At 46.2% G+C, this 120,095-nt stretch overlaps 1 protein-coding gene and 2 long non-coding RNA genes across 7 annotated transcripts; 1 reads left to right on the top strand and 2 right to left on the bottom strand.

The window, feature by feature from the left end:
• Positions 1 to 411: 411 nt before the first annotated feature.
• Positions 412 to 13,965, bottom strand: LOC140595012 (uncharacterized). Its single transcript, XR_011996400.1, has 2 exons — positions 10,673 to 13,965; positions 412 to 10,251 (listed from the first exon to the last, which is right to left on the bottom strand). It is a non-coding gene; the product is annotated as an uncharacterized lncRNA (long non-coding RNA).
• A 3,930-nt stretch (positions 13,966 to 17,895) lies between these two features.
• On the top strand, positions 17,896 to 62,453 carry LOC112907132 (membrane cofactor protein). The gene is made up of 13 exons (XM_025982276.2): positions 17,896 to 18,814; positions 26,684 to 26,866; positions 27,240 to 27,342; positions 37,069 to 37,163; positions 38,550 to 38,747; positions 44,515 to 44,697; positions 45,096 to 45,140; positions 45,246 to 45,290; positions 51,065 to 51,109; positions 52,773 to 52,808; positions 53,367 to 53,427; positions 57,113 to 57,205; positions 59,478 to 62,453. Exons 1-12 carry the CDS (start codon positions 18,688 to 18,690, stop codon positions 57,162 to 57,164), a joined length of 1,173 nt encoding a protein of 390 aa, XP_025838061.2. The 5' UTR covers positions 17,896 to 18,687; the 3' UTR covers positions 57,165 to 57,205; positions 59,478 to 62,453.
• Positions 62,454 to 66,843: 4,390 nt separating this feature from the next.
• On the bottom strand, positions 66,844 to 86,382 carry LOC112907137 (uncharacterized). Of its 5 annotated transcripts, none has more exons than XR_003232714.2 (3): positions 85,489 to 86,382; positions 82,341 to 85,395; positions 66,844 to 81,252 (listed from the first exon to the last, which is right to left on the bottom strand). It is a non-coding gene; the product is annotated as an uncharacterized lncRNA (long non-coding RNA). The 5 variants fall into 5 exon arrangements; XR_011996404.1 differs by having other exon boundaries at positions 66,844 to 82,513; positions 82,769 to 85,395; XR_011996403.1 differs by having other exon boundaries at positions 66,844 to 84,169; positions 85,316 to 85,395.
• Between the last annotated feature and the right edge of the window lie 33,713 nt (positions 86,383 to 120,095).

The raw sequence follows: 120,095 nt of genomic DNA, 5'->3' as shown, positions 1-120,095 counted from the left end.
AACTTAGATTCACAAGTAGACCTCCTGCATCTTTTGTAATGTAACGAGAATCATCAGGCTGCTCTCCTTGACCAGCCATGTGACATGTGCTCAGTTACGCAAAATTTCTCGAAGGATCCCTGACCACAGAGGTGCCAGGGCTGCAGCCCACCGGGAACCAACCTCAGTTTCCCCATCAGGAAGGAGCATCCCTCCACCCAGGCTTGAACATTTCTCTTTTCTGTGATCTTTTCTCTCCTTTTGTTTCTTGGCTCACAGAATTGCAGTCTTGTCTTATTGGGCTGGCTTCGTTTTTAATGTGTGTATGGGTAACCTTCCATAAAGTCTCAGGAAGTAGGTAAAATCTGCATCGCAAGTTGCCTTTTCATGAATGGGAAATGACAGAAGAAAAACAAAGATGTGACTAATTGATTAGAGTAAAATATTTATTCAAGTCAGGATGTAGGAATAGACTCTGCACAGAAAGATAATCCAACAGCACCATTTATAGCACATACAGCACCACATTTCAGCCAAATGCAACCCAGGACATCAGATACATTGTAGCCACTTGCTTTTTAAAAAATACATTATGTTCTCTCTTACCTCTGCAATAAGGTATCATAGATGCAGCTGAAGAAGTTAGTGAACAGAGTGCCAGATCGTCCTTCCCCACTCTCTGCCCAGCCTTCTTCCAAGAAACCACAGGTGGCCGCTCACCAGAGTTGGCATGAGGCTTCGAGGCTGCTGCTTTTCCCCCTACATCATAACCGATGTCAAATGGTGCTAGACAAAAACAGACTCTGAACACCAGGAGAAATTGGTCAGCCTGTGTAAGAGATGGGTCCGGTGGTGCTCCTGGGGGTCCTGCACTTGGCCGTGCAGGTGACAAGTCTGACTCCAGCTGCACCGCAACGGCAGCTGAATGTTCCAGGGCGTCTAGGAGCAGGTGCAGTGCTGATGTGGATGGAATCGTCCTCCGGGTACAACAGAGGAGAAAATCCCAGTATGACTCATGATGAAATGGAAAGCTATCAGGTCATGTTCCCAAACACCAGACAATAAGCAGTTCTGAGTCAGGAAGATACATACAAAGAGAATTAGATTAGGCCAACTAACTATTAACCAGTAGATTCCTGGAACTCACACCTTAGGGTAGACTTCTCATGTTTACATGTAAACCCTTTCATCCCTCTGGACTTAAAACAGACCCAGACTAAAAGCACCTCTCCTTGCACTCTTGTTCCTACTCTTTATCATGTTACCTGGTCCTTGAAATCTTACCACTCTCTAGTGAGAAGAGGCAAACAAATATAAGACAATGGAAAACAGAGCGGGAAAAAAAAAAAAAGAGTATTTTCCTTAAGACTTAGGGTAAATTGCTCAAGATACCAGCCCTAGGCCTTCCTAAAAAGGAAGCTGGGGAAACCAATTAGGGACTTGCAAGAATACACAGGGAGCAGTTTGAGAGAAAACAACAAGCCAAATAAGAATTATTTGAATGCCAGCATCACAGAATGAAGAACTTCTTGGGATGCTCAAAAATACCATATTTCCTATTTCAATGGCCCAGTTATGCCAGAGACCTGATTTATATAATCTTCCTCACAGTAAGGGGTGATCTTGGGCTCCCCTTTAAGCCTAGAATATGATGCTAAAATATGTATGACCTATATTTAACTGTGTAGTCTCAAGACTACCATAACACAGTATTGCCTGGCCACTAAATAAATTTAACTCCAGAAATCATGGAAAAGGTAAGACTTTACTGGAATATCCCAGCAAGACTCAAGGAAGTATTACATTATGTGACCCTTATAAAAATGTCCTAAAATCCACTTTACCCATTTCAGTTCTCCAAGGATCCATGTGTTAATGCAACTGCTTTCTGAGAACCTAGCTTCTTACTCTTCTACCCAGATTGTCTCTCAAAACCTTCAGCTGAAGTTGGCTTATTGTTCTACTACCCATCTGACTGCCTGGATCTCCTACTTCACAAAAGTCTCCATGACCTTTCCAAGGTAAGTGAAGTTTCTTTAGCAGAGTTCAACACAACACAGCACTAAAAAAGGAGCAAGGAAATGCAGAAACTATCTTAGAATGCAGGATAGGGAGAAAGAATATATTTATCCTGCATGTAAATCTGGAAACTTTAACCTCATTAAAACTAAAGAAATGCAAAAGCAAGGGGTAAGATACCTTCTCCCCCCCATTACATTAATGACAATAGAAAGTTTCTTTTTTATTAAAAAAAAAAAGTTTATTTATTCAAGAGAGAGAGAGAGGCAGAGGGAGAAGTAGGCTCCATGCAGGGAGCCCATTGTGGACTCCATCCAGGGACTCCAGGATAAGGCCCTGAGCCCATGGCAGATGCTCAACTGCTGAGCCACCCAGGGATCCCCAATAGAAAAGTTCTTATGTGAACATCCAATAAAAAGCAAGGATGTGATGAAACGGATGTCCTCATATGTTGAAGATACCACAGCAACTGGCAAAAAGCCTATGAAAAACATGGAATATATAGAGAGAATAATACAAATATTCATACCAATTAGCCCTCCTAGGAATCCACTCTAATGGAATATTTTAATTTGAAAAATATTTCATGCATTTTTATCAAGGCCTTCATTACAAATAAAACTGGAAACAACTTAATTATACAATAGAAATCTTGGATTGCACTGATATATCCACTAGAGTTTCTATTTATTTGCCTCTGTCTTTATTTGGATTTCTACTGTATAAAACGTAAATGCATGGGAATGCACGTTTTTACACAGTAAAAACGTAGATGCATGGGAAAATGTACCAGAATGGACTGTACAAAACATGTCAGAATAGAAGGATTATAGATGGTATCTTTTGTTCTGTAAATTTTCTGCTGTAATTATTTTATTTTAAAAGTATTAAGTTAACAAAGAAAAAAAACCCACATACTTTGTGGAGTGCACAAGTTAAAATGAGTTGTGTGAGGGAGACCGATGGCTTTTTATATTAGAAAAACAGTAGACTGTATGCTGAAAAGAAATCAGGATGAATCGTCCCCGGCTGAAAGCTCCTGTTTGATCATGCTGCATGCCACACTTGTGTCATCCTGGCTTTTGTCTTCCCTTCAGGCACACGGGATGCTCTCACAACTGGTAAGTTTTGAGAAGGGTTTGATGAGGAGCTCTAGCACCTTTCACAGTAAGTATTCACTTACAATGAAAGAAATGTAAAATGAGAGATCAACATCTCTTACAATTCCAGCTGGAAGGAAAGAAAGTCGAAATTCAGGCCACAGTGTGGCAAGACTGGCATCCCTACAGGCATGTTGAGTGAGTGTCCTTTATAGAAGTTTCTTAAAAATAAAAAATAAAAAAAAGGATTTTATTTATTTATTCATAAGAGAGACACAGAGAGAGAGTCAGAGAGAGAAGCAGGTTCCCTGTGGGGAGCCCAATACAGGACTCGATCCCATGACCCCAGGATCACGCCAAGCCAAAGGCAGACATGCAACCACTGAGCCACCCAAGCGCCCCCTTTATGGAAGTGTCTAGGCTGGCTTTGAATTGTTACAAATGAATAAGCATCCTTCCTTTTCTAATGGAGCTGGAGGGCACAACTTCCTCTTCGGTTGATAACCCAGGAAGCTTCTCAGGATGGTAGTTGTGCCCACTTGCGCAAACTGGAAGCCACAGAGCCCAATCTCCTAAGCCCATTTCCATGACCTGCCTACATAAGAGGAGTGGTTTGGGGGTAGACTTTGCTGCCTAGAAGAGCTTGTGCCTGTGTCTTACACGAAGACAGGAGTTTTAGGTCCTGGGGTGCCAGAGGCAGGAGCTCCAGTGCTGTTCTCACCTATTTGCTGAAAGCCTGCTCTGGATCAAAGGTCACAAACTGCTCTGCTCACCCCTTATCTAAAACTTTGTGGTAATACTACTAATGCACCAGATTAAACTGGGAACAGTTTAAAGGTAAACTTACTCTTAAAGGTAAGCCTGTGTGAGGTGTTTCTTAAATGTAGAATTTATAGTTACATATAAAACACTCACTGGCAACCGCTAGTGGGACTAGGTATTTATAGAGTTTAAAGCCTATGGGTTATGTTTTCCATGCATTCAGTGACCCTGTTTTACTGCCTGGGCCTTTTCTTTGGTGCAATCTTTCTTTCACCCATCGTTGTTTCCTGTTGAATAATTCTAACATACAAAAATGGTAAGTACAGCCATATTCTTCTAAAAAATATTAACTGTAAAGAGTAAAGTAACTGTACTTTACTCTTTTGGAAGCCACAGAGAAGTAAAACAAAACTTAAAAAAAAAAGCACTACTACATAATATATAATAATCCATAATTATAAAGAAGGCCCTTGATGTATATTATGGGTAGAGAATTATTCACACTAAAAGCAATATATATGACAATAGGAACACTTAAAAAAAAAAGCTTAGAATTTTAAGAAGGATTCAAATTTTACAAAAAGGGAAAATAGGCAGAAGGAATTTTTCCAAATTTCCAGTGTTGATAAGACAGTTGGTATCCCAGTTTTGCTGAAACATTCCTAACCCAGACCTCTGTATGCAGACTTTATCAAGGCACTAGAAGTTACATAGTGTGTCCCACTGGCACACACATTACAGGTTGCCAGTGTCAAAGAATTGAGGCTTTTTGAAGGGCATTAAAAAATAAGTATTTTGTAAACCCACCTAGTTTTTAAACTTTTTTTTTTTTTAAGATTTTATTTATTCATGAGAGACACAGAGAGAGAAGCAGAGGCACAGGCAGAGGGAAAAGCAGGCTCTCTGTGGAGCCCGATGTGGGACTTGATCCCAGGACCCTGGGATCATGACCTGAGCCAAAGGCAGATGCCCAACCCACTGAGCCACTCAGGTGCCCCAATATTTAACCTTTCTAAAACCTTACAAGGATTAGATCTAAATAAACATTTCTGAGTAGGAAGAGAACATATCCAGCTTTTGTATTCACTGATTGATTGACTGATTTTATTTATTCATGAGATACACAGAGAGAGGCAGAAACAGGCAGAGGGAGAAGCAGGCTCCTTGCGGGGAGCCTGATGTGGGACTCGATCCCTTGACCCCGGGGGAATCACGCCCTGAGCTGGAAGATAGATGCTCAACAACTGAGCCACCCAGGTACCCCTTTGCTGATTTATTTAGAATAAAATCTGCAAGGTCACAGTCAATACTATCAGTGTTTAACCATGATAAAGAAATTCTATACCCATGAGGAACAGTTTATACCTTTAAGAGAATAGCTTGCTATAGCAAATGTTCTAAATAAAGTCTCCTAATTAAAACAAACCTAACAGAAACTAAAGTTGCTCTTTCAGAGGAGGCCAGTGTATACTTTTTAAAAGCAGACTATTACAGCAGAGCACCTTACAATCTAGTCAGGAACTCAATTTCATGATAAAATAATTAGCAGAGATTTACATTTAAATCTTTATCCTTCCTAATATTCTCTACATGTTATGGCTTGATAGGTAAAGACACTTCATTCTTCTTCATTATAAAAAAAGTGAAAAGTAGCCTTGATGCTTTCTATTAGCAAAAGTCTATCAATAACCTCTTCCCCTTAAAGTCTCTTTTAGTACTACTACAGTTTTAAGTCTTAAATTTTTTTTAAGTTAAGGCTGAACTAAAGTAGTTGAGGCTTCTCACTTTCTATTTCTAGACCAATATCAAGTTAAAACCAGCCCAGGCAAATGACTCTCTTAGAAACATTCATGACTGCCTCTCCCATCCTCTCTTCTCCCAAGGACTTCATTCTGCATTCCTATGGCCTGTTCCTAGTTCAACTGAAGGATCAAATTCTTAAGTCTAGCATTGATTTGTTTCCTTCATGTAACTTAAGACCATTTCTTCATATTATCATCCTTGGGCACAAAACGGATTCAATAGCCATTTCATAAAAATTACTTCTTTAGAAATGGTAGGGTGCCTTGGTGGTTCAGTGGGTTGAGGATCTGCCTTTGGCTCAGGTCATGATCCCTGGTCTTCTGGTATTCCTGCTCAATGGGGAGCCTGCTTCTCTCTCTCTCTCTCTCTCTCCCCTCCCCGTCTTAGATAAATTAAAAAAAAAAAAAACAAAACCACAAAACAATTATCTTGTCTCATCTAAACACCCTCAGATCATACACCATGTGTATGTTCATGTATTCCAGGTCTTAAAATCTGCCCCGTTGTGCCCATGTTCTGAGTGTGACAGTCTCACACAAGCATTCTGTGATCAGTAGCGACCAGGGATGTGGCTAGGAGTAAGATCACGGTCTTCAACCTTAAAAGCTTAAAGAGTAAACCCCCAAGCATCGAAGTAACCCACCAGAGAACCTATCACATATATGTAATCCATGAACATTTCAAAACTTCTCTAAGCCTTTACTTTTTGGGCCTGTTTTCACTTCTTGGGATATGAGATTACTGTAAGAAAATGCCATTTATTTTCGTGTCAGAAATAACACATAACTAAGATCAGCACGAGGAAGTGTTGGATGCCCAAGATCCTGGTGTGGAAGCAGCTGGGTAATTAATCATTGTTCTATGTCCATGTGTGCGTGAAGCTGATAAGACTAAGTGGCTGCACCTACATAGGGTGAGCTGACTATTCTGGATTTAAAGCATTTCTCACAGGAAGGGCAGGAAGGCCCCATCAGGGAAACAAGAGGGAAGCCACATGACAGGCACAGAATAGGAGTGGAGGGGACCTTGGCTCTTGCTTCCACAGCCACGCAGTTTCCGTCAGAGCCCCAAAACACAGAACAGGATAGAAGGCCTGCAGCCGCAGGATCAAACCAGGCCCGGAGGGGTGCAGGCACAAGTGTGTGTCTGACGCAGGAGACAACGCAGAAACTACCCAGGTTTTTTTGTGGTAGCACTCTTAGAGGACGTTTAGCACACACATTTCATTTTGTAAGTATTTATTGATCACTTCTCTGTTCCAGGGACAGTTCTGAGGCTTGTTAAGCACCCATCAGCGAAGATGGACTCCTTTATGGAGTTCTCATTCCAGTGCCAAGAGAGAGACTAAAAACAAGACACATAATTAATTAAAATAAAGGGGGATAAAGGCTAGGAGAAAACAGGGCAGAGAGCGAGCTCGGGAACGGGGGTGAGGAAGAGACGCAATCTTTAATACAATGGCCCCATTGAGCAGCATTTTAAAGTGAGATTGTGTCTGTGTATATATATCCTATTTTAAATTTTAATTTTTTAGTAAATCTTTAAGCTATTTTTTAAAGATTACTTTTTTAATGCCTTGTTTAGCCAGCAACTTAGGAGTGAAGTGGCCAGAAGTGGTGTTAACAGGGAAAACAGGAGCTACAAGATAGGAGTCAGCTGTCTGAGGTGGTGGTTAGCGTCCAGGAGAAAGCAGTGTTGTTATTTAGTGGCACCTTCTGGCAGTTGCGTTGTGATCCGAGACGAAAGGACCTGATGGCTCTAACTAGCTCTCTCCTCCATCAGGGAATTCTGCTGCAACCATCTACCAGGTAGTATATCTTCAATTGTCCTAAACTTACCATAGGTTTCAAGGTTGTTCTTTCTTTTAATATACTAACACTGAGCTTGGGGAGCAAGCCTGCTTCACACTTGTGTCACATGGCTGATGATGGCATATGCCGCCTCGATCCTTAGCTTTCCCAGTTTCTGTATGTCTATGGGTGCACTCCCTCTGCCCCACACTGCACTTCCCACTCTATTACATTCTCTTGTCTCCTTGGTCTCTAATACGCTCCTCCCCGGCCCCTCAGCCCCAGCAGAAAATGAGCTTCTCGTGAGCAGAGACTACCTATAGGTACTCAAAATCATTTTTATTTAATGATTTTGGACTTCCACTGGTACAGTCGTCAGGATTAATAAGAATAGTAATAGCTAATATATATTTGTTTACAAAATATTTTAAAATTTGTTGTCTTCTTTGGCTCCCAAAGCAACTGTGACGTAGGTTGGCCCAAAAACATTGTTATCCCAAAGCAGAGAAGATTCTGAGGAGCAGAGAAAATCAGTGACATGCTTAAAATCACAACAGGAGGAAATTGTTCAGGGGTACCACTTCAGTCCTGATGACTGGACTCAGAATCCTGACCCCATTCAGCTATCTGGAAATAATTTCAGCTGCCACTGCTTCTGAATCTGATTCTGTATCACCAAGAACTGCATACAATACAAAGGTGAAATATTTCCTTTTTTCTTTCAATATTCCTCCTTCCCATCAATTTTACTTGATCTTTTTTTAAGCTACTCTGGTACATTAAACCAGTATCCTTTTAGAGAATAGTAGGCAATTCCTCCTTTTTTTTTTTTACTCTAGTCTGAGTTATTAGCTTATAAGAAAATTAAAGTATTTCTGTAAGGGACTCTGTCCTTATTAAGGTTTGGTGAAAATGTTCCTGTCCATTTACACAGACTAGCAGGTTCTGTGATTTACATTAGTGGCCTTTCACTAGTCAGAAACAAGTGTCATCTGCATACCTTATATCTCACTATATATTTACACGATAATTTATGACAAAGGTTAAGCAAGGTAAGTCATGCACTGATATCTGAGGAATAACAGATTCCTCCATTCACAGCCCATTTATCCTTGCCTCTGATCTGTACAACCCAGCTTTCCTGCATATACTCAGAGCTCTCAAGTCTTCACTGGTGACAGAACTATTAAGACCACTCCCTATAAAGCATCCTTGCGTAATTCCATGTTCGCAGGAACTACCATCAATTAGGTGGACAGCCACTCCTTCAGCACTCACTAAGGCTGCATTGTCCCACACCCATGTACCACTCATTGGTCAAAACCAATTTCAGCCATTCCTTAGCTAACCACGTAGTCATCTCTCCTGGAAGCCCTCCCAGAACACCACCCTCTACTCTTCCTCATGTGTGGCACTTGTTTGCTCTTCCTCATCCTGTGACCACTTTGGCTCCTGATTCAGTCTTCCCTGACACTTTTGACACCTGATTCAGTTCCTTTCTGTTGTGAGGGATGATGCCCTTCCTTGTTCCAATTTCCAAGAAAGGGTAAGAGTAACTAGTAAATATAGGAAGTACTGGTAAGTGGTGGAATGAGTTAGCTCTTTGTGCTTCCTCCCTAAAGTCCCTATTATTATTAAACATATTTGAAATCTCAAGGTACTGGCACTGAATCATTTATCATTTCACTTATGTACAATCAAGTGCTTGCTTAACCCTGGAAGAGGCAGAGATCATGAGCTTTGCAGTCAGTAAGAGATGTGTTCACATCACTTACTAGTATGAAACCCTCAGCAGGACACTTACCTTCTCAAAACCTCATTTTCCTTGTCTGAAAAATAGAGATAATCATTCTGACCTCACTTAGTACAGTGCCTCACTTAGGATGAAGGTCAGAAAATGTTAGCTATTGTTATTTACACGTGACTGTTATTGGCATTTAGAGGGGTTAAATCCTTGGAATTATTCTCAGTCCTCATAGGCCTCATGACAAGGACCGCTGCTCTCCACACCGTGGGAGTTAATTGCACAGAAAACAGAACTATCTTTGCTAAAGCGGAAAAAGGAAGCCTTATGTAAGATCACCGTACAGAGCTTATGACCTTGCCAGGCTTAAATGTCACAATTGGGCAGTAAATGATTATTTACCAGTCAGAATCACTCTGGAAATAAGTGTTGTTTTAAGGCATGGACACCTGTCTATAAGAATTCAGTCTTCTGACAATGTACAGGATGGTTTTCACATTTCAAAACTTCTGAGTTTTGACTTAGTCCTGAAAGGTGGGATTTGGTTATGTGTTCCTTTTACATATCTTGCAAAAACCTGAGTCAAATTCTGCCCTAAATTTCAAGATGAAAGCCGCTGGCTAATTTCCCCCAAGACTGAAATATATAAAACTAAGATATTTTCCTATTTTTCTTCCTCTGCCAATTAGCACCAATACAGATGAAAAACCTAAAGAGAATATCCATTTAAGTCCTCAAGAAGACAGCGGCATACAGCCTCAAACTCTGCAAACAAATCAGGAAAACAGCAGGTACCTAATGTACATATCGAATTCATTATGTTGTCAGGAACTCAAATACTGAAAATGAGAACAGGATTTGCACATGATGATGCTCTAGTTGCATCACTGGTACCAGGGGAGTTAGAAAGTACTTCAGGAAGTGGAAAGGCCTTGGTGGTTGTTTTTCTTGGGACTCTGGTTGCTTCCAGGGAGTTGGGTGAGGACTGTCAGCGCTGTGCCCAGGCACTGTTTTCACAAAGCTTTCCGTAGGTTTGTGCCGTGATGCCATGAACCTTTGAGAAGGAAGCTTTCGTTTTCCTTGTGGAACCCACGCATTGGCCACTTGGGTGTGCCTCCCGGTCCCCCACTTCCCTTCAATGTGCAGGGTCACCTCAGGATCCTGAGGAGACTCTGGACTTCCCCTCCTCTGCTTCCCCACTCTCCCTGAATTCTGTGCCACAGCTGGCCTCCTGACTGCTCTGTCCTTTCTATCTGCCCCCCACAGAGGCTTGTCACCACACCTCATTCCTGCAATCCTTACTAGCATAGCTGTTGTGTCCTGAATGTTCAGCTGTTTGCTAAAGGATTGGGGTGAAAGGGAAATTATACTACAACCCAAAGTGGCACACAACTTAGAATTGAATATTAGAAATCACCAAACTAAAAAATAAAGTTTTACTGCAACACAGTCTCACCCACTGTCAGCCTACTTACCACTACAACAGCTGAGTGAATAGAAGCCACAGAGAGGGCAGCCACAGTGGCTCAGCAGTTTAGTGCCGCCTTCGGCCCAGGAGACCTGGGATGGAGTCCCATGTCAGGCTCCCTGCAGAGGGAGCCTGCTTCTCCCTCTGCCTGTCTCTCTCTCTCTCTCTTCTCCCTCTGCCTGTCTTTCTCATTCTCATGAATTTTAAAAAAAAAAAGAAGAAGAAGAAGAAGCCACAGAGACCCAGAGACTGCATGATTGTCTCTGCAAAAGTTAACTTAAAAACTATTTCACAAGAGGGCTTAAAATAGCATTTTATTTCTCCTCATTCCTGCCAAGTGACTTTCCTAAACATTTTACTACCTTTCTTCCAGTTTAGTTGCAATAATCTGGCTCAGAATCCATTTACTCAAGGAGCTCTAAGTGCTCCAAACCAAAATGATGTCTTTCTTTAAAACTCAAAGCACTTGTTGTCTATAACAATATTTTAAAAGCAAACTATTTCCTCTTAAGTACTCATTATCAAAAACATAGAAAATGAAGAAAAATATAAGAATTACCTGAAATATCCTCCACCCACTGGTTAGTATTCTTAAGCTTCTTTGCATGTTGTTTTACATTTGCAGGATTATAAAGAGAAAATATTGACTGTATAATATTGAATTCTGATTTTGTTTTCACCAAATGACAACCGTTTCCTTTATAAAAAAACTTATATCCTATAGTAGTCAATATTTCATTTATTATTTTGCCTATTAACACTACTGTATTCATTTGCTCATTCCTACATTCTTCAAACATGCATTAGTCACTTATAAAATGTACCATATATTGTGCTTCTATCTTTTTTCTCATGCTCACTCAAGAGTAAAGGCTCACTTTTTAAATTTCCCTAAATTTCTGAAGAGAATCAAATGAGAAGTGTAAATATTTGAGAGAAAATTTATCAGAAATTCATTATAACTAACCATTTAGAATTTTTCTCTTACATCAAGGTATGGGTCAAATTGTGTACATTGACTGTGGATCAACTTTTAATAAAATGGGAGGAAATCATTAATGAATTTGTCTCCAATCTCCTTCTAAGACTAGAATTTTGGCCATATTGTTCTACAGGAGAAAAGTTGATCATGTGGTACACCAGGAGTGAGTCACAGTCTGTAGCTTGCTTAAGACCTGGGCACCCGGGGATCCCTGGGTGGCTCAGCAGCTGAGCATCTGCCTTCAGCTCAGGGCCGGATCCTGGAGTCCCAGGATCAAGTCCCACGTCGGGCTCCCTATATGGAGCCTGCTTCTCCCTCTGCCTGTGTCTCTGCCTCTCTCTGTCTCTGTGTGTGTCTCTCATAAAAAAATAAATAAAATCTTAAAAAAAAAAAAAAAGACCTGGGCACCCAAACCAGGAACAAGGACAGAGAGGGTGATACAGGTAAAGAGGCAGATTCCAAAGACACAGCTGTGAGCTGAAGGACGTGAGAACGTTGAAAGATGATGCAGGTAACACATAATGTTGGGAAGTCTTGTGAGATAGAGAACAATGAGGCATCAGGTGGCAAGAATAATAGGGGTGTCAGCTGAGCTGATGAGCCTCAAGAGGGGTCTGTCCCCTGGCCTTAAGGAAGAGGAGAGTTCCAGCAGGGCCAGAGAAGAGTTTGGACGTCTTGGACTAGCCAACATCTTCTTTCAGTCTTGACTGTGTTAGGGAAAGAGGACATGTTCTTTGAGGCTGACCCTCCTCCAAACTGCCAGCTCCTGTTTACTTTCCCCTGCCATGCCATGGCTCAGAAACAAGAGGCAGAAATTTTTTGTGCGTTATGAGGGACCTTTATGTTTCTGGAACAAGGCCTTTCTAACAAGTTGCTCAACACTGAGAACACGCTTCCTTTGACAAAAAAGGCAATGAGGAAAGGTCAACTTATTCCTTAATGTCTCTTATCTACTCAGTGTCTCAGTATTTTCTTGTGCCCTACCTAGCAACTACTAAGGAGGGCGTAAACACTTCTTCTAAACTCAGACTTATGTGTAATGCTAGTAACACAATTTTAATGAGTAAATTCTGGGGGGTTCGCTTGTCGCTCATGCTGTCACCCGAATAAAAATATCCTGTTATATCAGTGCCCTTCCTTGAGAAAGTACTCTCAAGCTGGAGAACATCTTGAATTAAAATGTTGTTGGAAAGGAGCTAATTCAACAGAGGAAGATGTGAAACTCATAACTTCTTGGAAGTGACCTCACAGAGATACAAACATGTGCACCTGAAGATGCTGAAGTGCTCCCAGGAGCTTGGATACTGTCACTCCATATGCTCTTTCCTTGTGCTGGAAACACACATCATCTAGTTAGGGGAAAAGTCTGCACTAAAGCTATATAAATAGTCTCAACGTAAAGGAAGGTGTCTCTTAGGATTTCTGTTTACAAGTCTGTTCTTCACCTTTCTTATTTTCAAATGCTCTTGCTACACAGAATGGTCTCCTTAACAAGAATATCAAAATCCAGGTTGAAGATGTGAAAAACATATAAGTCACGTACAATTATATTACTCAGTGATAACTGCTGTTAATATTTGATTTTCTGCTAACCTTTCTTCATAGATGTTTTTATACACACATCTTTCTTTTTTTGTCTGTAGAGCAAAATCTATTAGATCAGAGTAAAATCTAGCTAGATCAGTTTTTATGTTCTCTAGGGAAAGAAGTATTTTCTGTTTACTAAAAAGGCAGTATGGGCAGCCTTGGTGGCCCAGAGGTTTAGCGCCGCCTTTAGCCCAGGGCCTGATCTTGGAGACCTGGGATCCAACCTGCGTCAGGCTCCCTGCATGGAACCTGCTTATATCTCTGCCTCTCTCTCTCTGTCTCTCATGAATGAATAAATAAAATCTTAAAAAAAAAAAAAGGGCATTAAGTGAATCTGGGAGAGAGGTTTTCAGGAGAAACATTTTAAACAATGACCTTTGGATATTTCCTAAGCTCTATTTCAAAATCAATTTGAACTATGTTCTAATATAAAAAATACTATTTAAAATAAAAGAAGTGTCATTATAAAAGGAAGGGACTTAGTTTTGTGTAGACTCAGAACACATCAATAAATCAAGAAACCATGACTTTTAAGAATTGCAAAATTAACGTACAAGTATAGAACTAAGTGGCCCTGGATTCCCACACTGGTTCACGTACTTAGATCAAAAATTTATTTGGTATGATATCATGGGTCGTGCTAATGACCTAGAGAATATCAGAGCCTTTCTGGATATTTAACAATAGGTTTGCATATGACTATTGCTAACCACTGTACAATTTGGGTTTAGGTGTCTAGTCTGTCACACTTACCTTGAAAACATACAGAATGAACAGCACATCAACTTGAAGTTTTCTTTAAAATCATGGAATACAGAGAAAAAACAGGAGCAGCAAAGTCAACTGACAAACTAAGAGGAAAAAATTACAACTTGTATCACAGAGAAGCATAACTGGCATATTTGGAGAGTTAAAAGTTTAAAGGCCAACCCTCCCCACCCTACTTCCCTTAAATAGACAAAGGACATACCACCAAGCCACCAAGAGAGAGGCAGGTAGCCCATGAATATGTGCAAAGATCCTCAGTGGTTTTGCTTGTTGAAACTTAGGGAAATCTAGTAGGTCTTGAGTGTCTGAAGAAGTACACTTTAAAGGAGGGCTAGAAATTAACTGCCGGCAATTGGACTTTCTTAGAATTAAAATTCCCTATCACAAGAAAAAAAATATAGGTTCCTCTTTCTTCCCAGAATGCAGTAGGTCAGTGAGAACTGTGATTAACTGGTATCTGATGCATCGTACATTGAATTTAAAGAAATTCATGAGATTCTTTGGTCTGTGACATCAGTGACACACGGGAACTGCTGTATATACTAACACGGGCAAAATACTGAATTGCCAACTTTCATTTGTGTCGCTGAGCAATTCTGTTAGCCTCTGGCCTTCCATTTTTCATCTGAACGTAGGGCTGGACCAACTAGTCTCCAAAGCTATTATTACTGCTAACAATCTAACTTTTCTTCTAGTTTCCTTTTTGTATACCTTACACGTAAGTGTGACATGTAATTTCAAGTCTATGCCATTTAAATAAAATGTTCTGTGTCCACTTGTATAACAGGGAAGGAATAAAAGATTTTTTTTCTTTCTAAATCTATGCCGGTATATGGTTTGTAATGTGTTTACTTTTTGAAGCCTTTTAAAGCCAAGCGGAAACAAAACGTTCCTTCGGAGACAGGCCCTCCTTTCCGGACATGAATGTGTTCAGAATCCTGTGTAGGGTGAGGTTTACCATTGGAATGCTCTTGCTGGTAACAGCTCAGTATGTCCAACTGGCTGGCAGGTGCGTACCAGGTACAAATAGAGGCGGCACCCCTTCAGGGCCAACATCAAAATGATGGCTTAAAATTATCCTGTGTTTAGTCATTCTTTTTCAGGTTTTCAGATACCTAATGTGTAATTCACCAGGACACTGACAGCTCTGTCTCAGAGTACTCACAGGCTCATTCATGCTGCTACCGCCACCTCTGAGAAGCATGATGTAAACACGAATGTAGGAGGCCAAGTCTCATCCAACATCGTGATTTCTTTTACAGAGTTGGCCTCTGTTTGATGACATCCCCACACATCTACCTCAGCCCTACTGCCATTCATAAAGGAGATCTAGCACATAGCTCAAAACCTGGTGTACACACAGGCATATTCTCCATGCTCTTTTTCACTCTGGCAGCGTGACAAAATCTTTAGGGGCAGTTGCAGGAAAACAGGAGCCTTTACTGCCCTACATCACTCAAAGCCTTGACTCTTTTTTTTTTTTTTAAAGACTCTATTTATGATGGTGGGGAATGTGCATGCACAAGTCTGGGGGGCAGGGGGGTGGGGGGAGAGGTAGAGGGAGACGGAGAAGCAGGCTCTGCACTGAGCAGGGTGCCTGATGTGGGCTTGATCCCAGGACCCTGGGATTATGACCTGAGCTGAAGGCAGATGCTTAATGGACCGAGCCACCCAGGCACCACCCCCAAAGCCTTGACTCTTGAGTTTTATTCCTGTCAAGGCTACAGGATGTTCATTGTCAACACTCTGTCTTTGAACTAAGTCACTAAAATGATCTCAAGGCTAAGAGACAGACAGTAGCTCCACTTCATATCATAGTTTGCCCTGCTTGATACAGGAGTGTTTTCTGTGTGTAGACAGTTATAGTTCCCTCCTTTCGAGGCAAGCCCCACTTTGTTCCTAGTGTCTAAAATTATTAAAATCTCTCAGAGCTTTCCCAGCATTTCTTTGGTAAATCCATGCTGGGGGAAATTGGCAGAGACACGTTAGATGCATCTGACAGCAACACCTGTTTATTTCATACTGTATTCATAGGCATTTATTATGCACCTACGACAGACCTGTAACTTTCTTAGCACTGGAGCTACAGAAGAAAACTCTATCCCTGTCTCATGGAGCTTTTCCAGAAAGATAGGGAACGGGGCTCGGAACCTTTTGAACAGAGCCTTAATTGATTCAAATGAAAATAAATCTATGTAAGATTTTTCAATTATTTTTAGAATGGTTGATCAACCCCAGGTATATATTTTACTGATTGAAAGAAAGTTCCAGTAAAACCCCAATTCTTATATGTAATCAAGCTTTTGTAACTAGGAAACTAAACAGCAGCCATTTTTTTTTTGCCATCTTTTACTTTTAAGAAGTAAAAATTTACTTCTAAGACTAGAAACAGATGAGAAAACGTTAGCATCTGACTGAGATGTAACTGACATATACCTTTGTACACAGATGGATCCAGAGAACAATAAATAGACTCCTGTTTTTCACAAATTAAGTGTCAACATTGAACAGAACATTTCTGTTGTATCACTCTCTCTGTACCTGTAAAAATGAACAGAAATGATTCCCTCTCGTTGAGTTTCCTACTCAGTTTCCTTAATGATACCTCCTTCAAGTCAGTGTCATATGGAGTCTCTGGATCTTAGAGCATAAGATAGCACGGTGTTTTAGATATCACTCCCACACTTACTGTTTTATATGCTCTGTCAAGAATCCAAACGTTGTGCTGTTGTGGGAAAAAGAGAAAATGCCATGGTTTGGACATTTTTAATGCCTCTGAACTATAGAATTCTTTAAGTAGGCACAGAGTTTGGTAATTCCAGAAGATGCATTTGAAGTTAATACAAAAAAGCTTACATTTCATCACCATTCTGTTATATACCTTAATTCTGTGTGATGCAGGATCAACCCTCATCATTCTATGAACAAAATAGCAATTGATATATAGGTTGGAGTGAAAAAGGTTTTTCTTCATCTGATTCCTGTGACACAGGGTCAGTAAAGAAAACTGAAAAGTACAAGGAAAATTAAAAACGCATAATCCCAATGGATATTAGTTAAGTCTGGAGTATTTTCAACTAATAGCTCACTGGGAATACCAAAGGCAAATGCTTATCGGGAGTCCTTTTTTCTGGACACAAACATATTGCCGTTTCTCACATGGATTTTTTTTTTTTAAGTGCTTCCTGCATAGACATTCCTAACCGGAAAGGCACCTATCAACAATTCCTTATACTTTTGCTAGACACTTAGGATATTCTTTTTCCCCAAGATCATCTATCTTCAGTCACAGCTCTGACGACTTATTTGGGATAAACTCCAAGTGGAACTGGTGGTTTAAGTCCTGTCCATTGGAAAACTTACCACACAGAAAAGTTAAATTAACAGGCTAAGATTGGGGCCGCGGTGGCAAAGCGGTGGGGGCGTCTGCTTTCAGCCCAGGGCGTGACCCCGGGGTCCTGGAATCGAGTCCCGCATCAGGTTCCCCACTGGGAGCCTGTTTCTCCGTCTGCCTGTGTCTCTGCCTCTCTCTCTCTCTGTGTCTCTCATGAATAAATAAGATCTTAAAAAATATATATATAATCACACATTAAAGCCTAAGCGTGAGGGTGTCAGCCCCCCTCCCCCCAGTAGTTCCCGCTTTGCCAGCTCAGGGGAGGTGTCTGTTCCTCTCAGGCGCTTCCAATGCAGGCCACGTGACTCTTCCCCCTTCGGAGTCGCACGGGTCCAACCGCAACTCTCCATCAGATCTGGCTCATTCTTCATTCCCCGCTTGATTTTCCACTGAGAGGCTGTTTCACCAGAAAAGGTCTCCCTCCTGAGGAGCAACTTTTTTTTTTTGGATTTTATTTATTTATTCATGAGAGACACAGAGAGGGAGGGAGCGAGCGACACAGGCAGAGGGAGGAGGAGGCTCCCCGAGGGCGCCCGACGCGGGACTCGATCCCGGGTCTCCGGGGTCACGCCCCGGGCTGCAGGCGGCGTCCACCGCCGGGCCCCGCCCCCCCGGGCGCCCCGCCCTTACCTTCTCCTCAGGGAAGCGCTCCCTTGCCGCGGGCAGGAGGCCGCCCTCCGCCGCCTCCCTCGAGGACGGGCTCGGCGAGCGCGCGACGACCCCGCTGCCTGGGCTCCGCGCTCTCCCCTCAGCGCGCCCTTCCGCTCCGGCCCCGGACGACGGCGGCGACGGCCCCGCCCGCTCCGCGGCCCTTCCCGAGCCCGGGCGGCGCGCTGGCCGAGCTCCCGAAGCCGCCGGGGGCCTCCGCTCGGCGCGCACACGGGGTCGCCACGGGACGGGACCCAGGGGCCCGGCGACCCGGGGGCGCGACGCCAGCACGCGCGCGCCGGCCGCGGAGGCCTCTGGGTCCCACGGCCCGGCCCCGCCCCCAGCCGCCCGCGGGCCCCGCCCCTTCCGCGAAGGCGAGCCGCTTCCGCCCAGGCCCCGCCCAAGCTCCGCCCCGATCCCACCAGGCTCCGCCCACTTTCCGCCCAGGCCCCGCCTAAGCTCCGCCCCGATCCCACCAGGCCACGCCCACTTTCCGCCCAGGCCACGCCCAAGCTCCGCCCCGGCCCCCCCGCTGTTGCGCACCTGCCGGGGGATCGCTGGGGGGTGGATTGTGGCGTGCGGTTCCCGTCCCGGCGAGGAGTCCTCCCGGCCGCCTCCTAGGCTCCCGCAGGGCACCTGCAAGATGACGGCGCCCCGCGCCCCGCGCCCCAGCCGTCCCCTTCACCCCCTGAGGCCCTCCTGTTCGCCGCGCTGCTCTCAGCATCTCCGGGGCTTCCTGATGCTCCTCCTGCTACACTCCTGGGTTCTGGGTAAGAGCCTGGAGACGGCGTGCGCCGCGGAGGCGAGCTGGAGCGGGCGGGCAGGCCTGGGCCCGGGCCCCGGGAGCTTGGGCTGGTGGGTCGGGAGCAGGCGCGGCCCGGGGCGGGTGTGCGGGGTCGAAGGCTCGCGGGGTGAGGGCGGTGAGCCCTGCGGGTGCTGGGCGCGGCCAGCGGGGTCACCTGGTGGAGCTGCGAGCCCGGCGATTGCTTGCGGGGTTTGGGGCCGGAGCGCCGGGGTGGGGGCTGGGCAGCGCGGACCCAGGGCTCGGGGTGGGCTGGGTGTCGGTGCCCAGTGCCTGGGGCTGTTGCTAGGATCCGCGCTGTGCCTGCGAGCGCCTTGTTGTCTGTTCCCTGGCGGGGCGATGCGGTGGGGAGAGGGCTGCTGTTTGTGGCGGGCTGGGACTGGGTGTGTGCTGCAGGGAAGTGGCCTGGGTGTGGGTGTGGGTGCGGGTGTGGGTGTGGGGGGAGGAAGTTCACCGCTTGCTTTGCATGGGGGCTGGGGCGAGCGGGGACTGGGGCGAGCACGCGGTGGGGCCCCGGGGCCCAGAGGGGGAGGGAAAGCCACACTTTGCTTTTTTTAAATTTTTAAAAGATTTTATTTATTTGCTCATGAGAGACACACACACAGAGAGAGAGAGAGAGAGAGAGGCAGAGACACAGGCAGAGGGAGAAGCAGGCTCCATGCAGGGAGCCCGACGTGGGACTCGATCCCAGGTCTCCAGGATCACACCCCAGGCTGCACCAGGGCTGCCCACACTTTGCTTTTTGTGCCTAAAAACAACAGTCTTCTTGTCCGAGATCATATTAGCGTTGGTCGGCAGGCTGTTCCTTTTCCGGTTTTTTTTTTTTTTTTTGGTCTTTTTTTTCCCCCTTTGGACATAGAATCATCTTCCTGTTTCCATGCAATAGACATTGCCCAGTTCCATGACTTAATCGCTTTTTGCCATTGTCTTCTTATTTTCATAAGGGTGGGTCATGTTTAAGGGGAATTCTGAGTACATTGGTAGCTTGCTGACAAATGAGTGACCTAAGAAATACAGGATAAGTCACGTCAGTCTGGTTTTCCCCTACACCCATGGACTGAAACTGAAAGCCCATCCATTACATTTGTTTTATTGTGTCGTGGAATAACAGTTAGTGTTTATATTATATACGTATGAGCTAAAAATGACCTGCTTGTTCCGGAACACAGAAGCAGTTTGTTTGGGGCCACTGTTTTTAGTACGTTGGCATATTTCTTTCTGCCTTTATCTGAACCTGTGTTTCTCTGCCCAAGTACTTTCTAGGACCCCATTACATGTACAGTTTCTATGCTGCATTCTTTTCATCAGTAGCATTCATTCAGCACCTATTTGCCTTGTGTGTACCAGGTTCTGTGCTGGTCCTGAGGATACGCTGGTGAGTGAAAACAAAACTGTCCATTTCCAGGATCCTAATATCACCATTGGTCGGCTTGCACTCACACAAATATAAGCAGAAGCGGTTTGGCTGGCTGTTAGGACCCCGGTGCCAGGCACACAGTGGCAGTCAAGAAATAGGTGCTAGAATTTATTGGGTGAGGCAGACAAATCGAAACATACGTAAGTAACCCAAGAAAAGTGCTCTGGAGGAAAGGAGTTTGATTCTCTAATAGCATGTAACAATGGCTGGAGGCCATTGGGAACAGGGAAATGTTTTCTTACTGACCTAGGCAAAACTCTTACTCTCTGGGGCCTCTGTGCTTGCTTTTCCCTCAGATATGGGACATTCTCCTCCCGCCCTTTGTATATAAGGCTCCTTCTTCAAGCTTGAGATGTCACTCCATCTCTGATCACCCTATCTCAGACACACACACTCAGCTCAGATCCCTCTCTGACTGGAAGTCACTGCTGCAAAACTGTTTTCAGCTCTCCCCACTATAACGCAGAGCTTGTCTGTCTTGCCACACTTGTGGTACCAGAGTTGCAATATTTTGCCCAATGTCAACACTCTTGTATAATTATTCAGTGCCAAGAAATGAAATATAGTAATGCAATATAATCAAGCTTCTAGAAAAAACTCCTCCGGCTTCCAGGGAAAAAGTAAAGACCCAGGGTTAGGATGGCCTTTCTGTGGTGCCTAAGCTAAGGCGGGGCAGCTGATGTCAGTGAGGCTCTGTCTCCTACTGTTTATATAGAGTCTGCGGTGCCCACAGTATTCACCTCTTGCTTGTTACTGATCATCAAAAGTTCATTTCCATGGGAGAATTAGCGTGGGGAGGGGCCAATGGCAATAAAAAGAAACCAAAAAGAAAAAAAAAGTTTTTAAAAAGGATCAAGTTGAGGTTAGCCATGGAGCTAACAATGAAGGAGACCATGAATATTGTTTGGAGGAGAGGAAATACAATGAATAGGGTGAAAATTGGAAGGTCACAGATATTTAGGAATGCGGAAAAGGAAGTTGCAGGTTCAAAGGTAAAATTAGGATAGGTATGAAATTAGAGAAAGCCCAAATGAGGCCTCGTTATGTCGGGCAGGGAAATACGGAAATAGAATACACATGTCCATTTTGAGGCAGCTCCCACGCCCAGAAGCAGGTTTGTAAGCAGACAGTGTTGTGCCTGGAGGCTCGCCATCTCCAAGGCACTCAGTTGCCAGCTGCATGAGATTGCAGAAGGGAACATTTGTCCAGTTCGGGACCAGTCCTACTCTTCCAGAAGGAGTCTCTGCCTCGGTGGACAAAACCCACCATCTCCTGTTGTGAGTGGTGTCTTTAGGTCTTTCCTTTCTAATGAAGAAGCCAAGATCCCTAAGTGCTTGCTTACAGGGCAGTTTCTTGGTCTCCTTCCTCTGCAGATTATAAAGCAGAGACAACAGTCCTTATCTGGCCAATTGTTAGGTTATCAGAATACTGGGAGATAGGCAACAGAAGAAATTGCATGGCCAGATCTTCAGTGCGTGAAACATAAAATGATTATTTTCTTTCCTTTTCTTTTTTTTTTTTTAAATTATGATAGTCACACACAGAGAGAGAGAGAGAGAGAGAGGCAGAGACACAGGCAGAGGAAGACGCAGGCTCCATGCACCGGGAGCCCGACGTGGGACTCGATCCCAGGTCTCCAGGATCGCGCCCTGGGCCAAAGGCAGGCACTAAACCACTGCGCCACCCAGGGATCCTGATTATTTTCAATATTAGATGCATTTCTGTATTCTTCAGCATGGTGTTCTGTTTGACTGCGGTGGCCCTTTGAGCACCAGATGTTTTGCCTAGCCCTTCCAAGGGACATCCTGTGCTTGGTGTTAGGGCTGCATGTGTGAATGGAGTCAGCCAGGGGGACTATTAAACACAAAAACTTGTGATAGTGACTGAAAGATCCATGCTGAGGACAGTCCAAGAGGAGGGGACTGGGCACTGCCTCCCGGGGAAGTGGAAAATGCTTCCTAGAGGAGCAGTTGACTGGGTTCAGTGTTAAGAAGTCAGGGGTTGAGCAGGAGCCACAGCTGAGCAGGAAGGAAGGGTGTTCAGAGCAGAGGGAGCAGTGTGATTGATCAGACGCTTAGACATATGACATGGCTGGGGGCATTCGATGACTGCAGAGCTACCCGGTGTAGCAGCAGGAGGACAAGGGAGGCAAGAGAGAGCCCGAGGACTAGATCACAGAGCCACACATTGTGAAGAGCAACAGGATGGTCAGCAATGAACAATCACCATCCTTAAAATTCAGACATGACGTTATTAGCTGTTCTTTCAGGGCACCTTGAGCCGTTTTTTTTGACTTAACACATAGCGAATCGAAACCAGGGTTACTTTAATTTTTCCAGACTCAGCAGAAGACCATGTCTTGAGGACTACATCGCTAAGTGTGTTGGTGGAAGCACGGGAGGGTTTCAGATGAGTGTGGTGGGAAGCAGTGTTGCCTAGTTGCTGGGGATGTTGTCTTGGACAAATTACTTAAGCTGCTGTGCCTTAGTTTGCTCATCTTACAGAGGGGGAAATAGTATCCTATTCATAGGATGAGTATGAAGATAAGTTAGTTAAATTGCCCTTAAAATAATGGTACAGGTAGTGCTGAAGGTTCGCTATTGCTAAAATTAGTAATATCACCACTGTTGTTTTAAGAAAGAAGATGTAGAATCTTTGGTTACCGTACTTGGGGGAAAAAATCCCCATTATTTGGAGTTCTCCTTTGATAATGTTAAATACTGTTTGTAATAATAGCAGAAATGGAGATTGGATCCATGATAAAACAAGAAAGCATAAATATTTTGACATAAGAGAAATCAAATACTCTGATAAAGGGAAAGAGCTGTCATTCAACCAATGAAAAAGTTTGAAGAGAGGCATAAAACAACAAAGACAAAAATGATGATTTGGTGATTTCTCTGGAAGACATTGGCTGAGCAGAAAAGAATTTGAGTTTTTGTCTAAGAAGATCTGCTAACTGCACTCATTCAGCTGTGGCGCTGGGCATTACAAGTGCAGTGATATGTCATACGTGGTCCTCAGAAGGTAACAGTCTCGGAGGGAGTACAAACAATAATGACTTAGGCTATGAGGCATTCTGTGGAAGAAGTAAATGGAGCATCGTGAGGACACTTCACCTAGTTTTTTGATAAGAGATGTCAAGAGCCACAAGAAGTGGCATGTCACTGAAACTGAAAGATGAGTGGGGTGGGAGGAATGTGGGATCTCTGGTCAAAGCTGAAGTTAAATGATGCAAGGAGATCTGGAGTGTTGATGTAGTTTAGGCAATTGAATGGATACTGTAAGGAATCGAATAGGGCTTGAGAATATTATGCAAAAGTGAGCAGAGCCCTGATATGGACAGGCTTTACAAGTCAGCTAGCCATGATAAGGAGCCCTTAGGCATTGTCATGAGGGCATTGGGGAAGTCATCGAAAGGTATCTGACTTGGAAGAGTTTTGGTCACTGTCGTATCAATGTGACTCTGGCAGCAATGTGAAACATGAAATGAATGAAAGATGATGAGATAGGTAAGGGGGCCTGTTCAGAAATGCTGATAGCACTCTAGAGAAGAAATGGCAGTGGTGTGAACTTGAAGCAAAGGTAGAATTAGAGCGGTGGATCAGATATCAAGCAGGGAGACCATCTGTCTTCAACTCAACACCAAAAAAAATCCCAGATAATCTAGGTATAAAATGGACAGGTGACATGAACAGACATTTCTCCAAAGAAGACAAATGACCAAGAGCCTCAAAAAAGGATGTTCAATATCAGTAATCATCAGAGAAGTGCAAATCAAAAGCGCAATGAGACACCACCTCACACTTGTCAGAATGGCAATATCAAAAGCATAGGGAAGTGGATAAAAAGGCCTCCTTGTCCACTATTGGTGGGAGTTCAAACTGGTACAGTCACTGTAGAAAACAAATGGAGGTTCCCTAGAAATATAAAAGTAGAATTGCCATATAATCCAGTAATACCACTACTGGTATTTACCCTAAATATGTAAAAACACTGATTTGATAAGGCATATGCACCCTTATGTTTATTGCAGCATTATCTATAATACCAAAAATATAGAAGCAATCCAAGGGTCTATCGATATATGAATGTATAAGAAGGTGTGGTGTATATATACAATGGAGTATAATTTAGCCATAAAAAAGAATGGAATCTTGCTATTTGTAGCATTGTGGATGGATCTAGAGGGTATAATGCTAAGTATAAGTTAGTAAGTGATAAATGCCATATCATACCAGGCACATATGGAATTTTGTTTGTGTTGCTGTTTTTTAGAGAGATAGCATGATTGGTGGGGAGTGGCAGAGGGAGAGGGATTGAGAATCTCAAGCAGACTCCATGCTCAGCACAGAGCCTGATGTGAGGCTCAGTCCCAAGACCCATCATGATTTACGTGACCTGAGCCGAAATCAAGAGTCAGACACTTAACCAACTGAGCCACGCAGGCACCCCTATGTGTGGAATCAAAGGAACAAAACCAATGAACAAAGATAAAAAGACATAAACTAAAAAACAGACTTTTAAATATAAAGAACAGACGGGTGAGGAAGTGGGTGAAATAGGTGAAGGATTAAGAGTACATTTATTTTGATGATCATTGAGTAATGTATAGAATTGTTGAATCACTATACTGTACACCTGAAAACTAATATAACTGTGAGTTAATTATTCAGGAATTAAAAATTTAAGAACCCATCTGTCTTACTTGTGGGGCGTGTATGAGTGTAAAGAATCAAGAGACCACACTTTGGCTTCAGGATATTATTTGAGATAGCATGACATTTCAAGTGGAGCATGTGGTGAGACAATTGGTAATATACAGTCGGCGCCCAGGGGAGTGATCAAGGATGGAGACCAGGATTTGGAAGGCAGCTCTTCTTAGTTGTAATGAGGTCAAGGGAGTATACACACTCACCCAGAGGGATGTGCAGAATGAAGTAACAAGAGTTCCTACAGCAACCCATGACGAACATCACAGCAGCAACCCAGAGACGAACATCTCTGCAACTGGCCAGAGAAGAAAGGGTAAAGCCAGAGGATAAAAAAACATTGAGTGTTCTGAGCAAGAAAGCAGTTTTATTGTAAAAGTGTGATGTTGCACTCACTTATTAAAGCGTATAAAGCTTGCAAACCCAGTTGTAAATTCTGCACATTTTTGAAATCATGTCTTATAACTGCACATGTGAGGAAGAAGAAATACTTCAAATTAGTTGACAAATAAATCATCCAACTGACATTTCTTTTTCCATACAAATCACTATATATGAAAGCTGTATTTGGAATTCTATCTTCTTCATCTGCTTTCAAGGTAGTTACTGAAATTGAATGCATAAAACAAGGAATACTTATATTTTTTAATCAGGGGCATGCTGTTACTTGATTTCTTTCTTGCTGGTTCCATGATTTCTAATGATGTAACTCATTTGTATCTAGAACGGGGTTATATCGCATTTCTAGTTGCAGGAATGTAGGATCCTTTGATCAGCAGAGGAAGATGAAATTATATTTAAAATAATGCCCCAAAAAGGAAGCTTTTTTTTCCTGTAAGGCTGTTCAGAGTAGTAAACTTTGATATTTAAATGTTGTCTGTTCACTTGTGAGAAGCTCAGTCACTCATATGAAACACAAAATGAAGTCTTATATGAGAGACTTCAATGCCTACTTATCTTGATCTCTGAACTACATAATTCTTATGTAATAATCTCTTGTTACTCTAGCATTTCTGAAGCACCCACTGAGAACAGTGCAGTAGAAAAAGAGGATCTGTGATCTCTGGCCTCTAGGAACTTGCCTTCTGTGAGGACACTGAGCCTGAAGTGACAAGTTATCATTAGTTTGTCTTAAGCTATGGAAGAGGAATCAGGGCAGAGTGCTATGTACTACAGAAGGCTTCTTTAAAAAAAAAAAAAAAGATTTTATTTATTTATTCATGAGAAACACAGAGAGAATGGCAGAGGCAGAGGCAGAGGGAGAAGCAGGCTCCGTGCAGGGAGCCCAGTGCAGGGCTCGATCCTGGGACTGCAGGATCTTGACCTGAGCCAAAGGGAGATGCTCAACCGCTGAGCTACCCAGGCGTCCCACTACAGAAGGCTTCTTAGAGGAAAGGTAAGTTTTGAAATGAACTGAGAAAAAAGTGGGGAAAACCTAAACCAATGATTTTGTTTCTTCACTTTATTGTTGAAAGAAAATTCCATCTTATTCCCTAACAAATTAAAACCTAGTAAGATGTTACTGAAAATAAGCAAGACATCTTCAAATACTATCACAACTTGAGTAAAAACATGGAAGAGTCATTTAAAATCTCACCAAGAATCTTTCCACTTTTTCTGTATTACCTATCTGCTGGGAGACCATAGTGCCTGGTTGGTGAAAGAGATAAGATACTTCATTTTCATGTTCTCATTCTCTTATCCCTAGATGCCTGTGATCCTCCGGCATACACCTCTATGAAGCCAAATGTTAGCAAAATGAACTTTGACCCTGGGGACACGATATTCTTTACCTGTAAACTAGGATACAAGCCTATTAGGTCTCTCCTTCCCATGTCTTCTGTTTGTCAGCCTGATAATACATGGACCCCTCTCAGGGAGGGTTGTACAAGTAAGTGTACAAAACTTTTTTTTATTGTTCTAGAGATTTCACACATTTTAGGGTGCATATTGCACTAATACAGTGATTGTTTTCTCATGTGAATGTACATTTTAGATAGCAGTGTAGTTTTTCAGACTTTGAAAAATCCCCAGGGACTCTCTCTTGGAAGCTGGTTACCTGGTTGAATTTGAATCTTAAGTTTGGCCTTATAATAGTCAAAGAAATAAAATAATACTCTCATGAATTCAGATGAGCAATGTAGAATTTTGATTTTAATTTAAATGTTTTGAAATTACTATGAAATATGCTAATTTAAACATTTAGACATTTTTAGATGCTTTGAAATTGCTATGAAACAATGAATTTAAAAATTTTCTTTTAGAAAAATCATGTCAACATCCAGGAGAACCCAGCAATGGCCAGGTAGTCCTCGTAGATCAATCTCTGCTCTTTGGTTCAAAGATTCAATATTCCTGTAATGAGGGGTAAGTTGTTCCTTAATGTAATAAATACGGTAAATAATTACTAATTCCATTTTTGTTATGCTTCTCTTCTTAAGCATTCCCATAAAGTTGATTTCATTGTTCTTTTATATGAGAAGGCGTACTTGGAGCCTAACAAGTCTCAGGCTTTTTTATTGAAACTGAGAAGGTGTGTAATTAGTAGAAAGAAATTTAAATTGAAGAAAAGCAAAATTCTATAATATTTACTATAAACATACTATAAGCATTAACAATGATGACTTCATTTTGCCAACAAGATGCACCCTATTTAAAATGACCAACTCTCAAAGTTGAAGTTGGGCTTATAGAAATGGGAGATCAAATTACCAACTGAATATATTCTTATATTGAGATAATGCTAAGGTGTTACCATGCCAAAATTCACCTAGTTAGCCTGGACCATTATATTGATCAGGATTTGTTAGTTGGATTTTTGTGACTGCTAGAAAGGTTTAAGTATCTCAAAAAGAGATACTGAGCGCTTAAGAATTACAACCTTTGTTCCATAGGACTCTTAATAATATATATTGGGGATACTGGGCATTTATGAAAAATGTTCGCCTAAAGGGTAAATGGAATACAATATGGAAATGTATAGGACTTTTTTTGTTTTGGGGTTTTTTTTTTTTGAGAGAGCACATATGAGTGGCGGATGGGGGGTGGGCGACAGCAAGAGAGGGAGAGAGGATCTTAAGCAGGCTGTATGCTTGGTGCAGAGCCTGAAGCAGGGCTTAATCTCACAACCCGGCGATCATCACCTGAGCCAATTATCAAGAATCAGAAGCTCTACCAATTGAGCCACCCAGGGGCCCTACATCTGATTTTTTTTAAATTGACTTTTTATATTGACTGCTACTTTACTGAATTCATTTATTAGTGCTACTAACCCTTTTATTTGTTCTGGTGGAATCTGTGGGGTTTTCTACAGATAAGATCACATCATCTGCAAACTGATAATTTTACTTCTTACTTTCCTGTTTGGATGTTTTAAATGTCTTTTATTTCTTTTTCTTGCCTAACCGCTATGGCTAGAATTTCCAGTACTGTGTTGAATAGAAGTGGTAACAGCAGGCATCCTTGACTTGTTCCTCATCTTAGAAGAAAAGCTTTCAGCTTTGCACCATTGAATATGATATTTAGTGTGGGTTTTTCATGAGTGGTCTTTATTATTCTAAGATAGTTTTCTTGTCTTCCTAGTTCATCCAGTATATTTATCATAAAAGAGTGTTGAACTTTCTCAAATGCTTTTTCTGCATCAGTTGAGATGATGATGTAGTTTTTGTCCTTTCTGCTGATGGGGCATATAACAGTGATCATTTTATTTCCGTGTAGTGTCTTTGTCTGGCTTTGATATCATGTTAATGCTGATCACATAATGAATTTGAAAGACTTCCCTCTTGAATTTTTTGGAGAAATTTGAGGAGGATAGGTATCACTTCTTCTTTAAATGTTTGGTAGAATTCACCTGTGAAAACATCAGGTCTAGAGCTTTTATTGAGAGAATTTTGATTACTGATTCAGTCTCCTTACTGGTTATGTCTATTCATATTTTCTGTTTCTTCATGGTTTAGTTTTGGTAGGTTTGTCTTTCCAGGGATTTGTCCATTTTATCTGTTATCAAACCTGCTGGTATAAAATTATTCATAGTACTTTATTATATTTTGTATTTCTGTAGAGTTGATAGTAATGTTTCCACTTAGTTTTTTTTTTTTTTCAATAAATTGAGTCTTCTCTCTTTCTTAGTCCATCTAACGAAAGGTTTGTGAATTTGGTTGATCTTTACAAAGAAACAGCTTTTGGTTTCATTGATTTTCTGTATTGTTTTTCCCCTCTATTTTATTTATCTGCTCTCTAATCTTTAGTACTTACCTCCTTCTGCTAGCTTTGGGTTTAGTTTTTCTTTTTCTAATACCTTTAGTTGTAGTGTTTGGTTGTTGATTTCAGATCTCTCATTTTTTAAGGTAAGCCTTTATGGTCATAAATCTCCCCTTGGCATTGCTCTACTGTATCCCATAAGTTTTGGTATGCTGTGTTTTCATTTTCATTCACTTAAAAGCTTTTCCTGATTTCCCTTTTGATTTCTTATTTGATCCACTGCTTGTTTAAAAGCATGTGGTTTAATTTTCACAATTTTGTGAATTTTCTGGTTTTCCTTTTATTTTTTTATTTTTTATTTTTTGGCTGGTTTTCCTTTTAATATAGGTTTCTAACTTCATCCCGTTGTGGCCAGAGAAGATTCTTGTGTTTTCCACATAGAGCATCATGTCATCTGTGAAGAGTAAGAGTTTGACTTTTTTGCCAGTCACATGTCTTTTATTTCTTTTGGTTGTCTGATTGCTGAGGCTAGGACTTCTAGTACTGTATTGAACAACAGTGGTGATAGTGGACACTCTTGCCATGTTCCTGACCTTAGAGGAAAAGTTCTGTTTTTCCCCATTGAGAATGATAATTTCTTGTGGGCTTTTCATAGTTGGCTTTTATGATATTGAGGTATGTACCCTCTATCCCTACACTTTGAAGAGCTTTAATCAAGAAAGGATGCTGTACTTTGCTGAATGCTTTTTCTGCATATTTTGAGAGGATCCTATGGTTCTTGTCCTTTCTTTTATTTATGTAGTGTATCACATTGATTGGTGGATGTTGAACCACCCTTGTAGCCCAGGAATAAACGCCACTTGGTTGTGGTGAATAATCCATTTAAGGTACTGCTGGATCCTGTTGGTTGGTGTCTTGGTGAGAATTATGGCATCTATTTTCATCAGGGATATTAGTCATTAATCCTCTTTTTTGGTGGGGTCTTTGGTTTTGGGATCAAGGTGTAATGCTGGCCTCATAGAAAGAGTTTGGAAGTTTTCTTTCCATTTCTTTTTTTTTTTTTCTTTCCATTTCTATTTTTTGAAACGACTTCAGAAGAATAAGTATTAATTCTTCTTTAAATGTTTGGTAGAATTCCCCTGCGAAGCCATCTGGCCCTGGACTCTTGTTTTTGGGAGATTTTTGATTATTGCTTCAATTTCTTTACTGACTATGGGTCTATTCAGGTTTTCTATTTCTTCCTGTTTCAGTTTGGTAGTTTATACGTTTCTAAGAATGCATCCATTTCTTCCAGATTGCCTAATTTGTTGGCATATAATTGCTGATAGTATGTTATTAGAATTGTTTGTATTTCTTTGGTGTTGGTTGTGATCTCTCCTCCTTCATTCATGATTTTATTTATTTGAGTCCTTTTTCTTTTCTTTTGATAAGTCTGCCCAGGGGTTTATTGATCTTATGGATTCTTTCAGAGATCCAGCTCTTAGTTTCATTGATATGTTCTACTGCTCTTTTGGTTTCTACTTCATTGATTTCTGCTCTAATTTTTATTAATTCTCTTCTCCTGCTGGGTTTAGGCTTTATTTACTAATCTTTCTCCAGCTCATTTAGGTCATGTATTTGAGACCTTTCTTGTTTCTTGAGAAAGGCTTGTATTTGCTATATACATCCCTATTAGTATATAGTGAAGGGGATGCCTTTGCTGCATCCCAAAGGTTTTGAAGAGTTGGATTCTCATTTTCATTTGTTTCCATGAATTTCCTGGTTGACCCTTTATCCTCCATGTATTTGAGTTATTTCCAAATTTCACCTCATGACTGAGTTTGTTTCAAAGTATTGTGGTCTGAAAATATGCAGTGAATGGTCCCAGTCTTTTGGTACCAGTTGAGACCTGATTTGTGACCCAGCATGTGATCTATTCTGGACAATGTTCCATGTGCATTTAAGAAGAATGTGTAGTCTGTGCTTTAGGATGGAATGCTCTGAATATATCTGTGAGATCTATCTGGTCCAATGTGTCATTCAAAGCCCTTGTTTCCTTATTAATTAGATGATCTGTCCATAACAGTGAGTTGGGGATGGAATGCTCTGAATATATCTGTGAGATCTATCTGGTCCAATGTGTCATTCAAAGCCCTTGTTTCCTTATTAATTAGATGATCTGTCCATAACAGTGAGTTGGGTGTTAAAGTCCCCTACTATTGTTGTATTATTATTAATGTATTTCTTTAGTTTCATTATTAATTGGTTGCTCCCATGTTAGGGGCATAAATATTTATAATTGTTAGATCTTCTTGTTAGATAGATCCTTTGATTATGATATAATGTCCTTCCTCATCTTATTACAGTCTGGTTTAAAATCTAACGTGTCTGACATAAAGATTGCCACTCCAGCTTTCTTTTGATGTCCATTATCATGATAAATAGTTTTCCCACCTCCTCACTTTCAATCTGGAGGTGTCTTTGGGTCTAATAGAGTCTCTTGCAGACAGCATATTGATGGTCTTCCTTTTTTATCCAATCTGATACCCTGTGTCTTTTGATTGGGGTATTTAATCCATTTACATTCAGTGTAATTATTGAAAGATATGAATTTGGTGCTTTGTATTACCTATAAAGTCACTCTTTCTGTATTGTGTTTGTTTCTTTCTGGTTTTTGTGATTTTAGGGCTCTCTGCTTAAAGGATTTCTTTTCATATTTCTTGCAGGACTGGTTTGGTGATCAGGAATTCTTTTAGTTACTGTTTGTCCTGGGAGCTTTTTATCTCTCCTATTTTGAATGACATCCTAGCTGGATACAGTATTCTTGGCTGCATATTTTTCACTTTGCAACCTGAATATATCATGCCAGTCCTTTCAGGCCTGCCAGGTCTCTGTCAGTAGATCTTCTGCCAGTCTAATGTTTCTACCTTTGTAGTTTATGGACCTCTTATTCTGAGTTGCTTTCAGGATTTTCTTTGTCTCTGACATTTGCAAGTTTCACTATTATTTGTTGGGGTGTTGACCTATTTTTATTGATTTTTAAGGGGTTCTCTGTGCCTGCTGAACTTGGATGTCTGCTTTCTTCCTCAGATTAGGGAAGCTCTCCACTATAATTAGCTCCAATATACCTTCTGCCCCTCTTTCTCTTTACTCTTCTGGGGTCCAAATTATTCTAATATTGTTTTGCTTTATGGTGTCATTTATCCCTCAGATTCTCCCCTCGTGATCCAGTAGTTGTTTTTCTCTTTCTCAACTACAGTAGTCTCCATCATTTTGTCTTCTATATCACTAATTCTCTCTTCTGCCTTATTTATCCTAGCAGCTAGAGCCTCTATTTTTTATCGCATCTCATTAATAGGCTTTTTGATTTTGACTCTCTAATGTCTTCTCTGCCTTTTTCAAGCCCAACTAGTATCTTTATAATCATTATTCTGAACTCTAGTTCTGACATCTTATATATGTCCATACTGATTAGGTCCCTGGTAGTCAGTACTGCCTCTTGTTCTCTTTTTTGAGGTAAGTTTTTCCATCTTGTCATTCTGTGCATGGATGAATAAATGAGTGAGAGAACAAAATACTAAAATGGCAACAACAGCCCCAGAGAAATATACACTAAACAAATCAGAAGAGCTTTGAAATAAATAAATAAATAAATAAATAAATAAATAAATAATTTTTTTTTTTTTTTTTTTTTTTAAGAAAAAGGAAGGTTGGGGAGAATAGAGCAATACAGTGGATCCTGTATTTTGGTCCATTTGTTTTTTTTTTGTTTTTTGTTTGTTTGTTTTTTTTTTAAGATTTTACTTATTCGTGAGAGAGAGAGAGACAGAGACATAGGCAGAGGGAAAAGCAGGCTCCCTGCAGGGAGCCTGATGTGGGACTTGATCCTGGAACTCAGGGATCATGCCCTGGGCCGAAGGCAGATGCTGAACCACTGAGCCACCCAGGCATCCCATTTTGGTCCATTTGTTAGAAAAACAGATCCCCAAATTTTAAAGAAAGAAAAACTTATATATGTACAAAAGTAAAGTTAAATACAATAAAAGGATAGAATGTAACTAAAAATGAAAATTAAAAGACAAGCAGAAAAAAATATATAAACAGATAGGTGAACAAAACAGAGTAATATACTATATCCTGAGGGTATTTTGGTTGGTTTTTTTAGAAGAAACTACATCTCAAAATTGTGAAGAAAGAAAAACTTGCATATATACAGAAGTAAAATTTAATACATTGAAAGGATAGAGAGTAATTATAAAGATGAAAATTTTTAAAAACCTTAACAAAAGAAAACAACAGCAACAAAAAAAACAACAAAAAAGTAGAAATAAGAATATAATCAGAAAGATGAAGAGAACAGAGGCATACACTAGATTCTAGGTGTATTTTGGATGAAAATTAAAGAAGATCCTGTAAAAAAAAAAAAGAGTTCATAAAATAAGAAATTTATTGTAAGAGGAAAGAGAAAAGAATTAAAATTGAAAGCCTAAAGAATTTTGGGGAAAAAACTGAATTCTATGTCCTATTTTCCCCTAGCACTGGAGTTTTACAGTTCTCAATGATGGGTAAACTTTGTCTTGACTGGATGTGCTTGCTGATCTTCTAGGGGAGGGGCCTGTTGCATTGATTCTCATGTGTCTTTCTCTAAGGCAGAATTGTACCACCCTTGCCAGGGATCCAGGCTAAGTAATCTATTCCAGATCGCTCTGTATGGCTTTGTTTCCGGAAGGCTTTCCACATCGTGTTAGAGGATGAGAATGAAAATGTTAGCCTCCCTATTTCCAGCCTCTAGCTGGAGGGCCCACTCCTCAGGACACCTTCAGGGAAAAGCAGTCAATTCCTCCTTTTTCCCTGGTCTCCGTCCTCTCTCCATGCTCACCCAGCCTGTGACCAGCATTTTTATTTCAGGAGTGCGACCCCATTTCAAGGCTCTAAACCCTGTGGACTCCTGCCATTTGTTTAGGTCCCTGCTTGGAGAGCATCATGCTGACTGTGCCACCATTCACAGTATAAGGCAACCATGAGCTGAAAGCTGACTCAGTTTTGCTGGGTAAAGGAATTTTGGTTGCCAGATTTTTTTTTCTTTTAATACTTTGAACATTCGGTTAGCCCACTGTCTTCTGGGCTCCACATTCCAGATGTGAAATCTGCTAATCTTATTTAGGGTCCCTTTTAGGTGATGATTCACTTCTTTCTTCTAGCTTTCAAGATTCTCTCTTTGTCTTTTGAAAGTTTGATTATTATGTGTCTTACTACGGGTCTCTTTGAGTTCATCTGACTTGGAGTTTGTTGAGCATTTTAGATATTTATAATCACATCTTTCATCAGATTTGGAAAGTTTCCAGCAATTATTTCTTTAAATATTCTCTGTGCCCTTTTTATCTTCTTCTGAGAGTCTTACAGTGTATGTCTTGGTCTGCTAATTGGTGTCCCAACAGACCCTTTTGCTATTTACTTTTCTTCAGTCTTTTCTCTTTCTGCTCAATAATTTCCATTGCCCTCTCTTCAAGTTTGCCAGTTCTTTTTCCTGCATCCTCAAATCTGTATTTAATTCCTCTAATGAATTTTTCATTGCAATTATTGAACTTTTCAACTCCAGAATTTCACTTTAGTTTCATTTTAGGTTTTTTTGTCGCCTAGTAGATGTTTCTATTTTGTTCTCATATTGTTTTCTTGACTTTCTACATTTCTTTCTTTAGTTCTTTGAGCATCTTTAAGGCAGTTATTTTAAAGTCTTTGTCTAGTAGATCTGCTGCTAGGACTTTTAGGGGCAATTTCTGTTAATTTACATTTTCCTTTGAATGGACCAAACTTACCTCTTTTTTTATGCCTTGTAATTTTTGTTGAACTATACATTTGAATCTACTAATGTAATTCTGGAAATCCGATTCTACCCTTTCCCTAGGGCTTGCTCTTTTATATTATTGTTGTAGCACATGTCTGGGCCAAGGATCAGCCTGACATGTAAACTGAAGGTCTTTTCAGTTGTCTCGGGCCTTTCCCTGGTCATGCACACTCACTTTTAATTTCCCCCACATATGCAGTTGTTCTTCAGTGTTTTAGTCTTCACTGTCTGGCTCCTGAGAGGGAAAAGGTGAAAAATGATGTGGAGAGCAGAGGATAATGGAAGTTGAATCCTCTGGAAGTCACTTCAGACTGTTAAAAAGAGGCTTACAAGAGTTAGGGATAGTCACTTCAGACTGTTAAAAAGAGGCTTACAAGAGTGGCTGCCCACCTCGTTGACTGCTTCTCTGTGATCAGAAGTAGAATTCAGTGATAAAAGCACAGATTCCCAATATTTGGAGGACAGGGTCCTTTTTGCCCTTCCCTCCGGCTCACCCAAACTGCTTCTAAGCTGGTTCAGGAACACATACACACCTGCCTTCTGGGAGTGGGAGATGCATACCTGACACTGTGTGAAGATGATATTGACTGAAATCAATGCAATTTACCTGTCCAAGTCTTTCCTTGGAAGTTGTCAGCCATCATCAGAGTTCAGAGTTCCAAAATAGTTACATTGCATAGATTCTTAGAGTACAACTATTGTTTAGATGGGGAGATAGATTCCTGGTGTTAACTACCTTCCTATTGTCCCAGAATCATCTCCTAATACATAATAATAGAGAAATAATGAGTGAGCCTTGGGGGAAATGTCAACTGGAAATGTGTACAGGTAATTTCATTCTCTATTTTTTAACTTGATGAAGTAGAAATATTAGAGCATGTTGTCTGTACAGGCATACCTCAGAGATTAGGGGTTTGGTTCCAGACCACTTCAATAAAAGAATATTGCAAAAAAGTGAGTGAAAATAATTTTTTGATTTCCCAGTGCTTAGAAAAGTTAATTTTTATACCATACTGTAGTCTATTAAATGTGTAATAACATTCTCTCTAAAAAATACAATGTACATAACTTAGTTTAAAAATAGTTTGTTGACATAGAGACAGGAAGTCAGCAAATGTTGTTGCAAAAATAGCTCTGATAGACTTGCATGATGCAGAATTGCCACAGACCTTCAATTTGTAAAAAAAAAAATACAGTATGTGCAAAATGCAATAAAGTAAAATGCAATAAAGCAAGGTATACATGTAGTTAATAGAGACAGCATGCTAGGCACTTTGAGGGAATATCAAACATCTAAGACATATTCTCTCCTCAGAGAAGTTGTTGCCTTATCGAGAAACAAAATATGTACAGAGAATTGTCAAAGGAAAATAGTAAATGAGAAATGCCAAATAAAGTGATTCATGATCATTACAATGAGAGCTCAGAAGGAGAAGAGAGTACTGTGAATTTAAATCATCAGGGAAGATAATGAATAGGCATATTCTTGAGCTACTCCTAGAAAGATACTCCAAAGATCATCAGTAAGAACTAAAACTCACCTAGCACTCAATATATGCCAGATGCAAGCTCATCGAATCCTCAAAACAGCCCCATGAGGTATAAACTGTCATCCACTTTGCATAGATGAGAAAGCTGAGCGAGAGAAAAAGTAAGGGACTTGCCTGAGCTCAAATAGAAAGCGAGTAATGGATCTGGGACTCAGATCCAGGCAGGTAAACTCTAGGGCCTAATCTCTCTACTTGGTTGTTGTCCTTACGGAGAAGAATGACAGGAGCATAGGCATAGAGGTAAATGTATAAGGTGAATCCTGGAGATAGCAAAGTGGCCAGACTGACAGGACAGATTTATTTAGATGTCTTAGTTCTAGGTCAGTGTTTATTTAAATGCAGAAACTCTTTTTTGGTTAAATTATAGATACTGCTAGCATTCTCATTATATGCCCTTCAAAGAACTTCTGCCACAAACTACTGTAGCACAGAGAAACAACCATGTAAAATTTGCGTTCATTATTATATACATCTTGTTAACTGCTAACGAATCCAATAACTTTTTCTTTTCTCATTTAGTTTTCGGTTAGTTGGAAAAAAAAGTCTATACTGTGAAATTTCTAGTACTGACAGTAATAAAGTGGTTTGGAGTGATGATCCGCCACTGTGTACAAGTAAGTATATTCTTTTGTTAGAATCTAGAACACTAGTTCTTAAAATTTTGTTGCTGGGATCCTTTTATGCTTTAAAATTAGAAACCACAGAGAGCTTTTCTTTATGTGGGCTATGTCTACTGGTACTCATTATAATGGAATTAGAAGTTTTTAAAATAATTTAAAAAAAAGATTTTATTTATTTATTCATGGTAGACACAGAGATAGAGAGAGGCAGAGACACAGGCAGAGGGAGGAGCAGGCTCCATGCAGGGAGTCTGACGTAGGACTTGATTCTGGGACTCCAGGATCACACCTGGGCAGAAGGCAGGTGCTTAAACCGTTGAGCCACCCAAGGTGCCCTAAAATAATTATTAATTCACTTTTAAGAACTGTAAGCTCAATGCATATTAATATTGCCACATATTTTTTATTAAAAAAGCAGAATTTTCCAAAGGAAAGAATAGTGGCATTGCTTTACAATTTGCAAATCTCTTCAAAATCTGGCTTAAAGGAAGATGTCTGAGTTCAGTCTGTTGTGCTATCACTCAATTTGTAGTATCTGGATAATTTCACTGTAGACACATAAGGATTAAAGTAAAAAGAGACAGTAATATCTTGATACTGGGAACTACTAATTTAGTGAATGAATATACAGTTGACCCCTAACACAAATTTTAACTATGCAGGTCCACTTATTTGTGTTTTTTTTTAACTGTACAGCACTATAAATGTATTTTCTTAATGATTTTCTTAATAACACTTCCTTTTCTCTAGCTTATTTTATTGTAAGAATATAGTATATAATACATATATAAAATATGTGTTAATCAACTCTTTGTTTTCGGTAAGGCTTCTGGTTAATAGTAGGCTATTAGCACTTAAATTTTGGAGGAGTCAAAAGAAATATGAGGAGCTTCAACTATGAAGAGATCAGTTCTCCTAACCCCTACGTTGTTCAAGTGTCAAGTGACTTATAAATTATAAAGCATTTCTCAACTAGCACTGAGTTTTATTTTTAATCACAAGCATATTTTCTCATTAAAGTGTCAGCACCTCTCTCTTTTTAAAAAGATTTTGTTTATAAATTGTCAGCATCTCTTATAATGAGAACTTAAATGGCCTTCCAGATAAACACAGGCATTTTATATAGAGATCTTATATAAGTATTTAAGAAAACAGGTTTTCTAAAAAAAAAAAAAAAAAAAGGTTTTCTTCTAAAATTTCATGTCTACATTACTGGTTTGAATTTGGAATAATACATTTTCTCACAGAAACTTTCTTCTAAATGGATATTGGATTTATAGCTAGCTTGTAGAATTCATGCCTTAATGAATTTATTGAAGGTATCATAATCATTTCCTTTCCTTCTGCCTTTCATGTCCTTTTTTATTCTTACTTTTTAAGAGATACTGTGTCAGCCACCTGGAAATATAGCAAATGGAAGATATACTGATAGCCACAAGGATGAATTTGAATATAATGAAGTGGTAACTTACAGCTGTGAAAATTCACAAGGAACAGATGAATATTCACTTATTGGAGACAGTAAGCTTATTTGTTCTGGCGATGGTGAATGGAGTAGTAACCCTCCTGAGTGTAAAGGTAATATTTCCATTTCTTTCCTTCTTCATTTGTAAATATTTTGGAAATATTTGGTAAATACTTACCAAGTAAATAAAACAGCCACCTGTGCTTGCTCCTCCCATTAAATTGGTTTCTAATTTAATTTTCTAAAGGTTTATTTGGGGGGGCGCGGAGAGCAGGGTGGGGAGGGGCGGCAGAAGGAGAGAAAGAGAGAATCTCCAGTAGACTCCTCACTGAGTGGGGAGCCTAGTGCAGAACTCTGTCTCACTATGCATGGGATCACAACTTGAGCTGAAATCGACTTGGATGCTTAACCAATGGAGCCACTGAGGCTCCCCTAATATAATTTAATGTTGGTCAAAGTGACTCAAAAGTAGTTCTATTTATAGAACTCCCCAGCCTTTACCATACATGTTTTTGGCATTCTAATTAATACATTGTGAAATACTCCTGTATGTATGCATGAGGTAGGATTTTTTTTTTCCTGGAAACATCAAAAAGCTCAGCATAAACTGGCTTAAAAGTAAGTTTTATCTTGTATTACAAGAAATCTGAGAGTTCTGGCTACAGGAAATGGTAGAGCAAATTGTAAAAGACTAACACTCTCACAAATAAGAATGATAAACTCTGGACAAAACATGTTTAAAATAATGTGTAAGGTTGTAGAGAGTGACCAAAAGCAGAGAGACTATGGAAGGGATTGACTTCTGGAAGAAAGGGACCACTGAATGACAGCAAAGTATTTGCTCTATTCAGGTTCTCATAGAACATCCTTTAATACCATATTCTATGGTAGTTTAACTATCATATCAAAATATGATAGTTAAAGATTTTTTTTAGTTGAAATCGTGCAGATTATATCAGATCACAATGGAGTGAATGTAGAAATAAAAAATTTCTATAAAAGCCCCAAATATTTGAAAATTATGCAAGATACTTCTTACCAATCCAAGAGTAAAAGGGGAGGTCACAAGGAAAATTAGAAAGTGTTTTGAATTGAAAAAAAAAAATGAAGAACACAACATATCAAAATATCACTCTTTGTGGGATACAGCAAAAGCATTGCTTAGAAAGATATTTATGGCCTGAAATATTTATATTAGAAAAAGAGAAAAGTCTCAAACCCATGATTCAAGCTTCCACCTGAAGAGACTAGAAAAGAAGAAATTAAGCTCAAAACCCAGGAACAGAAAGAAATAATAAAGGAGGAAATGAACAAAACTAAAAAGAAAAAAAAATGGAGAGAATCAGTAAAACCAACCTGTGGCTCTTGGAGAAGGTCAATAAAATGAATAAACCTCTTTAGCCAGGCTGACAAGAAAAAAGAAGATACAAATTGGTAGTATCAATAATGAAAAAGAGGACATCACTAAATATCTTGCAGACATTTAAAAAATAATAAGGGAACAACTTTATGCCTATAAATTTGACAACTGAAACCTCTCACAAAAAGAATTATTTAGATCCTATATCCTCAATGGGGATTTCTGCCAAATATGAAGGAATAAATAATAGCTTTGTACGAACTTTTCAAGAAAATACAAGAGAGAGACTACTTCTCAGTTCATTTTGTGAGGACAGCATTGCCCTGATATTAAAACCAAACAAAAACCTTGCAAGAAAATTACAAGTAATATCCATAATAAAGATAGAACCAAAACTCCTTTACAAAATGTTAACAAATCAAATTCTCTTGTATATGAAAAGAAAAATGCATCATAATCAAGTAAGGTTTATTCCATGAATGCAGGGTTGATTCATATTCAAATATTTGTCAGTACAATATATTGTCTCAAGACTATATAGAAGGGGAAAAAAAACTACACATGATCATCTTAATAGAAGTTTAAAAAAAGGCAGCTGAATAATCTTTTCATGATAACATTTCTCAGCAAACTAGGAATCAAACAGAACTATCTCAATCTGATAAAAATGCCACAGCTAGCATTATCTTTAATGAAGAAAGATGAATTTATTTCCCCCTAAGGTAGGAAGAAGACAAGTATATCTACTGTCACCACTGTATTCAGCATTGTATCATATTCAACCTTCAGCAAGAGATAGAAATAGGAGCATACTGGAAAGAAAGAAATAAAATATAATCCTTGAGATGATTATTTAGAAGATTTGAAATACTGAAGTTTTAGCAAGTTTGCAAGACACAAGATCAATGTATAGAAAGCAACTATATGTTTACATACTGGCAGTAAACTATTAGAAACAAAATTTTTAAGTACCATTTACAACTTCAAACTTGTATAAATACTTGTGTATGAATCTAACAACACATGTGCAAGATTTGAATGGCTAAAAACAGCTAAACACTTAATAAAAGAAAGAAGACCTTAATAAATCGAAATTTGGTAGCATGAATTAGAACACTCAGTATAATAAAGATGTCAATTCTCCATGGTTGATCTATAAATTCACAAGCCCAACAAAAATCCTAGAATTTTTAAATTATTTTTTATTTGAAAAAGAATTTTTAAAGGTCTTATTTATTTATTCATGAGAGACAGAGAGGCAGAGACATAGGCAGAGGGAAAGCATGCTCCCTGTGGGGAGCCTGATGTAGGTGGGACTCAATCCCAGGACCCCAGGATCATGACTTAAGCAAAAGACAGATGTTCAACCACTGAGCCACCCAGGTGCCCGAGCAGCAGAATTTTTTATATAAATTGACAAGCTGAATCTAAAATTAATGAAAAAACTAATGAAACAAAATACTCAAAGCATTTTTGAAAATAATTTTATAACTCTCATTCTTCCTGGTCTCAGGACTTAATTATAAAATATAGTATTAAAGCATATAATTGAGACAGTGTAGTATTGTCAAAAGGGTATATAGAGCAATGGAACAGAATATAGTCCAGAAATAGACCCTTCCAGATGTGTCCAATTGATCTTATCATAGTTGCACAAACAATTCAATGGAAAAATGATAAAAGTACAGGCATAATTGGACATAAATATTCAAAAATATCAAAAAGAACCCTTAATTCATGTTAATACAGTATAAAAATGTTTACTCAAAATGGATAATGGATGTAAATGTAAAATCCAAAACTAAAAAAGTTTTATTAGAAAACAGAAAAAGTTTGTGACCTAGCCAAAGATTTCTTAAATACAACCATAAGAGCACGATCCTTTAAAGGAGAAAAAAAATCAATGACAGACTTTTTAAGAGCTCAGAATGTCTGCTGTCACACAACACTGTTAAAAGAATTTTTTAAAAAGTGCCATGGACTGGAGAGAAAATATTTGCAAAACACATGCCTAATAATGGACTAGATAGGTAGGTAGATAGATAGATAGATAGATAGATAGATAGATAGATAGATAGAACAGCTCATTTTTTTAAATGGGCAAAATGTTTACATTTATCTATTTAATCAAAGAAGATATTTGGATGGCAAAAAGTACATGAGAAGTTGCTCAATATCATTAGCGATTACAGAAATGTAATTTAAATGACAGTGAGATACCTAGATGCCTATTAGAATGGCTGAAATTAAAAAAACAAAAACTAAAAGCTAAAAGCTAAAAATACCATATACTGGTAAAAATGTAAAGCAGTTGCAACTTTCATACACTTTTTTAAGAATGAAAAGTGATATGACCTCTTTGGAACACAGTTTGGTGATTTCTTATAAAACTAAGCATACATTTACCATACAACTCAGCAATCCAAGTAAGATGAAAATACGCTCACATAGGAATCTGTGTGAGAATATTCAGCTGCTTTAGTTATAATCACCCCAAACTGGGAACAACCCACTTGTCCTTCAACTGGTGAGTGAATAAACAACCGCGGTACATCCACACGATGGAATACTCCTCAGCAATAGAAAGGAGTGTGCTCTAATCCATGCAGCAACGAGAATGAATCTCTAATGCATTATGCTAAGTGAAACAAGCCATACTCAGGGGCAGTGGTCCCATTATGACATTCTGGAAAAGCAACTGTATAGAGATAGAAAACAGATCAGTGTTTGGCTGGTTGGTGAAGGGGGTTGTGGAGGTGGGGAGGGTTGATTACAAAGGGGCATGAGGAAATGTTGGGGGGTAATGCAAGTCTTCTGTGTCTTTACTGTGGTGATTGCATGATTATTTGCATTTGTCAGACCTAATACGGCTGTACACTTAAAAGGGTGAGTTTTACTGTATGTAAACTGTGTCTAGCAAACATAAGGAAAACCATTAGTGCAGTTAACAGCAGTGTAGCGCGACAGGGAAAAGATCCGTGAACCTGAAGTCAGAAGAATATGATTGGAAATGAATGATTAGAAAGAGAGAGACTTACAGATCCGTGGAAGAGGAGCAGGAAGTCAACATACGTGCTGTTGGTGCTTCAGAAAGAGAAGAGAAAGAGCAGTATGGAGGTGATTTGAATAAATATTGGCCCCAGATTACCCACATTTGTCCCAAAACAATAACCTCACAGAACCAAGGAAGTCTGACCCCAGCAGGATAAACACATTTTTCTAGTTTACCAAGAAACCCCCACTGAACTAAACACATCATGGTAGAACTACAAGGTTAAAGGCAAAGCAGCCAGGAAGAGGGGAGAATAAACACATGTCACAGTGTCCTCCCCCAAGTAAGAGTGACAGCTGACTCGTGCTGAGGAACAGTGGAGACTGGAAGACAGTATCTGCTAGCGTGCTGGAAAAACCCCAAAACACGTAATCTAGAATTCTCTGTCAAGGAGGAGTCTTTCAAGGCTGAAGGTGATGAAATGAAACCTTCTGAGATAAACCCATGCCAAGGATATTTGTCATGAGCCGGCCTGCACTATGGGAATTGCTACAGGAAGTTCCTCAGGCAGAAGGGGAATGAGAGCTGATGGAAAGACAGAACCCTGGGGAACAGAGGAAGAGCAGTCCTCTGGTTGAAAAGGCTCTCCTCTTTCTGGCCCTTGTCTGTTGGTCAGATTGAACGTCCTAGGATGTTCTGTTGTAGTCCCTGCCCCAACCCTGTGGTGTTGGTTTTTGGTTCCAAAATCTGCCAAGCCCCTTAGTGGATCCTGAGAGCGATCTATCAGGTCATGACCAGTAGTTTACTTGGTAAGAAGCAGAGTAGAATGGGAAATTGAGCAGAGTCCACTGGCATGAGGCTAACTTGTATTTCAGGCCTGTGTGCTCACATACTGGTTTGCAGGGTAAAATGTGCCATTTGATCTCTAGGCTGCAGGCCAAGATGTTTGGAAAACGCTGCCCTAAGTCCACTGGCCTTTCCATTTCTTGCAAATCCCTGTTTGTGTATGTTGTTGCTCCCTGAGAACGACCTTTCTGCGTATGTGTGCATGGCTACCTGCTTTTCGACTTTTAAGTTTGAGCTCAAGTATTACTTTCTCAGAAGAGTATGTGTTTCCTGCTTTCCTGGGAAAGCAGGGTACTGCAATCAGTGTCAGCATGACCTTTAAAAAAATCCCTAGAGCAAAGGACAATCAAAAGTTGCTCTTGAACTTACCCAAATGTGTATGTGCCGGTCAGACCTTTCTCAAAACTTGTCACTAATGGGAAAAAATGTAGGAAAGCCAATAAACTATAATGTGAGTCTTTTCTAGGAGGAAAAAAGTTACTAGATTTCTCTAAATCCATTTCCCTGGAGTTAAAATGTACATACATATACAGGGTTCTTGGGTATTTTTTTCCTTAATTAACAACTTGCCTTTCATTCCTTGTCTGTTTCTTCCCACTGGAAATTACTGCTTTGCATTATTTTTGTCTGTCCCTGTGTTAACGCAGGTTTCCATTAATTCTGGAATTTCTTTACTTTTCAGTGGTCAAATGTCCATTTCCAGAACCCGAAAATGGCAAACTGGTGTTGGGATTTAGCAGGAAATACTACTACAAAGCAAGAATTGAATTTGAATGCCTTTCAGGGTTTTACCATAAGGGCCCCAATTTTGCAGTCTGTGGCAGTAACAGTACTTGGGAGCCTGAGATGCCGATGTGTCTTAAAGGTACAATGGATATTGTTTTCCTTCTAGTCTATTTTTTTTATTATGATGTTGTTTCTTTGACATTAAATATCAGTGATGCCAGAGAGTTGAAAAGAAGCAATTTTAGTATTTAACTCTGTCTTGGATTTATTTCCCTGACAGATAAATGACAAAAAGAATTCTGCTATTGTGATTTTATATATTTTCATAGGGTCTTTGCATGTTATGTATACCAGTGTATATAAATTTCTCTCATGTGGCTTTTTTCTTCTGTATAAAAACGAATAGCCATTTTCCAGAAAATTGAAGCTGAGACTTTCTACCTAAATAAGTCAAGAATGAAAGACATACTTCATATAAATGAAAAGAACACAATAATTCCCAGGTGGCTGATTCATTTTACATTATCTTTTTTCCAGTGCTGATTCCTCCTACTACCAGTCCTCCGATTTTGAGTCATACAGGTTTAGTAATTTACTGCTTATATCCAGAAATCTTTAAAATTCCTGGTGTATGTGCCGGTAATAACTCCCAGTCATTTGATACATTTACATTATTTTGTTTTCCAGTGTCGAGTCCTCCCAGTACAAACTCTCCAATTCCGAGTGTCTCAGGTTTAGTACCTTCCTGCTTATATTTTTAAAAATCCTCTAAATAATTACTTACATGCATTCATCATGTTCAGTAATGAAAAGAGGAAGAACATATTGATAGCCACTTTTAAATTGTTCATGATTCTAAAACTATTTGCCATAGTGTACAGATATAAACAGATATGCAAACTTGGGCAAGTTATATAAACGTTAAATGTGTCTGTATTTGTAAAATGATTTAATGCCTTCCTCATGGAGTGATGGCAAACTTTTAATAGGATTCATTTAAAACAGCACAGTGCCTCACATATGAGAAGTTCCTAAAGGTAGCTTATATGACATCACTCGAATTAATATGAGTGAAGAGGAAGGTCCTTGTCTTGTTTTAACATATATATATTGCTATGGCCAGAAGGAAATATCTTCCAGATTTCAGAGTTGCTATCTTTGAACACCATTATTTGTATGATTTATTGTCATTTAACATCTGGAATTTACATCTTAAAATACAAAGCTATAGGAAACTTTGTTATGCATATATTCTGATGTATTTGTGCAAATACAGATTTGCACAAATTACCAGAAGTAGAATTAAAAAGTTTAAAATGTATATTATTTTCACTTTGAGAAATGGTCTATCTTTTTAATATCAAAAATCAAGATTAAACCCATAATTTTGTATCGATAAAGTTGGTGAACCAAAAGAAATTAATTTTTTCAGAATCCAAGCCACCTCATATGACTATACATCTGAGTTGAAGTCATCCAGTATCAGCAACTCTGTATCCTACTTTTACTAAGAGCTTTATAAGGCGATGGGTTAAAAATGATGTCATATATTAATTTGCATTTCCCTATTAGCGAAGCTGAACTTTTTTTGGTCTACTTTGATTTATTCATGTCCTTTGCTTATTTTTCTCTTATGTTTCTATAATATTTTTCTTGTTGATTTGTCAGAATTCATTATAAATGAAAGCCCTGTTAATGAAATGAACAGTTTTTTCTAGGTTTTTTCCTTTGCCTTGATTTTACTAGTCAGTTTTCTTTTTCAGATTTTTATACTGTTGGATATAGATTGCTTTTTATAGTTTTATACATAAGTAGTATATGAATATAAGTCTATAAGATTTCAAACACTATAAAAGTATATAGAATAAAAGATTAGCTTTTATATAGAATAAAAGATTAGCTTTTTTTCTCTTTCTCTAGTCCATTACCTGAGTTAATCACTTAATAGTTTTAGGGTGTCTTTTTATCTATTTCTGTACATAAGCATCCTTTTATGTGTAGTTATATATATTTTTGTGTTTTGTTTTCCTTTGTTCTTAAATTAAAATGGCATCATTTTGTTCATATTTTTCTAAAACTTGTACTTTTTCCACTTCATGGATTGGGGTTGTATTTAGATTTATTATATCCCATCCTTTTTCATGATGACTTTAAGATATCATCAGGGGCCTTTTATATGTGTAGTTGGGTATATTTATCTTTTCCCTAATGGCTATGTGTTTTGTCTTTTTTTATAAAGTCTTTAGGTCTTCCCCATGCTGAAACATATATTTCAACCATGCATTCTGATTGCATTCTTTGCATTTAATTTGTTGATGCATCTGAAACTCATTGTGGTAGGTGGAGTGAGATAGGGTCCCTCTCTACCCTACCCATCCCCATTCAGTGGCAAAGTAGGAACATCTGTTGATTAAGTTGTCTTCTCTCCAGCTATTTTCAAGTGCCAAATTTTATTATAAAATTCACGGGTATTCTAGTCCTCTTTCTATTCCCTTGAGCTCTTACGGTCTTGCACCAGCACCAGATTATGTTTTTATCACAGTACTATGATACGTTTCAATATCTGGCGGAACACTTTTTTTCAGAAATGTTTATAGACTATTCTGTGTATTAATTTTTTAAAGATTCTATTCATTTATTTATTTGAGAGAAAGAGAGGGAGAGTGCATGGGTGAGGAGCAAAGGGAGAGGGACAAGCAAATTCCGTGCTGAGCATAGAACCTGACATGGGGCTCGGTATCAGGGCCCTGAGATCATGACCTGAGCCGAAATCAAGAGTCGGATGCTTAACTGACTGAGCCACTCAGGCGCGGTGCCCCTGTGTGTTAATTGCTTTAAATAAAGTTTTATTACCATTTTAACCATTGTAAATGTACATCTCAGTGGCAGTAAGTGCATCCACATTATTTATAACCGTCACTACTACGTGTATCTCCAAAATGTTTTCATCTCAAATTGAATCTTAATTCCTACTAAACAGTAACTTTCCATCTCTCCACCCTTCCGCCACTGCTGCCTGCCCCCCAGCATTGGCACCCACTATTCTACTTTCTGTCTCTGTGAATTTGACTATTCCAAGTACCTCATAAAAGTGGAGTAATTTCTGGCTTATTGCAGTTAGCATAATGTATTCTGCTTATTTCGCTTAGGATAATGTTTTCAAATTTCATCCATCTTATAGCATATAGAAAACTTATTTCTTTTTCTGGCTGAATAATAAGTTCATTGTATTATGTACCACATTTTGTTTATGCATTTATCTGTTGACAGACCCTTGGGTCATTTCTACCTTTTGGCTATTCTGAATCATGTTACTCTGAATAAAAGCATTTGAGTAACTGTTTGAGGCTCAATTTTCAGTTTTGATGGTTCATCTATCTACCTAGGAATGGAATTGCTTGTGTTATATGGTAATTCTGTGTTTACTTTTCTGAGAAATAGCCATACTATCTTCCACAGTGGCCATACCATGTTACCTTCCCACCAGTGATGCACAAAGATTACAATTTCTTTTTTAAATTTTATTTAAATTCAATTAAATAACATATAATGTATCGTTGATTTCAGAGCTAGAAGTCAGTGATTCATCAGTCTTATGTAATACCCAATGCTCATTACATCAAATGCCCTCCTTAATTCCCCATCCCCAGTTACCCCATCCCCCACCCCACTCCCTCCAGCGACCCTTAGTTTGTTTCCTATGATTAAAAGTCTCTTATGGTTTGTTTCTTATGTTTCATCTTGTTTTATTTTTTCTTCTCTTCCCCCATGATCCTATTTTGTTTCTTAAATTCCACATATAAATGAGATCATAATTGTCTTTCTCTGATTGACTTATTTTGCTTAGTTTAATATCTTTTAGTTCCATCCATGTTATTTCAAATGGCAAGATTTCTTTTTTTGATGGCTGAGTAGTATTCCATTGTGTATTTGTGTGTGTGTATATATATCTTCTATATCCATTCATCTGTTGATGGACATCTGGGCTCTTTCCATAGTTTGGCTTTTGTGGACATTGCTGTTATAAACATTGGGCTTCAGGTGCCCCTTCAGATCACTACATTTGTATTTTAGGAATAAATACCTACTAGTATAATTGCTCAGTAAGATTCCAGTTTCTCCACCTCTTTGCCAACACTTGTTCTTTTTTTTTTTTTTTTTTAAGATTTTCTTTTTTTATTCATGAGAGGCACAGAAAGAGAGGCAGAAACACAGGCAGAGGGAGAAGCAGGCTTCCTGCAGGGAACCCTATGTGGGACTCGATCCCAGGATCCTAGGATCATGACCTGAGCCAAAGGCAGACGTTCAATCACTGAACCACCCAGGCATCCCGCAACACTTGTTCTTTTTCTGTTCTTTGATAATAGCCATCCTAACACATGTGAAGTAGCATCTCACTGATTTTTGTTGTTTTGTTTTGTTTTGCTTTTTTGAAGTAGGCTTTATGCCTAGCATGGACCCCAATGTGTGGCCTGAACTCACAACCCTGAGATCAAGAGTTGGAAGCTTAACATACTGAGCCAACCTTCTCATTGTGGTTTTTATTTGCATTTCCCTAATGATTAGTGATTAGTCGTCTTTTCGTGTGCTTATTGTCTTTTGCAGATCTTTGGAGAAATGTCTATTCAGGTCCTTTGCCCATTTGCCAAGTCATTTAATTGGCAATTTTTTTTTTTTTTTTTGGTATTGAGTTTTTTGAGTTCATATATTTTGTGTATTAGTGCTTTATCAAGTGTGTGATTTGCAGATGTTTTCTCTCATTATGTGGATTGCCTTTTCACTCTATTTACAGTGTCCATTGATGGACAAAATCAGTGCCCATTGATTTTCATGAAGTCCAGTTTATCTATTTTTTCTTTTGTTTCCTGTGCTTTTGTTATCACATTCAAGAAGAGTTGCCAAATCTAACATCACAAAGCTTGTTCTGTATGTTTTCTTTTAAGAGTTTTATACTTGTAGCTCTATATTTAGTTTTGTATCCATTTTTAGTTAATTTTTGTGGATGGTGTAAAGCAAGGGTCCAACTTCATCCTTCTGAATTTGGATATCCAGTTTTCTGAGAATCATTTGTTGAAAATTTTGCTCTTTCTCTATTAAATATTCTTAGTACCCCTAGTGGAATCATTTGACCATAGTCATAAGGGTTTATTTTTTGAGTTCTTTATTCTGTTCCATTGGTCTATGTGTCTGTATTTTGCCAATTGTTTCTCTATTTGATTGCTGTAGTTTGTAGTAGTAAGTAGTAAGTTTTAAAATCAGGAAGTGTGAGTCCTCCCAACTTTGTTGTTCTTTTTCAAGATTATTGTGGCTGTTTTTAGTCACTTGAGATGCCATATGAATTATAGGTTGTTTTTTTTTTCTGTTTCTGCAACATGCATATTCAAGATGGTAATGGGGTTGCATTCAGTCTGTAGATTGCTCTGTGTAGTATTAACATTTTAATAATATTAAGTCTTCTAATTCATGAACATGGAATGTCTTTCCACCTATCTTCAGTTCATTTCAGCTACGTTGTGTGGTTTTCAGTCCTTCACCTTCTTGCTTGTTTTATTCCTATTTTGTTTGTTTTGGATGTAACAACATTTTATTTGTTTTATTTATTTATTGTTTATTGTAAATGAGATTGTTTTCTTAATTTCCTTTTTTGAATTGTTCATTGTTAGTATATAGAAACATAGCTGATTTTTGTGTGTTGATTTTGTGTCCTGCAGCCTTGCTGAATTCATTTATTCTAATTGTGTGTGTGTGTGTGTGTGTGTGTATGTGAGAGAGAGAGAGAGAGATCCTTAGAGTTTTCTATGTAAAGGTCACAACATCTAGAACAGGGATCATTTTATTTCTTCCTTCCCAACTTGGAAGCTTGTTATTTCTTCTTCTTGCCTAATTGTTCTGACCAGAACTTCTAATATGTTGAGTGAAAGTGGAAAATCCAGGCTTCTTGTCTTGTTCCTGAACTTAAGGGAAAAACTTTCAGTCTTTGACCAATGAGTATGATGCTAGTGATGGCTTTTTCATAAATTTATTTTATTAATTTCATAAATTTATTTTAACAATAAATACTTGAATTTTTTAAAGATTTTATTTATGAGAGAGAGGCAGAGACATAGGCAGAGGGAGAAGTAGGCTCCCTGGAAGGAACCTGATGCGGGACTTGATCCCAGGACCCTGGGATCATGACCTGAGCCAAAGGCAGATGCTCAACCACTGACCACTCAGGTGCCCCCATAATTTTAACAATATACTTATGATATAGTTGCATAACATACCACAGACTATTGTCACAGGAAATGTTATTGAATATGAAGAATGCTGATCACATACAAATTTACAGTATTTTATGATGCTACTTTTAATGGGAAACATTCATGTATGTAGGTAAAACAAAATTATGGGTTTTTGCATGAAGGCAAAAATTCAAAACCTATGAATTTAGATGTCTTTAAGCTTTATTTTTTTCCTCTCTCTCTCTCTTTTCTTAACTTATTTCCTTTTTTTTTCCCCCCTAGGATCTCCCAAGCCCAGTGATGAAACACCACCTAGTGACACTTCAGGTACTATTTTGGTTATTAATAGCCTTGTATTATGAGACTCTAGCATTCTACATGTAAATATCATATTTCAGTTACCTGTAGTTAGAGAAGAAACAGCATGTCACAAATTGGTAATAAGTGACATTTGGGGGGCACCTGGGTGGCTCAGTGGTTGAGCATTTGCCTTTGGCTCAGGGCGTAGTGATCCCAGGGTCCTGGGATCAAGTCCCGTTATCAGGCTCCCCACACAGAGCCTGCTTCTCCCCCTGCCTATGTCTCTGCCTCTCTCTGTGTGTTTCTCATGAATAAATAAATAAATAAATAAAATCTTTTAAAAAAATGACACTTGGAGTTATTTTAATAGTGTAGATACCATGGCAGATGTAAGCAGCAGTATGTGTGAATACATATAGACAATGTAATTAAGAGGTACTTCCCCAAATAGGATTCCTAGTAGGGTGAGGTAGCTTTCTTAAATGCTATAATTATATATAGGTTAAAATACATAAAACATAACTTGCTGTCCATGTGGTAGTGTTATTTTTTTATGGCAATTTGTAGATCAGTTTTCTTTCTCCTTGTATCTTATATACATATGCCTTAAAGTGCTACAGGTTGATTTAGTTTTTCCTATGACACACTGGCATGGCAAACTTCATGTAGGCTAAGATAGTCCACACAATGTATGTTAAAGAATATGAAGAAAAAAAGTATAGTTGTAACAGTTAAATATAATGATTTCTTGATAAGTAAATGAAGAGAAGTATCTATTTTATTTATATTAGACTAGTGTCATATGGTTAACCTTTTTTTAACTCTTTAGGCTTGTTATATTTGCTCTGAACACTGTAGTCAGACTCTCATTGTGCCAGTAAAAACAGTGCGATCTTAAGGTATTAAGCACTTGATAATTTCTTATGAAATGAAAAGATCAGACTTAAACGTGACATTTTATGTTTTGACTTCCAGAACTTTAATATAAATAATAGCAGTTTAGAAGCAGGGGTACTCTTGACATCATTGCTAAGAATTAAGATTTTCTAGTATGATTTATTTCCTTCTGGGTAGTCAAAAACAACGTTTAAGTTTCTATGCATTATTTTTATCCATGTGCCCTGGTATTTCATTTATGTACTTAGAATTTCCTTGGTAATTAGGATTATGTTTTAGTTTTAGGGGATGGAGGATCAGAAGGGGTTGATGATAAGATAAAGTATTATTTTGAAGATTCTACAACTAACATCTGTGTGATAGACAAATGGAAATTCATCTATGACTTAGTCCACATCCTCCACTTTTGTGGAAAAAGTATGAATTTCTACCAAAATCACAAATGATAGAATGAATACTGAACTAAACCAACTATAATGGAGTAATCCCTTTTGAAACAATTTTCTTCTAATCTACTAAATAATAATTGTCCTAAGTTTTACTGGTACGGTAACTATAGCACAAAACAATCAAAAGTAAAGTTCCTAACAAAGAGTCAGTTTTACAAGGTGGAGCCTAAACATGGGATCCGATTCCAAGGGTTCTGTGATCAGAATGAACTGGACGTGCTAGCACTTGTGCTAGAACCAGACCGAGGAATAGTTCTGTTGCCATAGTGTATAGGTAATCTGATCAAAGTTAGATGCACACCCTCATGTGCACAATCCTTAAAATGTTTTCGTTTTTTTCCCAGGCAAAGGATACATTGTTGTGATTGTTATCTGTGTCTGTAAGTACCCCAAACTTTGATGCCACTTAAATAAAAATATTACTCAGAAAAAGTGCATTAATTATATGTTTAATTAACATTTTATTTTTCAAATTAAATTATTTTAAACTTAACTTTTCAGTGTCTATAGTTTATATAGCTTGAAAGGAAGTACACCAGTCTAGAACAGCCTGACCTTGTATACGATACATTACGTTTTGCTGGTGGATATATGTCCTTTTATACTATATATGTCCACTTAGTAACAAAGCCTACTAAACACTACATGTGTTTTTGGGATAATTGGTCATGAGTTTGTGTCCCAAAGATGCTTTGAGTAATTTTCTAAACTAAGCAATGATTCTTCTGTGGTTTACTGTGGACTGTTCAAGTGACTCCAGGGAATGAGCTTTGGATAGTGAAGAGTCCAGACAGAATGTAAATTGATAATGTGCTTAAATAAAATAACATTTTTCTGACCACTGAAATGCAACCAACACTTACTTATTTCTGCTGCTAAATTTTGAATCTTGACAATCAGTTCTCTGTTACATATTCTTGTTTCCTGGTTTCTTGTAGTTGCTGGCCTTATAGTCATTGCCATCATCGTGTTCATAGTGTATCGGCAAAAGAAGAAAGGGTAAATAAAAGCATATCCCTTCTAATTTATGGTTCTTCTTACTCTTGACATAATTTGTGCAGCTTTTCTGTTTGTCCCGCATGCTGTGTTTTTCTAAACTGTGCCTACATGAGTGTGCCATCCCAGTTGCATTTCTTTACTAAAAATGTCTTAGGTTGCATTTACTGTCACTGCACCCAGAGCCCTCTCTGCAGAGTGGCTCCAGCTATTAGGACTGCAAGAAACATCTCTGTGGGATTTGAGGTTTAAGTTCTATAGCAAATCATGGACCTTTCTGGGTCCTTTCCCACCCAGTTTGACCCTATTTCCTAGATTGGACTAGTGGCCAAGATTAGATTTAGAACCGTTCACTATGGAGACTTAGTTGTATGCACTGGAATTTTTACAATCAAATTTTCCATTTATCTATGTAACTCAGGTAAAAGGCTACATGGGTTCTCAACCTGATTTGCTTTTTTTTTTTTTTTTTTTAAGAGTAATTACTTATCCTTGTTAAACTGGGGAAAGAAAAGCAGCAGTATTTGATTTCCCTCTTATGTTCTCTTAATTTACTAGGTTGCTGTAAAATGGTTGGGGGTTGCTGACAGGGGTAAGATTTACAAAGCACCTCATTATTAACTTTATCTGTGTCTTAATCTATATAAATGAAAGGTGGGGAAGCTTAGAATAGAAAAAATTTACCGGTATATATCTTCTGAGCAGAGGAGGGTTTCTAAGCCTCAGACTTAAATGATTTATAATTTAGGAAAGACTTAGAATAAATCCCGGAACACAGACCAAATTAGGTGCTTTGAAATTTCTGATATTTAGTGATTTGTTTTTTCCCTATTGATTTGAAAATAGCTTTAAAATCAAACAAATAACTTTAAGACCTTTGGTATTCATGGTTTTATGATATATTTTCCCATATATTTAATCATCTGGCTTAGGCTATGTAATAAAAGTACATTACTTACTCATAAAGAGCTCAGACTTTTAAAACATTAGTTTTTCTTTTTAAAAATTTATTTATTTGAGAGATAGAGTGCAAAAGCATGAGGGGCAGAGGGAAAAGGAGAGAGAAGTTCAAGCAGATTCCATGCTGAGCCTGGAGCCTGACACGGGGCTAAACCTCATGACCCTGAGATCAGGACCTGTGCCAAAACCAAGAGTCGGACACTTAACCAACTGAGCCACCAAGGCGCCCCTGCTTAGTTGTTTTTTTTTTTTAATACCCACAGTGCCTTCATTTGAGTCTTCAATCTTATATTTGTAGAACACATGATATGCATATTTGATTTCTAAATCAGCAGTAAAATTATGTATACATAGCATTCTGAGTAGGAAATACGATCAGGGAAATATTTCTACAAGTTCAAAATTTTTGTGTAGAAATAGGTTCTAAAATAAAAAACAAAACAAAATACCTCTCTGCCCTTACTTTGTTTAAAACAACACTGTGTTGGGGGCACCAGTGTGGCTCAGTAGCTGAGTGTCTGCCTTTGGCTTAGGGCATGATCCTGGGGTCCAGGGATTGAGTTCCGCATCAGGCTCCCCACACAGAGCCTGCTTCTCCCTTTGCCTATGTCTCTGCCTCTTTCTGTGAGTCTCTCATGAATACAAAAATAATATATTTACAAACAAAACAAAACACTGCATCAAAACACATACAGGTTCCTTAACAAGTGTTAATGATACTCTCTGTAGCTGCTGTTAACAGGTCTTTTAAAAGTGAGCAATTTTCTGAGCAGTGTACCCCAGATGAAAGATTTCCGTAGCGTTACCGATCTGAGATTCTGTGTCCAGTGAGCTCGCGGTGATACTGCTGCTGAGTTACCAGGGCGGAGAATATTATTGTTGTACCCATATTCTTGAAATGTGAAGAAACGCCATCAAACTTAATGGTAAAATTTTCCCCTGTTTAAGATAATTGAATTTTCTAAAAATGCCACATCTGTGTGTATGTTTTTTTTAAAAAGTGTGTGGGCTAATGTTTAGCTTTATGTTGCTTTTCAAAAAAAAAAAAAAAAACCAACAAGATTTCTGTTTATTCTTTGCACTGCTTCATGTCCATCGTCTTTCCCCCTGAGTGGTGTTGCCTCGAAACTTCCTCATGAGACTCTTGGGTGCATGCAGTTCCTTCTCTCTCTCTAGCGGCTAACCCTAGAAGCAGGGCACTAGGCACAGACAGGCCCAGATTCCTGCTAACACTTGGTCCAGAATGGATTTTGATGTAAACTTGTACTTGTGATCACTTGGGAACACAGTTCCCCTTCTGCAGCCTCTATCCCAAAGGACAAATAGTGTAAGTTGTCATTTTTCAGAGCACCAAACGTATATGAATTATTTGATGAACATGGCCTCATGCCAAAGTGTTCTGCTAGGTTGTCTGTTCCTTAGTCCCAGCTAGGAATAGATTGGGATCACAGGGCGTGTGAAGCAGGCCACACCAACACACCCTTGCCTTCTTCGTTCCAGTTTCCTTTCTTAACTAATCTGCCACCATGCTCTCTGGTCTGGGAGTCCCCAGCCCTTCCTTGCCCTGTGCTTTGTGATGGCTTGAGTCCTGTTTTGCTTGTCATGACTGCGTAGCTCAGGAATACAGATGCCACTGGTTTACACTGATGTGTTCATATATGGGGAGTGATTTTCATGTCATAAATGCATGATTTTCTCTATTCTGGTTATATCATCCCTGGGGAAATGAGAGTTTACTGACATCCATTCGAATTATTTACACAATTGATGTAGCTTATTACCTGTGACTAAATAGGTTTTCCTTTCTTTCTATTAAGGATACTTATTATTTGGTATTATTTGGTATAACTGAAACGTATTTCTATAATAATGACTGATTCAGTAACTTTATAAGTTTTAAGCTGTCTGTGCTTCAATGAAGGTTACAGGGGGTTTGGGGATTTACTACATCCAGTGGCCAGATGAGGCAGTGGGGAGGGTAGTGACATGGGGCAAAGCAACCAAAGGATCGAATCAACTTTGAACATTTTTCCACTTGGCTCTCAAATTCAACAAACTCTTAAGAAAATTTAAATGACTGATAAATAAGAAAGGATTTTGTAGTTAGTCAAGAGAGCAGACTTTAGATCCATCCCAGAAAAATGGGACGTCTAGTCATAAGATTTGCAGACGCCTTCCCTGGGGGTACAAACAGATATACCTCAGGAGGACACTGTACTTGACATGCCTGAAAATGTCTGCCTTGTCATGACATTGACTTTTTTTTTTTAATGATAAATTTATTTTTTATTGGTGTTCAATTTGCCAACATACGACATTGACTTCTCAGACAGTAGTGCATGGATTTAACATATGCTCTGTGTATTCCGTCTAAATCTGAGGTGTGAGAGACAAAGGGCCATTTGTCCTCACGCAGTCTTACTGTGAAAGTTTATTTTATTAGCATCAGGCTAAATGGATTCAGAGGTAAACAGATTGCACAGAAATTTAGAATCTGTTCATCTCCTGGGTGATCTATAAGACATCAGAGTTAAAGTCACTTCTTACACAAAATTCCTGCTTCAAGTACCTAAATGAGAATCAGAAAGTTGTAATTTTATGAATCTAATTGTCAGCTGCACTTCCCCTTTCCTCTGTCATTGATTTTTATCCCACTTGTGACGCTGTTCTACTTCCTTTTGGTTTGATATGACTGTTTTATTCAGCCCTCTTCCCTTCCTCTGTTCAGCACATACCAAACTGGTGAGAGCCACAAAGAAGTAAAGTTTAATTCTCTCTGAGAAGAAGAGATGAGAGAAAGGTTTGCTTTTATCATTAAAAGGTATTGGTTTTGTGTGTTTCTTGTCAGAGATGTCCTATCTAGAACAGAAAATATTCAATGAATATTTAGATATCAGTACCCTGAACTAACATATATTGGCAGTAAACATCCAGGCAGACACTTAGATTTCTGTTCCGTTTGCTAAATTATCGATTTTTTTATACTATTCTTGTTCTAAGTAATATGTCCTGGCAGGCTTTTACTTTGACACAGGCTCCAACTGAGTAATGTCTCCATTGTCCTTTTATCAGACTGTCTGGCTTCCTTGACCTCTTAGTAGCTGTGAACCCAAAAGTGCAGAAATTTTTTAGCCCAGTGAGAAATAATCATAAAGTCTGTTCATTTTAAGTGCAGGGAGGGAAAATATCCTTTTTCAGAAACCAAAATACATTTCACTTAATTTTGTAAAAGCATTCAATTTCAATTCACAAATATTAACTTTAAAGGCATTTATCAAAAAAAAATTCTAAAAAAGGCATTTATCTGTTTTCCATGAACAGAAAATTTTTAGTGTACAAAGAGAAACCAAACAAAAACTCCTTAGATTTTGAAAAACTGAATTGGCTTGCCTTAGACCCTTTGATTCAATCCACTTGGGGTTGTCGAATGAAATGAATTGGAAGTGTTCCTCTCTTTGCACCAGAATGTGTGTCTCCCTGGCCGGGAGGAGAGAAGAGGTGATTCTCACCACTTACAGTGTGAGGTGCTACCTTGTGTTACAGCCAAGAGTTGGGGAGCAGACTCTACAAAGGCCAATAGGAAGGGCAACGTCTTGGTAAAAGCAGAGTGGTGTCTTGGGTCACAGGAGCAAGAGGAAGATAGGACACACCAACCAGAAGTGGCAGTCGGGGCCCGCCCAGGCCCGTGAATCTTCTTGGTTTCTTAGACCTTTGAAAAGGCTACAGCCAACCAGGAAGGTAGATTTCAGTCTCTTGGGAGCTTCAAGGTGTCTATAAACCTTTGAAGGTAATCTGTTGGATGCTGAAGGTAATATAAACACCCATCATTAGTAATCCAGGGTTAGATTTTTCACCACCCTTAAACTGCTTCTTTGTTCTTCTCAAATAAGTGTTTCTTAAAATTTATGTGAATCCTTTGTGTCTTTCTCCTCTTTTGGAGTCTATTTAAAATTCTGTTCAAAGAACAGGATTCCACCACTGTACAAACAAAAGAAGTACTGACTCCAAAAAGTAGAAGAATATGGCAGTCGTGGAGAATTCACGGACGGTCCTAACTCACAATATCAACTGGCTCACAGTAGTCCTCCGGAAATGGCTCCATCACAAGTGTATTTTTGTGACAGTGGTGGCTCATCTGATGGCCTCCCCGCCAAAGAAGTCTGAGGGTATCCCAAAACTAACATGGTTATTAGTTAGCTCTTAGGGTGGGGAGGCCTCCCTGAAATGTTCGCCGTGGCACGCAGACTGGTGAACAGCTGACTTGTCCAGAGCTGGTTTTCATCTGTCCCTTCTAGTCATTTCACTAAGGCAGGGACTGGACCTGTGTTTTCCAATTCAATAGTTGATAGTCTTGTGGACTTCAAAGTGCCTAGTCCTGTATCAGTTGTGCTGTAACCATAAAATACACACCAGACTCTAAAGACTTAGTATAAAAAATGTAAAATAACACGTATATTGGGTTAAAAGTAAAATACATTAAAATTAACTTTCCTAGCCTCTTTTACTTTTATTAACGTGGCATCTAGAAAATGTAAACTTAACCCATGTGATTTGCAGCACATTTCTTTGGACAGCACTGGGCTAGAATAATAGATGTTAGAAAGATGTCTATCGTTACCATAAAATTGTGATGTTACCCTTAGTTATTGAAGACAATTTCTTAGTGAAACATATGATTTGCTTGACAGTAGGGCTAACTGGGGCAGTGTTAGACCTGAAGCCTGGTGGAATTGTTACCTTCTTAATAGTTTCATCTCGGAGCCAGGTTTAAAATTTCAGTATAAGCAAAATAGGTGTTTCTCTCCAGTCTTTCCCATTAGCCCTCATTTTAATTTAAATGAGAAAATATTTACTGTGTACTTTGTGTCATACTGCTCTGTTGTTTTGGAGAGAATCAAAAATATAATACAGGGATAGAAGGGTTTCTAGAGTGAGACTAGTAGCATATTTGAAATTATTTTTTAAAAGTCATTTATTTCCTAGTTCAGGCCCTCTTCCAGTTTCTTTAATTGTCAATTTTCTAAATAGACTTTGGAATTGAACTTATGTACTTAATGATATTTATCTTTAATACTTTTTATCTCGCCTTATAGGAAAAGTGATATTAGAGCGGAGTACAGTGCATACCAGGATAAATCAGCTACGACAACAGAGTAGATGCGCTAAATGGTTTCTACACATCAGTTTATCTTTTGAGAGCCACAGTAAATTCACACAGCTTCTATGGAAAACAGTATAAACCTTCCTCAAAAAATTAAGAACAGAGAACTACCAGATGATCCAGCAGTTCTACTCATGGGTATATATGCAAAGGAAACAAAATAACTGTGTAGCACTGTTACTGCAGCAGCATTTACAAGAGCCCAGACAGGGAAACAACCCAAGTGTCCACGGACAGATGAATTGTTAAAACGTGGTATACAAATGCGGTGGCATACTATTCAGCCATTAAAAAGAAGGAAATCTTGTTCTTGAGGACAAAATATATGGACCCTCCAGGCATTTTGCAAAGTGAAAGAAGTCAGAGACAAATACTGTATGATCTCACTTATTCGTAGAAACTAAAAAACAACCAACAACAACAAACTCCTGGAAACAGAAACCAGATTGGTGGTTGCCAGTGCTGGGGGCAGAATTGGATGAAGGTCGTCAGAGGGGACAAACTTCCAGTTCTAAAATTAGAAAGAACTGGGATATAATTAATTAACGCGCGGCCTGGTGACTGTCAGTAGCAGTGCTGTATGTATATTTTTTTTTTAAAAGATTTTATTTATTTGTTCATGAAAGAGACAAACAGAGAGCCAGAGACACAGACAGAGGTAGAAACAGGGTCCCCGTGGGCGGCCCAATGCAGGACACAGTCCCAGGACCCCAGGATCATGACCTGAGCCAAAGGCAGATGCTCAGCCACTGAGCCACTCATTTTTGTGCCCCAGATCTTAAAAGTTCTGATCGATCAGGAAGGCAAAAATTTTTGTGACTAAAGTGATAGCTGTCAACTAAGTTGATTGGTGGTCATTTCGGAATATATACGTTATCAATTCATGCTGTAAGCCTTAAACATAGACAGTGTTATATGGCAGTTACATCAATAAAACAGGAAGGGGAGAAAAGGATTTATAATTATTCTGTAGTTTTTTTCACTCCCATGAATGCAACCCTTAAGGCATAACGCTAGCATTTTAATGTGGTTTGAATGTAGTCACCATCCTTTGATGCTGCTTTGAACAGTGTATGAATTTGGGTATGAACTTCTGGCCTCTTTTCCCTTAAATAACACGTGCACTTACAGGACAACTCGGCACAGTGTGCCTGCTACTATATAAGTGAGGAAATAATTCTTTTTTTAAGAATTTTTTATTTATTTAATCCTGAGAGACACAGAGACAGGGGAAACTACACTCTGAGTGCACAGTGCTCGTCCCATGGGGAAATAATTTTTAAAATAACTCCATTTGTAGAGAACTATATAGTTCAAGATAAATTATATTTCATTGTTTAAAAAAAGGGATTTTAAAATCTTTTTTGTTCAAAGATTAATGCCAAGTCTTGATTCATTCTTTCAACAACTCTATGTTTTGGATATTGTTTAGTGTCAAATGCCTTTACAGATATGTGTATGCTGCTTCTGCCCTTAAACACTAGAAAAAAGTGGGGCAGTTGAGTGTCTGCCTTCAGCTCAGGGTGGGATCAAGTCCCACATCGAAGCAGAGGGAGGAGTCCCACATTGAGGGAGTCTGCTTCTCCCTCTGCCTATGTCTCTGCCTCTCTCTTTGTGTCTCTCATGCACAAAGAAATAAAATCTTTAAAAAAAATTAGAAAAAAGAACACTGCATATTGGGATTTTGAACATTTGATTTATTAACTAAGAATGTTATTGGAAAATGCTCAAGGATAGAATTGTATATATTTTTTTAAGTGTTTGTAATTTCTTGGTGATTTAAGGAAGCTAAAAAATGTATGGCATCGGTGCTTCGCTTTTTAGGACATCAATAAGCAGTCTGAGAAATCAATTAGGAATTCAGAATCCGTTGCGAACTCCTGTACGACATCAGAGAGCCTTAAACAATGTCATGTGAAAGGGGTGAGTTTAGCAGGGATATATCCATCAGATGACCTCAGGTTGTATCAGAATCTTACTTTTTAGGAGCATCGCAGGCTAAAACCAGAGTAAAAATTCAGCCACGTACTTCAGAAAAGAAAACGGTGTTTCTGCCTTGGTCACACAAGGGGACAGAAAAAGCAAACAGCTGAGGTAGCATTTGATGCTTGGGCCCAACAGAAGGGGGCCTGTGAGTCCTCACACCAGGCAGGGTCTCTCAAAGAAGCCCCATGGGCAGAGGACAGCCCCTGGAATTCAGATGATGCTTTTCCCCTTTTTTTTGTTTTGTTTTGCACTTTTATATATTTAGCAGCACAAATTAGGCCAAAGAAATGTTTCCTGGAGGAGGATGTGATTGGGAATGGAGCGCGGACCAGAGTTAAGAATTGTCCTACAGATAAAGGCCCGTTCGTGAGGCGCTGCGAGTGTTCCCTCGGGATCTGGGCAGGGACTTGGGGAAGAGAAGCTTGAACATAAAGAAAGAGGAAATCTGAATTAAGCGCAGCGGTGAAGTTTATTATAATCCCCATGCACATACTTTTCAGGGACGTAGCACTTGCTTAGAAGCAAGGGATGGCTGCACTGTTTATTTTTGACAAGCCGAAATGGAGCGTCTTTCAACCAAAGATCATTATGCTTTTGAAAATAAATGGACTTTTATAGTCGTTTCTGCTTCAGATTTAGATTTTTCATTTTAGTAGATTTATATGGGAAACGGATGTATATGTGTAAATATAAATTCTGTTTGTCAGATATTGACAAATGCGTGGGCAAACCTTTAAATGGAAAGTTCCATGGAATTACATGGAAAGAAACGCTTGGAACCTGTGAACAGTTTGCTACAGCTGTCAGAATGGATTTGCAGTGAAAGGAGAAGTCTCGTGGGCAGGGGTCTTTACCGTTCATTGCTTGAAAAGTGGATCTTCAGATGTTGCAAAAAATAAACCCTGAGCCGTGGAGAACCGAATGGGCGGCGACGTGTGCGTTGGCAGAGTGTCCTCCCCCAGAGCACAGGTGGTGTCGCGGGCTGGGCCCTGGGCGCCCCCCTCCCGTCCCGGGGCGCAGAGCTGCCGCCCTCAAGGGCTTCCTGCAGGGAGACCCCAGCTGCCCCCCGGCCTTGCCTGCACCTGCTGTGCACCTGCTCCCCTGCAGCCCGCAGCCCTCGGGGCCTCGGTCGCCGCCCCTCGTTGCTCGCCCTGGGTGCCCTGGGTCCGGGAGGACACCTGCCTTCTTCGTGTGGGATGTGGCCTGGGTATATGGGATTTTTTTTTTAAAGCTTCCCAAGTGATTGTAATATGCAGCTAAGGTTGAGAACTTCTGCATTAGTGATTTATAAAGCGATTTATAAATTTACAATGACAAAGTAAAGGCTTATATTTACAAAAGCAAATTAGGGTTTTATTAATTCAGCCCACTTCATTTATTTTTTAAGATTTTATTTATTCATGATCGAGTGAGAGAGGCAGAGACATAGGCAGAAGGAGAAGCAGGCTCCCTGCAGGGAGCATGATGTGGGACTCGAACCCAGGACCCGAGTATCCCAGGACCCTAAGCCTAAGGCAGAGAGAGGCTCAACCCCTGAGCCACCCATAGGAAACTGAAGTATTCTAAAATTTAGTAATGCCGGACAGCCAGCTGCAACCAAGAAGGAGCTTCCTCGCATAAACATTTGCATATTTCTACTCAAAAACAAGATGTAACATAGTCTACTGACTTCCAGAAACAGTGCAAAATTGAGTGCCTGTGTACGTGGATTTTTTTTTTCCACCTAAGCAGTGGTGCTTTCATCATTTCCAGGATCATGCAGAAAGGTTGCCCCAAAGGGGTCAATCTTTATACCGCGTAGCACTGCTGCCCTCCTGTGGGCTCTGCGGGCATAGGCCATTCCCGGAGTCCGTCCAACTTGGTCATTATTCAGAGGTTCCAGTCATTGTTGTGATTCCCAGAAATTTTTAATTTCATTTTGGATCTAGTACTCACTAGGTCCTTGCTGCTTTCCTTCTGTGAAATCCAACATCTTAAAAGGGCTAACTCTGTCCCTTGTTGCTTAAATATGGAAAAAGTAGACTATTGGGGGCTGTGATCCTTACACTTTTTCCTTCCCTTCACTTATGTATCTGATGGCAAACGAGTCGCCACAGGTATAGGTCACAGTGAGAAAGTTACCCGCCCGGACCCCTGACTTGTGATCCCAAGAAAACTTGTACAGGAGGAGTAAAACTGACGTTAGCAGGAGAAGCTGCTTATGTTTACGTCATTTATCCCCCTCACACAGCTTTAAAAAAAAAAAAACAAAAACAATTTTATGTGGCAGTGGCAAGCCTTGTGCTAAACTATGGAAGCCAAGCAAGAGCTCCCGCATCCCGGTGCTCAGGGCCGGTGGCTTCAGGGCCCTTTAGGTGAGCACTTAGTCACGGTGCCTGGGGAAGGAAACGCCGCTCATCTGATCACCCAGCACCACCTGCAGAGGCTCCTGGGAAAACACCCCTTCCGTTTGTCTTTGGCCTGGGGCTTGGGCAGCACCTGGGCAGGACCCCATGGCACCATGCTTCTCCCGCTCTAGTGTGCAGGCAGGTCTTGCTGAGACGCAGATTCTGAGTCCAGGGAGCCGGCTGGGGCCCAAGGCTGAGCCTGCCCTTTGTGGTTTGGGAGCCCTGCCCCTGACCTGTGATGCTACCTCTGGCGCTGAGGGCCTTGGCACATGGGATCCGGGCGGGGCCCTCACTGTAATCACCAGCTTCCCTGCAGGGGAACCGTGGGGAGGCTGACAGCAGGAAGGGCAATGCGACCCTGTGCTCTGCTGCTGGCCTTGGGGGTGGAGGCAGGGCCCTGGCGCCAAAGAGCGCAGCTCTGGGAGCTGGAAAAGCAAAGGAAGGGATCCTCCTCGGACCTGGACCTCTGGCGGGAGCCCAGCCCTGCCAAGGCCTGGAGTCCAGCCTCGGGAAATGATGTCACACTTCCAGGACTGAAAGAAACGAGGCGGTGGTGTTTTAAGACAATGACTGTGTGAATGCTTGAGTAGCACCGAGATCCCCAGGTTAAAATCCTACCCCCCCCCCACTCCAGGTGGCAGGATTAGGAGGTGGGGCTTCTGGGGAGGGATTAGGTCAGGAGGGCAGAGCCTTCAAGCCTCCATGAATGGGATGAGTGGCCCTGTGAAGAGGCCCAGGAGTGACCTCTCAGCTCCTCTGGCCTGGGAAGGCAGGGTCTTGAAGCGGAACGCGGGCTCTCACCGGGCCCTGAATCTGCAGGCACCCCGACCTTAGACTTCCCAGCATCCCAGACCGGATGTGCGTGTTGTGTCTACACTGCCTGGTCCCTGGTGTCTTCTTACAGCCGCCCAAGGAGGCTAAGACCAACCCCCAGTTGCTGTACTTGTTACAGGACACTCCTACACCCACGCCAGGGGTCCTCACACCCGTGTTGTGTAGAAAAGCCTCTTAGAAGCAAGCCCACAGAGGAGTGTCCGCACATCAGTCACCTGGGGAAACTGGGACCAAACTGTAGGTCCTGATCCCAGAACAGTATAACCAGACCCCATGTGGTGCACCCTTAGAATCATTAAAGGCTACTTGGGTGAGTCTAATTATAAGGTAGTGTGGAGCCCTAGTGAGTAAGAATACGCCCACATTAGAACTTTTCTTGTGTTCAAGCAAAGCCCTTAACCTTGCCCCAAACATGGACACCCCACCTGCTGAGGTGTCCCTAAAACCATACACCAGCTTCTCCTTGCAGCCCAGGGCCAACATCTTAGGTGAATTACCAGGTTCGAGACTTCACACGTTCTCTTTTGCCTAAATTGGTCAGTTCGGACTCACGTCCTATTAATTCACCCACGCTCATTTCCACAGATGGGAAGTATTCGCCAGTTGACAAGCTGCGTGAGGCCTCAGTCCAATCCTCCCTCTCTCTCCACTTACCCACCTGCAGCTAAAGATGTGGCGAAACCTGGGTAATGGGGACTCCTGTCTGACACAGCATTTTCTCCCTAAGTGGACAGCATGGCCCTAAAAACTGGATTCAAGATGTCTCCAGAAGAAACATCCTGCTTACCAATTTGTTAGGTAGAGCTACCTTGGAGCAGCAATTTTAGGTAAAGAGCTGTGGCATCTAGATGAATCAAGCGAATGAATCCCAAGTGAGGGGCACCTCTGCTACACGGGGCATGCATTTTGCTCCCCAGGACCGAGCTGCGTGGCCCTGTTGAGGCACTCGCTAAGGGCACGAGAGACCACCTCTATGGAAACGATGTCTCGAGTCATTGTTTTGCTGCTTTGATGCTGAACTGGACCTTCTAGCATGTCTAGCAGTTGGGGATGGGAACTGGAAGGAAGATCCATGTTGCCTACTTGCTTCAAGTGTAAACCGAGGCTGGAGCTTGGGACACCTCAGGGAACCAAAAGTCGGTTGAATTAGTTACAAGCGAGCCAAAGCTGTTATACCCACAGGTCTCCTGTACCTCGCTTAGCCGAAAAGGGAGTAAAACAACTGTGGGTCTTAACGATTCCCACCATCACATCCTGCTCCTGTGGACGAGCACATGGATTCTTCACTCAACAGCCCGAAATAGCACTGCAGCTGCAGCGAGGGGGTGTGGCCCGTCCCCTGGGCAGTGTTCCCAGCAGATGCTGCACCGCCCCCCATCCCCACCCCACTGGGCAGGGCGGCCATCTGGGGGATGTGGACTTGGGAAAGCTTCCCAGGTGGTACAGTTGCCACCACTTACTGTGAACCACTGGCATAGAATGCGAGTACTGCAGGTAGCTCACAGGTGGCCACACGTCAGGTGCCAAATGCTCACTCAAGGGCCACAGCCCTTCTCCCTGAAGAGTCCCCAGGTGTAAGCCCCCCTACAGTCAAATCTGGCCAGTCACTGAACACCTTACAGAACTGGTTCGCCCTGCCCTCAAGGGTTCATGGAAACTTAGATTCACAAGTAGACCTCCTGCATCTTTTGTAATGTAACGAGAATCATCAGGCTGCTCTCCTTGACCAGTCATGTGACGTGTGCTCAGTTATGCAAAATTTCTCGAAGGATCCCTGACCACAGAGGTGCCAGGGCTGCAGCCCACCGGGAACCAACCTCAGTTTCCCCATCAGGAAGGAGCATCCCTCCACCCAGGCTTGAACATTTCTCTTTTCTGTGATCTTTTCTCTCCTTTTGTTTCTTGGCTCACAGAATTGCAGTCTTGTCTTATTGGGCTGGCTTCGTTTTTAATGTGTGTCTGCGTAACCTTCCGTAAAGTCTCAGGAGGTAGGTAAAATCTGCATCGCAAGTCGCCTTTTCAGGACCCCACGTTATCATGGAATCATGAATGGGAAATGACAGAAGAAAAACAAAGATGTGACTAATCGAATAGAGTAAAATATTTATTCAGGTCAGGATGCAGGAATAGACTCTGCACAGAAAGATAATCCAACAGCACCATTTATAGCACATACAGCACCACATTTCAGCAAAATGCAACCCAGGACATCAGATACATTGTAGCCATTTGTTTTTTTTAAAAATACATTATGTTCTCTCTTACCTCTGCAATAAGGTATCATAGATGCAGCTAAAGAAGTTAGTGAACAAAGTGCCAGATCGTCCTTCCCCACTCTCTGCCCAGCCTTCTTCCAAGAAACCACAGGCGGCCGCTCACCAGAGTTGGCATGAGGCTTCGAGGCTGCTGCTTTTCCCCCTACATCATAACCGATTTCAAATGGTGCTAGACAAAAACAGACTCTGAACACCAGGAGAAATCGGTCAGCCTGTGTAAGAGATGGGTCCGGTGGTGCTCCTGGGGGTCCTGTACTTGGCCGTGCAGGTGGCAAGTCTGACTCCAGCTGCACCGCAACGGCAGCTGAATGTTCCAGGGCGTCTAGGAGCAGGTGCAGTGCTGATGTGGATGGAACGGTCCTCCGGGTCTGCAGCCTCGCCCCTCCCCGGGTACAGTCAGGTACCACATGGAGCACTGCCCTGCGCTCTAAGGCCCTAGGGACAGGTGACCCCTGATGGCTGCTGCAAGCTGGCACAACCTCTGCCCCTGCTCAGAGGCAGAGATGCTTCTAAACCCAATACCCTCCCCACACTGTCACCCCTCCACAACCCACATACGCTAGGGTGCATCTTCCTTGTCAAGGCCTTCCTCTCTTGAGTCGGCTCGGGCCGTGGGAGGAGGGCGCCTGTCCCACCAGCGGAAGCTCCTCTGCAGGTGGCCCTCTGCTGCGCTGCAATTCTTACTCCTAAAACACTGATTTCAAATGGTGCTAGATACAAAGATGGAAAAATCTAAGCCACCATGTGAAACCAGCTTCCAGAAGAAGAGGATCTCACTGAAGAGAGAATGAAGGTGTAGCTGGAAGAGCCAGGCTCTTCGACAGGAGGTACGTCTTCTCGGAGTTCCGCTTGGGACGTGACATTGCGATCCATTAGACACAGCAAAGAGCTACCCAGTGACACTGGACGACTGTTAAAGTCCCGGCTGGGGCTTCACACGGACGGCAGCAATACAAAACTCATGAAGCCTAGTTAATTCTGTTCAATTCCACCAGTCCTAACAGATTATTCTATGATAAAATACAGTCTCCCGGAGCTATTACAAAAAATGCACTGATATTTTCATTAGCATTGCCCTGCTTTGTAAAATATTTCACAGTACGTGAAGTGTTTTCTGCTGCTATCTCACGTCCTCAGGAAAGCAGCACCCCCTCCGCCCCTGAGGTTCTAGCCAGTACACAAAGGGGAGTTCACCCGGGCCGGGTCCACTCTTCCCTGCGCCTGGGCTCCTCCTTCCCAGCCTTATGTAAGGCCCGGAACACTGGCAAATCTTATTTATCCTCTGCCGTGACACCCAAAAATGTGGTGTCCTAAAACTGTGTTAAGCAGATAATCCTCTAACACGAGAACGGAGTTTCATGTTGTTTTCAAAATCTATCTGAAAAGAAGATTTGCATCCTGTGTTCACATGAGATTTCCCCATCTCCTAAAATGCGATGCTTTGGGGTTGTCTGAGGCTGGGACAACATGTCTGTATTTCCCGGGATGCCACAACCAAGGAAAGAGGAGACGGAGTGGAGCCTGCACCTTCCAGGCTCTCGACCCGCTCGCTCTGCAGGCCTCCGCACGCAGGCTTGCATTTCCTGCGGCTCCTGGGAATAACAGCACATGCTGCTCCAGGAAAGAGGGCGGGAAATAAAAGTCGAGCACTGAGGGTTAGGGCTCTCTACTCATGTCAGTCCCACGAAGCAGGTACTGTTCCCACGCTCGCGGGAGAAGCTGCTCCTTAACGTCGCTCAGGGGCCTGCTCACTGCCACGTGATCAGGACACGCAGCAGATCCCACGTCTCACTCCGCGGTCCCTGTTTCTGCCCCTCTGCCCCCGGGCCTGCTCTGTGGCTGTTCTATCATCTCACTATGTTCCTGAGCTCAACTGTGAGCAAGGGCGGGGGCGGGGGGGGGGGGGAGTCCTCAGCAAGGTCTCTGCATGGCCGTGGAGATGTGGACAACGTGTTTAGCTTGGGTCAACAGGAGCCCAGCTGGTTTTGTGGGGGGGAGGGGGACCTGGTGCTCTGAGCTGGCCTACTGTGTCCTCCTGCACCCATAGCATGGCTGTGGTTGGGGGCAGGTGGGGTGGGGGAAGTGCTGGAGATGAACCGCATCAATGCCTGTGCTGGACTCCAGATTCTGACCCCAGCACCCAGATCTGAGCCCAGGGCCTTTGCATGGCCTCAGGCACTGATGGGAGAGCAAGGCAGCGGTTCCAATTGAGGACACCTGCTGTCCACAGCTGGACCCCACGAAGCAGGTAACTTCCAGGATTGTAAGGTCAGGAAGTAAGTGGAAAATAATAGTCATTTTTGTAGGGTCCTATAAAATGGAGGGCGTGGGGGGGGGGGGACAATTGGAGCTCTACATTGGGTACTTCTAGCTTTTCTGCTTTTGATTCCAGGTGTACGCTCCCTCCTTAGCAACTTCCAACTGCCAGTAAGCACAGCACCTTTCCTAACGTGTTGCCACACAGTGTTTTTCTGTGATCCAGAGGCCCCCTCCTGCATACAGCAGGCCTCTGCATACGCTGCTCCCTCTTCCCAGGACGTTCTCAGTCCACCCTCCCAAAGCTCCCGCCCCTCAACCCTCCCCCAAGTAACACAGGTCGCCTGAAGCTTTCCCCAGGGGAGCCAGGGGTTTGGTTACACCCTCTCACAGCACCTGGTTCTTGTGCGTCTTTGGGATGCACGTATGTCACGTGGTCACCAGGGTGCTGAATTACTGTGTCCCCTGCTGCCCAGGAAGCATCAGCCCAGAGTTCAGAGGAGGAGTGGCCCACGGCAGAGGCACAAGGGTCACCGAGGGCGCTAACAGCCATGAACCAGAGTTCGGGCTCCCGCCACCTGAGCTCTACAACTCTCTGTTCTCTGCAGGAAGCGAGACATCACTGACAACACAGCACCAGAACACTTATCTAAGACAAGATGAGGGGGAAGAAAGTCATCTCAGCACCAAAGCCTTTCGCCCTTCCAACCGCCCCGGATACAAGCTTCTGTTCGGGTCTCAGCCCTCCCAGAAGAACCAGGCTTTGGCTCACAGAGTCTGCTGAGCAATGACTCACTTACCTGAAGCTAGCTGGTGTTTTCGTTCCCGAGCTGGGTGTAGCTGGGTGCTCTGAAGGGGGCCAGGAGGGGTGTGCTCTCCCTGGCACCCAGCTTTGAAGGCCACCTAGGGCTCTGCCGTCAGAGGCGGATGGTGTGACCCTCCCGCCCAGCCCAGTGGCCCCACGCAAACTGGCCAGTGGGGAGGGTTTGCAGGGCTGGCCAGGAAGGAAAACCTCCCAAAACCCAGGGGTGGGGGTGTCAGCTATGGGAGGGGCCCCCATGCAGGAAGAGGGTTCGGGAGGCACGCTGCAGCCCCTGTCCTTTTCTGTGCAGACGTTCTATTTGGAGGCTTTTCCACCCCCTTGTGCCGCGGACACTCCTCTGCCTGGGCAGGGCCCGAGGGTGGAGGAAAGGTCACCACACACTGAATCACAACACAGTGGCTCTAAGTCCTGCTCGGCCCAGACTCTGAGAACAGGGGCCTGCACTTTCCCGGAACGGCCCTCTGTTCTCCTAAAAAGAGAGACGGCTCACGAAGACCGGTTCAAACGCTCCAGGTCTGGGACAGGAAACAGGACGGGCCGGAGAAGCCTCAACGGCGCGCAGCAGCAGCAGGGCAGTGACCTGGAGAGGCTGTGTTTTGTCTAAAGGCATGCAAAGTCAGATACCTTAAACACAAAAACAAAAAACCGATTCTGTGCAGGCCAAACACAAACATCGGAGGGTTAAATAGAATTCACAGGCCATGGGTTAAAGAACGGTCTGGGGGTTGCCAAGAGAGCTTCTACTGCATTCTAGAAATGATGCTGTCTGTGTCTTTTAAAGTCCTGAAAATCCCACACCAGGCATGGTGCCCACAAAATAACAACACGGGAGGAAAACGGGGAGGAGAGGGCTCCCGGTGTGGGAGACGCATCAGCAAACCCAGGGCACCAGGACACGCGCCCCCCAGCAAGCGAATGCTGCCGGCTGGCTCCGTGCTACCGCGCCGACGAGCTCAAATCCAGAAGGCCGGGCAGGTTCCCGCGAGCCCGCAGCCTCTGCCGCCCGCCCGCGGGCTGGGTGCTGAGTCACGGCTACTTACACGACAGCCGGGCTCCAGCCAGCGCGGGGGAGGGGCGCCGGAAGCCCGGGAGCGCAGCCCTCCTGCCCCCGGAATGCTGGTTTCCAGGCTCCTGGCCCGAGCAAGGGTCCTCCCGGGGAGCGAGGGGCCTGGGGAAGACCCCTGGGGAGACGGGGCCGTTCTGCACCCCCCAGATGGTCCTGGCCCATTGTATGTGTGAACTGAGAGGCCCGGCCTAGCTTCCTGTCAGTCGGCTCCGGGCCAGACCCAGTGTCCTGGACATTTTGTCTTGAACTGTCAGGGTGGGGCCTGTTGCCAACTAGCTGTGGTTAATGAATCAGAGGAAAGGGTGATAAAATGAAGGGTATGTGGATGGGGGGCCACGGAGGAGGAGAACCTGGGGCTGGCTCTCTTCCTGGCCGCTTGGGGCCCCCCAAGGAGGGCTCGGCATCCAGGGAGCAGTGCGCTTCCCGGCCCCTGGATCCTGACGTGGGAATAACCTGCTCTAGACCCACTGAGCCCCTCAGATGCCTGTGGAGGTGACAGGGCAAGAGGTCACAGCCTCCTCAGCTCACGTGAGCCCAGCAGCAGCAACTCGGGGTTTTCCCTGGGACGGGCGTCCAGAGGCCTAGGTACCCAGGCAGCCGCTTTCCATAGCAGCGCCGGCTCCCCGTCCCTCCCTCGGCGCCACGGACGAAGGCCTGCATCCGGAGACCTCCCAGAGTCAGACTGGTGGGCTAGCTGGCCGGCTGGGAGGATGGGGTGCCTCGGGATGCTCTGGGGTGGGCGCGGGGGGCAGCAGGAGACAGCAGGGCGCACAGAGGCTGAAAGGTGGAGGGGTGGGGGGGAGCACGGAGGCCCCCACGTTAGCCCAGACAGCAGTGACTCAGCTCAGGCAGAGGCAAGCGGAAAGCGAGCACGCTACGGCCCGTTACACACATACACGTGCCCACCAGAGTTCACAGGTCCACACAACCTCCCACCAAAGGCCGACCACGGATCCTCCCCCATCGCTTCCCAATCAGGTGTTCACGGTAGTGAAGATGGATGTGGCTGTGCAACTTCAGTCTCAGCTGAAATGAACTAGGAAGGCTCTGGGGAGATGTCCCAGAGCCCAGCTCCCCCCCTCCCACGCCTGCCCGGGTGCAGCTGGGTCACCCTCACCCCTGCCTTCAGTGGCCAAGAGTAACTAGCAGACACAGTACCCCAGCGGGCCCACCTCACAGGGCCCCATGCCTACTGGCTGGGGGAAGTCTGTCTCTGTCCCCAGAGCCCCTCTGGAGGCTCCAGGGCTCCGGAGCTCAGCCCCCACTCCTCCTGGAGGGAGAGCGGGTCCTCGCTGTCGACACAAGCCCCACGGCCTCCCCGGAGCACGGCCCCCAGCAGGCTCCAGGACGCCGGGCACAGACCTGCCAACCTCCGAGCGGCGGTTCTACTCAGTACCTGGGCACACACGTGGCAAGGCACACAGGCTGGGGTACACCCCGTGACATGGGTCGGCTTCCTCGGGTGCAGGTGGGAAGGCTGCCCAGACTCCAAAGCTAACCTGGGACACCTCTCCTGCCCGCCTCCCTTGCAGCTGGCCGGCTGGTGGCTGTCCCTATACCGCTAGGCCGGCCTTGTTCTGCTCTCGGGGCCTGGCCTGCCAGCCTTGGGACCTGGAACAGAGAGTGGAGGGAGGAGGCCGGGGGAGGGAGGGCGAGGGGGGAGGGAGGCTGCGGGGGAGGGGTGGAGGAGGAAGTTTCACAGTCTAGCACACTCCCATCAGATCAGAGAGAAGGGAACATGTACAACTTCCCCTTTTCGGGAGCTTCTCTGCCCCTGCCTTTGTTTCGGTTCCTTTCCCTCTGGACTGGGGATGTCTCGGCTGGTGGGCTGGGCAGGGGCAGGCGCCCAGGTACCCGGCCAACTGGGCCCTCGCCCGGCTCCATCCTGGGCCTGGCAGGCTCCCCCGGCCGTTACCCGGCATGCCCTTCTCCTTGTCAGGGAGGCCTCACCCTCTTGTTTTCAAAGTTTTATAACAGTATTGTTTGTTGTCCAGCAGATTAAATTCTTCTGGAGGCTGGAGGGTGGAGGCGGGGGCGTTGAGGGAGAGAGAGGAGGGAGGAGAGCGAGGGAGAGAAAATACAAACAACTTTCATGAGGGCCAAAAGATTAAATGAGCTCCTCTCTGAACACAGAGTTCACCTGTCTTGGAGAGAGGCCAGTGGCCAGGAGCATGTGTTCTCTTCCCCTCTGTCGTCCTCACCTAGCAGGGGGACGTGGGGTCTCAGACTTTCAAGGCCACGACTCAGGCTCAAGCTGAAAAGAAGAGAGCTAGTAGCGCTGGGGGTGGGGGTGACCCCACCCCCGAGGGGCCTAGTGGGGCCCAGCAAGGACGCCCTTGACCTCCGGCTCCTCAGGGCTCCCGATGACCCAACTCCGGGACGAGGCGGGAGGAGGCTTCCGTGGGCAGCCGCCCCATCTACGAGATGGCTCTCCTCCGCCGTGAGCGAGGCGGGTCTGTTCACACTCAAAAATAAAAGTAACACATTCAGTGACAGAGACCCTGAAAGAACGGCATCCCAAGGAAATGGTAATGCGAGCGCCCGGACAAATATTCACGTGACCTAAGGACTGAGCGAGAGTGGGAACGAGGAAAGAGAGGGGAGAGAAAAATCAATATAAAACAAGCACGATCTTACAGACAGGAGGGCCCCGGTGAAAGGTCCCCAGCCTGCCAGGCCTTGAGATGCTCAGCGTGCAGACAGGAATGACACCCAAGGATACACGAGCCTGCATACGAAAGCAACCCTCCTTCCGTCATTAACTGGTTTGAGATTTTGGGGTGACCAATAAATAGCTGCCCAAGGGAGCACATGTGTGCCTTTGCACAGCCGGCAGGGCCAGTGGTCCTAGAGCCGTGGGCCTGCCCTGAGCTAGTCCTCTTCCACCTCCTACCCTCCTTCCAAGAGACCACGTCGGTCCCTGCCTCCTGGCCCAGCCCTCAACTCATGCACATCTCCAGGGCCTATCCAAGCTCCCTAGGGCTGGGGGACCAGCGAGGGTGGGTGGTGGCAGGGGTACAAACGCAGGATTACAGCAGCTCACGGCCCTTCCCTGGCCGCGATGAGGGACAACATGGCTTTGTCCTCTTTTTTATTTACAAGTACTATCAGTCCTATAGGGTCAGTTCCAGAAGTCCTCTCTGCACAAAGAAACAAGGTTAGCGCTCCAGGCCCGAGGCTCCTGTGCCCCCCACCCAGGTTGGGCTCGCCTCCGAGGTGACAAGAAAAGACGGGGCAGCTGGGGTGGCTCAGCGGTTTAGCGCCACCTTCAGCCCAGGGCGTGATCCTGGAGACCCGGGATCGAGTCCCACATCGGGCTCCCTGCCTGGAGCCTGCTTCTCCCTCTCCCTGTGTGTCTCTCCCTCTAAATCTTTGTCTCTCATGAATAAATAAATAAATAAATAATATCTCTAAAAAAAGAAAAGAAAAGACGGAGCCCACTCTAGGTCCTGGCACCCCAAAAGCTTGTGCTGTTCCAGGGACAGGTCTGAGAGTCCCACAGACTCGGCACTGGAGGGACCTTGTCTGGGACATGCAGTCCCTCTTCCCAGATAAAGAGGCTCTCTATGTTTCTCCGGGAGCCCTGAGCAAACGGGCCACCACAGTTCTCCCTGAAGCGTGGCCTGGATCACCTCCCGACTGTGGGTTCCGGCATCCTCCTTCCCATCCTCCAGGAGGAGAGGAAGATTCTGGGTTCTATATGACAAACCTTCACGCAAAAGTTATTAAAAGGCTTTGTCCAGCAAAAACAATTCCCCTGGGGCTTCCCCATGATGGGGTTTCTCTACGAGCCAAGCTTGCATCTGGGGAATACAAATGGACAGACACCCTGAGTGACCCCCGTCCTTCAAGATATATGCCCGGGGAGAGCCTACACCATCATGAGTTAGCGTGCTATAAATAGGGACGCACGCTTCTCTCTCCCTTCATACAGGCTCTGGGTCTACCTGAATAAGGCCACTCAGAGGCCCACACGGCCAAGAAGACATACAGTCCATGCTGGGCCTCGAGCCTCCTCCTCAAGAATGGGCCTACACTCAGTACCCAGGGTGTCGTCTAGGCGTTCTCTGACCTACCTCCTCCCCTTGTGTCAGGCCCACTTTTTCAGCTCTATCAGGAAGCGATATTCAGAGCTGAAGCCAGTGGTTCTAGTATCTCACACCGTACAGCAGCCAATTCTTCCAGCGGGTGCTGTATATTAATGAGCCAGCACACAGGTAACATCCACACAATGCACACGCTGGGCAAAGCTCTGGGCACACCTGAGAAATCTGCTGGGAAAGATCCCACAATGAAGCCTCGTTTCTAAGTGAGCTACTTGGTAGCAACAGGACTACAGGCATGAGCACAAAGTGCCTACTAATGTGTTGGAATGGTTTGAAAAGCACTGCATATTCCAGAAGCTTCCAAACGTAGGAAGTCTCACCAGAAACACATGGTGAAGGGCTGGATTCCCGGCCAAGGAGCGCAAGCCAGGTTTTGTAAGAGCTCCAAGAAGCTGAAAGAATCCGAGGACAGTAGAACCTGCACATCCTGAGGCTCCCTTCCCCAGTCGATGTGTAGAAAAGGGATCTGCGACTCACAGAGATCAAGTCAGAGTGGGCCGAAGACCCACTCCCCATCCCTGCCCCGCTGGCCGGCGGAACCGCCACCAAAACCAAAAGGAGTGACGTCTGGAGTCAGGGGACCTGGGTGGGGGGTGACCCGAATTCTGCAAGTACGTGCAAGTAAGTGGATCTTAGCAGGGCCGTCGGCGGCTCAGTTTCAACAACCGTGGGGATCCCACCCGCTGCCCTCATAGGCGGTGTGAGGACCAGACAAGGCAGCAAATCTGAAAAGAGCTGCAAAACATCGCACCACGTGCACAAGACGCCAGTCACTCATCGATCGGGCTCCTGCCTGGATCCTGGCCCAAGGCCCTGCTCGCCACACCACTCTGGGGGCGGCACGGGGTGGGCTCACGGCCACGAGGCCCAGGGAAGGGTCCAGCAAAGCGGCACGCGGAGAACGTCCTGAAGAAATGTTACTAATTTTAAAACTCTGCCTCCTGTTCGGTGGTGGATTGTGCGGTGTGAGCCCGTAGCCCCGGGGACCCCTCTCCTCGCAGCCTCGGAGAAGCTCTGGGCGCTGCCGACAGAGGCCACCAGGGCCCAGGCTGGCCCTTATCACAACAGCCTGTGAGGGTCTGGGACCCTGGGCTGGCCTGCACGTGCTCTATTTTTGCTACCTTTTAAAGAGTCACTCGAGACTAAAAAGCCAAAACGGAACAGAGATATTTTTGTTTTTGTTTTTTCCTCCTTCTTCTTCTTTTTTTTTTTTTTTTAAATAGAAGGGCTTCAACAACCACGTGAGAAAAGATGGCTAAATAGAAAGGAAAACTTCCTGACGGCAAGGGGCACAGACCCTGAACAGGGAAGGCCCAGGAGGCAGGACCCAGTGTCCCGGATTTAGAGCAGGAAAGGCCAGAACGTCTCCCCGAGAGCACGGTGGCGTCTGCAATCAGCCCCTGTGGCACAGCAAGCCCCCCAGCAGCTCCCATACCGCCCATCTGCAGACAGGCGCCTTGGTGGGAGCCAGAGCCCATATCCTCTGTCTCCTGGGTGACCTTCGTCAGCCACCGTCACACAATCCCTGGCCCCTTCCCCGCCAGGAGTGAGGGGTCCCTGCAAGGCCATCTCCATCCGCCCACCCTGATGGATGGTGATAGCATCTCTTCAGAAGAAAGGACTCGAGCTGTTCTCGGACAGATTGTGCAAGGCCCCTCCGCTTGCCTGTAACTCAGGCGTCTTTTCTTCTGTTCTGAGTTTCTGCCAAAGAAATACCTCCAAGAACATCCAGGGAGCCCCCTCGTCAGGGCTAGCTGGCAGGCATCTTCGAAGAGATTCTGGTTCAACCCCCTCATTTTATAAAGAAAGAGACTGAGTCCCAGACAGGTCAAGCAAGTAAGATTTTTCCAAGGGAGACGGGGCCAGAACAGCTGAGACTTCTATACCTCGCCACGCAGGCCCCACTTTCCCTGAGCCCCCCACAACCACAGCCCAAGGCGCACACCTTGTCCTTGTATGGCCTCGATGACCCCCCTCCCCCACTGGCCACCGCCACAGGTGGCAGTCTCTGAGGTCCAGGTGGGCCAGGCTTCGATCACGGGGCCAAAGAGGGAAGAATCACGCGGCCAGACCCATCACGAGCCCAGCCTCTCCCCGGTAAACAAGTCCTGGGCCCTGCAGCCGCACACACTGGAAACTTCCCCTCCCCCATCTCCCACCACCACCCACCTGCCTCAACCTCTCAAGACGTTTTGTGCACAAGCCTCGGGCACAAGGTGACTTCTTCTTCTCCCTCCCCCTGCCCCTTGCCTATGAGATAACGCTGCAACCACCTGCACTGGCAGAGAGGCTGAGCTGACTTCCACCTCCTGCAGGCACCCAAGTCACTACCAGCGACGTGGTGAAGACCTAACCCGGGTGTTCCTCTGTCTGTGCGGACAAGAGGGGCGCAGTGAGGAGGCTGAGGCAGAGATGCCAGCTGGCACCTGCTGGAGTGGGAGCCAGAAGGCCCAGAGCAACCACAGCCGGCGGAAAAGCCTTCATTGCCGGCGACCAGAAGCTTGACGTCTACTGCCACCTTGATCCCTGACTTGCTGCACGTTCCTGGAAGCTATGGGAACCTTGGGTGACTTTGCCAGCTGTTAGGAGAAGTGAGGGGTGAGCCACCGCACCGGTCTGAGCACATCGGGGGCTCCGTCGGGATGGCTTCCCCAGTCTCTTAAATTCCCTCCTGGACCAACAGCTGGATCCCTGCTGCTTCTGCGTGTGGCTGGCCCCCTTCCCCTGTGTGCCTACATCACGTATCTCCCAACTCCCTTTCTCGCTATCATGAATGACCTCCCCCCACGCCAGCGGAAGCCTGGTTTCATGGAACCCTGCGTCCCCGGCACCTTGCACAGCCCATGGCAGGCAGCAGGGGCCAGACACGTGTGTGCAGGAGGGCTGCGTTGGCCATGCACAGCCGCGCCTGTTTGCGGGCAGTGCCCCGGCGGGCGCTGCCTCTGCCCAACCTCCCCCGGAGGGGGATGTTGCACAGCCTCCTGCGCTGCCTGCCACGTTCCCCTAGAGATCTGGCCTTTCCCTCGGGTTGCCATCCGCTCTGCTGGCTGCCTCGTCTCTGACGGTCTTAGCTCCCAAAAATGTCTGACTTCAGCCCAAGAAGAGGGTAAAGGGAAGGTGTGGGCTCTAGAATCAGTAGTGCCTGGCTTTCAATCTCAGCAAGTCCACTCGCTGGGTGTGTGACCTTGGTGGAGTCACATGCTATGGACGGCTTCCTTAACTGTAGAAGGGAAATGACACCTCCTTCATGTGGTTGCTGAGGATGAAATCAGATGAGCAAAGGGAGACCCTGAGCAAAGGTCAGTTTCCCCTCCCCGGGGAAGGGCCTGTCTTGTACCCTCACACCTCATTACAGATCCTGATCCCGGCTCAGGGCACACGCAGGCCCCTTGCAGGCTGCAGGGGGCCACGCTGGAGGAACATGAGACACGTCCTCCCCCGGCGCACCCCCACCCCCCGCCTCGATCCTGGTCAGACGGTGCACAAGCCTGTCCCCGAGGGCCTCCATCCATCCCCATGCCCCCACTCCTTCCTGCCCAGGCTCAACACTCCTGCATCAGGCTCTGCACAGACCTTGGCTGGAGGTGTTCTCCGGCTCTATCAGCTCGTGAGCAGCTCCTATGGAAGGAGCCAGCTAGAAACCAAACTCAGCCTATGCTTTCTTCACAGACACTCCCAGGCCCAGAAAAGCCAAGCAAAATGAGGGCCTCCCACGGACAGCCGGCTAGTGGAAAAGGCAGGATCTCTTACATAGCTCACAGGGAGGCAATGTGCCCAAAACAGTGACCAGCACGAGGTACACATCCTCTCTAAAGCTGGGGCTGCAGCCTCAGAGGCACTTGTGCCAGGGGACGGAGCCAAGATATGCATTAAACAATTCACAGCCCTGACCAGACCAGGATTCAGCGGAACAGAGAAGGTGCTGACCAATCAGGTCCCCGGGCAGGGCCCCTCCCCAACACCTCCTGGCCAAGCCACACCAGCACAGCTCCGGTGCCACCAGCTCTGTTAACCTCTGCTGGACCCCAGAGGGAAAGGCCCCACACTGCCTCCTGGCTCCTGGACTGCAGGGATTCAAAGGTTGAGAATGAAGTGCCAGATACGCCCGGTCCCCCTCTCAGGGGATGCCAACTGTTCTGCTGGCTTGGGCTGGTGACACATAATGCCCGTGTCATGTCAGTAGAAGCCAGGCTGGTAAGCAGGGAGGAAAGAACTAAATGAGGAACAAAAATAGGAAAATCAACAGGGAAGCATCCACCCTAATTCTGGAAACATCAGAGGCCCCAGAGACAACTGCGTCATAGGGAAGCAAAACCAACTTTCCCTTTGCTTCCCACTCTGGTTATCTCAATCCTGCCAAGGGCAGGGCAGGGCTGTGAATGGGAGCAGCGGTGACCCCGATCCAGGCCCAGGGCTGCACCACACATATGGGAGCAGAGGCTCCCGAGCACGGCCAGCAGCTTCATCCGGCCTCAGCCCTGCAGCCGCCGCTGGCCAGGTTCTGGCCGACACATCTTGAGGGACTTGGCCGGCTCCTCCTCATCTCCCCAGCTGCACCAAGGCTGATCTCTCCTCTTTATTCACGTTCCAGGTCCAACACCCCTAGCGAACCCTCCCTACATTACTCCCGGAGGGGCTGAGACTTGTCAAATTCCTTTAGGGAAGAGACACCAGACTCTTCCCAACAGCCCTGGGTTGATTCCTCACTCAGTGAGGACCTCGGGCTGCTCACGGCCAACTCAGAGACGCATCTCAGATGGGGAGAAGAGAAGATGGAACACTGACGGGCAGGCTTCACCAGTCGCTCCCGGACAACAGTGGGAAAAGGGTGGGGAGATATCCATGAGACCCGAGCAGAGGTGGGGGTCCCACGGGTGCCTCGGGAAATTAGCTGAGCGCATCATAAAATTGCCCAGCACCAACCCTTTTATCTTGAGCCCCCGGACAAATCTGCTGTTGGCTAACTTCAACCTGGCCCTGCCTGCCCAGGACGCCACCGGAATGCGTCCCATAGGAGAGACGGCCTGGCGGCGAGCCAGGCCAGCGCCTATGTGTGCGATCTGAACTGTCTCTAGAATGCGACAGACCTGCCCGGCTCTGCGGACCACCATCATTTTTAATCACCGTTGCTATGCCTGTGACCGGCATCAAGTGAGGCAGAGAAAAAAAAAGAGAGAGAGATTTCTATGTCAGCTGCCTAGAGATGCTCTGCAATGTTTACCAGGCCCAGAATTTTTTTTTTAAGGTGAAGGCAATGAGGGCCTAGAGGAGAAAAAGTGATTCACTCACTCAAACGAAGAAGAAAACCCCCCAAAGCAACCCACTCCCTCAAGTAGAGCAAGAGTCCTGAGGTCCGCCGCCCAGGCCACAGTCTAAGCTCCAGCGTGCACGTCTAAAGGCATCTAGAGTAAGAGCAAACACACACCGGGGACACGAGGAAGGGAACGGCCGCAGGCTCCCGGCACCCAAGGGTCTCTAACCCAGAGCCTCACGCTGGCTGGGGCGGTGGGGGGGTGGGCAAGGAGAGCTCCAGACCAGTCACTGTGGTGACTACCACACCCAGCCACGCATCCTGGCTGTCTCCCACATGCCGCAGCCGCCCGCAGAGGATCACTTGGCCCTTCCCCCAGGCCCTTGCTGGTTACTAACCCCATTCACAGAAAAGCCAGGAGTAGGAGAATGGAAAGAAGAGGGCATTGTCTGGGAGGCTCTGAATGGAGACGTCTGAGGATTCCCTCCCGACTAAGGAAACCGTCAGGGTGCAAAAAGACAAGGGGGCCAGGGGAAGGCCGGAGGAGGCGGCCCACACCTGACTTACCTGGGAGGCAGGGAAGGGGTTAAATCGCATTTTCTTACAGCATCTGGTTTCCAATAAGCAGCCGGGCGGTGATGACTCGCTGACAAGACTGGATCATGTCACATCACTCAGCACTTGGGGCCACAGAACCACGGCCGCGGGTGGCCCCGCCGCACCTACGAGAGGGAGGAGAGGCAAACATCCGGCCTGTTCTGCCCTCTGCCACCCGGCCCCGAGGACGGCGGACTGACGGCAGATTTCCCCGAACCCCCCGACGGATGGACGGCGGGGGAGGGCAGGGAGCAGACACGGTCGCCGGAGGCCCCAGCCACATCTGCCGTCAGATCCTAAACAAAAAAACCAAAGGACGAGGAGGAAGAGGTAGAGGAGGGCAGGGAAGACGAGAGGTCCACAAGAAGCACAAGAGGTCAGAGGGCGTCCTGGGGCAAAACAAGGCTAACAGGAAACCAAGGCGACACACAAGGGGCTGGGGGGTGACGCAGGCCACCCCGTGCCGTCTGCCACACTTCGAGCCTCTCGCCTGTCCTCCTCCAAACCCCCAAATCCAGCGAGAACCATCAGCCCCCCTCCTGGCCCGCCTCCCACATCAGACCTTCCGATCTATCAGCGTCTGGAAGAGGGAAAAGGAAAGAACGCTCGGCAGCCCGGAACCAGACACAGACACACAGCGCTTCCTGGAACGAAAGGCCCCCTCGGAGATGATGGCTCACACTCTCGAGGTTCCGGTTCCCTGGGAGAAGGGCTCCTCTCCCGCAGGGGAGGGCAGACATGTCCGATAAGAATTGCTTAGCACAATGCTATATATAGTCTAGGTTCCTAGCGGCCTAGAGATTTGGAGCTAGAACTTGGCAGAGAACCACGCTAGATGCTGGCAAAGACCGTCCTCCCCCAGCCAGCCAGCTGAGAGCCTCACCTCCCTGCTGGGGGCAGTGAGGGCAAGCGGGGCCCTTCCCGTCGGCCCATTAATAACGCCGCACTGAGGGACACGGGCTTTGGCTCCGTTTTAGGGAAAATCGACTTCTCCTGAATTGTGAGGGCGACGCGCGGGGGCTAAATACTGAGCTCTAGCCTCTCCGCAGCTCTCCAGCAGCACTAGAAAAATCGATCTCGTCCTCTCTGCTGGAGGACCAGGGGCAGGGGTCTGCAGGGAAAGGAAGGAGAAGGCACAGCAGCTGGGTGGTTTCAATAAACATCTATTGCTTCCGATGTTTGAAGGAATAAAAGAATGCAGACGGATACTTACTGCAGAGAGCCAGGCTGACAGGCATCTCCTTCCTTTTGTTCCAAATAAACGCAGAGGGGCCACTCTACGCGGCCGTATGGTGGCTGCCTTCTGCACACCAGCTCCATCCTCAGCTTAGCCGAAGTCTCCAAGAGGCCGTCACCTACTCATGGAGCACAACTCCTCTGAGTTCTCTGTGGGGAGGAAGCAGAAAGAAGGCAGGTAGGCTCGGCGCTCAGGGCCAAGCAAGCAAGCAATGGACTGCGCAGGCCTCGGTCTGGGTCCCCTTTGGGGCTAATATGAGGCCCCGGGGCCTACGGCCCTCGGCTGCTGCTCACCAGCCAATGGCAGAAACGAGGCAAGGCTGGGCCCCTTGTCTTGAAGGAAGGCCAGACCCCCTGGGCACTGGGTCTCACCAAGAAGGGCCTACCACCTCTTGGAAAACAAACCTGAGACACAACTGAGAGCTCTCGGAAGTACAGCATCTGGGCTCTCGTCATAGGCACAGCTTCTAGACAAAGACACAAAGGACCTAACATCCATGTACATACCATTTTTTTTTAGGTCACATTGTTCTCTATTCAGGCCCAAAAAGACATGACACAAAGGGGCTGGGGCTGCCCTTGCGCTCTGGGCAGGGACAGCCGGCTCCTGTCCTTTGCCCTGCGTACCCCTCACCGTAACCTCGGCCAGGTCTCCTCGCTCTCTCTGTCTCCCAAGGCCCCAAAGCCACTCCCTCCAAAGATCCCAAATGAGTCACGCCGGGAGGTCCTTGGGGAAAGGAGGAGGTGCTGGGTGACAAATGTCAGCGCTAAGCATCATCGACAGGAAAGTGTGAGCCTGAAACATGGCACAAGGGGGTGCACAGGGAGAGTGGTCCCGGGCCATGCCGCCCCTCAATTCCCCCCACAAGTTGTTTGCTTCTCCGTGTCCAGCCAAGGCCGAGGAACAGAGAAGAGGAGAGAAGGGAAGCCAGATGCTGAGGATGATGGTTTGCCCGCGACTCGGTGGCGGTGGAGGTCCAGGTCCCTCGCTCCCGAGAAGGCATGGCTGGGCCTGGTTCGGTGTGGTTGGGCGGGGCCGGGCGGGCGGGGCGGGGGGGAATGTCACGCGCACTTAGCGCAATGCTGCAGATTCAAGAAAAGCCTAGAACCCTGAGCCGCCATGATGACGCACATATATGCGCACGAAGGTCAAGGACTTGAGGCCCACAATTTCGCCCAAGGAGGAATTGGAGAACATGAAAGGGGAGAAGTTTGATGTGGGACAATACGGAGAGGGGAGGCTGAAGCAGGCTGCCCCAGAGCTGGCCTTCATTCAGCTCAAGGCTGGGACGTGGACCTGCCATCTTCACGTGACAGCTGCAGAGGACACCTGAGATGCCACATCCCCATGATGGGCACGCACTCCCGGGGCCCCCGGACCGCCAGTGTTCACTACAGACCGCCAGGCCCACCCTACCTGAGATGGGACTCACCCTCTATCCAAGGCAATAGGCCACGATGAGAAATCCCAGAAGGTTTCCCGGCCCTGAGAAGGTGCCTCTTGTTTGGGACGAGCGAGAGAAGCTTGAAAAGTGGCTCTGTTTGCCAAGCGCATAATAATAATAACACAAGCAGCTGCATTTTCTGTTCGGTTTCTAAAATTCAAGAGTCCACAGAGGCCCGTTGGGGTGTCTGGTGTCACCCCCACCCGATGCCCAGAAGTGGTCTTCTCTGCCAAGCCCTTCCTGAAAGTGACCCCAGCCCAAAGGTCGGTTCCAAGCCCTGACAAGCTGTTTTTGCTGCTTTCATGTTGACAGAACGTCCTGGCCACTCGGCTGAGCGCTCCATCTCCCAGCTCCCGACACACTGAGTCATCATCCAAAGAGGAAAAAAACAACAAAGCAGTCGTCACCAGGGTCCCCACTGCCGTCGGCTGACGACTCACGGGCTGTCGTCACTCTCTGCTCTGCAGCCCCGGAATTGGTGACGAGGGGCTTCAGGGTGCCCAACTCCCCTCCCACGGGATGCAAGGGCGTCAGGAAGCAGGCAGCCACCACCGCCGTTCAGAAAGAAGGGAAACTACCCTGGCATCGCAAGGCTCCCAGGAAGGACCACTGGTTAACCCTCACTCTGCCACCACCTGCCCTGTCCTCACAGCCCCACTCCCACGGCCTTTTCCCGATGCTGACGTCACAGGGGTCTTACTCCAGGTGGGGGAAAGGCATCATCTCGTAGGCTTCAGGTGCCTACTGCCTGGTTACCTCTGCCCCTGCCTCTGCTTCTGATACCACTGAAGGCATGTAAGCTCCCTTCCCCCCCATTCCTTCTCCAGCCACCTCTTACGTTCCCGTCTTAAGCCCCCGATAAAACAGCTGGGCACGGGGAGAGGAGGTGTAACACTTTCTGCTGGGATCCTATTTGCTTGGCAATGTATTAGGCATCTCTGTGCAGACTGTAGTGGCTCCATGTCACTGACCGAGGTCACTAAGCCTTAGAGAAACCACCCAGCAAGACAAGGCAGGGTCAGGATGCAGACCTAGGGCTGTCCAAGTGCAATGGCGCTGCTCCCTCCCTTGTAGGATCCCCACCGATCCTGGGTTCTGGAGCTCATTCTGCTCTGAAGGTGCTACAACCATCGCACCTCCACCTCCTCTTCTAGGAGGAAGGTAACCAGGATAACTGAGCTTTGTTAATCCACCAAGTTCAGCTACAAAAAACAAACCAACCGAGAAAAAAAAAAAAAGCCATCATCTTGGGTGAACCTGACTGCAAAGGAAGAGGAGAAAATGAAGGAGGTAGCAGAGAGGGTAGCATGGACCTCGGGCGCTGGAAGGTCAGCCACCCAACGTCCCATATAGCATCAGGGATGTACAAAATTCCTTAAATAGGCCCGTTTTGGGGGATCTACCTTGCAAGAGGCATCTTGTAGACACTGACAACTGACAAGCAAAAAAAAAAAAATTGCAAAGCCTTTGGGAGGATGGGGGTTCTGATCATGAGCAGAACACTTACCAGCCACGGGCCTCTCCTCGCAGGGTTGTGGTAACAAGCAAGAAATGAAATAAGCCCCGTGCAAGGGCCTGACGTAGTACCTGGCAAACAGAAGGCACCAAATAGTAAGTGTTTTCCTTCCTCGTCGCCCGGCCTCTTGGAGCTCACCGTCTAATAGGTGACATAAGACTTACACTCTGAGGGCCACGGAGACGACGACGTAAGCACACGAGAAGGACACAGCGTGTGACGGCCTGGCCGGAGGGAGCAAGGAGGGGCCCTTGCGAGGATTGCTTCTTGGTGAAAGGGGTTCCAGAAAGGTCCACCGAGGGCGGCCGGGCTGCCGCAGGTGGGTGCGGTAGGGCCCAACAGTCACGGGGGACACCAGTGGTGAAAACCAGAAGGCGCCGGAAAAGCAAGAAGAAGTTAAGTTGCCTGGTTTTGTGGGAATCAGGGGGTCCAGCCGGGGAAACGCAGGGAAGTAAGACCCGCGAGGAGAGCGAGGGCTGGCTGCAGACAGCCGTCGGCACCGTGCTACAGAGGAGGGAGTTTTACTCTGGAAACGATGAGAAACCATTTTAAAGCTCTTGAGCAAGAGAAGACAAGATGGCTGCTGCACGCAGAAGGGCCCGGCGAGGGACGGCAGCAGGGAGCCTCACCCGAGGGCGACAGCTGGGACCGGGGTGCCGGCAGGGGCATGGCGGGGAGCAGAGGAGGCGAGCAATAAGGAGGGAGGGCCGTCGGGCAAATCCTCAAAGCTGCCTTGGCCCCACAGAGACGCTGCCGGAGACAGAGCCTATGGGGGGTGGGGGGGGTGCACACACCACAGGTCCACACGTCTGGGATGAGCAGCCGAGCGTCCATCTCCACTACACCCCCCGCCCCCCCAAAAACCCCTCAGCTTCTCCTCTGGGTTGCCTTACGCCTCACGCCGACCAGGGCTCGGGAGACCCAGGCCTTCTGTTGGCGACGCCCACCCTCTGGCCAAGCCCAGACCCCGGGGGGTGGACCCCCCACCCAAGGCCGTGTCCGAGGGTGGGACTGGGCGGTCCTGCCCCTGGGGCCACCCTCCTGCGGCAGCCACCACTGCGCCCGCCTCTGCTGCGCGTTTGCCCCCCCTCCCCTCCTCCGTCACAGCCCCCGCCCCCCGCCCACTCTGCGGAACTGGCACAGCAGGACCAGAAAAACCAACGCCACCATGTCGGAGACCAGCAGAAATGCCTTCAAAATGGCAGCCTTAGGGTAAAAGGAGTCCAGGAATATTACCAACCCACCCAAGGAAAGAGGAGCCAGTGGCAGGGGGAAGGAGCTGTCAACCACCTCCCAGCTGGGCCCCCCCACCCCACCCTTCCTCACTCTTACGATTGTCACGTCTTTCCCGTCAGAAACTTCCTCGCAGAACGCAGAGAGCCTAAGAGGAGAAGAAGGGCATCGCCCCCATGCCCCCGACAGGTCCTGGGGCCACGGGTGACGCAGGGCATCCCGAAGGACACTCTGCGTTCCGTAGCCCAAGGGGGGGGTCGGCAGCCCACTTCTGTCTTCAGACCGAGCTCCTGGACCCGAGCTGACCCTCCGAGGGAGTCAAGTCTCCCACTGCTCCCAACCAGACCCTCCCCAGCTCCATGGGCCCCGGGGAGCCCAGAGGCAGGGTTGCAAAGAAGGGCCGAGAAGGCACAGCCGTGCCTCCGTTATGTAATAAGAAGGGCGGTGCTGTCCTAGGCCGGCGACCCAGGGCGCACTGCGTTCCCGGATGCGCAGTCACGGGCGGGGGCCACTGCGCAGGGCGCAGGGCTCGGAAACCCCCTCCCCATAAACCTGCCACCTGCCACAAGGACCCGATGGGGAGCCAGCACCCTCATTTTTCCAAGTCTCCCTCCCCCAGCCACAGGCGAACAGCCTGCTGCCCTAGTTTTGCTCTCACTCTCCTCACTCCCCAGAACGACAAACCTTTCTAACCTGGGACCTCCACGCCTCTCGTGGCCCAGTGGCTTCCCCAGAAATCCCACCAAATACGCAGTTTCCGAGCAACGTCCTGGGGTTGGTTCCCGTCCTCACCTTTCCAAGCACCAGGGAGCAGCAGCTTCCAGAAGGCAGGTCCTTCCCACACTGGGCTCAGCTCTGGACAGCCCCGTCAATGCAAATGTCTCGTCCCCGGGGAGCAGCCCAGAGGCAGCAGGAAGCCCATGGTGGTGGCAGTGGCAGCAGCAGCAGCTCTGTCCTACCTTGCCCGAGCGTTTCCAGGGGAGCCAAGAATTACTGTGCCGCAACACTGAGGTGTGGCAGACTGAAAATCCCCTTTTCCGACACCAGACCAAAGGACAAACCTCTCCTTCCAGTTTGGTGGACCCTCTGCGCACCCATCTCTCCTACCCCCCCTCCTTCAAAAAAAAAAAAAAAAAAAAGAAAGAAAAAAACAAAAAGAGAGAGAGAAAGAAAAAAAGTTTGGGGCACCCTGAGCTCCTCTCCCTCAGAGTGCATGAAATAAGAAAGGCTCAGGAAGAGGCTTCGACTGGTCAGCCAAAGGCAGGCAGACACAGGAGCATACGCACACCCCTAAACAGATTTTAGAAAGCTGCTGGGCTGCTCCCCCCTCCCCTTGAAGCAAGTGAAATGCAAATTCAGATTTGATACCCTGCCCTCAACCAATCAAAAAAAGGTTTTCACCTGCCACTGGCCCGCCCACCAATGGGAAGGAGCGGCTGGAGGGAGAGCCCTCCCCTGGCCAATGGAAGGCCAGCTCAGTCACTTAGTTAATGATGCAGCAGTACAAGGAAGGCCATCATCACATGTGAACTGGAAGGGTGCCAACATGGAGACACAGAGAGCGCAAGGTAAACAACTTTCCAACGCCAAAAGGATGACATTTAATCTCTAAATGCTAGCTTCCCTGCTCAGCTCCTCCTTAACCCCTCTCAGCTGGCCCTACAGATGCCGGGAGCCTCACTACCTGTCCCCCTGGAGCTCCTAACAAGATGCAACAGTGACTGCGTCACCATTCCCCACTTTTCCCAACTACGCAGTGACAAACCTCCCAGCTTCACCCCACTCCTCCCAGCCCACGCCCCGTCCTGCCCACCTGCTCCTCACCAGCCCCAGGTGCCCCGGGGCCCAACGTTGCAGTGAGGCAACCCCTGGAAAACTGTGCCTTTCACCTTCCTCCCAGCACCTCTCCTCCTCCTCCTCACTCCCTACCTTCCACCGAAGGGTCGCATGGACGGACAGACAGACGCTGACACCCAAACAGCCTGGAAAACCAGTCTGTCTGTCTGTCTGTCCAACAGAAGGAAACGGGGGCAAAGGCTGGGAGGTCAGGTGGGACGCCAGGGACAGCTTGCTCCTCTCTCCTCTACCCCGGTCAGGCTTGAGCAGCTGACACTAAGAGAAAAGAAATTAAAGTGGAGGAAAAAAAAAAAAACCCCTCTCTCAGAGAAAAAAATAGCAAAAAGCGAGAAAGAAGGTGAGAAAGACAGAGCACCCACATACGCAGAGACATCGCCCCCGATCCCAGCAGATACGTACGTGGGGGAAGAAGGGGGTTACGCCATCAAGTCCTGAAGCCCGTTGGACCACCCATCGTCGCCTGCGCAGACCCAAATCTCGGTCTGGCTGTAGGGTGCCGCAGTCCCGAATGTTCCAGAAATTGGTCCCGTTAAACCTTCCACCATCGCCCCGCAACCTCTTGCTCCCACCCCTGCCCCCCACCACCACCCACCTCCCCCCCGCGGGAACCGCCCGTGCCACCTTGCGTGTCATCTCCTTAGCCCGGGCTACCCAGAGGCCTCCAGCCCCCGACAGATTTCTGAACGCTTGGCAAGTGAGCTAGCAGAACCTGGTGCCCGGTGTTGCTATGACTTGTTTCTTGATTTCTCTCTCTCTCTCTGCTGCAGCACGGCTGTTGCTAGCAGACCTATCGACGGAGCGCTCTCTCTCTCCTCTCTCTCTCTCTCTCTCTCTGAGCTCTGTGACGCAGATCTAAATTCTCCAGTCTGCTCCTTGTGTTGCAAGAGCAGAACTGCAGCTTTTCCCCTGGAGAGCCGGAGGGCAGTGCCAAGGCTGGTCAAACAAGGCAAAAAAAAAAAAAAAAAAAAAGTTGGGCCTACACTCCACTTCCCTGACCACACTTTTCAGCCCTTTTTTTTTTTTCTTTTTTCTTTCTTTTTTTTTTTTTTTTTTTACCCCATACACCTCACTGCTCTGGGGCAGAGAGGGCCTGGTCCCTGCAGGCTCACGCCTTCCCCGAGGGCTTCCCAACCACCAGACTAGCTTAACTCTTTGAGTGACAGCGCCCGGAACCCAGACAGGGCTGTCCCACACACTGAACGTTGCCTCATCTTTTCTTGAACCATACGAGCTTCTCCCAGACACGAGAATAAAATGGCCCTCACCCCGAGACCACCGTCCTGTTAACTCTTTCTGCCACGGACACGTCCAGAATGATGACCCGCAGCTGACTTTTGTTGTTTTCTGCTTTTTTGGCCACAAACCAGGACCTTTTTCTTCCTGGAATTTCCAAAAGTGTGATTAAAACATTGCCTGCTTACCCCACGAACGCTATCCTTTCATCGGGGCAAGAACTGGAGAAACCGCAATGAACTGCAGCCTGAAGAATCCAGAGTAAAACCCATCTGGATCTTGATTCTTTCCGGGCTCAGAATTTTAGGGCCTCGGTGGAAATGTCCGATCACTTCTCAAAAGGCACTTAGGCCACTCAGTCCCAGAGATTCAGGTTGCTGAGTCATTTGTTCCCAAGAAGATCCTCTGACAACATGAAAAGCAGCAAAACAGAGCAGCGGCCAAGCCTGGACCTGGAGTGGCCAACGGCTGGGTTCTTCTCCCCGGGGTGAGCAGCCTGGTGAGATGAGCACCGGCCAGCTCCCCCACTGCCCCCGTGATGGTGGTTCGAGGCCTGCCCACACCTGGAAACTCTCACGGGGACGGGGCTTTCCCACTGGCGCTCTGAAGCCCGCCTGGGGTTGTTTTTGGATACTGACAGGCCTCCACGGCAGCTAAGCATGTAAGCTCCCAAGGTCTTCCTGCCCCCAGACCCAGAAATGTCTCCGCAACAGCTCAGAGGCCACTCGCTAGACCCCGTAGACCCAGAAAGACCCAGGAACACCACTATGTCCAAAGAATGCAGATCCACATAGGTTTCTGACTCCCAGTTGCTCCATCTGAGCCTAGGCAGGACCAGGAGTGAGCGGTATGCTCGGGTCCTGGGAGGGCTGACTCAAGGTATATCACATCAAGAACCTTGCGACTTCTGGGAGGAGGACCTGAGAAGGAGAGGCCAGGCAGCCACCTTGTTCTCCACCCCGCTTCCCAAGCAGCCTTCTTCGGGCAACTACCCAGGGCCAACGTTTCACCCAGCAGAAAGAAGACCACTTGGAAGACGACCATGGCACTCCACGGGTTTAAAAGAAGCCCAGGGCATCTGTGCCAGGCTCCCAGCAGGGGGGAAAGTGCTTCAAATTCACACCTTCTGGGCTCCGGGGTAGTGCATGCCAATAAAGAAGTCACCTACTGGTCTGATGACCAAAGGAATGTGGCCTTGATGGCACTAAAGCAAGTCCCTCGGAATGGTCCTCTGTCTACTTAAATACCATTTGCCGTCGTTTCCTTTTCCATGGAAGAAAAACATGCCTAAGTTCATGTCAGGACATTCCTGATTTATCCAAGAGCCCAGGATCAAATAAACAAAGGGCTCTGAGCCCTGCCAGGGAGCCTCCTGCCTCAGGAGGGAGAACCAGAGGGAAGCAGGGCTCAGCAGAGTTGGCCCATCACCCCATGAACTTGGTGAATGACGTGGCTGCTCACTGCCATGGCGATGGAGATGTCACGGGTGGGTGGAAGTGAGAGAGAAGAGGCAAATAAGTCATGAGAGACGAGCAAGGAGCAAGTAAGGGTCAGAGGAGGGCCACACACAGCCACGGAAGTTACCGAGGGAGCTCCGACTGTGGTCTCCAACCACGCGGCACAAGCGAGCGCGCGTCCGTGCAGAGGAAGGTCTCCACTTCGGGGACTCAGCAGAGCCCAGCTCTGACTTGTACGGCATCATGACAACACTGTGTCCAGGGAGGTTTTGTTTCGTTTCACTTTTCTTCTAAGTCTTTGCCTGTTCTTCCCACGACCGTGTTACTCTTCTTATGATCTTACTAGGGTTGAAACAGTCATTTCAGGCACCCCTGTCCCCGGGCTCTAGGTGTTCCCTCTATTACCCTGGTTCTGCGTGGTGCCTACAACAGAAAAACCCCAAATGGGATGACCAGGAAGCAGAAATGCGTTCAGTTCTAAAAACATGGGAGGATGTTTACTTAGCAAGCACGCTCGAGTCTACAAGGAAGTTTTACAGGGTGCTGCATGCAGTGTTTGATTTCAGGGGGTAAAGATAACTGCTGCGCGAGGAGAGGGTGCTGGCTCCTTCCGTCCACCATCCACCCCGTGAAGCCCGGGGAGGCTGGGCCACGGCGAACTTGAAAAGGCAGGGCCTCGCCTCGAGCCCAGCAGGTCTCCAGCTCCCCTCGGCTTCTCCGCAGCGACAGGCCCGGGAAGCTACGCACACGCTACATGCGAGCTCTCTGTGGCCTCTGACTGATCTGGGTCAAAACTACGAAATGCCAACAACAGAGAATTATTTTCTTTACAGGGAATGAACTGAACTTTTACCCAGGCCTCGTCCAGGGTTTTGGAATGCAATCACTCTGTAACTGCCCCAAACGCCAGTATGGTGGGCATCCGCCAGGAACGCAGGCTCAGCGTAGGCCTCTGTCCTCCCCTCTCCTCATTCGGGCCTACTCTGCGGGAACCGGATCTTTAATCAGGAAAGAAATCATTTTTCTCAAGACAGGGTAGCCGTGCAGGGAGGGGGCTGATCTCAAACTCCACGCAAGTGTCTAGGGCTAGAGTAGGTGATCTAGATAAACGGACAGGTGGGCCACCGTGAGACAGGGTTTGGGCTCACTACCTGGGAAGCAGCAGACAACAGGCACCCAGTGGCCCCACGAGGTGAATCATTGATTAGGTACCTTCAAGGTGCGAAGCCAACATACGGTACAGGAGAAGACGCAGGCCATCGCCCGAAGACCTACGCATGCTAGCTGAGGACCCTTACCAGCATTCCCAAACTGGAATTTGGAAAACCTGCTCTTTAAAAGCTGGAATTCATTTTCCTACTGAAATAACATTAAACATACTCGTTTACGTTCCCTGGCTAGCCCACGTTACCCACCTCAGGAAGTGAGAGAGATGCCTCTCTCTCAATGCCTTTGGGGTGGAGGCAGGTTATAAAGGAGTGAAGTTGGCTGGGGAGAGAGTGTGCCAAGTGGAAGGAGGACACCCAGTCCTCACCGGCAGCCCTCCCCAGCCCTGCCTGCTTGGGGCCTTCTGCGAACGGAGGCCATCGAGAGCCCGCATCGTTGGGCTTTTCAGGTGAAGGCGGAAATACAGACTGAAATTAAACGTTCAATTTTTAAACACTGTCAAAAACTTTTAAGAGTCAAAACATACCTGCAGAGCTTCTCATCTGTTTTCTTTGTGATAATGTATCCAAAATATGAAACGTCTGCTATGAAAAAAGAAAAAAAAAAAAAAACGGAGCAAGCACTGCCAGAGCGAGGATTTTAAGAAAATAAAGGAACGAAGAATGTGACTGCAGAGAACAACTTTACCTCACAGATGCTGCTACTGGAGGAAATGGATACAGAGAAAAGTGAGAGAAATCTCACCCATCAGGTCAATGGTTGTCAACTAGCCCCATGTGGACGGCTATCAGTGGAGGAGGGGTGCTTTAGAATTATTTTTAAATATATATGATACCATTAAAGTGCTCATATTTAGCAGGGGAGAAGCAGAGGAAGAGGGAGAGAATCTTAAGCAGGCTCTGCGCTGGCCGGGGCTCAATCTCACAACCCTATGATCAAGAACTGAGCAAAAACCAAGAGTTGGATGCTTAACCAACTGAGCCAGCCAGGTGCCGGTAAAGCACTAGTATTTGTGCCTCATCCTGCACCAGAAAGACAAGAGAATTATTCCAATTTACTGGCCCCCTCTCCCAGTTAGGAGCTGCTACTCTGCACACTGTCAAAGAGTCTGCTCATGGCTTTGTTGGTAAAATTAGAAGGGATACTCCAGCTCCCCACCAAGGCACAGAGCCCTCCAAGAATAACACTATGACCAAAGCATTGTCCAGCCTCACCCAGGCTCAGTAACTCCCATCCCACCTTTGGAGGACTCAGATGATGAAATAATAGCTAGGATGAAATCTCTCTCCAGGTAAGTAGCTACCAGCTTCCAGTCTTTGCTCTGCTTCTGGAGCCCACAGAACAAGCCTGGTCCCCCAAACACGTTCAGATATCTCAGGATAACTTTTACCACCATAAGTTTTTAGGGCTAAACGAGGAGGCACAAAAAGGGAAATGAAAAAAGTGATGGGGGTGGGGGTGGGGAGGAAGAAGCCGGAGAGAAATATTCTTAAAATAGCTGATCAAAAGTTAACAACCCAAAGGAAAAGAGGAAGAGATTTCTGTATTACGTATTCATGAGAAAGGAGGCACTTGTGGCCGAATAAACAGCTGGGAGCGTCAGGACATGCGAGAGGAAGAGCCCATAGTCCACACATTAAGGAAATGTCAGAAAGAGCCGAGGGATTAAAGAGTTCCCAAGGCCAGCCACCAGGTTGTGCCAATGATCCAGGACAAACGGCTGAAACCTGGAACTGGCTCTCAATCCTATATGTATTGGACATGCTTTTGCCCATTTTGAGGGAAGGAGTTCTTTTTCTTGTGGATTTCTTGGAGTCTTTACATATTCTGGGTACAAATCCACTCGGCAGTTATAGGTACTACTTGTGTCTTCTCCACTCGGCTTATCTTTTCTCTTTCAGTGATGTCTTTTGATGATCAGAAGTTTCTCATTTTAATGTCATCCACCTCATCAATCTTTCCCTTTATAGCTAGTGCTTTTGGTGTCTTCCTAAAAAATGTATGGCTACCTCACGGTTATGAAGATATTCTGTTATCTCGTAGACAGAGTTTTACTTTGTCTTAAGGTGCACACGTAGTGGGATGATCTCTTCGGAATTTATTCTTGTGCATGAAGTGAGGCAGTGGTCAAGATTCATTTCTTTCCTTGTGGATAGCCAACTGTCCCAGCATTGTTTATTAAAATGACTGTCCATTCCCTACTGCTCAGCAGTGCCTCCTCAGTCATCAGTCAGGTGTCCAGGTACGTACGGATCTGTTTTGGATCTGTTTCTGGGTGCCCCGTTCTATTCCTTGGGCCAGAAATACAGACAAATAGCTCTATTATTGTGTTACGGAGCAGTAATCTTAAATTGGGCGATTTTAATATGAGGATTTGCCAACAAGTTTAAGAAAATATAAATTGAAGAGTCAATTTTGCAAAGTGAGTTCATTGTGGACAGGCATAGCCTAAGGAGCAGGCCCCAGTCTGGACCATTCAGAAGGAAAAGGAGGAACAAGAATAGACAAAGAAAGCTAAAGAAGAATAAAAGGATAGTGGTAAAAGTGAGTCCTGTTTTTTGTAGACGGTAACACAGTGATCAGAAGAACAGATTCATACTGTGTAAGACAGAACCTGCATCCAAATCCTGCTTACTACTTAGCTGTGTGACCTTGGGCAAGTTAATTCAGCCTTCTTGAGTCTCAGTTTCTTAATCTGCAAAATGGGGAAAATCTTCCTCAGATTGAATAGGTTAACTGCTATAAATCACTTAGCACAGAGCCTACCACTGTAAGGATTCAAAAAGATGTTGGGTGCTGTCTTCATCTTGGTTAGTGATACAATGGAGACCAAACTGTTGGAGCAATCTTGCCATTCAACGAACATTTAGTGAGTATGTACTACAAAGAGAGCACAGAGAGCAGTTAAAAACTCAGACTAAAAAATGAGACAGGTTTGAATCTAACTTCTAGTATAGCCTCTTTACTTGTTATGTAGACTTGAACAATTTATTTCTCTTCTATGTTTCTAGTTTCAGCTGCATCCACACCTACAGGCTTTCTTGGTAAGGCTGTTACAAGATAGAGAAGCATTTTGCACAATGCCCAACAAGTAAATACCCATCTGGAAAACCCTGAAAACTCCACCAAAAAATGATCAGAACGGATAAATGAATTCAGTAAAGTTACAGAATATAAAATTAATGCACAGAAATCTGTTTATTGCTAAACACCAATAATGAAGTAGCAGAAAGAGAAATCAAGAAAACAATCAAATTTACAATTGCACCAAATAGAATAAAATATCTTGGAATAAATTTAACCAAGGAGGTCAAAGAAGACCTATACTCTGAACACTGACTGTTAAGGCTCTGATGAAAGAAACTGAAGACAACACAAACATATAGAAAGATATTCCATGCTCATGGACTAGAAGAGCCAATATTGTTAAAATGTCCATACTACCCAAAACAATCTACAGATTCAATGCAATCCTTGATGCAAACCAGTTACATTTTTTCACATAACTAAAACAAATAATCCTGAAATTTCTATCGAACCACAAAAGACCTAGAAGAGCCCAAACAATCTTGAGAACAAAGCTGGAGATACCACAATCCCAGATTTCAAGCTATGCTACCCAAAACTCCAGTAATCAAAACTATAGCATGGTACCGGCACAAAAACAGAACACATGGATCAATGCAACAGAACAGAAGGCCTAGAAACAAACCCATGCATATATGATCAATTAATCTATGACAAAGGAGACAAAAAGACACAACAGGCAAAAGAATTTTTTCATCAATAAACGATGCTTGGAAAACTGGACAGCTATATGCAGAAGAATGAAATTGGACTATTATTCACCCCATACACAAAAATGAACTCAAAATGGATTAAAGACCCAAATGTTAGACTTGACATCATAAAATTCCTAAAAGAAAACATAAGCAGTCATCTTCTAGCCTCAGCACCATATTCAGGGATACGTCTCCTCAAGCAAGGGCAAAAAAAGCAAAAGTAAACTACTGGGATTACACTAGAATCAAAAGCTTCTGCAACAGCAAAGGAAACCATCAACAAGATAAAAAGGCAACCTACTGAATGAGAGATGATACTGATATATCCAATGAGGAGTAAATATACAAAATATATAAAGAACTTCTACAGCTTTACACCCAACCCCCCCCAAACAATCCAATTAAAAAATGGGCAGAGGATATGAATAAACATTTTTCCAAAGACATACAGATGGCCAACAGATACATGATATGATGCTCACTATCACTAACCATCAGGGAAATGTAAGTCAAAACCACAATGAGATATTATCTCATCCCAGTCTGAATGGCTGGTGTCAAAAAGACAAGAATTAACAAGTGTTGGCAAGGAGGTAGAAAAATGGGAACCCTTATTCACTTCTGGTGGGAATGTAAATTGGTGCAACCACTGTGGAAAACAGTACAGACGTTCCTCAAAAAATTAAAAATAGAAATGCCATATGATCCAGTAATTCCACTGCATATTTATCCAAAGGAAATGAAAAAAAAAAACACTAATTCGAAAAGATACACGCACCCTTATGTTTACTGGAGCATTAGTTACAATAGTCAAGATATGTAAAGTGTCCATCAATAGCTGAATGGATAAAGGAGAAGTGGTACACACACACACACACACACACACACACACAATGGAGTATCACTCAGCCATAAAAAAGAGTGAGCTCTTGCCATTTCTGACAACACAGATGGCCCTAGAGGGTATTAAGTGAAATACGTCAGAGAAAGACAAAATCATATGCTTTTGCTCACAAGTGAAATCTAACAAAAAAAAACAAAATAAATGAACAAACAAACAAAAAACCAGACTCAAATATGGAGGAAAAAAACAACCATTACAGGGGAGGTGAGTGGAGGGGTAAGTGAAACGGATAAAGGGGATTAAGAGGTACAAACTGCCAGGTATAAAATAAGTAGTCCTGGAGATAAAAAGTACAGCGTAGGGAATATAGTCAATGATACTGTAATAACGTGGCGACAGACGCTGACTATACTTATTGTGTCGAGCACTGAGTGATGTATAGAATTGTCAAATCAATATGTTGTACACACCTGAAATTAGTCAAACATTGTATGGCAATTAGACTTCAATAACAGTTTTTAAGATTCAGGGGGAAAAAAAAATGCCAAAGTAAGTGCTCAACTGATGCCAGCTATCACGATGATGGCAACAGTGATGACAGACAATGATAATTCTGGGCATGGTACCGTATCAGGCACTGCAAGAAAAGGCCTACTATCACCTCGAAAGACCAACACTCCCTGGCCATTCTTGGTCTTCCATCCAAATACTAACCAAGCACAACCTGCCTGGCTTCGTAGTGAGAAGGTACGCTAGTAGATAAGACTGAGTATGTTCCCGTGGTAGATCCAAGGCAGAGGAAGGGCTTGAAGAAGAAAGGTTAGAGATGCCAAGTAAAAGCCAAACTGCTAGATCAGTGAAATACTCGATAAGAGCATGTCTAGCCCCGGGGTACTTTATGAAGAAACAGAAACAGAGAATCTGCAAATATTATATAATTAGACAACGTCTGAATCCGTTACTGGGTTGGAGGCAGGTGTCAGACATGGTACTCCTAGATTAGAAGTCTGATGGGGAGAGGATTCCTGAAGGAACACTGCTGCCAATCGCTTCAATCAATAAAAATGACCGTGATGTGGTCGGCCTAGAGCCTGCATCCGTCAGTGTCCTAGAACCAGCACCCCAGAGCCACCGAGGAGTTGTGCCCGTCCAGCCCCCTGCCCAGGGGACCACGGCACTTCTACCCAGGTGGCCGAGCTAAAGTAAAACAAGGCCCAGCAGTGACAACAAACACTCCAAGGACACAATGCAGGACCACGTGCCAAGTGCAAATCCGAGACAAGGGCTGGGGACAGCCTGTGCTGGAGGGTAGGTCCTGGCAGGGGTGAGACGCAGACGGCGACTGCTAGAGCTGGAGCCAGGCAGCAGACAGTCAGTGGCCTGGCAGGCGCTGGCCCTGAGAGCACGGGACTCCCACGGCTGCGGGGGGGAGGAAGATGAGCGAAGGCCAAGTCAAGTCCCGAATTCACATCACAAGGGAAGGAGCCCCAGCACCAAAAGAGACTCCCTCATGGAATATGCCCAAGGAAAACAGAGGGACGGGGCGTGTTTGTTTGCTGGGGGCAGGGGGAGAAGGGGGGACGATGGTCAGGCCTGGGATGGCAGCTAGACCACTGACCATTAAACGTAAGCTCCCACCCCAGAGCGCTCCCAGCTCAGCTTCGTGCAGAACCTAGGCCGACAATGGGGCCAGCTACTTTGACGATGCAGGGACGTGGAGTGAGCCACTCACCCCATGGGCCGAAGCCCTGCCCCCCACCCCCCAGCCCAGAAATCCCTAGACCTCGGGCTTCCAGGGCTGCCTCAAACACTGGGGGACAAAGTCGGCTTGGGACTCGGGGATGACCCAACGCGCCTCCTGGCCGGCTGCTCTGGAAATGCTGGCCCTGTCGACGGATGGAAGGAACTTCCCCAGAGATGGCGTGTGGCCGGGCCACATGAGTTGGGCTGAAGGGAGCCCTATCTCATCCCCGCACGGCGGAACGTGGGCTCAATGCCACAGGCCAGGTGTGACCAGGGAGGGGCTGGTGTCAGAGGTCTTGCCCAGGTGCCTCCAGCACAGGCTGGGACCCTCGGGTGTTACTGCTGCTCTTGGGGTTCCTTATCTTGACCCAGGAGGGAAGCTCCGGGCAGCAGGAGATGTCTCTCCGGTAGGCGGAACCTGCACAGTTGATGACTCATGGAGCTGTACTGACCTTTGTGGGAACACGCAAGCGTAGCACCATGTCACTGAAAAAATGAAGTTTCTTTCCTGCTCCAGAACAAACTATTGCTTTGCTTAGCTGAGTCAGATCTAGACAGCAGGAGTCACAAACCCCCAGTAGGACCGGGAGTTCCCCACACAACTCTGACTTGAGCTTTAATTTCCACAGTGCCTTTCTCCCCCACACAGGGGCATGCCCGTGCCCATACCCACAGCCTAAGAAGGAAGAGGAGAGACACCGGGGCCATCATGCACGCCAGCGTGCAAGTCTGGGCTTTCAGCGAAGTGCCAGCCTTGCCAAGGAGTTGGATGGAGCACGTACCAGGCCTCCGGGGCTGAGGCGGGTGGGAGAGGGGCTGGGAGCCGTTCTAAAACGTAATCGTTAATGCCCTATTTGGGGGCGATATCTGGGATGCATTTTCATAACCCTGCTTTCAATTTCAGGATCTTGTTTTCGTAACATGAAACCTTACCAAAAGTAAGGTTCCAAAAATCTATGATGGTGACAATGAACACATCCTCTGCTTACAGAGAGCTCGTGAGCGGGGAGGGTTTGCTGACCAGAAGCTTTGGGGGGTGAGAGACAGTCCTGTGATTGTCTTACTGACGGAGGAAGAGTGCTGGAGCAACATTCTTCTAGAGGGTTCTGCTTTCTGAGGCCCTCTGGGACCGCTGGGGGCAGCAGCAGTTACTCTCAGGTTAGGATCTGGCGCGGGCCCCTGAGGCCAATGTTCTTCCCCCCAAAGCAAAGCAGCATTTTTTAATGCCTTAAAAGACAAAAGATTACGTTAGGAAGTTTCCCCCAATACCATGTAATTTGGGGTGAGCGGAGCACCCCACCTCGCTGACACTCTTTGAAAACTACAAAAGCTCCGGGGACCAGGTGAGTACTGGAAAAGCAGGCACATTCCTACAAGAATGGACCATTTATTTACCCCAGAAAGTGTGCATGGGGCCTGCTGCGTGTGTCAGGGACAGTGCTAGGCACATTTTAAGGAACTCTACCTTGACCGGCAGGGCTTTCCCAGATCTGCAAAAGCAAAGCAGGGCATCAGGAAGACAACTGGCTCCTTAATCCCACCCTGGGCCCCCCAAATGAGGGGGCTTGAGTCTCGCCACCCTTCCAGGTCACAGCACGTTAAGCATCACTCCGCGCCCTCCTGGAGGGGCAGAGCTGAGCAGTGGGGGCAGACCAGCAGGCAGGTGCGCTGACGGTACCAGCAAGAAGCTTCTGGGTTGGGTGATATGAGATTGGGTGGTTCTAGTGCTTCTAAGAATCTGGAGTCACTAGAGGGCTGGAGGACACGGGACAAGAGCCCAACAGCCAATGGAACCCCCCCCCCCCCCCCCCCCCCCCCCGCAGAGCCTGCCCACTGACCTCACAGTCAGGCCAAAGCATGCCTGGTGAAGTCACCTTGAGAGTGGTAACCACCAATCCTGCCCCAAACCCAACAGAGTGACCCAACCCCATGCAAATGGCCTGGGATGACCCTCCAGATAAAGCCTTTAGAGTCCTGGTGATGTAAGGTACCCTCGAGGTCACCTGGCCTCACGTTTCACCAATCACAAGATCGGCCTTGTGTCCAAGGCCAAAGTGGAGGACCCTGGCTGGGTGACTGTCTCTGCCTAAATTCTCTCCCCTGTAAAGTGGGGCTAGTAAACTATTCACACCCCTTCCCAGTGTTCCTGCGAGGGGCAAAGTAAAGTAAAGCACGTGGTAATACGGCCTGGTACCCGAGAGTTCACTGAGGGGTAGCTGTCATTTTTATTAGTAGTGTCCGTGCGTGGTGGCCACTCAGCTTACCTGTAAGCACTGTCAGCCACACTGAAAGAGCTCCCTACCTCACAGGGTCACCCACCTGCTCCCCAGTCACGTCTTTTAAGGCTCAAACACTGGGCGAGTATTTTAAGTTCCATGCATCAACATCGGCCTCTCCAGCACTGTTACCCACTGGCCCCAGAGCCGCCCTCTGGAGCGCCACAGCGTACGCCTGACACCCACATCATGTGACATTCCTTTAAATACACAAAGCCATGCCCAGCAAACCCCCTCCACCGAGATTTTTCCCTCTCCGGGATCAATAGTGCCAGCTTTTAACCATCTTGACAGGCCAGCAGCTCTCTTCTGTACCAGCTGTAGGTTGACATTTTCCCCCCTAATTGGAATCAACAACTGGACAACACTCCAGAAACGGCCCTAGCAGGCCAAGGGAGAGCAGACTGACCTCCAGCAGAGCCTGCTTCTTTCCTCCCTCTCTGGCTCAATCCCCCAGTGCCACTGCCCTGCTGCCCCACTCCCACCCTAATGCCAAGCACCCCTCTTAAAACCTCACTTTGGTGCCTTCCTTGGGCCTGTCTTCATCGTGATCTGAGGCATGGACGGGTAAACCTCTGCTGAATTGTTTCTATACGACATACACTAAGCCAGATGCTTTCACACGTAGTATGTCTGCTGATCTGCTCCACTTCCCTTAGCTGGGGATCCAGCCTTGTTCTCTGACCCTTAGCTTATCTGCCCCCCTTTCCTGGATGCTCCCTGGATGGATCCTTTCTTCCCAGCCAAGCTCCTGCAAGGAGAAGGTGCTCAGACACTGCTGGCGCTGGCCTAGAATGTGAGGCCCATGGTCTCTCCAAGACGAAGCAATCCATCTCCCTTGCTTCTCTATTCTTTCCCAGGCAGACCCCACGTCAGCCACCGTGACGTTCCCCCTTATCCGAACACCTACAACATGTATAACCCTTGTTATAACTGAGAGCCTGGTAACATGCTACCGTGTGTCATCACGTGTGCTCCTCCGGTGCCTCCACCTAGAGTGTGAACATTTCAAAGATGGGGCCCAGGCAAGCTTTGGAATCCTTTCATTCTTCCCGAAGCTAAATTCCCAGTGGCACTCAATCAATACTTGCTGACTGGCTGCTGGGGCTAGAGCAGGCCTCCCTGTCGACATGACCACCCCGAGCCCCTGACAAACACACTGGAAACGGGCTCCTTCGTCCAAGGTCCTTCCCTGCATGCCCTGATCCTCTGAGATTTCTGCTACTCTCACCTTCCCTTGATCCAGACCTGTCAAATGTGAGTGTACTCCTCTTCCTCAAGCAATTACCAAAGGGACGTCCAACTTGTGCTTCCACAAACATGGACGATCACCTTGCCCTCTGGCTGCACGGTACTAAGAATGTGCCAGGCTTAGAATGGTGAACCCCAACCCTGAACCCTGGGGTCCATTCCACAATTCTCCCTATGGCCCCATGCAAGGCTAAGAATGCAGGAGAAGAAATCTGCTGTCCTCACCCCACAGGTGGGAAGACCACTGTCAAACCCATCCTCATCTAGAGAACCCAAAGACCAGAGACTAACAGCTCCCCACGGCTATTAACTGGACTTTGGCTCAGCAAAGAGTAGAAGAGTATCCTCACCTGATCCAGTGGCAGATAAAGAGAAAGGAGCAAAGGGGTAATAGCCACAGCCCCCAGGAGGTAGGCAGAAAGCTGCAGCCGTGGCACCTCCAGACGCCCCCTGGGGTGGGCCGACATTCTTGCTGTTATTACAAACATGCACCAACCAAAAAGAAGAGGGGGCAAAGCCCTCCACCTTGTGGCCCAGCTCCAGATATTTCACAGGTACTGGTATGTTCCAGACAGAAGCCCAGGGTCCTCCGAGACACAGAAAGTGGTGGCTACTTGGGGAAGGCCCAACGTCCTTGGGAGGCTGTGCTGGGTCTAGCTAATTAATGAGCTCTTAGCAAGTTATCTCTGATTCCTCTAAATACTTGCAACGCTTAAGACAACGCCAGGCACACAGTGTTTGTTGATGCTGTTACTGAATCCAGGACAGGAGGAGAAAGAGAATCAAAATTAAATATAAGATATGGTTCATAACCAAAGGAGTTCCTAAAATAGCCTCCAGAGCTAACATGATTTGGGAGCAGTTATAAAACAGCCTAACTGCAAGGAAGCTTCTCGTGGACCTGGGCTGCGTCTCGTGGCCCTTTATATGCCACCACGATGGCACGTCTGTTTCCAGTAATCGTTCGCTGGCCGAATGGACAAATGAACACCAGAGTGGAAATACAGTACAACTTCTTTGGGGCCTACTTCTAAATATCCAAAATACCAACATGTACCTTTTATTTTAGGATCATAAAATGCCCAGATATTACTGACTGACCACCTCTTACCATCAGGCTATACTCAGAGTTGTTACGTATCACCTTTGTGCAAGGCCTCGATAAATGTGTCCCAGCGAGCCACTGCCAACGTTAACCTCCCTTCCCACCTCCTTCCCCAACTTGTGGCCCCCTGTCTCGTTTCTCTCATGCATAGAACCAAGTACCAAGTTTAAAAAAAACTCTTTGTGAGTAAACTTTGCTCTATAGCCAAGATGACGAAGCCAAGTTACACTGTGGAATGCATCCCTCCCCGCGTGCTGATTCGTAACCTGCTCAGACCCGAGCTGGAATCCGGCCAGCTGACCTCTAAGACGGGCCTACAGGACTGCAGGCAGAGGCTACCTCCCTCTCCCACAGCCTCAACCCCTATTGACCCCTAGATGAGGAACAGTAGCAGAGCCTCTATTTGGCTTAAAGCCCTTAACTGGAGTTTGGCTTCCTACCAACGATGCCTTGTGGCCTTGGCCCTGGGTGCCACAGATACGGATGTTCCCTTTGTCCCCCTCCTGAAAGAGCCCTCAACTAAGGCCAAGTCCCCAAACTGGGATGCCCCTCGCCTTTGAGGTACCCCAACGACATCCTCCTCCTCATGAACATGGACCTCAGTATCCATGAAGGACCTGTCCCAACATCAGGCCCGGTGCTCGGGCCATGGCAGGCCTCACAGCTCACTCGGTCTTCACAATGACACTAGGAGGCCAAGACTGCTGGGGGCACTCTACAAGTTAGGAACTGAGGAGCAGGCTCAAGGATGTACAGCCAGTAACCAGACCTGCAGGCCCAGCCTCTTAACCGCTGCGCTAGACATGTTAGTGACATCCCTTCCTCTTAGGAAACTTCCTCTGAACGCCTACCCTTCGTTAATGAACTACTCCCTATTTTCACAATGGACAACCTCTGGTCTGAAGGTGGGACTAAGCACATTTCTTAAAAACAAACAAACAAACAAATCCAAAAATTAAAAAGGGCAGCCAAACATACCTACGTCTTCGTTGTAGACAAGTATTTCCAAAATAGGTGTTCACTACGATCTCATTTAAATGACTTACGTAGGTATAGCTCCTTCCAGTTTACAAAGCAGTTTTATGACCAATTACCCTAACTGCATCCCCCCTGGAAGCCTTCGGAAGTATTTACACACTTACTTCCCTTTTACAGATGAGCAAATGAGGAAAGCAAGGGGAGTCAGCCTGGATGGCCCAGCCCGTGAGCAGCAGAGTAATAATAACGGACCCAGGAAGTCCAGACGCACAGACAACACATCCTAACGCACGGGAGGCCGCAGAGCATCGGGGCTGACGGTGGGGGCCTGGGAGTCAGGGAGACTCCCAATCCCCGCCCGTGTGACCCGGGGCCAGTTTAACTAACCCGTTTCTTCATCCACAAAAGAGTGCTAAGAACAGCTGTGACACACGATTACCGTGAGGATTAAATGAGATAATATACACGAGGTATTTAGCACACGGATCAACGCGCAGTAAACACTCATTAAGTGGCAGTTATTTTTATTGCTCCCCGCTGCCCAGGCGGGGACTACGGTGGACCCCGCACTCTGCCTGCCTGAGGAGCGGATTCCAGGCGCCAGGCTCCCTACGCGGCAGGTGCTTGACACAGGCCGGCGAGGAGCAGCTTCCTTATTCGGATCCAGCCGCCGCCCCGCACAAACAGCTGTGGCCAAGACTCACAGGCCGCAGGCAGCCAGGGTGAGCTCGGTGTCACGGCTACACGGGTGCAGGGCGGCCCGGGAGGCCGGGCCCAGGGCCCCCCAGCCATGGCGAGGCTGGGGAACAGCTCCCGGCCCCCCGGGGAGCCCCCCCGAGGCCCGGCGGCCGGGGCGGCAGGCGAGGCCGCGAACAAGATGGCGCGGGCCGCGGGCCTGGGCCAGCCCGAGCACACCCGCGCCTTCTTCTCCACATTCGGCCTCACGCCTCCCTCCCCCGGGGCTCCGGGGCTCCGCTCCCAGGGCTTGGGAACATGCCTGTCCTTGGTGAGAAGAGCAAATAGAAGCTCGTGGCCTACTTCCAGCAACCTCGCTGTTTCTCACTTTAAGATTAAAATAATAAACACACAGACATAGGCTGGAAAGCGCCGGGTGGGGGGCGGGGGGAGAGTGAAGTGGCATCGGAGCTGCGGCACAAGGACTCACGCAGCACAGGGCTGCGGTAACCTGGCAACCTGCACAAGGTGTGTCAGAGTGAGTGGGACGCACGCAGTCAAGTACCAGGGCTGGGAACAGTCAGGGCCGGACGGGGTGGGGGGAAGGTCACGACGGGCTGGCCTGGTTCCTCGTGGCGCTGAGGAGGGAGGGGGGGGAGCAGATAGCACACGGCCTGCCCACACAGCTCGTGACTCCCAGCTGTGTCCCCAACGCCTCCTAACTGGTGGCCCCGCTAGCACCAGGCTCTCTCTTCTACCGTCCGGGCTCTAGAGTCCTCTAGCAGGATCTCCCCTGAAATCCTGGCCCACCATGCCCTCCTCCTGCTCCGAGGTCTTCTGGTTCCCCAGGGCCTGGCCTAGGCATCCTCCTACCCTTCAAGCCCCCCGCCCCCCAGCATCTGGCCTCAATCCACCCCCTCCGACATGAGTTGCCACATCCTCCCGGACAGTGTCCTCGGATCTGCCTACCCACCTCTCGGCCCAAATCCGAGGCCCCCACGCTCTCAACACACACTTGCCAAATGCCTACCGTGGACCAGGCCCGGGGCTAAGGCACCGAGACTACAGAACACCCAAGACCTACTGCCCACGGTCAGCTCGTGGTCCCAGGGCCACACAGGCCCACCAACACAACACAAATGTGGCAAGTAATCTAGGATTAAAAGACACAGGGCACTCACCATGAGCCAGGCACTATTTTAAGCACTTTATAGTCTCATTTAATCCTTTCCCTAACCCTATGAGGTAAGTGCAATTATTACCAGTCCCATTTTATAGATGAGGGAACCGAAGCATAGCAGGTAAAACTTACTCAAAAAAATCACCCTAAGTGAGGGACAAACTGCCACGGACGTGGGGCGTCTTTGGCGGAGAGGCAGGTGCCAGTTCTGAGGCCTGGCAAGGGCAGTCAGTGCTGACCACAGTCATGCACAGAGCCAGATACAAGGGTGGCCACTGCCCAGCACCCGCCTCGACTTCCCAAAGTGGGCGCTTCCCATTGGGAAAAGAAAGGCGTGGACGGGGCAGGTAAAACATCCCCCAAGCCTGCCCGCCCCCATTCTAGGAAGAAAGCAGAAAGCACGAAGGGGACGTGCATACTGGCAGCCACCACTGTCACAGGGAGAGGTGGTCAGAGACCCAAACCCACAGCGGCTCCTCTTAGCATCTGCACTTAAGCCCAGGCCACTCTGCAGGCAAACCTAACCCCACCGTGCTGGGGGCTGGAGACCCCTGCATCCCCACTCTGGCACAAGCTGGTGGTGGCGGAGAACCTCTGGGGTGAGTTGAATAGCCTCTTCCTCCTATTGCTGCGTGGCTGTGAGCCTCTGTGTGGCCAGGGGACCGCAGGGCCCCCTCCAGCCAGGCTGCCCCTGCGCCAGGGTCAGGTGAGCCCTCAGCACCATACAGGGGGGCTGGGGCAGAGAAGCTGGCGCCACACGGGGGCACAGGCAGGACAGGGCTCTGGCACTGTGGCCCTCAGACGAGGGCCCCTCCACCTGGACGGTGCCCGCGGAGGCTGCGTCTGCACAGAGCGGGGGTGGAACCTCCTGGTCAGCACGGGAGTGAGGAGAGAGCCCTGCTGCTGCCCTTTCGGGCCAATCAGGGGGCCTCCCCTCATAGAGCTCCCCCCAGGGAGTCCCTGTGCCCCATACAGGCACCCGGGCAGCCTCCAGCCAGCGCAGCCTCACCCACAAAATGCTTCCACCTCTGACCAGCAGAAGGTACTCTTGCCTCCCGCTCTGCTCGTGGCCATTCTGGGGCCTCTTCCTGAAAGTGCCACGAGGACAGGGTCTTGTGTGCTTTGTCAGCTGCTGAATCCCGGAGGCCTAGAACCCTCCCCAGGACGTAGCAGGCACTCGAAAAATACGTGTGGAAGACGCGCATTATCCTGCCATCTTATTGATAAAACAACTAAGTATGTTTCCAAGGTTACAGCTGGTAGATGCGAGAACCAGGACTTCCCCAGGCGCAACACGCCACACCACGCAGTCACGGGACGCTGGTCTTCACTGGGTCCCTGACGTGGGCAAGATGCTCGGGCGGACACAGAAGCTGATCCCCCCCCCCAATTAAGATTTTACCGAGGGGCCAATGACATACCAGGTGCTGGGGGGCACAGAGGCGCGGCCTTTCCTTACAGGCCACGCGTGTGCATACACGTACACATCTGCACATGCGCGTGTACGGACAAACCTGCAAACGTGCATGTGGACCTACACTATTTGGACGCACAGCATATGTAAACGTTACGTGTATTTACAAACACCTTACACACATAAATTCCTTTCAGCCGCCCCTGAGCAACACAGGGGAGCCCAGTAATTACAACAGTTAATAAACGCGGTAGGAACCCGGGGAGAGCAAGATTCACCGGAGGCTAAGAGGTTCCACGAGGGAGGCAGAAGCGGAGGGGGAATCTGACAAATCCAGAAGTTCCAATAAAAATGGAAAGAACCCAAAGGCCAGGAATGATGCGTGCAAAAGCACAGAAGCAGCACCGTGCGGGCCCGGGGAATAATCTGGAGAGAGGTCTGGCCTGAGGTTTTCTTCCTCTTGTTTAATTCTTGAAAATGAAAAAAAAATTAAAAAAAAAAAATAATAATTCTTGAAAATGTATCCCTCTGCTTTGAACTGTATCATGTTCTGTACCTATCAGTCACGCTTTATCTGAAGGAAACGTTCCGCGGCAATAAAAAAAAAAAAAAAAATGCTGCTTTTGAAAACTGCTGCTCGCTAAAAAAATTTTAAAAATAAAAAAATTAAAATTAAAACATTAAAAAAATTTTTTAATTTTTAAAAAATTTTTAAGAATTAAAAAAAGAAAAAGAAAACCGCTGCTCGCTAAAAAAAATAAATAAATAAAATAAAAAATTTAAAAATTTAAAAAAATAAAAAAAATTTTAATTAAAAAATTAAAAAAAAAAAGATAAAGAAAACCGCTGCTCGCACTCCGCATTGTCCTCCCGCAGATGGAGGACGGGGCCTTGCGGAGCTGCGGTCCCAGAGGCAGCGTGGGGCCAAGCTGGGGCGGGCCCACAGGTGGCCGGGTGGCGGGGGCTGAGCCGTCCAGGACACTGTCCCATCCCACAGGGTGTGACGACGACGACGATGAGGGTGGTGGGGGGCTGGGGGGGGGGAACAGAGAAGAGGCCGGCTGCTACGGAGACTGGCCACCGAGTGGCCCAGGCCTGGGCCCTTGACCTGTGAAACCAGAGTTCTCATGGTCCCTCGGAATAACACGTGGCTGTGACAAGGACAAACCAGACACATTCGGGGCCTCTGCACTGGGGTCTCCCTTCCTGGTGGGGAAGCTGCACGGCTCTTTCTGCTCAAAGTCAGGGGCTGTTTGTTGGGTTTTTTTTTCCTGCTTGGCTTGTTTTGACATGAGGAAGAGGCTAATCCTCCTGGCAAGCCTGGGTAATACAACAAGGCAGCAGTCCCCTCCCCGAAGCGACAGGGGCAGCCGGCTCCAACAGGGAGAAACCGGATCTAGGAGTCTGACTGGTCAACAAGTGACCTCCCTGTTCTGGCCTCTGGTGGCTCCTACGCATCCCACTGGGGCCGTCTTCCCTGAAGAGTAACCAGCTCTGCAGGCAGACGTGTTCGATGTCCCCACCTGGCATTCGCTGGGCTGATCTCCGGAAAAAATACTATGCCTCGCTGTGACTCAGTTTCCTCATCTGTCAAACGACGATCCCCCAGAGTTACTGTAAGGGTGCAACAAGTTAATAAAGTAGAACACACTTAGAACAGCACCTGGAACACCGTAAACACTCGATAAATTTAGCTAGTGCTGTGGGGTGTTTTTGTCGTTGATGTGTAGGTAAGGCTCCCGGAAACCTGGTTCTCGAAGGGGCTGAGCCAGACTAGGCTGGAGGTGAGAGGAACCCGCTCTGGGCTGGCGTGCACGTCGGTGCCAGATAACACGAGCCCAAGCCCACAGGATCCAAGGCCTCCTTTGGGGTCTTGGCTTCCTTGCCAGCATCTCAGAGAGAGCTGGGGGCAGGTAGGGCGATGCTGCGCGCTCCTCGGCTGTGCCTGGAAAACCCTGGTCCTCGGGAGGGGGTAGGTAGGGGCCCTGGCGTCTCCGGCCTCACATCCTCCGCCCTGGTTCCTGCACTGGGGGGCAGCATCTGACTGGTTCCCTGTACAAAGGACTCACGTGCCACAGGCTTGAAGCCTTCATTTGCATCCTGTGGGAATGCTCCAGGCCTTTTCCTTGAGATAAATAGCTTCTAGGTAGCCGGATTTAGGAGGGGGTTATCTGGATATTATCTTTAAAAGCCATTTCTGAATATTTCCTTAAGATCTCGGGCCAACCCTGTGGGTGTACAGAAGAATGTACCAAACTGCTTTTTCCGAAGGGGTATGTAGGAGAGCACAGACTTCTGCGTGGCCCCAGGGTAGCGCGTGGGCAGCTCGGCATTTGTGTACAGGCTTCCCGGAGTGTGAGATGGTGGCAGATGTGCCATCCGCATTCTCGGTCTTCAGTCCAACTACTCCCCCGGGGTTCTGCGGGAAGGAAAGTCTGGAAGACTCAGGTGAAGTCTAGGAGCGGCCCAGGCTCACCTCCTCCTCTGTAGGTCGCAGCCTTTTTGTCTTTATATCCCAGCAGCTGGCACCCGGCGGGGGCGCAGTGACCACCAGGTGACGCGGAGCGGAGGCTCTGATCCTCCACCACGCACCTCCGACCCGGCCACGCTCACATCTGGGCCAGCCGTGGCCGTCGCACGCCACCAAATCTTCACAACCCCTGGTGTCCAGGACAGAATATTTTTTTCTACTATACTTACAGGGCAGCGGGGCTGTCCTGGGGATTCTCTGGTGTCTGGTAACTATAAATAAGGCTCCGGCCTCACTCTAGACGTAGAATTACTCAAGCTTTCCAGCTGCCATCATCTTGAAAACGGAGGAAATAACAGAAGAGCCGACCCTGTGTCCCACGTTCCCCAGCAAGCCCTCTGCCTCACCGATCTGCTCTCCTTACCATCCCCATGCACACCCCCATTCTCCACCCCCCCCAGCTCTTTCCCTCACCGCTTCCTCCTCTCGGGGCGCCCCTCTCTCTCCTCCTCACAGCACAGAGCCCAACCATACTCCAAGGCCACAGGCAAGTTGGAGACTTCCTGAAGGCTGAGGCTGATCCGAGCCTCCTGCCCTTCTCTGCTGCTGCCTCACACCTGTTGCTAGCGCTGGTGTCTCAGCATTCAACAGCTCTGGCTGTTGCAGGCGAGTTTCCCCCGATGGCACATTCGGGCCTGTACCACCCACTACCACTCCATAGGGCTTTCTTTCTGAAATGATGTCAGACGGAGCCGAGTTCAAGGGCTGGCTTCATCGATGCTGGTTGCCAATTCCAGCACCGTTCCTCAGACCCCATCCTCTTGACCTGGATGTTCTTCAGCACCCTTCTTGAAACCGCCATCCTAAGTACATGACACAACCTGAGACCACCGTTCCTGCATCTTTCCTGACTCAGCTCCACCTGTCCCAAGCCCAGGCCTCTGCTCCCATGACTCGGCCCCCAGGCCCTACGTGTATTCTTCACACCACTGGCTTCCGCGCTCCCCGCCCCGTTTAGACCTGACTTGCTACACATGCCTGCTGGACCATCCACCTCAGTATCCCACTGTTCCCTCATGTTCAACAGGACTAAAATTCATCCGACAGTTCCTTGTGGAGCGCCTACAAAGCCAGGACCCAGTCTGGTCATTGATCAGAAAACCATAAAAAGGTCTGTGCATTGATGAACGCACGGATACTTGAAATGGGGTATATCCGTACCACGCAACGTCATTCAGCTCCTAAAGGGAAGGGAATTCTGCTCATGTGCGACAACATGGAGAGACCTGAAGACATTATGTCAAGTGAAATAAGCCGGTCACGAAAAGGACAAGACTGTGGGATTCCACTTACACAAGTCCTGAGCAGAGTTGGACTCCCGGAGACGGAAAGAAGAACAGTGGCTGCCGGGGGGCCAGCGGGAGGGGGAGTGGGGAGCCTTGGCTAATGGGCAGAGAGTCTCAGCTTCGCAGGATGAAAGCAGCTCCGTGGGCGGACAGAGGTGGTGGCTGCACAGCAGTGTGAATGCACTTAGTGCCCCTGAGCCGAACACTCAAATATGGAGAAGACCGTAAATCTCTGTGATGGGTGTTTGTCACAATGAAAAAAGTCCTTGCCCTCTTTGCACCCCTCTGTGTGGGACGCTTCAGTAAACATGAAAAAGACTCTGTCCTCATGGAACTTACATTCTGGAGTCAAGGTGGCAGTTGTCATGCCAGCAGCTTCCTTCCCCAAAGCCCGCCACTCGTGCTGCCCCTTGGGTTTGTCCGGGGTCACTCGACTCCTCTTTCCTCCATCACTCTCCCCATTATTCGTTCTTCTCTAAGGCTCTCGCCTTTCCTTTCTCCTTCCCAGTATCACCGTTTCTATCACCTCTTAATTTCCGAGGAAGACACAAGGAGGCAGAAACACTGCAGTGCCCACTGGTTCCGACGTAGGCTCTCCCACTGGCTCCCCATAACCTCACACTCTGAGGCTTCGATTTCCTCGCCTATGAAATAAAGGGTTTGACAACACATTCGGGAAGGCCACTGCTGGCTCCGGCACAGGAGAAGTCTCTGGATCACCCTGTGCTGAGGTCTGGTGTATTCCTCGCAGACACTCTGCAGCCTGAGAAGAAAGGCCTCATTCAGGAGGGGAACCCAGCCCAGAGGATGACTCCCTCCAAGCACTCCCTGGCTCTCTTTCCTGCCGGCCTGAACTTCTACTGCTTGCAACCTTGTGACTCTGGAGTACCTGACCTTGCGCCCGGCCAGCCCTGCACCGCTGCCGAGACCTCTTCTGACCTCACTGCCCGTAACTGGGACAGCCTCGCCTGCTGACACTGGACCCTGTTTCTGCTTCCACATGCTGGGCTGTCCTGTTGATGTACAACCAGGACACGGCTAGCCAGGATCTGGATTCTCCCTGAACCATCACTGCAGCCCCCCATGATGTTGCCTGCCTTGGCCCTGGGCCCTGCAGCGTCTTCTGAGTTCATCCCTTTGGCAAAGCAGAGTTTACAGTCTGTCTGTGATTCCATCACTCACTCCACCAATGCCCACTGTGATGTCTACACCGCAACAGGCACTGCTCTAGGCAAGCCACACAGCAGGATGGAACACTACTTCTCATACCAACACATCTGCTGCCAGGACAAACTTCTCCACTCAACGAAGACTTCGGCTCAACACTGTCGAATGATTTCACTCAACGAGTATTTACTGAGCACTTATTATGTGCCAGGCATGGTTCCTGACACTCTAGTAGAACATCGATTTTAGGAAGTGCAACTTTCTAGGTAGCACAATGGTTATGGAGCATGAGCTCTGCACCCAGAGTCTTAGTTATGTGACACTCAGTAATGATAAAACCTCTGAGCCTGTGTCCTCACTTGAAAATGGGGTTAATAATAGTAACTAAGGACTAAGCATATGAGAGGAATAAACGAGACAGAAAATGCAAAATGCTTACAACAGTTTATGGCACATCGCAGGCACCTGGATATCACAATCTTTATTTTTAGGGGATCCCAAAGGTGCCGGCACCTAAGTATTCCAAGAACTCCAAAAGTCTCCATCCCACCCCCCATAACTAACATTCCAACAATGCGTTTGGAGGGGAGTATTGACAGAATGAAGCCACAGGCCCAGCATCCCTAACAAAGAATAAAAGATCTCTGTACAGACTTTTACACATATTCCCAAAGCTTTCACGTGGCTTAACCTTGGGGATATCACTAAAGATATGGGCACCAAATGCTGGTGAAGGAAGAAAATATCTACAATACAAATATTCAACAATATATGAAGAGCTTCCTACAAACCAATGAGAAAAAGACAGGCAACCCAATAGAAAAAGGGCGAAAGACCTGAACAGTCCCTTCCCAAGAGGATATTGAAATGGCCAGCTTCAGGAAAAGTGCAAATTCAGAGCAGAGTACAACACGCCTTCATGCCCACCAGCGTGAGTACGATGGAAAAGGAAGATAGTACCAGATACTGACAAAGCCATGGAGGAGCCAGAACTTTCCTAGGCAGCTAGTGGGAATATAACTGGTCCAACCACTCTGGCACGATCTTCTGAAACTATGATGCAGCAGTTCTTTTCCTAGGTGTATATCCACACAGTCCAAACATCATCAACCATACGATGATAATAAATTGTGGTCTATTAATAACATGGAATACTACACAGCCCGCAGGATGGAAAACGGCAATAACATACAATGTGGATGAATGTCACAAACAAAATGACGGGTGAAAGAAGCCAGGCACAAAAGAGAATGTCCATTTATATAAAGTTGAAAAGCAGGCCAAACTGATCTGTAAATTTTAGTAGTCAAAATAGTGTCTACCCTTGGAAGGGAGGTTAGTAACTGGAAAGAAGGACAAGGCGTTTTCAGTGGGGGCTCTAGTAATCTTCCATTTCTTTGCTTGGCCTGGATGTTGGTTATAGGCTATAAACACTTTATGATAAGGTGTTTGGACTGTTTGCTTTTCTGTATGTGTGGTATCTATCAAAGAAAAATATACTAAAAAAATAGCTAACAAGATTAAAAAAAAAAAAACCCTAGGAAAAATGAACTTTTATCCTAATGAGTTGTTGCTCTAACACCAAGAGATTTTTCTATCTACTACCTACACTCACAAAATAGAAAAGACACATAAACATTTCTGATCACCTTCCCATTACCTTTAATAAATGGCAGAGAGGTTACTCTACCAAACTTCCGAAGCCTATAAAGTTAACATGTTTTTAAAACTCTGAATTAATTTATCAAGCTTTATGTTCTGTGTGACTGAGTCTGAAAATGTATTTGGGTTTTATAGATACATGTGGTAAGACGGAGTAATTTTTATGAGAAATAAGATTTTTTATCATGACACAGAAGCGGTAGGAGCAGGGCTGAAGGGAGTGAAAACCAAGCCTGAGCGCGCACACAGCTCTAAATCAGCAACCCCAGGGCTGAAATTTCCAGTGGCTGCTGGGCAACTGAAGTCAATCGGGCCTGGAAGCCAAAGTCCAAGCAGAAGCCAAGGATCCCAAAACAAGCACAGGATTGGGAAAGCAAGATGGTAGCTAAGCTGGAAGGAGGCTCAGTGTGCTGGGAGATGACTACAAGCTACCAAGAAGTTATGAAAGGGGTGATGGGCACTTCCTGACCCAGGGCAGGAAATAGTGGCTGGGTGTGGGCAGCCTTGGGTACATAAGGAAGTGACTTCAGCTGATCATGGAATAAGAGGATGTGACCCTGGGTGTGCTCAGGCCAGTGGCTGGGATGAGCAAGTGGGGCTTACCCGGAGGTTCTTTATGGGGTGTGACTTTCTAAATATTCGCACCCTCATTTGTTCATTGCATTCAGATGTTTACCATCATTGACTAGGACTCGGGAGGCTTTTGGTTTCGACTGCCCTAGTTGCCTGCCCAGCGATCTAGAACCTGGTTCTAGATCTAGAACCAGTGATCTAGAACCTGGTACCTGAGCCCACAGTCATCATCTTCGTCCTGTACTTGAGAATAAGGGAAGCAGTGAACCTGACCTCCAGGGACATCAGGATCAGCCATCTAATCCATCTTCCAGTGAATTCCACCAACCAAGGGAGACAGCAAACTCTGAGTTAAAACACAAAACGGGTAACCCCAACATCATTTGTATTTACTCCCCTAAGTGGAATTACCTTCCTAACTGGCTTGGGCTCATCCAAAAATATCTTGGTCTCACTAGAACACATGGAAATGGAGTGTGTGGGTCAATGGACAAACAACACTGAGAAGTGACCTGGGGACCTAGGGGTCAAGTGCACCCAGGGGAGTAACTGCCCATCTCCAATGCCGCCCGGCTTCCCTTGGCTTCTGCCCTGCTGCCATTCTCATTGCCTCTTCTTCCCCCAAACCGTAAAGCTCCAGTCATGCCTTCGCTGCTAATGAGTAAAGTCGTGAAGTCACATGGGAAGAGCCTTGAAGCTTGTTCTGAAATGTAAAAAGCCAGTGCATTCTAGAATCCACGTACAGCCATCCCCCTGACCCCCACCACCATGTAGAGTAAGCTAAGGTCCTCAGTTGGGGAGACTTCTCATTGCCCTGTTCTGGCCTTAGGGTAGCCTTGCCGACCACAGGAGAGGGGTGCTAGCACATGAGAGATGTGCCCAGCTGCTGAAGTTATCTGGCAACAGGTTGGATGCTTTATCTGGTAAGCAACATCGTGTTCTCCGGAGCAATAAATATATTGTCTGCATTTAAGAGAACTCAGCAAGCACAACTCAGCTCTGCAAGGCAGGCTAGCCCCCATCATTCCACATGATGTTTGCTTGGAAGTGCTTCCCTGCTGCACTCAAAGTTCATCTCGAAGGCATCAGCATCTAAACACGCCCACGCTGTAGGTGATCTCGGTGTGCCAGAGCCACAGCTGCATCAAACCACCCTATGACCGACCTGGGGTACACATGTGTTTATTAAATGGTGGGCTTCAAGGAGAAGCTCTACCATCTACGGTTTAAGCAATTGCCGGGAAACCTTCCAAACACAATTCATGAAAGACACTGTAAATGCTAAGGACAAGGAGAAGCTGGAGGACAAAGGAAGAAGGTAATTGGTCTTAAGCCATTTCTTTCTTCTTCTTTTTTTTTTTTTTTAAAGTAGGATCCACACCTAGTATAGAACCCAACATAGGGCCCAAACCTGTGACCCTGAGATCAAGACACGAACTGAGATCAAGAGTCGGACACCCACCCAACTGAACCACCCAGGCGCCCCTCAAGTCATTTCTATTTTTAAAAAAATATTTTATTTAGTCATCCGTGAGAGACACAGAGAAAAAGGCAGAGACATGGGCAGAGGGAGCAGGTTCCATGTAGGGAGCCTGATGCAGGACTCAATCCCAGGACCTGGGGATCACGTCCTGAGCCAAAAGCAGATAGATGCTCAACCACTGAGCCATCCATGTGCCCTCGCCCCCAAATCATTTCTAATAGGAGTAGGGATCTAGAAGAAATGACCTCTCAGGTCCATTATTAAGACTGTCCCCCTATGCCAGGACTTCAGTATTGTGGACATTTCGGACTGGATAATTCTTCGTGGGGAGGATCGCCCTGTACACTGTTATGACATTTAGCAGTATCCCTGGCCTTTATCCACTAGACACCAATGACCCCCCTCCTGGTCCTCCACTGTGGCACCCAAAAATGTCTCCACACTTTTCTAAAAGTCCACTGGGGGAATGTCCCTGGAGGAGAACCACTGCCTTAGACTAACAACAAATCGTGTCACACAGACAAGACCCCAGCCCCAGCCAAAGTGTAACCGTCCACTTTGGAAAGGGCTGTGAACATGTAGCCTGGTCATTAATCTCCCAGGACACTGAGGCAACAGAGGCTCCCCCAGGCAAGCTGCCACCGTGAGATCCGAGAACTGGGAGCAGAGGGTCCAGGAGGGGAAGATGACCTGTCACCAGAGGACCTCCACTCTCCAATTTCACAAAACCCACACCTCCTTCCAGATATGGTCCACATCAGGGCAGAATGTGAAGCAACCGAAGAAACCGCCAACTACTGAAGAGTCTCGCAACCCTCCCCACCCCACTCCCCATCACTCCACATTGTAATTCACTTCAAGTGGAGGGAACAGACCTCTCGGTCCCTCAAAACCTCGTTCATCCAAGGTCCTCTCTTCGCTCTAGGCAATGATCTTGACCAAAAGGTGTCCCAGGCCGCCGCATGCCCTACGGAGAAATCCACCGAAGCTCATGTCTGCTCTCCACGGCCTTGGGAATCAAGGCTGGCCAGGCGGCCAAGAGGCACGGAAGAATGTGCAGGCCAAGGCTAACGTCCTGAAGTGAGAATTCCAGACACGTGAGGGAGGGTGGGAGGGACCAAATCCCCAGGGGCAGTGGAGGTGGAGCCAAGCCTCCAGGGGCAGAGCCAGGGAGATCCTGCAGGACAGGCTGACAAGCTTCCAGGCTTTAGAAACGGAAAGATCCTGTGTAACCACAGACTTGCCCAAGCAGAGACGACGCTGGCTGCGTTGCTGACTATAAATCTAGTCCACTCGGGGCTGAGTTTGGCTCACTACAGGCCGGCACCCCACCAGCTACAGTTTTGCTAAATTTAGTGCTGTTCCCAGCCACCCAAACGACTCCGCTCCTCGTGTCCATTTCAGGTTCACCCAGGGACAGGCAGAGAGGAGCGGGACTTGTCGAGAAGAGATCTGCCCTCGAGTGACCCTCGCCCTTCCTCGCTGAAGTCAGGGGCCCAGGGGAGCAGAAGACGTGAGAATCCACACTTGGAGGTCTCCAGGGCTCTGAAAGTGTCTCTGCCCCAAGATGGGTCTCCCGGGGAAGAGGTGCAGCGACCCCAGGAGAACACTCCTCCCTCTGCCCGCTCCAGCCCACCCAGGTTTCACTCTTGGGGGGCCCAGATGCTGTGGGGTGCGAGGGGTGCTGCTCTCTCAGACAAGAGGCTGGAGTCATGCTCTGTGCAATGGCAGGCGAGCTTCAGATGGGCCTGGGTGAAGGCCATACTGCCTTGGAGATACCAATGTATTCAATCAGGGGCGCCTGAGGGGCTCAGGGGTTGCGTGTCTGCCTTCAGCTCAGGTGGTGATCCTGGGGTCCCCGGGATCGAGTCCCACATTGGGCTCCCTGCAGGAAGCCTGCTTCTCCCTCTGCCTACGTCTCTGCCTCTCTCTCTGTCTCTCATGAAGAAATAAATAAAATCTTTAAAAAAAAATGTATTCAATCAAATATTCACAATCCCTGACTAAAACTCAGAGGTTAACATCGTCGTTTCTAAAGCTGATGGCACCCTGAAATCACCTGGGGACCTTCAAAAACGACTGATGCCTGAGTCCCAGCCCCAGAGACTGTGATGCAACTGGTCTAGGGTGTAATGTAATTGGCCCGGGCTCTGGAAATTTTAAAAGATCCCCCAGTGATTCCAGTGCTCAGACAAGTTCAGGAACCAGCGGGTTAGGAGCATGGGCTTCTGCCCTCAGGTTGCCCCGGGAGGACTCCTGACCCAACCATCTCCTTGCTATGTGACCCTGGCAAGTTACTCAACCTTTCTAGGCCTCAGCGCCATCAATGGCAAAAGGCACATAATGATACGCAACACCTAGCTCCATGCTGCTGGGCACACGTAAGGAGGAAATCCACGGGAAAGCATACGGGACAGTGGTATGCAGTAAGTGCTCAAAGTTAGGACTCGTTATTCTTTTGTCATAATCATGAAGAGGAGGAGAAAAGAGAGGGATCCCAAGAGCTATGTCTGTGTGTCTAAAGAGTAAGGCTCTCTAGGCCTGACATGGGGACTATTTCCAGAAAAGGGGGTGGTGCTCCACAGCTATCGTGCTTAGGAGGAGGACCCCCACTCTCCCTGCCTTTTCACGCCATTCCTCCTACCTCCGACGTCCTCCCCTTGCCCATCCTTCCCAATCCTACCACTTAAGGCCCCGCTCTGAACACCCTGGGCCTTTCTTCCTTTTCAAGGCTCTACCAATACTTCCCCCATGCTGATTACTTTGGAACTTGATTACTTGCTTCCCTGAACAGCGAGCTGCCAGCCAAACAGGTATCTGCCTGTGGGCTGAATGAACATTTTGATATGTCCTAGTCTGGTCTCCTCAAAAAAGACAATGAGCAGTTTGGGGGAGGCCCCAATTCTCATGCTTTTGTTTGTCCCCGCCGGCACCTAGCACACTACACTGGATGCACAGCTCTCGGTTAACAAATATTTGTGGGATGAAAACAGACGTTGATCCAGCAGAACTAATTGCACTTCGGCAAGGATCCAGGCTCAGTACCCAGGAGAAAGCAAGGCCAGCACCCAAGACCCGTGGAATTCTAGGCTCTCCACTCCATCATTTAAAAGACATACCACCAGCCCCATTTCATCCCAAGAGAGCCCACCCACCCACTCCCAGGGCCTGTGTAAGTGCTGATAGCAAAAGAAATAGCAAGCAAACTGCCCCGCAACCCTGCTTTCCTGGTCCCCGACAAGTGAGCCCCCATGTCCAGTCACTCCTGCCCTGAAGCCCAGACCCCCGCGATTCCTTAAACACAACAACAGCCGGGCAAAGCCCAGCTCTGCCCCATGGAAGTTTAGAGCAGCTGGCCGGGCCACCCAACAGGCTGTAAGCCTCTTACAGATTAAAGGTCCTAATTTAAACCTCTATTTGAGGTACGACAAGTGGGTCAGCGCTCTGCAGGCCGGTTGGCACAGCTGGTGGAAGGAGAGGCAGCTAGATTCCAGGGGAAGATTCCTCCCCTTTGGGAGAAAGATGGAGGCAGAGAATCTACAAATCTAAGTAGAATCACTGGGTGGCCCCGACTCATTCCAATATGCCAGGATCTCCCCCAGATCATGTCAACTCTAACATCCCTACGCAATGAACCTGAGAAATAGAACAACAGGGCAAAAGAAGTTGGGGTGGCCTTCTCCCTGCCGTGATGTTGGTGTGGATATAGCTCGTAAATAAAGGCAAGAGACAGAGTAGAAGCACAGGGCAAAACACGCTGCACTCCAGGGAATCATACCTGGTGAAGCAGCTGGGAAGGGGATCCCTGTGCCCATCCCCCCACCAGCCCACCCCCCTCACTGCAGCAGGAAATACCGGGCACAGGGAAGCAGGGG

The sequence above is a fragment of the Vulpes vulpes genome, chromosome 13, assembly GCF_048418805.1.
Source record: "Vulpes vulpes isolate BD-2025 chromosome 13, VulVul3, whole genome shotgun sequence".
Taxonomy (NCBI): Eukaryota; Metazoa; Chordata; class Mammalia; order Carnivora; family Canidae; genus Vulpes; species Vulpes vulpes.
Note: the sequence above shows the minus strand (reverse complement) of the source record. Positions and strands in the feature narration are given on the sequence as shown.

Coding starts and splice junctions, on each gene's coding strand:
- LOC112907132 (XM_025982276.2), top strand. CDS start 18,688: ATGACGGCGCCCCGCGCCCCGCGCCCCAGCCGTCCCCTTCACCCCCTG. Junction 26,867..27,239: donor TCTCAGGGAGGGTTGTACAA/GTAAGTGTACAA, acceptor ATTTTCTTTTAG/AAAAATCATGTCAACATCCA. Junction 45,291..51,064: donor TCCAATTCCGAGTGTCTCAG/GTTTAGTACCTT, acceptor TTTCCCCCCTAG/GATCTCCCAAGCCCAGTGAT.